This window comes from Danio rerio, chromosome 9 (genome assembly GCF_049306965.1).
Source record: "Danio rerio strain Tuebingen ecotype United States chromosome 9, GRCz12tu, whole genome shotgun sequence".
Lineage (NCBI taxonomy): Eukaryota > Metazoa > Chordata > Actinopteri > Cypriniformes > Danionidae > Danio > Danio rerio.
Genome location: NC_133184.1, coordinates 42,223,628 through 42,365,000, shown reverse-complemented (window position 1 = coordinate 42,365,000; position 141,373 = coordinate 42,223,628). Strand labels below are relative to the sequence as shown.

Sequence of the window (141,373 nt, the reverse complement as noted above, 5' to 3'; positions counted from 1 at the left end):
CACCTCTTCTCTGTGTTTTACAACACAAATACCACAGGAGTTTAGATGTGGTGTAGAGTGAGGTGTTATTTATTAATATAACTCGTTAAAGGGATAATTCACCCAAAAAATAAAGTCAGCTGTGAATTTAGTCTCCATCAGACCATCCAAGATGTAGGTGGCCTTTTTCTTCAGTAAAATGTTATAGAAGACATTGTTTTCGGAGTGTGCTTAGTCTTAAAATGTCTTAAATTTCTAAAAGTTGAGGCCCTATAAAGGCTTAAATTTACTGGACTAAATTTATAAGGGGTTTAAGCAGAGTTCTGCTGCACCAGTCTGTGTGTATAGCCAGCTCCTAATGGTAAAACTAAATTCATTCTATTCTTCATAATTACACTTGATAAAAACTGCCAAAACACTTTGACTCTCTTTGTACATGCCATCAGAGGGGGGAAACCCCCTCACATTATCTCTCCAACATTAGCTAAACAGCCCTGAGTGAAAAGCAGCCATCCACCATTATGCTGTTCACACAGTTCACATTCGCTTGCACGAAAAAATCGCTCAATACGTGTGTGAACAGGCGAGTAAACATTTCAAATTTATTGATTCGTGCGTCAAATTCACTTCACAGATGCAGATTCTATGTCATCATCACACCCCTACAAGAGCAAGCTCTTGATTGTTCAATGCGGCGTGAATGTCCACTAAAGTTCACATTTAATGACCACGGAGAGTCAGGACCTCGGTTTACGTCTCATCTGAAAGACGGCGCTCACTGACACTATAGTGTCCCCTTGCTTTACTGGGGTATTAGGACCCACACAGGCCGCAGGTTGAGCACCCTCTGCTGGCCTCGTGTTCAAATTTGCATAATCTTTAAGTGATCACTGAAATTATTTTTAATGAATTAAAAAACTATATAGTTTATTGAATTATAGATAATATAGCTGCCTTGTTTTAAAGAAATTTGTATTGTACAAATGTTATGTTTATATACAGTGTATACACTGTATAATATTTACAGTTAAAGGCAAAATTTTAAACTCAGAAATTGTAACTATTTTTTCAAATATTTCTCAAGTGCTATTTAATGGAGAGGTAATAGTTTTAATAACTAATGTATTGTCTTTGCTGAATAGTTTGCTAGTTATTTTGGAATATAATAAAATAATATATATATAAAAAAAAGGCTTAACTAGGTTAATTAGATAACTGGTTAGGCTAGTTAGGTCAGTTGGGACAACAGTGGTTAGTTCTGTAGCCAAACAAAAGACAAATTCAAGAGTTCACACTTCGATATTGCTTAGCAGGTTTGACATGCTGTCCCGGGAGAGAACCCTGAGCTCAGAGATAACTCAATTCAGGGCCCCCGCCTGGTCATTTAGCATGAAAATGGTAAGAGATCATGGTTGATCTCGAGAGCTCCCCCTGGTAAAGGAAGAAAAGTAGGAGATAGAATGGACGGGGTTTTTTTTTCAAAAACTAAGATAAGAGAATGACAGAAAATGGGCTTTTTATTGTACTTGGATTGATCTGATTGGTTTATTGATAATTGCGAATGAGAGACCAGCTGCGATCAATCACATCACATGCTCCTCTCCAAATTAGTTTATAAGACTTCACTTCAAATGCTCTAAACATATTGACATTAAAATAATTTAAAAAAATGTAAAAAGCCAAAGTATTTCAGCCTAAATAAATCATTAAGACTTTCTTCAGAAGAAAAAATATATTTGTCAGTGCTGTAAAACAGTGAAATATCACTTGAAAATATTTGAAGAAGAATTTAAATTTCACAGGAGGGCTATATATTATACAGGGTGGCCCATTTATATGGATGCACTTTAATAAACTTATTGGGAATTTTACAAGAAAAACAATGGTGTGTTTGGTTTTAAACATAACTTTATTATTTCCTGAGATATTTACAAGCCCCCTCACATATATTAATGTGCCACAAACAGAACGTTAGTATCACCAACCATTTCCATTTGATTAAGTTTTATCCATAAAAAATGGCTCATCATGTAGTTTTTATATGTATTTAATTTTATAATAAGAAATCTTGTATGCTTGTTAAGGCTTTATTTTTTAATAGAAAATAATGCATTAAAATACATAATTCCATGTGGGAATTATGTATTCAAGTTTGCATGTTCTCCCTGCGTTCGCGTGGGTTTCCTCCGGGTACTCCGGTTTCCCCCACAGTCCAAAAATATGCGGTACAGGTGAATTGGGTAGGCTAAATTGTCCGTAGTGTATGAGTGTGTGTGTATGTGTGGATGTTTCCCAGAGATAGGTTGCGGCTGGAAGGGCATCCGCTGCGTAAAAACTTGCTAGATAAGTTGGCGGTTCTTTCCGCTGTGGCGACCCCAGATTAATAAAGGGACTCAGCTGACAAGAAAATGAATGAATCAATGAATGAATGAATTGTGTATTCAAATCGTTCTTGTACTGTAGTGTGAGCTAGCCAACTTTCACACTATTTTCTTTATATTTTCCTCTATTAATATAACAAACAAGATGCCAATGATGCAGACGCCAATTAGAATGCCATAAATAATCTACTCCACTACTGTAAATTAATGCTTTGAATACTAAACTGCTCTCATCTTCTTATCCATCTTTAGCTGCCTCCGCTCTTCGACGGCTGCTTCTTCTACATGCTGGGCTCCTTCCGCAAACCACCAAAAGATGAACTCCTCCAGTTAGTGAAAGCAGGAGGAGGTCAGCTTCTGAAACGCCTGCCCAAACCTGACAGCGACGTCACACAAACCCTGAACGCAGCAGCCTACCACGCTCAGGCTGGATCAGACCAGGTTTTGTGCACCCAGTACATCCTATACGATCCTCAGAGCTCCTACAAGCCCCAGAAGGTCAGGTTAGGTAAGGTTTGGTCAGCCCCATCCACGTGGCTTCTGGACTGCATAGCTGCCTTTCGACTCCTACCCGTGCCGGAGCCCTAAACACATTCACAGCATCAAATAACACCATTTATCTGCATAAGAGAAATGAGGTTTTATTCTTATCTGGAGATGGAGACATCATAATTGCTGTGTTTTCATCAGGCTTTTGTGTGAAGGGCCTGTCTATTCCCTGAAGATTTTTCTCAGGAGAAAAAAAGTGCTTGCACGCTTTTTAGAAGCTATTGTGTGCGTCCTTTTTTTTCCAGAGCCAAATTATGCCATCCGAAAGCTCGAAAATTATAAAAACTTGCACCATTGTTTGGATACATGACCTATTTCTAGCACATTTGGGTTCAAAGCGTTCAGAGATTTTATATTGCCCTAGACGACACTTACATCTTCATCAGACTTTTAAATGCAAGGCTTTTGTTTGAGAAAGCAAAGGGTATTCTTGTGGTCAGGATAATGGGATTCTGGCTTTCTTTGCTTTAACGGGTGGCTTTTAGATGAGATGAGGAAAAATACCCAACCAGCAATTATTTCTCAAGCAAGTTTTTGTTTTCTTTGCTCAGTGTTTTTGCAGGGGTTAAAAAAATGAAAGATTTCTGGTCCTTTTTGGCCGTCTCCCAAGACGCGGCTTTCAATGGGATTAGTCAGGGATGCTCCTAATTGCTATTGATTGCTGTGAGCCGCATTAAATTGCTTCGCCCTCGTCCTGCAGGGACGTGGAGGGAGGCAATTAGTGGTGTGGACAGGGTTTTGTGGGGTGATTAATTGGAGGGTATTGAGGGTCCTGTGGGTAGAGGGAAACACGCACCCAACTCTTAACACCTGACTTTGCAAACTTTATCATCGTGCCGCTAAGAGCTTTCAAATGCACTTTTACAAAGCAATGTGTTCAGACAGAAACAATCCTGAGGGCAAAGTTTCTCATTATGTGGTGTTTTTCCCCAGTGTTGGTTTTTATGTTGCTTCTGGTTTGCAGATTATCTGAAAAAAAAATCTTGTGAATGTGAATCCTAACTTCTAATTCTGGCAATTTATATTAAAGGGAAAGACTGGGGATCCAGCTTTATAATTATGGCCTTGATTCATAGCTCTGTCATGCAGAGACTGTTAAAAAAATGAAAGTGAAATGAAATCTTAGAACTACTGAACAATGATCTGTTTTTGTGTCTTTGAAACTTCATGATGCTAAACAAGTATTGTTCACTATAGCAACTGCATGATGCAATTCCAGTTTGAAAGTGTAATGTTTCAAAACCTTGATTAGTTTTTTTTTTGCTACATGTTAATTTCCGACTGATTCAGACATGTCTGTTTATCTTCATTATAAATTGCCTTCTGTTTTTGGATATTTCAGACATCTTCTGTGCAGTGTTATTCTAAGTTGACAAAAAAAAACAAAAAAAAAAACATGTATTTTTGTTATTTTTGAAATAAATGTAAACTGTTATGCACTTATAATATCAGCTAGTTGCCAAGGAAGCATGTGTCATAAAAAAAAAACTGTGGTATTAGAAGTTAATAACTAAGAAAATGAAAACTACAATTTGGCTATTAATAAATCCAATAGCATGAAATGAAAATAACACTGATAGAATAAATATACTGTATATTGTTGGGCGGGCAGATGTGACATAACAGCTTTTTTTTCACCTGAGTTCAAGAGCTACCACAACAAACACATTAACTATGGACATTACTGATTACATGCTAAAAGGCATAATTGTCATTAACGAATTAATGTAGTAATTAAGTGCAGTACAGCCATGTAAACACCGCAATTAAACTAGTTCCGGCATTTAGGACTTTAAACCACATTTTGTGACAGGATATTCCATACACACAGGGCTGTTTGATACTATTCTTTGCACATACAGAGTCAGTAAAAAGGCACAGGTCACAGACATCACAGAGTTCATGCGCACACGCATACACAAAGTAAACTCCTGGAGACTCACACTTTTCACCATCATCACCGAACACGTTATGCTGTTCAGGAAAATCTGAAGTTTTCATTTAATTAGGCATGCATTATCAAATTACATTTAAACAACTCTCTTTTTCTTTTCACTTGAGTCCTTACTTCATACTCGCATCCATGGGTTAAATTTGTGGAAAGGAGTTCAATTTCTTATGTGAAATTCTACAGGGGAGATGCCAGTCAGTTTATAGCTAAATATTTTGCAGTGTTTGCATGACCTTTACTGCATAGAACTTATTAAAATAGAACTAAAATAGCATTCATTACTAGTTGATTTAAAAAAGCAGCAAAATTATTTTGTAGTTTGTGTTTATTTTTATTTCTTTCTTTATTTTAGATAGTTTTCATTCATATATGTCATCAAGGATTTCCTATAATAGTGCTACATCTCGTTTTGTTCTTCTGAACCCAATCTCTGTCTTGTCATATATATATATATATATATATATATATATATATATATATATATATATATATATATATATATATATATATATATATATATATATATATATATATATATATATATATATATTATATATATGTCAATATACAGCCATATTGCACTGCTACTCGTGTGATATTACTCATATATAGACTCTGTGTATGTATATATATTGACAATGGTGGGAGGCGTGGATTATCCTTACCACCAGTGACGATATACAGCCATATCGCACTGCTTCGAGTGTGATATTGCATTTATACAACAGTTCGATGGCATAATTGTGTACTGTATATCAAAAAGAAAATCAAACATGGAGAGTCCAAAAATCCTTTTGTATGAGGAACTACTTACTTCTGCCATTTGTTTACAACTGCAGCTGATGTCAGAACACTGGAAACAGTTGCTAATTTCACCAACATCACTTTAGTGTTAGCTATTATTTGAATGATTCGCTAGCGTAATGTCTAAAGTGATGACAAGCACTACCAGATTACTATGATATGAATACAGCACTATAAAAGAGAGAGATTGACTTAGAATGTCACTTACCTGTTTTATAATGATTGATCAGCTGTTGTTTAAATTTAGAGTTTTTGTTTCTGTGGAACGTCAACCGTCTTTGCTCTGCTCAGTATGGCAGGCTGATAGATGCCGACAAGCTGTATCTCCGAAATGTTCAATATTAAAATAGGCACTATATTTATGAATAAATTGAAACAACTACATTCTCACCTAAAAAAGCCTCAAAAGTAAATTGTTGTCCAGCAGCAGCAATATTTGTCAAACTGTAGTGAGTTTATTGATCTGCTGTTACTCTATGTGGGCGGAGTAATACAGAAGTGCTGTTATTACAGAATATTGCACGGCTATCAGCCAGATTCAAAAACCAGACAGAACTGTTGTATAAACAAGTATACATTTAAAAAAATATATGCATATTTGTAAATATAGAATATTTGATATTTAGTCTTAGATTAACATTATTTTAAAATGTTAATTAGAAAGTCTTGAATGTTCGTTCACATTTTCCATTATAATTTCATAATAATAGTAAATACTAATAATAATAATAATAATTTTGCTCGAATACATTTAGCATTATTAATAGGTAGTTTTATTCTAGCTAATACTATGCTTATCAAAACTCAAAATTATCAATAAAGAACTTGGTTATCTTTCTGACTTGTTTTTTTTTTTCATTTGCTGTACTTATTTCATCTGTTTTCCCCTTATATGAGCACATGAATCTTTGCTGCCTGTTGATTTAGATCCAAAAACGACAAATTGACTCAATAAAGAAACTCTAATCCTCTGTACTGGCAATCCTTACCTTAATTATAGTCTCTTCTTAAATATATGAGATCTTATTAGCCGCATGAGCTCTTAAAACACAATCACAGCCATTCTTTCCTAATAACAGTAGCCCAGGACACAGTTTAAAGAACAAATGACGTCTAAACAGTGCTTTTCCAGGACGCTATAGTGTCTATCCATGAGTATTGGAAGCTGTTCAGTTCTGGCTTCTGTTGCTGCTACACTTACTGTACGATAAAACTTGCACTTGTTCAATAGCTTTTAGGGCGCTGTAGGATTTCTCTCTGCCACTTCCTCCTGTTGAATCAGCACTTTAATGCTCTCCCAGACAATGATGGATGAGTAAACCTGTGCTGGAGTTACAGTAATGGTCTGAGTTCCTCTCTTTCCCGCTCTTTAACCTCAGCGTGGCGCCTGTTTTCTTAGCAGTAGCAGAATAAAGTGAACATGTGCTCAGCTCTCCCTGTGACAGAGGCAATGTGATGTTTCCACACTGTAAACGAATGGCTGGTTATAAAATACTGTCCTGTCAGCGTTCAGGAAGTGCTCATGTCTGCAGTATCAGAGATGGCCTGTGCATCGGGCTGGAGATGAGCTGCTTAGATATGCTTACAAAAATACTGGAGGGAAAAAAATGAGAGAGAAATAAATCCACACACTCCGGCTTTCTTTTTTTACTGAATAACACTTTTTTTCGGTCTATTTAACAAAATAGTTTTGTCTTCATAAATAATACACGTTTTTAATCCTCTTTCTAACTCTGAATTCAGAATACACATTAAACGCTTCGAGATATTTACATGTTTATACAGTTGGAAGGGCACCTGGGTTTTGTACTGTCCCGTAAAATGATAGTAGTAATATTAATTCCATGTTAAATAAAATTACTGTTAAATGATACATACCTTTGAGAAAAAAAATGAGGTTGAAATGGATAGTTCACTGAAAAAAAAGAAAATATGCTGTCATGAAATGTTTACTCGCCTCTTTTCTTCCCCCAGACATGTATGATTTTTAAAAAATTTTTATGTAATTTCATTTTCAATGGGAGATCCAAATTAATTGTATTGAAATGCATCTAATTTTGTTAGGGAATCAGTTAGATTTTGGTGTCTTGATTCAGTGATCAGTGATCAACAAATAATTGGACATCTTACTTTAGCTCTCGTCTACATATTTGAGTCTTTTTGTCATGTATAGTATGACTTTAAAAGACTTGGATGATAGCGCACAAATTTTGGCTAATTTGCATGGATATGGATAATATGGCTAAAACGGATAATTTGCAGCCGATTCGAATGTTATCACTGGATTGATTGGGCATTATCAGTGATTATCAGCTGATAGATATGGGCCAGTACTAGTAGGCTCAGAAGGCTGTTATCATCCATCCACATGGTTAATCAGCTGTAGATCACATACGGCTGGAAGTTAAAGAGAATTATTTATATTATTTATTACATTTCCCATTAATTGTACTTTTAATAAAGTCTACCCCAACCCTAAACCCAACAGTCACAGTAATGTAAAAGCAGATCTGGATCTGGAGTCTTCTTTATTAGTATAGCTGATTAAAGATGAGAATTATTTATATTATTAAATTTCTCATTAATTGTATTTCCATAACGTCTACCCCTACCCTAAAGCCAACCGTTAGAGTAATGTAAAAACAGATCTGGATCTGGAGTCTTCTCTATTAGTGTAGCTGATTAACTACAAGAATTATTTATTGAATTTCCCAATAATTGTATTTCATTAACGTCTACCCCTACCCCGACCCTAAACCCAACCATCACAGTAATGTAAAAACAGATCTGGATCTGGAGTCACAGTTAGTATAGCCAATTAACCATGTGGTTGGATGATAGCATCCTTCTGAGCCTAACAGTAGGTGCAGAAGGCCCCTACGGGCCCATATCTATCAGCTGATAACCACTGATAACTTCCATTTAATCAAGTGATAGCATTGGTAGCGGGTGTAATTTGAGATCTTTTTGATGCTTGACAGCTTTCGCATGAAAATGCGTTGTAAAACATTTGCAAATGAATGCAGTTCTTGATTAATTTTCCTTTTATGTTCCACAGGGGACAAAAAAAGTTATGGTTTAACACAACGGTGAGTAACCGATGACAGAATTTTCTTTCTATGTGGTGAACTGTCCCTTTAAGTATACCGACCCTCAGTGCCCATCGGTAAGAAAAGCTGATTGTTTAACAGTATTTTTCCTCTTTCGTTATAGATGCAGTTTGTTTGTTTTCAGGCACAAGTTCATATAACAGTTTTGTTTAGAAAAAAGAACAATCTTTCACAGCTTCCAGCTACAGTTAGTCAGTGTCTCAAAAAAAGAGCAATGGTTCACCTTTACAAAACTGACAGTGAATGGTGGAGACATTGACAGACATTGAAGGCCATGTGCACGAGAAGCAGGACGCAGAACACAATTTCCACACAGATGAAGCCGGTCCTTCCTTTAGTGGACGTACTGTAGCTTTGTTTGAATCAGGAAAAAAAGACGTTGTGGAAAAAGTACAAATGAGATGCTATTCCACGTCATCAGGCCTGGCCGTTGTGAATTCCATGTGATTGTCGAAGAAGAAGAGTGGGGGGAAACTTATACATGAGGACAGATGGGAGATTTAAGTGACTTTCAGTCAATAAATAATCAACACATTTTACTAATGTCTCTGATGATGTGCAATATGCTGCAGAAATGATGAAGCAGTTGTCCAGTTTAATGAGCATTTAGGGTTAATATATAAAAAAGGAACACTGTTTTATCCCATACAACAATTCCAGGACACATTTTTGTTTCAGTAGAGGCTGAGACTGATTATATTAGGGTGAATCTCATGGAAATTGTGAAAAGAACATAGCTTAGTCATATTTCACACCAAAATCAAGACATAGGTTATGGATTAAGAGTGTTAAACCTACTTTTAGCACCATTTGGATTTCTGGTTTTTTCACTATTTTATGGCAATTTTGTAGTTTTGTGTGATATTGTATACAAATGTCATCTGCATTCCTTCCCAATATTTTTTATAAATAATATAAATTCATAAATGATATATATATAAATAAACAGACAAGCATTAAAACATTTTATCGACCCGGCCCTGGAAAAGCATACAAAAGTGAGATAAGATGAGACATCCAAACAATGATAATACCATAACTAACTGGCTAAAATAAAATAAAATGTACATTTTTTGTTTATACATAAGTATAGTTCTTCCCAACATTTTTATGTGCATAAAATTTAATAAACTAACCCACAATAACACTTTTTTTTAATAATGATCCATTAGTTATTTACTAACTTGATCAAACTATTATTAATACATTTATAACGACAGTAATAAACTTTGATTAATAAATGCTTTACAACATGTGTCTTAGACTCAATTCCTGGAGGACCACAGCTCTTTACAGTTTTGCTCCAACCCTAATCAAACACAGCTGATCCAACTAATCAAGGTGTTCAAGACTACTAGATACTATTAAGCAGGTGTGAGTTGGATGTGGTTGGAGCTAAACTATGCAGAGCTGCAGCCCTCCAGGAATTGAGTTAGAGACCACTGCTTTTAGATTATTCATACTTAATGTTAGTAAATACATTAACATTAACTAATGGGCCATTATTCTAAAGTGTTACCTAACTAGCAAACAAAATAAAATAAAGTAAAAACAATGTTTTATATTTATACGTAATGGTAGTATTCATAAATTAGATATAATTTGTTGTTTTTTATTTGCTCATAGTTGTTTACAATGTTTGTAAATGTCTATAAAATAAAATAATTTATCACTATTTTGCATTATTTTTTTAGTTTAATACTAAAATGTGTCTTGTACACAAATCTGACATGACTTTTTCTCTCAACATTGCAATTTTGACCCAGTCCAACTTATTTGTCAGAAAAATACGATACATAAAGTCCTGATAGGTCATGTGAAATTTGGGTGAAAATGTACTTTTCATAGCAAAATACCACAATGCAAACAACAACCCCAAAAAATCTCATTGTGTAATCATTAATGTTTAGGGTGAAATCCAACCCAGACTCATTCTCATTAACCCTAAATAAATTTCTTGAGAGCGTTAAAAACATCCAGGAGCTACATTTTTTTGCAGTTTTTGTTTTTGTGAATCTGCCAGAGGCCGTTGTGTATGGTTTTTGAGATCTTAAATTTCTTTTGCGAGTGCTATTTGTGCCTGCTCTTCTTGTGTAAATCCACCAGATGCCGCTGTCGACAGACCGACTGGCTGACTGACCAACCAATCGATACCCTTACCCACCCCCTTCCCTAAACCCAACCGATAGTGTTTAAAAAAAGCACAGATTGACCTGCTTACCCACTTCTCTGACCCTAACCCAAACCTTTTTCTGTTTTGAAAAGCAATCCAGAAAAAGAAAAGCCCTCGAAAAGGTTTTATTTTTTGGCTTTTGTTTTAGTCTTACCTGCTTTTTTTTTTCATATGTCACGGTCAACTGCGTTCAACATCTTAAATATATATGTGGCAAGCTACTTAACAAACTGGTAAGCACAAAAAGGAACGTCATCATACCGCCCAGTAGCGTTCATTTTAAAGACGAAATGCAGCCATTTGTTCCTCTGGCTGCATAATTTGTGATCTCCAGAAATGTATATTGAGCTACATTTTTAGAATGAGCCTATGGTGCAAGTGGAATCTAATATAGACCTTTTTTTGTGAGATTTACCCATGGATGCTTCTTCTGTTTCGCTTTTACATTCATAAACTATGACGTCTTAATCTGACACTGCACAGTAATTAACCCCAATGAGTTTCTCACAGGGCTTTTGAAGCTCATACTAATGTAAAACTTACAGCCTTGGCTCTAAAGTGTATGAATCAGTCTACAACTATAGCAGAGGACAGATTAACTTCGAAATCCTCCTCTAGCCTGCGATTTAAAAAAAAAAAAGACAAGTGCCCATTGGGATGGCCAGGCTTAGGACAAAAAGAGAAACAGAAGCCGTAGAAACAAAAAGATGAGCCGCTTGCATAAGCCCGTGCTTTTGCTTGTAGCTGTGGGTCATGTTTGGTGCTTAAAGCATCACAGTCTTGCTCGTGACAGCTTGTGTTTTTATCCGAACGCTCTGTTCCTTTAGCATCACCCGGTATCTTTGTTAGATGATGCTACTCAACATCTGTTTTTTTTTTTATATGCTCGGAGCTGTAATAAATGTCCGGCGTGACTAAGACTCTAGGGTGTGTTTAATAATCGTTTGTCAGCAGCTGTGTGACTTTTACAGTCCATTATTTCAATCATGATCTAATGATTTGTTGACTTACAAGACAAGCCTCGGCTACTAGAAGAAAAAACAAGAGACCCTGAAGATGAAGTAAAAAGGCAGCGGGTGATATATATAGTCTAGCGCCTTCTTTTGGGGGTCACGCTATTGCATTCGTTGTCGTCTCATTACCAAATCTGCAGATCTGTTATTAAGTAGCTCATCCATCAGCGCTTCAAAACAGAGTCCAAAAGGTTAAAGTGAATGAATTGTCTTGGATGTAGGGAAAAAAAGTGTCTATGATAAATCACAGGTGCTCGGTGAAGTTCCTATTGAATTAATGACTGGTATTCATCATTGAGAAAAAGGGAAATAAGAGAAGCAGGGCTTGTTTTAAAAGAGGGTCTATACACTATGCGTTAGTAAAGGGTTAGTTTACCCAGTGGCCATCTTTATACAGTATATGGTACAGTAGGATGCACATTTTCTTGATCTGATTATAAATGGACAGTGCTTTAAGGGGTAATTGGCTTGTGAGTTGTCACCACTTTCAGAGGTAGTCAAAAGCGCATTTGACCAGATTGGATTCATAGCGTACATGCTTATGGCCAAATACATTCAAACAGCCACAAAAGACCACCTACTCAACTCTACGCCCACTGACTTCATTCTTAGGCATTATTGGTCGTGCTGTTGAAGCGTGCTATTGTAGCTAGAGGGGTTTTAAACTTTGCCATTTAAAATCATAATGGTTTGAAGGTAAAAAATTGCTATAACACACACAATAGCTACATTTATGTTCAAAAAGTAATTTTAAAATTGTTATGAAAGTTAAGATGCAATTCAAAAACATTTATCTAACAAAACTAACACCTTAATTAAACCAATTGAGTTTTTGATGCATAGAGCAGTGTTTCCCAACCCTGTTCCTGAAGGCACACCAACAGTACACATTTTCAAGCTTTCACTAATCAAACACACCTGAATCAGCTCATCAGAACTTAAGAAGGGACTTCAAAACCTGAAGTTAATGGGTCAGATAAGGAAACACTATCATAGAGAACTATTGATTATGCATTGTTTCTTCAAATTTCTTGACGATCACCCACATGCCTTCTAGGATAACATTAACATCTTTGTTTATTCGAAACCAAGTTTTAAACACATTAGGATTTTTCTCCTTTGGACAAATTTCCTCTAAACGTCAGATTTCTTTTTGACTGAATAATGAAAGGTGATCTTGGATGACATGAGGGTGGGTAAATCATCAAGAATTTTTTTTTAATTCCGGAGTGAACTAATCCTTTAAGCTTAAGCAAAAAAAAAAACAAAAAAAAAACAGAGAGGGTAAATCTCACGCGTTGGGCAGGTAAGGCTGAGCCTCTGTTTATGTTCTCAGATCAGTGTTTATGTGTGACTAAATTAAATCCGTTCATCTTCTAAAGCAGTTGAGTTGCAACAGAGCACTTGGATTAAACTGCTCAATTTAATTTTTGGCCTTTTCATAAAAGCTTTGAAGTGTCAAGAGTTTTGGGTGAAGAGGTTTTCAATGGATGGACCGAAATCACTTAAAGGTGCTGTATATAAGTTTTTGACTCTTCTAAAGCATAAAAATACCATGATATGTTTGCAGATATTTAAGAAACATGATATTTAAGAAACATTCATTTTCTTTTCAGCTTAGTCCCTTTATTAAGCAGGGGGTTGCCACAGCAGAATGAACCGCCAACTTATCCAGCAAGTTTTTACGCAGCGGATGCCCTTCCAGCCACAACCCATCTCTGGGAAACATCCACACACACTCATTCATACACACACACACACTACGGACAATTTAGCATACCCAATTCACCTGTACCGCATGTGTTTGGACTGTGGGGGAAACCGGAGCACCCACGCGAACGCAGGGAGAACATGCAAACTCCACACAGAAATGCCAACTGAGCCGAGGCTCGAACCAGTGACCTTCTTGCTGTGAGGCGAACGTGCTACCCACTCCGCCACTGCGTCGCCCTAAGTCATGCTTGTTTATCTGGAAAACAATGCTAAAGTCAGATATTTTACTTTGAAAATCTGTTTTCAGTGCTGGAAAGCTGTCTTTGTTTTGGTTATTTTAAACCACCGAATGCCAGTTTACCTAATTATATTTCAGCACGCCAGGTTGCCTTTGTGGAAAACCATGTATTTGATTAATTCACTCATGAAGGCTCTCAAAGCATGTGTCCGTGACTGAAATTGGATCTCTGGTGGACAGTAGCAGACTCCGAAATGAGAGGCAGATTCAGAGTTTTCAGAGTTTTTTGTTCACCTGTGAGAAATAGAGACTTTAGGTGTTGGTTTTTGAACTAATTTTAGAGTGAAAAAAATATTTCTTCTATCATGTGCTGTTGCTTTTAGTTAGAAAATGGTTAAAATCAGCCTTTAGGCTCAATATTCAAGTGCACTCACGTCAATCTGGCAGCCTGTGATCGGATGTGTTTTCTTGCATGTGTGTTGATCCAGGTATGCAATACCTAGTTCAACCACTGGCTGTCAAACTTACATACTTCACCTTTAAAATTTTCTAAATTTCTTTTAGGTTTTGAAACAAATGAGGGTGTACTGTGTCCAGTGCTATGGCATAGCATTTCATAACTTTAATTCGTATTCATTTACATGATCTCATTTGTACAATTTAGTATGATTTGCTTATCCCCCAATGACAGTTGGGTTTAGGGGTGGGGTTTGGTGCCACATCTTTTAAAAATCATACATTTTTGTACGACTGAACTCCGTACGAACTTTGTATGAATTCGTACAGATTAGCCACTAAACTGACAAAACATAAAAAGTAGCATTTCCTCATGATATCAGGCTAGAGTTCTTTTGGGTCATTGAATGTCTGAAATATCATGGAATTTCAAAGATTTTGTTTCAGACATTGGAAGTCAGGGAACTTTTTTTATTTATATTTTTTGTCCAAGTCAATATATCAGGAATATCAGGCATTTTTGTTCCTTGCTTTATGTTTTAGTTTCTATTTATCAACATGTAATTTTATCTTAACCATACATTTTTATTGTTTTCGTCTGTTGTTATGGTTAGGCAGTTTTTCAGCTCTATTTATTCCTTTCCAACATTTCTTTTTTGGTCTTTTATTAAAAATAAAGATACTCATAAAGGTTTAAATCAAGTGAATGGTGAGTAAATGATGGCTTATTTTTCTCTTTTTTTTTGATGAACTATCCTTTTAAGTCAAATGCAGCCAGTATACTACCCTTTAATTAAGGCTAACATGTCAAGATAATAAACATTTTAAGAGCTTTGGCTTTGAAATGACCACTTCAATAAACGACAGAATCACTAAAGTTCGTGAATCTACTGTCGAGCTATCAAATATGGGAGAAAAAACACTTTGCGGCCATTAATTACCTCAGATTTTTTCTTATAATCTGAGGTAAATTAACCATTGTTGTTCTTAAAGTAGCAATTAAAGTCTTGCAAAATGATATTCAAGCTAAAACCATTTTCAAATTATGCAAAGCACAATGGCAACCATTTTCCCCATTTATTATAGGTAGTCAGTGAAAGACAGGGAACTTTATAATTAGCTTGAAGTGATCAAATGATTGGGGTAAACTTTTAAACCTGAACGATGTTTGATAATGACATCTTCTCTAACAAACAGATCTCCTCTTAGATGTGTTACAATACAAAAATAAAAAAATACAAAATACAAAAAAGCCTTCAGCAAATGTGGTTTAAAAGCGGTTCAGGGTTTGTTTAGAGGTTCTTATTGGTTTAAAAGCTTCTCAAAGTGCAGTTGATCAACATCTTCCTTCTAAGCTGCGAGTGAAATTGCCGTGAGCCGAGGTTATGGATGCATCGAAGATCAAAAGAAGTGGTTTTGAACGTGGCTTTGAAGCGCCAGCCTGTATGCAGATTTCTTCTTTTGTTTTAGCGCTGCGCATGCTGGGAGATTGTGTGTCTGCCGGGCAGGACCACAGAGGGCAGAGGCGGATCATTTATCACTGTATATTGCCTGATTAAGGAACATTAAAGTAGGCAGCTGCGGACTAGCTAATTGCTTAGATAACAAGTTCAAGCTGATAGACTGTAGGACAGCGTGTTTGTTTGGGCTTGGGAGAGAAAACAAGGGTTTGACAAACAGAAGTGGAAACCGTAGTTTGCTAGAGATTTATAGGAGACTCTGGTTTAGCATTAGATTACACTTTGCCAGAATATATAGTAAAACATACTGTCTGACCTGCATTATTTAACAAATGATCAGGAAAAAAAGAGGTGCTTAAAAGGAAAGTTTAAGAAAGACTGTTGAATTGAAAAATTGAAGTCAAAATTATTTGTCCTCCTGTAATTTTTTTTTTCAAATGTTTCCTAAATGATGTTTAACAGAGCAAGGAATTTTTCACAGTATTTCCTGTAATATTTTTTCTTCTGGAGAAAGTCTGTTTTATTTCAGCTAAAATAAAAGCATTTTTAAAAAGAAAGATTTTAAGGTCAATATCATTAGCCCCCTTAAGGGATATTTTGTTTTCAGTTGTCTACAGGACAATCTATCATTTTACAATGATTTGCCTAGTTACTATAACTTGCCTAATTAATCTGGTTAAGCCTTCAAATGGCACTTTAAGCTGAATAATAGCATCAGGTAAAATATCTAGTACTGTTATAATGGCAAAGATAAAAAAGCAGTTATTAGAAATAGGGTTGGGTATCGTTTGGGGTTATGTGGATACCGGTGCTAAATCGATACTTTTAAAATAGTACCGGTGCCTGAACCGATCATTTTTAGCCACAAAATTATTTGAAAAAAATTTTTTTTAATCCATTTTAATTGAACAATATAATTATATATTTATAAAAATGTTAAGTAAACATCAATTCATATTTTATTTTTGAATTGCATTAATATATTTATTTTGATGATTTGTTTGTTAGCATGAATGCAAGATTTACTACTAATCTGTGTACAGGCGGTCATCCAAATCAGGAAACACCTTTTTTTCTGGGTTTGGGGCTTGTGACTACTTTTACTTGGACATCAGTGATCTAATGATTTGCCTTAATCCGAATAATACAATAATATTATTCAGGTGTTTACATGAGCTGCTTATTAAATGTTCCATTCATGATTCCCAGTTACATGTTATAGCACATTAACGTCATTACGTCACCAGGCTTTAAACGTTTCCTCCACAGTTTCATGTTATTTACATTTAAATTATTCGTCTTTAACTGCAGTTCAGCAGTTTCACTTTCATTCCGGAACGTTTCATTCATGTCTCTGTGACAAACTGAGGTATTGAATGAGAATATGGCGTAAGGACTGGTGGAAGATTGTTGTTGTAATTGAACTTAATACCGCAGGCCGAATGGAAAGAAAAAGACCGCTTGGGCTGTACTGCACGCTTTGCCTTTTTTAAAAGTTTATAAGCAAATTAAATATTTAGAGATGGTGTGACGCAACATGTACTTATGTGTGCCTTTGATGCACGCTTTGATGCTTACAGTATGTTCTTGTCGCAGCACCAGTGGCACTGAAATTAGACACCAAAATTCATATGCTTATTCGTTTCAGTGCATACCAGTTACAAAGGTAACCCAACCCTAATAAGAAATTAGTTATTAAAACTATTTTGTTAATGCTAATAGTTATGACTTCAACTGTAGATGAGCTGTTTGTTTTTATGTATTTATTTATGCAAGTTTTCCTTTTCTGTCCATTCTGTCTGTTAATGCAAAATATAGTAATATCATGACATATTACAGTATTGTTTATTTTAATCTATAGTAAAATGTCCTTTTCAAAAGCATTGTTCCAGTCTTTAACGACTATAATGAATCAATCAGAAATCATGTTAATATGCTAGTTTGGTCCTTATAGAACACCAGGAGTCCTTATTCTCAGAATTAAAGTCCTGCTTTATATTTTTCTGTACTTTTTTCATGAATCTTTGATAAATAGAAAATAGCTATGTTTATTTGAAGTATGTCTCTTTTGATTAATTTAATTCATCCTTGCTGAATAAAAATATTTTTTTTTGTGACACTAAACTTTGAAAAAGCTACATTCACTTAAAGTGTTTCCCCACTTATATTGCTGGAGTTTTCTCATGTGCATGACGCAATACTATAATTTCCCAGAACAATCACTGAATCATCTTCGTTTCTCAGCTGTTTCTCTCTTGGGCCTTTTTCCAATTATGTGCCGTAGATCTACATTATTCCCTCTTGTTCCACTAATTAAACAATTAAAGTCAAACTTGTGATTAATCATGCTTCTTAATGAACAAGTTCGTACCCCCTAGTAATACTACCACTAAATGTAACTCATACTCAACAAATGTAGGAACGCAGAGAGGCTCGTGTTCAACTAGTGATTTTGTCAATGTAATGCTGTAATGTGTGCTATAGATTTCACCATGAGCTCAGATTAAAATGATCAGACAGTTTTAAATATGGTTTAACTTGGTCATCAAATGACTGAGGTGCTGTTTTTAGATCTAAATGTCATCATTGAGCACTCATGGTCTTGTGGAATGGACAAATACTGCGTTTAAGCAGCATAACGGACTATAACAATACAGCCATATCTCACAAAACACATCAAGAACATGTCCAGATCATATTTCACCCAAAATTAAACCAATAAAAGGTGTTTGGCTTCAAGAAATGGCAAAAAAGATCATGACTGAGGTACTGTTTTAGGTCTAAATATCGTCATTGAGCACTCATGGCCTTGTAGAATGGACAAATACTGTGTTTAAGCAGCTTAAGGGACAAAAATACAATCACCATATTTCACAAAACCTACCAAAAACATGTCCAGATCATATTTCACCCCAAAATTCAGCCAATAAAAGGTGTTTAGCTTCAAGAAAGGGCAAAAAAAATAATGACTGAGGTGCTGTTTTTAGGTCTAAATGTCTTCATTAAGCACTCATTGTCTTGTAGAATGGACAAATACTGTGTTTAAGCAGCTTAAGGGACTATAATCTAAAAGCCATATCTCATAAAACCTGTCAAGAACATGTCCAGATCATATTTCACCCCAAAATTAAACCAATAAAAGGTGTTTGGCTTCAAGAAATTGCAAAAAAGATAATGACTGAGGTGCTGTTTTAGGTATAAATATCCTCATTGAGCACTCATGGTCTTGTAGAATGGACAAATACTGTTTAAGCAGCTTAAGGAACTAAAATACAATAGCAATATCTCACAAAACATGTCAAGAACATCTTCAGATCATATTTCACCCCATACAATTAAACCAATTAAAAGATGTTTGTCTTAAAGAAATGGCAAAAAAAGAATGAGGTGAATGTTCACCTTAAAATAGGCATAATTAAACCAATAAAAGGTGTTTGGCCTTAAGATATGGCAAGAAAGAGATGTGATGATTTATACTTAAAGACTGCATTAAGTATTTATATGTGTAGTATTTATATTTACTTTTTAAATTTAGAATCGTACAAAAATAAACATTTAATAATTTAATATTTAATAATTTACTCAGAATAACTAATTTTAATACTATTTTAATAGTCATTTGAACTAATGCTTATATAAACAAGTATTTTAAAAATAAATACATAATATAAATATCAAATGTATTTGTAATAATTTGATAATTCAATTTTATTAGTATTTCTATTATAATAAATATCTTTAAAAATACTCTAATAGTTTAATGAGAAAATAAGAGTCTGTAATACAAGTTACACCAAAAAACTCACAAATAAAACATTCGTATGTATTATGATTATTTTAGAAGTTTGTATTATGATTATTTAGAAGTTTGAAGTGACACATTAATTACGACAAAATGAAAAATAATACTAATAATGATGGTCTTCTGTACATTCTGCTTGTTATTTTTTTTCTGTACGCAAACTAATCAATTTCTTTTGATTTTGGATTCAAATGTTTCCATGAGCTTCACCCTAGGTTAAATGTATCTCTCATCACGAGAGAAAAAAATGCGTCTTCAGTGAACGCACACTTTCCTTCAGTAAACGAACACTTGTTATGAATCTGTCAAGGACTTTTATGTATTTTTGTTTTTGTGTGTATAGTCCGTGCCCCTTGTATCTCTGCTCCTCCAGCCGTCTCAGTTTGCCAGAGGAATTGTGCTCCTGCCAATCAGTCCCTCGCTGTCATAAGGTGGGCGTCCTGTGTGCCGACAGCCGAGCCTCACATCTCATCTGTGTTCCTTCCCTTTCAGCTCCAGAGGGGTTTTTAAGACGTCGCCTGACCGTTCAAGCACTCCCGTCGCAAACACTGCGCAGGCTTCCACCAGTCCCCGCTGTGGCACCGACAGATGGTGCAGTCGTCCACCTTCACTTCAATGCCAGCTGGGATGATCGTCGTTCCAGCGAAGCAATTTGGACCTGTCGCATGGGGTAAAAGGGAGAAGATTTTAAGGATCTGGAATAAACGATGCAAGGAATAAGCTTATTTTTAATGCACACAGTGGTGGAAATAAGTACTGAACACGTCACCATTTTTTCCCAGAAAATATTTCTTAAGGTTCTGTTGACTGAAATATTTTACTGGATGTTGGTAACAACCAAATAAATCCATATATGCAAAGAAAACAAAACTAATTGTTTAACAAATGAAGTTGTGTAATAAAATGACAGTGAAATAGTATTGAACACTTGAATATAGGGAGATGTAGAAAGGTGAAAAAAGCCCAGACAGCAGCTTATTTCCCCCATTGTAATTCTTGCAAAACCACAAAAACCTACTTATACACAAGTTTCAATGCAGTTTCTAGGTGCAATGAACTCTAGGAGGCAGTAAAATGTCATTAACAATTGTTCTTTTTTCTTCAAAGTTTGAGTGGAGAACCAAATTACGTTATGGATAACGTACATCTAGGGGATTGTTAATGCAGAATAAGACCTAACAAGCTTATCGGCAGTGCAACATGAAGTGGAGCACTATTGTGTAAAAAAAATCCTGTATGTATTTTATCCAACTTATTACATGACTACTTGCTATAAAACATAAAAATTAGAAACAAAACATTGTTCGGGGCCATAGTAGTTTATTCACTTTATAATTATAAGCGTAGCTGACACATACCAAAACAGCTGAATGAAGTACACACTAACTTCCGCATTATTCAGCCACATGCTGGTGCCAAACAGTCAAAAGCACAAAGCCGACAGAACCGAAACTGGCTGAATAAAGCTTATATACATATTATTCAGTCACAAGACAACCCTAAACAGTCAAAAACTGTAACGTAAGACAAGCAGATGCATGGATGTAAATGTATGAATTTGCATCTACTGGCAATCAAGGTGATTTAAAGGTTCCAGATAAGGGTCCGTTCTTCGTACGTGGGTTACTCAATTAGCTGGGTTTGGTTATTGACAATTTGAAAATGATCCAGGATGGTTTGGTTCTTCAAGACTCATTCAAGAGAGGTCTGGTAGCTCAAACCTGCTCGGGATTAGGCTTATTTCATATAAACAGGATTAGATAAGGTAATTTCAAGCATATGTAAAACTGAAAGTATGTACCTAATGCTGATACTTTCTTATGGTAGTAATTATATACACTTGGAAAAATAATAAAAAGTAAATAGATAAAATATATGCAAGTAAAAAAAAAAAAAAAAAAAAAAAAAAAAAAAAAAAAATATATATATATATATATATATATATATATATATATATATATATATATATATATATATATATATATATATATAAATCCTAAATAAAAGTAACATACAGTAAAGGGTTTTACTACTGTTTTACTATCTTAAAAATAATATTAACACATGATTTAAGAAACTGCCTATTTTCATTTTGATTTTAACTTAACAGACACAAGAAATGTTAAAGCATCGTGTAGCTGAATCAGTGTACGTGGTTACATGAATTAATATATGAACTTATCTTTGCGCTCAGCTAAAACGGGTTACCTGAGAATGAGTAATAGATTCAAAAGACTATTAGATAGAGACAAGATGAATTAAATATCACAATTGACAACTATAGTGAGATGAAATCCATCGGAAGATCCTTGATGAACTGTCTGACCTACGCTGCACTTACTCGGGGAGCTGTGCTCAAAGCATCTGCTGACTGCCTGGGGCTCAGACGTCCACGTATGCTGCAGCTCATGCCAGAGTGTGTGTGTGGTCACATGTTGTGTGTTTTCAGCGGCGTAGTGTAGATCTTTTTAGAAATGCTTTGGGAAACGCCAGTATGGACGTGTATTGTTTTAATTCTAAAATGCAGGTTTAAAACTAAAGCATATTAGTGTAAACAGGGCTTAAAATTCTCGGATCTTACATACAAAAACAATCTTGGCTGTGCCAAGAGCCTTGTGGTTAGTGCATTGTCGACAAATAACTCTGAGGTTCTCACAACGACCCAAGTTTGATTACCCCTCCCCTTCTCCCCAATGAAAAAAAATGTAATTGTACTAATTCAGGTTTGCAGATATGTAGTCGGAATCACATACCCACAAAAAACAATGCCTACTTGTGGACGTTTCATCAAAAAAGCACAACAAAACGTACCAGAAGCAACGTACATCAGGTTCTAGTGAAACGTGGCCAGAATCCCGTATTAAGAATGAGCCTGGGTTGGACAGCTCGCAGAAGGCTCTTTTAGAGGGAGTGCCAGAGAGACTCATGGGAGTTTTGAAAGCGGAACAGACGTGTGGATGTTTTTTTCACGGCCATGCACCGATGGGCTTGTTTTTGTAACACTAAAGCTCTTTTGCTACTCTTTCTCTTTCTGTCTAATTCCCCCTCTCACACACTCAACCTCTCACTGGGATGCTTTGCATTCTAATGCGACACAGGCTGCAGGGGCTGCTGAACAGGCATGATGGCTCTGTGTGTGATCTGAGCACGTGCCGCTCATTCTCTTCTGTAGTGGCCTTGCACCATTAGAGACAGTGAGCTATGCACAAAAACTTGTCTTGGCACTCATCGGTCACTGGGTGTGTGTTCGTACTTGATGTTCAGTTCTCCTGATTCTTTTGATCTGGGCCAAAAAAGAAACCGATTTATTTCATGGATTCACATTGTGACTATTATGACCAAACTTAAAAAAAGTGAGACTAAAAAATGAGTTGAAGTGTATTTTACAACTGAAGCTGTAGTACTAAACTTCCAAAAAAATATCCATTGAGAATTTTCTTAAATAATCAGGTGTGAGGCATAACGGTGGCGCAATGGGTAGCACAATCGCCTCACAGCAAGAAGGTCACAGGTTTGAGCCTCGGCTGGGTCAGTTGGCATTTCTGTATGGAGTTTGCATGTTATCCCTGTGTTTGCATGGGTTCCTCCAGGTTCCTTGGTTTCCCCCACAGTCCAAAGACATGCGCTATCCGCTTGTTAAGTGTGACGTCACGCGCAGTGGCTTCCGGGTCCAATCGCTCTATTCAACTGAATGGGGAGATTCATGAAATGGTAATAATAAATGTTTACAAAGCGATTTAATACTTTCGAAAGTCACGATCACAATATATATGTCCATGCCTAATATCCAATGGCCAGAAAGTGATTCATTGTTTTATAAATTGTTAAAATTTTGGTATTTGTTATGCAGCAAGCCCAGAGATTGTTGTGTACACTATGAATTTATGTAAAATTAACTTTAATGTGTGATAGGAATAAAACTCGATCATAAACGAATGATTTCTCCACTCAAATGAATGGCGGCTTGGACCCGGAAACAGTATACATACGTCACAAACACGTCACCACTTAACAAGCGGATAGGTGAATTGAATTAGCTAAATTGGCCGTAAGTGTATGTGTATGTGAGAGTGTATATGGGTGTTTCCCAGTGTTTTGGCCTGTGGCTGGAAGGACATCTGCTGTGTAAAACATGCTGAAAAAGTTAGTGGTTCATTCCGCTGTGGCGACCCCTCATAAATATATAGAGACTAAGCCGAAAAGCAAATTAATGAATGAATGAGTAATCTGGTGTGCTAAGCGCGGTCAATGTTTGTGTACATGTCAATTGAGTTCAATTCAAGTTTACTTGTGTAACGCTTTTCACAATAATCATTTCAAAGCAGCTTACAAAAGGCACACATTATTACATTAAGAGTAAAATAAGAAAGAGTTAAGGTGTTAAGTATATGTGGACAATAACCTGCACTTATACAATTTATAGAGTACTTAAAAAAACGTTATCTTTGTACTATAAATCATTTTAAATTAAGTGATCTGATGAACACAAAAATTAAGAACATTGTGCTGTCCTCAACGTACTCTTGGGGTTGGCATTATCTTTTCAGCGGTCTTGGATCTGATCATGTGATTGTACTGTATTGAGAACACATCAAGAGCAGATGTGTAAATGAGTCAAAGCAGCTCATGTAGTTCCTCCATTGTAAACATGAAAATCTGCTGTTTGTTTTACGTACAGTAACTCCATTGTTTCGCTGGACTCCTGAAACTAATAGCTTCGTGTACCCTGTGCGTAATGCTGTAACAACAAAGCGGTTACCTTTAAATGCACCAAGATTACATGTGAAGTCAAGGCCAGTTGTTCTTTTTCTTCAATCTGTTTTTCATTAATTCGGATGACCTCATTAAAACTGTATGTTTGTTATACTTTTATTCTTAGAAATAAAGATGCCGAAATAGTTTTTGCACTGATGCCATAAAAAATGTATTTTTAAATCATATTACTGCACTGCTGATTTTGTGTGAATGGATCAAAATCAAAGAAACAAAAATTAAATGTATATATAAATAATTTAAATTAAAACATAAAACCGAAATAAAGCAAATTGTAAAGTTGCTCAGTGTGGTGCCATGAGTACAATAATAAACAAAAACAAAAACTGCTTGCATTTATTTTTTTTTTTTATGTGCATTGCAAATGCCTGTTAAAAGTTTATAGAGCAATTAGTAAAGGATTCTTTGGTGTCTTATAGAGTGAACAACATTTTAATAATCTGAAGTGCTTTAAGACATAACTGTCTGACATTGAGCACAAGTAACATCGTTTTCATGCGCTTGATAACTCTTTTTAAGACCAAGCACATTGCACACTTTATATTCTCATTCATGTTATTTCTGTACTCAAAACATTAGATGTCTTTTTTTTTTTTTTGAAGGACTTGGAAGGATACACAGAATTGGATTTTGCGTGTTTTGGTTTTGAATGTAATATTAGAGATGAATATAAACTGAACGTAATGATGAATTAGGGTATTAGTGTAATTTTTATTTTACAGTAAAAGATATAAAGCAGGAAATATGCCCATGCATGGAAAGTGAGGTATGATTTTATTGCATTTTTAAATAATGTATTGTTTTTTTGTGTATGCACTGTTGCAGAATTGTTAACATCGGCTTTGCAGTTCATAGGAAAAACTATTTTATTCAACAAGTCTGCTGTTGGGGTGAGGAGGTAATGAAGGTAAAGACTTGTTTATTAGTGAATAGCTGTTTTTAGATGTTTATGTAAATTTATCCAAATCTTTTACTGCTTTGATATTAGATCTTTTAACCAAAGCATTACATATTTTCAGCAATAGTTTCAAAATCATCCAAAAGTTAATAAGTTTAAATGTAATTCTGTTTAGAAAAATACTGTATGCATCCTACAACCCGTGCTTTTTCAAGGTGTCCTCGGGGTCTTAAAGTCTGAGAAATGTCTTAAATTTTAAAATCTAAATTTTAGACCCGAAACATTTTTAAAATCACTTACATATAATGTTGTAGGTCTTAAATCATTTTAAACGGGTCTCAATTTTTCTATGTCCCGGTAAAGCTACCCAGTTACCAATAATCCATCTCAACTTTTTAATATAGAAATAGATTTGCTTTTATTGCAAAGAGATACAAATCACAACAGCTAATTTATACTAAGCGGGAAGTAAAACTAAAGCAACACATCCCTTTATATGATCGTTCATTAATCCAAAAACTATTTACTGAAGTAACTGGGCCATTAGAAAAAATCCTCAGGGCTCTATTTTGACGGTCCATGCGCAGAGCGCAAAACGCAGGGCGCAAACGCTTTCAGGGCGTGTCAGAATGCATTTTTGCTAACTTAAGGACGGGAAAATCCACTTTGCGCCATGGCGCATGGTCTAAAAGGGTTGAGTTTATTTTTTTAATGAGTTATAGGTGTGTTTTGAGAATAAACCAATTAGTCTCATCTCCCATTACCTTTAAGAGCCAGCTGCTTCGTACCATAAGCGCATTGCTATTAACATGACGTAAAGTAAGTTCATTTTCGCTTTTGCTCTCGTGGATAGGGAAACCTTACTGCACAGACATCAATTAGCCTATAAATACTTAATTTCGTTTGTTAAGCGCAAAGATTTGTTTCAAAACTATTTCTAAATTTAGTTCTAATTTCCAGCAAACGAATAAATGAACAATGATAATGAAGTGTGCTCAAAATACTGAGTTATTTCCAAATAAACCTGCTATGCTCCATATGGTCTAAAACCTGACAGGTGGACAAATCTATGCTTGTTTTTAATAAAACAAATATAAATAAGGATATAATAAATAATACTGCTAATAATAATAACATTATACAAAAGCGAATTGAATGAACTGAAAAAGCTTCCCAAGATGAAGAAAGTATGAAGGCAGTGGTTTTTAAATTCATGTTGGCTAGAAATTAATATGTTTTGTAATATTTTAATCATTTATATTTATATCCTATATATATATATCCTTATTATATATATATCTTTTAGATATTATTTCTTTTTCATATGTAAAGATATTTGCGTATTGCTCTACATCATGTGTGTAGTCTGTAAGCCAGGCGCACTTTGCGCCAGACAATAGACCAACTTTGTTCTGGTCTAATGAACAGACTATTTACAGTTTCTCAAAATAGCAACGCGCCAAAACACGCCTGCTTTTTCAGACCAGAACGCCTATGGGTGCACATTTGAGCACAAATGCATTTGCTATTTAAACAGTGAGGCGCAACACCTCAAAATGACCCTTGCGCCAAGCTTAAAGTAGCAAAAGAGCATTGCGCCGCGCCTTGCACCACATTGCGCCGGGTGTATGATAGGGCCCTCAGTGTTTAGCCCTGTATAAGTCTAAAATTTTGTTCATAATGGCCCTAAAAGGGTCTTAAAATGTCTTACTGTACATTTGACTTAAAGAAACCTTGCTTTTGTAGTATGGACACTATATCAAGTTTCAGATATGCGTCATGTGAACTGTACAGCATAAAAACAGTTTAGCAGTCATTGAGCAGTTCATAATGGTGTTATTGACAAATCAGAATTAAGTATTCCAAAAGGCTGTGTGATAAAAGATTAGTTAATTAAATGGGAAAAGAAATCTACTTGAAGAGTCTACAATGAAGAAGGCTATTCCTCAATTTCCTCCCTAATGAGCAGATATTAATGGCCTGCTGTGGATTAAACCCGAAGCGGTCTGTGATAATTGCTTAGCAAACATCTATGCATTTACTGTATGTCTGTATGTAAATCAGCAATGATCATTTCTAAATGATAGAAAATCAAAAGTGGACTAGGTCGGCTCAGTGTGTAGTAATCTTTTTTTTGACTATTTTGAGGCTGTAATGCCTTATTACTGCAAAAGTGAAAGCTGAGCACAAACACATTTGCCTGAAGATTATTATATTTGTGCTTTGCAAGCAATCGACTTAAACACAAAATGCTTAGATTACACAAATCCACGACATCCATTCCAATAGCCACTATGTTATGCAAAGCAATTTCAAGTATTTAATTATCTGCAAGTGGGGCTGCTTTTCTATCTTTATAATGTCTGTTACAGCAATCGACCTCTATTGCCCTAATAGGATACTGATGCGGCAATCAGTGGAAATCTGTGAAAAAAAGATTCCATAACAATCTAGGTAAGTGTTGAGATTTACTGCTTTTCAGACTACTTTAAAGGGGTTTTGTGATCTTATGATGCCAGCCTTTTCAATATGCAATATAAAGCTGCTGTAACACTGTGTGGTATGGTACAGCTTGGCACTGCTCGGCTCACTTCAGTTTTGTTTTGCTTGGTGCGGTTGACATTGCTATTATGGTCTAGTAGTGCTTAAAGTAGGTGGGATTAGCACAATTGTTGTCCTGCCTATGCTGCCATGACTTCCTGTAAAACCTTTTAATTCTGGGTAGTCCCTTTCTTGCTTTTGCCAAATATACTCCCTGGCAACCAATGAGAGGAACATCTGCACCTCTTATACTGAACACAATGTTGCCGTTTTTGGCTTTCTTGCCATGGTATAAAAAGGGTTTGCTTTTTACAAACAAATGTACAGAAAAGGTTTCCGATGACTATATAAATAAAGCAGGATTAGTGTCTTGTGTTGCAGTTTCAATGACACTGGTAGTGGTAAATCTTTCAGACCAAGTAGTGATCAGTAGGGTGTATACATCAAGTTTTGGTAATGGTATGGCTCACTTGGAACCTCATCCAAGGAGGTACTAAAAAGTACCATTTACTTGGCATACTGAACTAAACTGCTGTACAGTGCAGTGTAAAAAAAGTCTTAAGTCTCTAGCATCCCCAGAAGACTTCACAGATCATTTATTATAGCATATCTATTTGACCATTGTTTTTGTGTGTCCTTTAAATGCAAATGAGCTGGTGCTTTTTGCCCCTTTTCAGAAAGCCATGCTTCAGATAGTCAAGGTTTAACAAATCTGTAGAATCTAATGCAGCCAACTGTCAGAAATTGTCAGTAGATATGTTTCATATTTTTGAATACCTTAGTGTATAATGCATAATAAATGTGTTTATGAATAATGAATGCATTTTTTAGATTAAACTAAGGACATTGCATTTGGAAACATTCAAAGAATGTGAAGTATGGTACTTCATATTCAAACAGTTTAAGCAGTATTTTGTTCAGATCCTACACTTAAAGCATAAGATGTGCTTTAAATCTCGAAATAATGATCCTGATGTGGGAAAGCTATAAGAAGTATTTTAAAAGGTACAAAATGATGCCATGATGACAATGGTGTCTAACATGGATTATTTAAAAACGTGTTATTAAAAAATAAATGTCATACTTTATTTTGATGGTCAGTTAGTTGAATTCAAGTTACATTACATCTACATGCCAACTAATTCTCATTAGGTTATAAGTAGACTGTTAGGCTGGGGTTAGGGTTGGTGTAAGTTACTTGCAAAGTTTCTTAGTCAGTTAAATGTCTGTTGAAAAAGCAGTATCAACAGATATGAAGCAGACAGTCTGCTAATACTCAAAATAAAAAAAAGTGTTAACATATTAAACAATGTATTATTCTTATATGATTTATATTGTTATAACTACAAAACAGTTTTGTTATACATGTCTATATTGCTATAACTAAAACAACAGCAACTCAATGCTGTCATAAATTCTAATTAACTTCTTACCACTTCTTAAATTTGTTCATTTTGTGATCATATGGGGCATGATCTGAACATGAATCGGCTATTTTGTGAAAACAAATCTTTTAATCACAAAATTCACAAAAAACTCACAGCATCTCCACAAAATTACATTAACACTAATGCACAAGACAGGCTCAATAAAATTACGTGGTTCAACCTACATTTTTTGTAAAACCGCAAAAAAGTTTAACATTTTGTCAGTTTAGTGGCTAATTTGTATGATTTGAAAAGTAGGCGTCAACAACCCCAACCGCAACCCAATTGAGGGATGAGCCAATCGGACCAAATTGTATGACTTAGTACAAATTCATACAAATTAGCCACTAAATCAAAAGGTTAAAAATTTCTGTGAGATTGCATTGACAAAAAAATTACCTAAGTTTAAAGGTAAACACTAGGGGCGACACCAACATCTTTGTTCCTTTTCACATTAATGGTATTTAAAGGGACATAATATATTATATTAATATTATAAATTATGATGAGTAAGGTATTATTTTTGAGCAGTTCATTGCACAACCAAATAAAAACCATAAAACAAGTTGAAGTATATGATTCGATATTGATACATATTTCAAATAAAAATATACTGTATAATTTGTATATATAATCGATATTTGCAAGATATAATCTATAATGTATCAGTATACAGTGGTCCCTTACTACAGCGTGGTTCTCCTCGCAGTTTTGCTGATTATTTGTGTTTGTGTAATTTGACACTTTTTGTTTTTTTTTAACAGCACATTGTGTTCTGATTGGCTGTAGACCATTGTCAATCAATTTCCTCCGTATCTCCTGTACAGTACAGAATGCTTTTAGCTTGCCAAATTAACATAAATCTTTGATTACTAGAAGTGTGAGTTTTAATAAGGATGCAAAAAGGGTTGTAACTATCCGCAGCAAGACCATTGTAAAGGGTTCGTGCACCGTATGCGTAAACAGGTTTATATCAGGGTACGCACACCGACGCTGCGAGTCAGGGGCTGTCTGCTTTTTGTGGATCAGTGACTGCAGGAAAAAGAACTTTAGGCTGTGGATGCCAACATTATCCACACAAAAGCTGAAAAAGCTTTATGATCTTTTTGCTGACAGCAATGAATGTTTGCGCCTGACGACAGGTTCTGATCTTTGGTTTTATTCTTACACTGGACTTAATTTTCTACGAAAGATTGAACTTCGAGAGTGTTTAAATTCGGAGAAAAGTGTGTAAATGTTAATACATGTTTGAGAAAAAATTAGAAAGTGTGTAGTGAGGGGTTTTACAGCCTTAAAACATCTACAATCATTGAAAAAAAAATAAAGCTGACTACTTGGCGGATTTCACCTATTGCGGGTTATTTTTAGAAAGTGACTCCCACTAATAACAAGGGACCACTGTAATCGAATACATTTAGATGTGGATATGTACAAGAAGGTTGTGTATCTGAAACATATAACAAAATGCACCCAGTGTAACATTTCACATTCTCAAAAATATTGACAGCGCCATCTAGTGGATTTGTCATCTGAAATGTGCAACAAAACGTAACCGTAATCTATTCTGTTTCGTAGAGGCACATATTTCCAATGAGCCATGATTGCTAATGCCATATTTGAAAACATGCTTTTTGCCTTTGCACAGACATTTGGATGCCATATGCAAATATTTCCACATACTGATGGAGATGTGAGGGAAAATACTTTTGTGGGCAACTTTAAGCTATGTAACTTTGCATATTTTATACTGTACATACAAACAACTACTCAACACACTGAAGAAAAAGGAGACTTTAAGGTCTATTCCATATTAGCGCATGTTTGTTCAAGCTACAACATTGACAGACTTATCAGTTTTACTTTAGCGATAAGATGTTTTCAGATACAGATCTTATAGACAAATTAGCATCAGCATAAATCTTGAAGCCGGAGGGCACGCTGAGTTCTTTAGAGATAATTGGGCCAAAGTGGTAAATACGATTGTAGGATTTGCTCTATTAAAGAGGGTTTAACAGAATACCTGCAGTGTAAAATGTAGGCGTTTGATGATCGCTGTACTTTTTTACATTAAGACTTTTGGGATCAGATTGGAGACTCAGGCTAGAAGTGTGTTTATCTACTTGCTTTGCTGATCTTTGAGTTGCAGATTAATGTAAATTATTAATAAGGAACTTGAGGGCTGTCTTTAAACAGACTTGTGGTTCTGATGAACAGCATTATTATTATTTTCTTCTTCTTGAGATCACATCAGTGAACATGACATGTAGCTAATGTAATAACAGCTTATTCAGATTCTACAAGTTCATTTGTTTCATTCGCATGTACGTTCACAAAAGCCAATGGACAGCATGTTTGTGGCCAGGGCCTAAAATGTAATTATTATTATTATTGTTGTTGTTAATATTATTATTATTATTATTTTATTATTATTATTATTATTATTATTATTATTATTATTATTATTATTATTATTATTATTATTCATAACGATGTCTAACTACATGTTTTGGCTGAGTGTTTTTATTAAATTGCAAAGGCTGTGCTGTAATTACGGTAAATAAACATGTAATCTTGTGTGTTACAGTGTAAATCACTGCACTGTAATTTTTTTATTTTTTTTTTGCATGAGCAGATAATAAATATGTTTTGATTTGCAGTAAAAGCTGCTTGACACAATGTTTGAAAGTTTTAGTTACATACAACATACGTATGAAAATGTAACCTGTGCCAAACATTTTCTTAAATTTATCAACAATTGTGTTCTCAACATTTTTTTTTTTTTCAAAAATAATAGATTGATGTTCTGTTTTACAGCAAAGAGGGGGAATACTTTTTATTCATATAATATATTATATTATATATACTTAAAATAATAATGAATATCTTCCAGTTTAATAGTGTTTATGATCTACATATTAACTTGACTGGAAGTTGCTGAGACTTTTATTTCAGTTTGCTGATGTACTTCCATCTGCACTGATTAATTGTTCTCCTAAAGATAATTCCATGCTCTTGCAAAATAAACACTTTAAATTTAGATTTTACACTAATCTCAATACATTTATTTATAATTAGGGATACATCAAATGGCTGCCAAAAATGATCAGCCTAAAAATCGCAGTTCTGGTTTTAGTCTGTACATGAACGCACTGGTGCTGATTTTGAACATGTCAGTGTTTACGAATAGATTACACCTAAAAGAATATGAGTAGTCTTGACAAACTACGCATCAGTATAAACCTACAACCCTCAAGCACTGATTGTAGCTAGTTGTTTATTTTAATGGAAAGCTTATAAAGAATGTATTTGCTAAATTTGTGTAAAGAGTACACATTGGAGTACATACATTTACATGCTGTATAACATCCCAAAGAGCACATTTAGTGCAATGACACTATAGTGTTGAATTATGGATGGTTATTTATGTTTACATCATCGATTTTTCCAGACATTAATTGTTTACTATGTTACTTACGTGTAAATACAGTGTCTTTATAGTAAAATTTTATACGGTTTTATAGCTGGCGGTAGTATAAACAAAGTGAGACCATGAACTGAATAAAAATTCATGCTGCTTGCAATACCACTACTCTGCTGTCATGATAATGATGGTGAAATGATTTTTTTACTGTCAAGGGTGGTTATTTTATTGGCTTTTCACATGTTCACCTGTGTTTTTATATATATATATAAACTTATATTATATATATATATTATATATATATATATATATATATATATATATATATATATATATATATATATATATATATATATATATATATATATATATATATATATATATATATCAAGTTTTAGTAAATAAATAGTTATTGCAAAGCATTTTTGGTTTTTAGCCAAGCGAGAATTTTCTGTTTCAACCCTGAATTTTTGTTTATAGTTGTTTCTAATAATAATAATATTAATAATAATTAATAAATAATGATTTATGTGTATATATATATGGTAACCACCAAAAAAATCCATACATGCAATGAAAACAAAAAAATGTTTACAAATTGTTATGGATAATGAAATGACACAGGGAAAAGTATTGAACACTTATCAATAATAGCAGTAATAATAATAATAATAATCATAATAATACATTTTATTTGTAATGCATTTGCTCAGACTTAAAGCGTCACAAGGCAAAATAAAAACAGCCCAACAATAAAACAGATACAATAAAACAATAAAAGTATGAACCATATGATAAAAAATTATACAATAAAAATTATTAAATAAAAATAAAACATAAATATAGAATAAAATAAATTAACAAAAATAAATGTGATCTGGCAGAGAAGCAGCAGCCAGGTTGTGCCAGCATCCTCTCCTTTTTAATTGGAAATTTTGATTAAAGGAAGGCGTAGAAATGCAGTAAAAGCCCAAACAGCAGTTGAAATCTCTCAGTAGTTCTTCAGCAATTTTCTGCCCTTCTTCAGAGTAAATGGACATGAGCTGCTTCAGTCCAACATCTACATTAGCAAGATGATAAAGATGAAATGGATCCAAAACACAGCCAAGGAAACTCGCAAATGCTTTCAGAGAAATAAAATCAAGCTGTAGAATGACCCATCCAATCACCTGACTTGAATCCAATATAAAATACAAATTAAAGATCAGATTTGATAGACGAGACCCACAGAACCATCAAGATTTTGACACTGTTGAAGTCTGTGAAAAACTCACCCCTGAGTAATGCATGTGACTTCATTCTCTATAAGAGAGGTGTCTTTAAGCTGCCATCACTGCCATCAAAAGCCTTTTATATAAAGTAATAAATACATTTCAGTAGTTCAGTACTTTCTACTTGTCGTTCACTTGTTATTACACACAACAGATTTTTCTGATTTATTTTATTTTTAATTTTTTTAGTATGTGTTTGGGGTTTTACTGAATCTTTTACAAAATCTGGCTTAAGTTCAAGTCATCAGCTCTTTTAGAAATATTTTTCCCATAAAAAAAAACAATACTTGTTCAATTTGCAATAATAATGATAATAATGTTCAATATACAATAATAATGTACAAAATACAACAATAATATTAATAATAATTCTTATTATTATTATTAACCCTGTGTTTCACCTTGTTTTAATAAAACAATGCACATACAGTTTATTTTTATTTATTTATTTTGGGGCTATTCAATAATAAGATGTCACTGTAGAAATGAATTCACCACATTCTTGCCAAGAAAAACCTGCTTTTCCAGAAATAACATTTCAGCATAAAGTGTAAGGCCATTCTGGATGTCAAGCCAGCCCTTGAAAAGCACTTCTGCTTTGACGTTTCCAGTATTTCTTCAAATACAGTCCTCACCATGTCCAAAAAAAAGTCAACAGTGGCGCACATTTGAAAAAGAGTTCAAGCTTCACGACCTCTCTTTTACTGTGGGGGGAAAACAACTAGATTGCCTTTTAACCACATCACAGACATGTTAATAGACTTGCGAAAGGACGGCAGGGTTAGCGCTGCACAAATTGCTTTACTGCCTACAATATTCAGCATGCTCCTCTGAGACCTGAAGGAGTCTTACATGCACTCAAATATTTGATTTCCATCAGTAAAAATTATGAGCTGTTGGCAAAAGTGCAAAAGCAACCATTCAAAGAGGCTGAAAAGAGATGTGTGACTGCTAGCCTAGCCAAGAGAAGTTAATCATCATCCTATAGAGAGGAGAGAAACTCGCGCAAGGACACCTTGACCAGGTGGATGGGTAGCAAATTGATAACAATTAACATTGTGCTGGAAGATAGTTTATTGAGTAGATCAAGTCTGAGATTACAATATCATTGCATAATGTAGGTGATAAGGTTGTAAAGTGGAGTTATTATTACTCTATTATTGCCATAATTACGTTTTGGACCAATTAGGGTTGTCAAGCATCAACACAATAGAGTCTATGATAGCATTTATTATTTCTGCATATTAGAATGCATCCCGTTTTATTTGGTTTGGTTTTGTGAGCAAAAAAAAAACAAAAAGAAATAATAATGACTGATAGTTAGTTATACATCGTTTAACCATGATTTATTTAAGATGCATAGTTGTTCAGTGCCTCAAATCATATCAGTGTCATTTTAAATATTTATAAATTTCCACCATGGTTCACTCATATATCAGCAAGACATTTTATTGTACAATAAAAGAAAGTATTATCACAAATACTTTGATTAAAAAGGAGCATGGTACAGTGCAACCGGAAAGTATTCATAGCGCTTCACTTTTTCCACATTACAACTTTATTCCAAAAAGGATTAAATTAATTTATATGCGCAAAATGCTACACACAATACCCCATAATGACGATGTGAAAAGTTTTTGAAATTGTTGCAAATTTATAAAAAAAAAAAAAACTGAAAAAAAAAAAAACTGAAAAATTACATGTGCAGAAATACTCATAGTCTTTGCCGTGAAGCTCTAAATTAAGCTCATGTACATTCTGTCTCCACTGATCATTCTTGAAATGTTTCAGCAGCTTAATTGGAGTTTACCTGTGGTAAATTCAGCTGATTGGACATGATTTGAAAAGGCATACAGCCGTCTAAATGAGGTCCCAGGGTTGACAGTGCATGCCAAAGCACAAACCAAGCATGAAGACAAAGGAATTGTCTGTAGGCCTCTGAGACAGGATTGTCTCCAGGCACAAGGCTGGGGATGGATTATAGAAAAAATAATTGCTGCTCTGAAATCTCCAATGAGCACAGTGGCCTTCATCATCTGTAAGTGAAAGATGTTTGGAACCACCAGGACTCTTCCTAGAGCTGGCCCGCCATCTAAGCTGAATGATTGGGGGAGAAGGGTAACAATCCACAAATCACAAATCAGGCCTGTATAGCAGAGTGGCCAGATGGCTCATCACCAGGCTAATACCATCCCTACAGCGAAGCATGGTGGTGGCAGCATCATGCTGTCGGGATGTTTTTTCAGCAGCATGAACTGGAAGACTAGTCAGGATAGAGGGAAAGATGAATGCAGCAATGTACAGAGACATCCTGAATGAAAACCTGCTTCAGAGTGCTCTTGATCTCAGACTGGGGCAACGCTTCATCTTCCAGCAGGACAATGACCCAAAGCACACCACCAAAATATCAATGGAATGGCTTCACAACAACTCTGTGAATGTCCTTGAGTGGCCCAGCCAGAGCCCAGAGCTAAATCCTATTAATCATCTCTGGAGAGATCTGAAAATGGCTGTACATCGTAGCTTCCAATCCAACCTGATAGAGTTTAACAGGTACTGCAAAGAGGAATGGGCAAAAATTCCCAGACAAGTGTGCCAAGCTTGTAGCATCATATTCAAAAAGACTCAAGGCTATAATTGCTGACTAAGGTGCATCAACAAAGTATTGAGCAAAAGCTGTGAATACTTCTGTACATTTGTGCAGAACTTTGACAAAATAAATGAATTTAATCCATTTTAGAATAAAGCTGTAACAAAACAAGTGTGGAAAAATTGAGGTGATACTTTCCGGATGCATTTTAAAATAGAAGAAAGTATTGTCACGAATATTTGTATATTTTTTGGATGTAAAAAAAGAGCATGCTTTATTCTGCTATTACTATTAATAATACTAATTACTAAATAAATAAAAACTATTACTATTAATAATTGTATTAATAATATTAATAATATTAATAATATCTATTAATAATATTAATAACACTAATTTATTTAAAACTATTTTAATTAAATAAAAATGAAAACACTTGTACAAGAATAAAATATACTTAAGAACAAAAAAAAATATCAATTTGTACAAGTACTATGACAAACAATGCACAATTAATCAATATTTCAGAAACCACATTTAAATATTACCAGTATAATTTTTTTAATCGATTCAATTTTTTTTTAAATGACACATTTAATACATCATTATTGCTCTAATATTTTAATTTAAATATTAGGTGTATGTGTTTTGATGGTCCATTTGAGTATTAGTAAGCTGTCTGCTTAATATCTGTTGAAACTGCTTCTTCAACAGACATTTAACTGGCTATAAAAAGCTTTGCAAGTACATGTCAACTTACACTAACCCTAAGTCCTTTATCAAAATAAATTGTGATCTTACATATTATTTATTCATTCATTGAATCAGCTTGTATTGAACGTTTTAATAATTTTTATAATATTATATTTATATAATAATTTGCTTTTGTCATGCATGCATGTATGTATGTATGTATGTATGTATGTATGTATGTATGTATGTATGTATGTATGTATGTATGTATGTATGTATGTATGTATGTATGTATGTATGTATGTATTTATTTATTATGGTTCATTTTACTTGGATACTTTGTCACTTGCAACTAACGTAGTTTTTCATCAGTTTTTGTATTTTATTTTATTCTGTATATATTTCAATTAAAAAAACAACAAGAATTGAAGTCTGTAAATCATAGGTTCACTTTGTCCATTGTGGGTATGAAAAATCATATTTACTATGTTTTTTTTAATCCTAAATTCTATGATTTAATAAGCATTTGCCACTTGTGCTCCCTTGATCTCAGAATTCAAGGCTAAAAGAACAGAAAGTATCAAAAAACACATTGAGATAGGAGCACTTATGCTGAAGAGGAAGGGCAAAAAACACTAAAAGCTTTCTCTTAAGTCTCTTAAGGGTCTGCACTTTTTAGTTAACTAAATTTGAACTGAGTGGGAAAAAACCTGCCATAGTTCCCTTTGCTGTTGGCCCTGGTTGTACATGCGATTGAAGGTCTTTTTGTTCAAAAGCTTTAATTTCCACTTTTTTTCTACGTTCATTCTTTTCATTTCAATCCACTTGTAGAGAGAAAATGGTCAAAATAAAGTGAATCTGCTTTGTGCAACCAGTGCCTAAAATGAACATTTTCTCGCACATGTCAACGGCGGGTGAGTTTTACAACAGCATGTTATAAAATTTCACCAGTGGTATACAAATACATCTCAAATCACAGTAAATTTTAAGGTGCTTGGAGTGTTAGTTCTTCATGCTGTAAACAATTTATTTAAACACTTTTTCATTGAAGACCATTGCATTCATGTAGTTTTTAACTAAAAGTTTGAGTATTGCATGCAAACTGCAGTTACACCATATCAAAGTTTCCATCATGGACATATGCTGTTGATTTTTTTCTTGACAGTGCAAAATGCATTTTAACCCAGATACTCTTTACTTTCAGATCAGAGTCGTCATGATGTTACTGTGCTGCAGAGGATGCCCACGTCATTGCCCTCAGATTAGCCTGCAACCTACAAGCAAGCAAATACTATGGTAACCACTGAAGCCTCATAGAGATGGTTGCCCACGATTGGTTCTCCCACATACAGTATAAACATGGCCGGTTGTCTTTCCAGCAGTGCACATACTAAGCTTAAAGAGATAGTTCACCCAAAAATGAAAATATTCTCAATATTTATGTCCCTCAAGTGGTTCAAAAAAGTCATGGGTTTCTTCTGTTAAGATTAGATTAGATTCAACTTTACTGTCATTACTCATGTACAAGTACAAGGCAACGATATTAACACTGGAACTACTAGAACTTTGACCCACAAGAATTACCATTGAGTTCAAATTGTCACATATTTATAGTCAACGTTCTATTGAGGTATTCAAATTAAGCTTTCAATGTCTGTCGTTATATTTAATTGCCTAAAAATATTATCTTTTTTGTATAACAGCCTATAAATGTATAATTAAGCTACTTGAACACCCGTGAATGTCTGTGACTTCACTTTCACAAGCAGGGGAAAGGCTTTTTTGGGGAATTGACTGAACATGCTGCTTTGAAAGACTTTCATGAAATAAAGTTTGTTTTTGCCCACAGAAAGTTATGTTTTGTTAACAGAAAGTTGCTAGGCAACAGAGGCACACATATTTAAACTACAGTGGTTAATCCTGGGAGTCTTGTTATAAAAATAGCCTGCATTGGTGAAATCCGGCAAGTAGAAATTCAGCTTTATTCTTTACACTTATAACAAATGCTTTAAGGCTGTAAAACCCCTCACTACACTTTTTTCTCAGATAGCCATTAACATTTTCACACTTTTCTCTCGTTTAAACACTCGTGTAACCGTCCTTTAGCATGTCCAGAACTCCAAATTTTTGTGCGATGGTTCGCATCTTCTTTTGCCTTTTGGGTGCTACCATGGGTGCCTTTGACCGTACCGAATGTTTCGTCGACATTTTGGAGTTAGTTGTGGAGATAACTTGCACAAAAGCAATCTGCGAAACTGCGAGGCCACGAAAAGTGAACCGTGTTATAGCAAGGGAGCATAATTAGGCTACTAGAACACCTGCGAATGTCCGCGACTCACTTTCACAAACAGGGGAGAAGGCTATTTCATGAAACTGACTGAATATGCTGTTTTTGAAAGACATATATGAAGATATGTTTTTTCTAACAGAAAGTTTTGTTTTTGTTGACGGGAAGTTGCTAGGCAACAGAGGCATGCATATTTAAAGTAACAGGGAAAAGTAGTGCTGGTAAAAAGACTGATCTGGTAGTTCTAGGTAGACATACTCATAGCTTTTTTTTTTTGCTTTGTAATTTTAATAAATGTATTTAAAGAAATATACACATATTTAGGAAAAGTCAGGGTATTATGGATATGTGGGTCTTATTTCAACAAAATTATTACTAACTTAGTCACTCCCAGGGCCGTTTTTGTTGAAGTTGATATTTAGCTACACCATTAGGGCTTTGCGTTTTGTCCTAAAATCAAAATCTCTATAAAATGTATAATAAACGATTATTTTATTTATTCTATATTCTGACATCAGTTCACTGACAGGTTTTGGACAGTAAATATGCTCACATACAGTAATACGAGTGAGAGACTTTTGAATGAAGGGTGCATTACTTGATTTTAAAATGATTGAAGGAAATGCACACTATATCTACTATCTACGACTATTTATTGAACATCAACGTTGAACAACTGAACTTAAAGCACACATTCACAGTCATTTTTTCCTTAGAAGAAAAGTGAAAATGAATAACTTGCACTTTTAGAAACAAAATTAATGGGTGCGTTCGACCTCATGCAGCGCTGCGCAGACGACTGATTCACACCGTGCAGCATCTGAAGAGCGATTGCACGAGCAATGACGACACCGATATTGAAAGATTGGCCGAGTTTACCGCATGACAACAACCACGTGTGTTTCAGATTTATTATTGGACAATACCGACTCTTCGAGATTTCAAAACAAACATTTCAGTTTTCATACCCTCTCTATCTTGTACACATCATGCTTATTTAAAGACTACAAAAATTTACTGCAATAATCATGTTTTATTAAAAAATAAGTTTATAAAGGCTGGCTTGTTTGCACAGGTTTATTTTCGACCATTTTTATACAGACTATTTACTGCTTTCAGCTCCATGAACAATTTAAATGATTTATTTTAGCAGATAACCTAAATATTAACTCAAATAAGTCTTGTCATAGACTTGTAATTAAAACATTTTCATCATTGATCCTGCCACCCTAAAGGTTTCTTAACAAATTAAGTTAAATAACAATTTTATTAAATAATTATAACATGATTTTTATGATTATAAAATATATATATTGTATTTCCTGTCTAGCCATTTAGCCTATATCTGGTCTTTCTGGGAAACTTCTACTTAGTGTAGCTCATTTATTTAAGGAAGGTCCTTTTGTTCAATCTTTTTAAATTAAAGTGCTTTTTTGAAAATGCTTTCATTTTCCAAAATAATCTTAATTTTGTTTCTGACTTAATCAAAACACCTTGTTTTGGATTTTACATTAATATATATTGGAAAGCTTTTTATCTACAGTATAAATGTAAATAAATGTAAACCCCTTTTTAGCATATTCAAACAAGAAGTATTAGCCTAGAGTGGCTTAAACTTCTAGAATGTGTGCTTATTACTTTGTATTTAACAGGCCTGTTTGTTTTTAAGTTTATATTACCCTCTCGTTTCCCCTTATTTCTCTTATTTTCCCATATTTTTGCATTTGTTATTTATTTAATTCATAATTACCTTATTGTTTAAAAATGAACTAAAGTTTGTAGAGACTGTATTCCATTTTGTTTGTAAATATTTTGTAGTTATAAATAAAATAAATGAATAAAATTATGATGACGCCTTGTGATCGGTCTTCGTGACTGCAACAACTTTAAGTCCCGAAGTGTTCAGCTGTCTGGCTCGACAGGTTCGTTTTCAACTCCGCCCCATGTGCGCTTGGCTAATCTCGTTGATCACCAGCTGAAACTGTGCTTCATGTCAAATGCATCTAATTATTTTAAGTGTTTTTCATTTTTAAAAGTAGACAATGAACAGTATCTCTTCTAATAAAAATAACCCTTGCATTTTTTGTAAATAATTATTTTAATGTAATGGATAACATGCCATCTTATAGCATCTTTGGCAATGCAGTGCAAAGTAAGGCTCAAGAATGGGTCCATCATCCTACTTGACCAGAGCTTAGATGTGGCTGTAAAGTGGCCTCATAAGATTAAATCAGCCATAATCTTTAACAGAGCAGGCTCACGAGACACTTAGGGAAAAGTAATTGAAAAAACTGTCCTGGATCGGTTATAGGTTCTGAATGTCAATTTTTATTATTTTTCAATTTCAAAATGACTCCGTAGTCTTAAACACAAAAGAAGATATTTAGATGATCACTGAAAACCTGTAACCATTAACAACCATAGCAGGAAAAAAAACAATACTATAGAAGTCAATGGATACAGATTCATGTTTTCTTATTTGTAATTTATATTTTCCACAAAATATCTGCTTTTGTTTTCAACAAAAGAAAGAAAGAATCTCCAAAGGTTGAGTAAAGGGTGACAGAATTGAAACTATCCCTTTAATATTGCTGGACAGTTCTCCCAAACATGGCTTTTAAAAGACAGCAGCAAGAGCCAAGGTTTAGAGGCATCATTGGGTAATTAGCAATCTAGAATGAGCCAGCACATCGCTTTACTTCAGGCTATTTTGGAGTTTTTGTGAGGCTCGCATTCACTTCATCATCAAAAAAAAAAAAAAAAAAAAGTGCCGCATTCCTGTGAGGTTCGTTAGGAGAGGATCTGAAAGAATGTGAAGCTTCCCAGACTTTTGCATCTTTCGTTTTGACATGACATGCAGGAAAGATACGAGTTTTATGTTTATGGAAGACGAGAGTTATGCTACAAAAAACAATGCAGTCATGTCTGGATTTTGATTGACTGAGACTTGGCATTGCCAGTGTCATTGTTGATCCTCTGCCAGCTCTGTCAACGCTGGGATAGGTGTCTCTTGACATTTAAAGTCTCCATTTTTCCATGTGGGACAATCTGAGAGAGATTACACGACCAAAACCTTGACTGAACTGAGATAAACTTAGACTACTTATTTGGCCTTTGCTTTCTTCTAAACTTCCAACCAAATACATCCAAGCCTGTTTTAAGATCATGCATTCTCTTTATGATGCCATTTCAAACCAGAGTTTCAATGAGATTAAATGGAGTTCTCTATTAAAATATTCTTCAGTCATGGCGCAAATACTTTAAACCACTCACGTCAATATTATTATTAAATTATTTTTCTCTCCGAGGCCCACTTTAGATCATTTAGCAAATTTTTTTTGCATAAAAAAATACTCTGAATGTAGTTTTTATTAATGTTTTCTATCTCTCTGACTCCCAGGATTAAAACAAGCTATTTTTGGTGTTAATAAGGATTGTGTGAAATGAAGAGCTGAAGTGGAAATGATTTTGAAATTCGCAAATATGACCCAGAATTGCTAATTAAGTTTAAATGTAAAAATATTATTAAAAACTATATGTAACTTTTATTTTAAACACTAAAGTATGAAAACTAAATTTTATTTAATTGCCTTTTTTTGGCGAATTTTTATAACCAATTTTTTTTTTCTTTTTTTTTAAATGTGTAAAAATAATATAAAATAAAATAGTATATAATAAAGTAATAAAAAATAATATATGATACGATAAAAAAAAAAAATTAACAAAGTAATGAATTCAATCCCATACCAAGTAAATCTGGAAAAATTTATCATTTTCAAGAGGTCTCTTAATTTCATTGATTTGTTTGTATTTAATTATTTTTATGTTTTATTATTTTCCGATATTTTAAAGCTGAATTTTCAGTGTCATCCTTTGGAGATCAGTCTAATATGCTGCTTTTTTACTTGAACTTATTTATTATACAGTGACATTTATTATGCATAAACGTGATAGCAAATAGCGAATTCAAAAAGACATAGAACCTTCATAGCATTATTCATGTTTTTTTTTACAATCACTTTTGGTTAATTGATTGCATCCTTGCTAAATAAAAGTGTTGATTTCTTTTTTGAAGTGCAAAAATGCTCTCTGAAATACTTCATCTCTGTATTTCTTTGATAGATAGATAACAAATATTATATTATTATTATTATTAAAATATTATTTAGCCGATTTTTTTTTCGAAGAAACCTTTATGGGGATGACATGATCAATGATGACTATTATTTTATTGTATTACAAGTCTGTAAGAGATATTTGAGACCATTTAAGACCATTTTTGAGTTGGTTATTCACTAAAATAAATAATTTAAGTTGTTTAAAGGAGCTGAATACAGTAAATGGACTCTATATAAAGGTTGAAAATAAACCAATCTAGACTTGTTAAACAAATTATTTACAAAAACATATTACTGCAGTAAAATATTTGTAGTCTAGATAGAAATAGCATAAAAAGTCAATTGTTTGTGAGACAGATTTTGTCCAATAATAAACCCGAAACACACGTCGTTGTTGTCATGCGGTGAACTCAGCCAATTGTGTAATATCGGCGTTGTCATCGCAGCTCCTACAGTTGCTCTTCAGATGCTGCACTGGCTGAGCCTGCCGTCTGATCTCGGAGCGCTGTCGCAGTACTTTGATGCCACATGTTACAGTCACGTGGCATCGGCGCAGCATCAAGCCGGACTAAATGTCTAACCGTCAAGCACCGATTTAAGACAAATTTTAATCGATCCGTGCAGCGCTGACACACAGGCATTTGTAGCTCTGCCCTTTTTTGATAAAAAACATCTTATTTTAATTTAAAGCGACAGTCACTAAAATGCCACACTTAGGATCAAAGCCTAAAAGGGGCAGTTTCAAAGAGTTCTAAAACATTATTTGTGTAGTATATTAAGTTGAAGCTTCACATAAACACTTATTTTACATCTTGTGAAATAGGGGCATAATAGTTTCCCTTTTGGGCGAGGCAGTGGCACAGTAGGTAGTGCTGTCGCCTCACAGCAAGAATGTCGCTGGTTCGAACTTCAGCTCAGTTGGCGTTTCTGTGTGGAGTTTGCATGTTCTCCCTGCGTTCGCGAGGGTTTACTCTGGGTCCTCTGATTTCCCCCACAGTCCAAAGACATGCGGTATAGGTGAATTGGGTAGGCCAAATTGTCTGTAGTGTGTGTGTGTGTGGATGTTTCCCAGTGATGGGTTGCGGCTGAAAGGGTATCTGCTGCGTAAAAACGTGCTGGATAAGTTGGCGGTTCATTCCACTGTGGCAACCCCGGACTAATAAAGAGACTAACCCTGCAAGAAAATGAATGAACGAATAGTTCCCCTTTAATTTAATTTAAAATCAGTGTTAAGTTTAGTTAGATTTAGGGTCTGAAAGTGTATGAATTTATATAACATATTGAACACTTTTATCCTGAAGTATGAAGGAAAATATGATTGTTCCTGAAATGACCCCTTTAAAGATCTTGGAAGCAGACTTGGCTCTTTCCTCCAGGGAACGAGTTCCACCGCAGCCTCCCGAAAATGCCAGCACCACAAGCTTGTCACCGCACCCTGTCTGCCTAGATTAGTTCTCTTCCATGCTGTAGGCGAGCTTTGTGTATCCGCGTGTGCGTATCTCTGGCTGTCTTTCTGCGCTAGTAAAGCATAAAGTCACAGCCGGTCTCTATTTAGCGACTATACCTTACACCACACTTCTGATTGTAATGTGGATCTGGAGAATGTAGGTCACTGTGTGCCAGAAGGGAAAAATTTTCATAGATTTTAAAGTTGCACTTAGAAGATTAGATTTGATTTTTCTTTACAAATCTATTTTCAAACATGTCTCCCGAGGCACTGCGAGATTTCTTTAAGACTGAAGACAAAAACCCAGCTGCAAATTGCAAACTTGATGTAGTTTTATCTCGTTAAAATTCATCACGTCAACAAAAAGGTTAGCTGTCAGATATTTTTACACCTTTAAATCCTTCTTAAGTAAAAAAAAAGCAGATTTTAAATTAACATTTTTTTCTTATATCCGTGTAGAAATGTGATGTTATGACATTATATATTAAAACAATTGTAATGTTTTTGTGCTTCTGGGTATTATACATTTTAATTAATTTGGTATACACTATTTACAGCAAGAAGGTCACTGGTTCGAGTCCTGGCTGGGCCAGTTGGCATTTCTGTGTGGAGTTTGCATGGTCTATCCATTTTCGCTTGGGTTTCCTCCGGGTGCTCCGGTTACAGAGTGCAGGGACATTTGCTGTAGGTGAATTGGGTAAGCTAAATTGTTCGTAGTGTACTGTGTGTGTGTATGTCCTGGTCCTCCAGATGTGGGGTTGAGCGCTAACAACTCACCTCATTCCAACTAGATGTTACAAAACACCAATATGGTGCTACTATATATCAACTTCGATATAAATGGCCCTGGGAGTAAGTATACACTATTTATATGGGTATTTATGTTAAGTATGGCAACACTTTAGCTGTGGTGAAAAGTAGTTTGAGAAATTAACTGTATTAATTTTGAGATTTTCAAATGCAACACTAATTTTTCTTAAAATGATTTTGAGCTTAGTTTTTAAACAGATGATGTTGCTCTAGGCTTTAAGTTTAGTTTTTATCTCACAAGACTAATTTAAGCACAGCTCGCTTTGAACACTCTTGTAAAACTTTTTCTAACACTTCCTTAAGGAATATTTTAGGTTCAAGTGGTATTGTAAGGAATTAGATGCAAGCAGAGTATGGCTGTTTGTAAAGTATACAGCCCCATCTGCTTTTAAAAACTAAGCTTAGAATCGATTCAGAAGAGAATAGCGACGCAATTAGAAAAATGCAGAAAGTATTTATCAAACAGTTGTTTTTTTTTGCTACAACTCTAGTAACACTTCAAAAAAAATGTAATTTCCTCATTAAATAACCCACCTTCAGGTCATCCAACCAAATTATGTTTGTCTCTTTTCTTCAGTAGAGCATTAAAGCAGAAATTGTGGTCTTTGGTGATTCATAAAATGCTGATTCATAAAAAGTCAAAGGCTACTTGAGTAAACAAACAAACAAACAAACATATACAAGCAAAACAAATTAATACCTGTGTTTTTTTTTTACTATAATATTCTGTGCGAGCCACTTAGTGCAGATAACTATTTGCACACACTTTTTTTTTATCAGTTGAATTGAAACAAAAACTGTAATAAAAGAAAACAAATGTTAAAATCACACAACAAATTAATAATGCTAATTGAAATTAAACTGAATAATTAGTCCAAAATACACATCGAGTATGTGCTCAGTATGAGTTTCAGCTAAAGCAGGGGTCTCAAACTCGCGGCCCGCGGGCCATTTGCGGCCCTCAGTGCAATATTTTGTGGCCCGCGCCGACCGCTGTACACTGACAGAATCAGCGGAGCGGGGAGAGAGAGAGCTTCCAGCTCCGCTGATTCTATCCGTACACAGCGGTCACTGGCATTCCCCGCCCGCCGTGTAAACAAAGGAGCGGGGATGCCGGTGACGTCACCACGCACCCCGCCCCTTTGTTAGACGCTGTGACGGGCGGGAAGAACCAAGGTAAGCTGTTCCCGCCCCTGCCTGCCACTCAGCTACATCCTGCATCTTACAGGGCTCGAAATTGCGACCATTTTGGTCGCATATGCGCCCGAAAATTAATCTATGCGACCTCATAATATATTTGGGCGCATTAGTGCGACTGCTGATAATAGTTGTAGTGCGACCTGTCTTGATTTTTTGTAAAAACATGCTGAATCGCTCTTCACTGCCGCTATATTGGTTCATATTAGCTGTCAATCACTCAAGGTATTCCGCTGTCAGATGACAGGGAAGGAGCTTTTATGACCACGGTAAATGCAAACGGCAGAAGAGTAAAAACTTAAAGCACACAGGTTTGCAAACCCCACCTAAAATTGAGGTGCAGATGAGAGCGATTATGACACGTCACGTGGTGAATAATGATCCGCCAGCTGAGATCAATCGAGTACGCGCTTCATGGAGAAGGCGCCCGAATCTCCATGCGTTGCATTCACTGCGTGTTCAGCGCAAATGTCCGCTAAAAGTCAAATCTAATACTGTACATATCATCGCCAAAGAAGCTCGCCTTTACTAAATTTACACTGAAACTGCGTCTCATAACAAACAGCGGTATTCCGCCGGTGGTCATTGCAAGAATCTTGCGCTGCCTGCTCATAAATGGGGTCGGCTGACTCGCCAGCTTTTCCACTAACACAGAAACATGAAGATCAGCTCAGACTGAACCTTTAAATTGACACAAACTGAAACCAAAACTTCTAAAGAGTGATAGAAGTGAGACTTTACTTTCTTTCTTTTGTCTATTCTTTTTTGAGGTGTATATTATTTTTATTTTTTTATTTATTTACTGATGACTGCTTTGCAGCTTTCATCATTGAATTGAATGATTTATTATAATCTTTTGTTTGTTTTGGAGCAGAAATATTATTTATTAAATTGACATGCATATAAAAACAGCAGTACAAAATAAATATTTCTTACTGCAATGCTTCATTTTTGTTTGATGCAAACTATACAATTATTTTTCATAAAGTAACAGACTTTTTATAGCAGATAACCTACATTCATGCACATTCAAGGCAGTATCATAATGAGAAATGTAATTCATTTTTACTATTATTGTCATTTTCATCATCATTAATATTCTATAATTATTAGACATTCATTTTGGAATTATTGCACACAAATATCAATGTCTTCGCAGCATTAGTTAGATCGTTTTTTCTGGTTTTTGTCAGTCCTATTGACGTTGTTTTAAAATACAATAAATCCCTTAAAAAGCAATTTGCAGCGGTGCTCAATCATTTTTGGTGGATGCTCCTTAATTTTTTCTGATGCTCCTAAATTTATTTTGGTGCTCCTAAATATTTGAAGTTGGGAGCACCGGTGCTACCAAGTAAAAAAGTTAATTTCGAGCCCTGTCTTATATATATTATAGGTAGATACAGACTGGTACAGACTGATGTGACTGTAGTGGGGTGGGGGTGTTTTATTTATACATATATACGCCTTTTTTTTAGGCGAGGGAATGGAAGTTTTGAGTGACTTCCCCCACTTTTTTCCCTAGGACTAGGTCTTTTTGGGAGCACATATTTGTGTGAGAAGTTATTCTCCACCTTGAACTTCAATAAGTCAAAGTACAGGTCTAGACTTAATGATGATCATCTTCAAGCCATACTGAGGGTCTCAACTGCTTCCGCTCTAAAGCCAAATGTGGTTCAGATTTGTGAGAAGAAGCGCTGTCAAGTCTCTGGCAGCAAGAAGTAGGCAAAAGATGCCATGTTCAGAAGAACTGTTCATAATCTTCACTCAATGTTCTATTAATGTTCAGGACACTTCATGTTCAGAAGAAATAATTAAAACTGTTAATAATGGCATTTGAGGACTTTTTTTTGTGAAATCCCTTATGCGGCCCAGCCTCACCCAGACTTTGCCTCCTGCGGCCCCCAGGTAAATTGAGTTTGAGACCCCTGAGCTAAAGTATACAGTGCTCAACATAGAGTACACCCCATTTTGAAAAGGAATGTTTTTATCCATTTCTCATTGAATATAGGTAGTATAATTGGGCGCATTTGAGCAAAACAGATTTATTAAACAAATATATTTATTAAAATATCTTTTAATGACCGAACATCTTAATAAATAGAAAGATTATACATTTATTATAATAAAGTCTGCTGCAAGGTCCGTTGGAGTCAAAATGACATCTATTGAGGAACTGTATCAACAACGTTGTCTGTCTAGGGCAAACAGTATTTTAAGGGATCCAACCCACCCTAGCCATAGTCTGCTCACACTCATGCCATCAGGCAGGCGTTAAAGAAGCCTGAGGAGCAAATCAGTGCAGTTTCATGATAGTTTGTTTGTTGGTATCCGGGGGGTCTTAAAAATTCTTAAAATGTCTTAAATTTGAAACATTATAGGCCTTAAAAAGTCCTAAATTGACTGAAATTTAGTCTTGTAGGTCTTAAAATTTTTTAAACAGGTCTTAATTTTCCTCTGTTCAAGTAAAGCTATCGGGCCGGCATCCATCCAATCACCAACAATCCATTTTTATAAAATCAGGGAAAGAAAACTAAAAACAATTACACAATTCCTCATGATAATAACAGAGCAATATATCCCTTTACGTTATTTACATTCATAAAAAAAGTATTTACAGAGGTAAGCAGGAGTAGACAAAATTTTTAAATAGGCATGAAACTTAATGTTTTATAACAGAAATGCATTAGGTTGAATACAGTAGAAGTTAATCAATTTGGACAAAAGCCAACAAATATATATTTTTGATTATTTATGTATTTGCCTCCACAATAAATATACTTTTAACAATGTTAAACTTGTCATTTAAAAAAAAGAGAAAGTAATATTATGTTGAAAATAGTGTATACAACTAGCATTAAAGTATGTCGCTAAGAAATTACATTTGATTTTTTTTTTTTTTTGTGGCAAGCATTTTGTGGCAAAATCTATTGACCCAACTGGGCCATTAGGAATTATCATTAGTGTTTAGCCCTTTATAAGTCTAAAATTTCACTCATATGGGTCTTAAAAAGTCTTAAATTAGACCTGATGAAACCTGCAGAAACCCTGCCTGTCATTATAAGGCTTTTGATTAATATCGTATTTTAAATACTATTGATAGCTAGTATGTAATAATAAATTTATAAATTGTTAAACTAGCATAAATTGTTAATATTATAACTATTATAAATAAACTGTGCAATAGTTATTTAAGTATTAACTTTCCCTTCTGTGTTTTTTTATTAAATTATATTTTATATAACTATATTTATGAAATTCTAAAAGCTTATTTATTACGTTAGGTTTATATATATATATATATATATATATATATATATATATATATATATATATATTTTATGTTTGTGTTGGGTCTGATGCAACGTAATGTTTTGAATGACAAAAATAAAGGAAATTGAAACTGATTTAAATTGATGCTAAATATTGTACCCAAAATTTCACCCAAAATTGAAAACATTTATATTTACATATACATTGGGATGTACTAATTTTGGACCATTATCATTGGCTATTTTGTTAAATTAGCTTTAGATTTGGCTTCAAAACTGACTAATCTATGCACAAATATAATATTGTAAAGATTCCTATAGTAAATATTAATTTAAATGAAAGATTTGTAAGGGGTGTACTCATATTTGTTGAACACTCTATAGTATTCCGTTAAAGAAAAAGTCACCTATCTTGGATGGCCTGAGGATGAGTAAACTTACAGCAACTTTTCATTTTTGGGTGAACTATTCCTTTAAGCCAATGTCCTCTACGGAGACCGCTTTGGCCTATAAGCATCATGCCGATCAACATTTTATTTATCCCACTGATTCCCTGAGCTTACACTTTTGTGTTTGTGTCTCCGTATCGGTCTGACTCAGGGAAATCTCTTACCCTTGGCCACCCAGTGAGCCATTGGAATCCAATAATTGTAATTTTGCAATCGGGCCTTGCTGACTAGTGCATCAAGACGCAGGAGATAGAGGAGTCCCCATTGGCCAATTAATCCTTTTTAGCATGGTCTTAATCAATGGGACACTGTTTATCTGAACCAAATTTCCCCGGTAATTGAGCAGAGGATGGGTAATCAGATCTCACTAGGAGGTGATACCGCGATCTAATAGAAAGTTTGAGTGGGCTTTAAACAACCTGTGCATCAAGCTCTCGGTTTATACCTCCGCTGTTTCATGAACTCAAATACATGCCAGTCAGCAGATCGAGTCGCTTTCCTTTGGGAATGGAGAGACTGTACTCGGAGGATTTCTTTAAAGTACACCTTGCAGGTATTTTCATCTCCTCCGTAGACCTATAATAAGAAATAGGCCATTCTTACCGTTTTTACAGATGGGGCAGCACTGTTCTGGCTCGTACACTGGATTGACGCACTCTGGTACTGCACAGTCAGCGACCACACAGTGCACCTCGTTATTTGGCTCACAGCGACACCATTCACAGGGCGAAGGCTGGGGAGACAGAGAAATATGACTGTTAGAGGCTAGACATCAAAGTTAAGGTGCACCATTACGCTTATTCGGATATTACCTCTCATGCAGTGTGTAATGTAGCTGTTTGTGAATGTTGAAGGTCTGCACAGTTTTCAAGAACAAAGTGCACAGCTCAGCACACACACAAAAAAGTAATTTTGTTTTAAAGGAAGAACTGATTCTTAACTCTTAAAAAGAGTTATCACTAAAGCAAAATAATTTGCAATAAAAATGTGAGTTGTCACTAATAAAGTTAGTGAAATCTACTTTTAAATTAAACAAAGGATATCCAGCCAACCATTTTCTCAAGAGATATAAAGTTGATCTTTCTGAATCTTGTGTTTTTTGTGGAATAGATGTTGAGACTACTATGCACTTGGTTTTTGATTGCATGTACAGTTAAAGTCGGAAATATTAAACCCCTAAATTATTAGCCCCCTAGTTTATTTTTTCCCCCCAAATTCTGTTTAACGGGTTCACCTCCCGCCACTTACTTTAGTGTTCCTGGTCAAAATTGACCAGTTTCTTTTAACTCCTCTTAAATTAGTCAAAAAGCATCATTTAGCTGTGAACAATATCTCAAACTATTGTTAAAAATGAATTTATAGAATTAGATATAAAATACAAATAGGCACTCAAAATGTTTTCAAAAATGAACATGTAATGTCATGTAGGTAATCGAGTGGGAGGATGGGCACATATGCATGGAAAAGAGATGTGCACCCACAAAAGACATTGCTCAGTCAGAAATGTGTGTAAGTAAGTGAGTGAGTTGAGGTAGTGTGTATGTGGATGTTTGCTGTTTGATAATTGAATATAGTCTGGATAACCATTAATTTTCTACGGCAGTCACTTTAGACCAAGAACACCACAGGTGTAACATGGATGATTCAAACTCTCAAAATTGTTTCTCTTGAACTCTTCTACATGTTCAAGTGTATAGTGTGGAGGATAACATAAGGCCTTGAGGCAGTCAGATGTAAAACACAATATTTATGAGCGTTTTAGGTTGTAAATCAGTCAGATTTGACCTGAACACCACAGGAGAGATTTTTTTTCAACACTTTGCTAAACATAATAGTTTTAATAACTCATTCCTAATAACTGATTTATTTTATCTTTGTCATGATGACAGTAAATAATATTTTACTAGATATTTTTTCAAGATGCTTCTATACAGCTTAAAGTAGCATTTAAAGGCTTAAGGTTAGTTAGGTTAACTAGGCAGTTTAGAGTAATTAGGGAAGTTATTGTATAATGATGGTTTTGTAGACTATCAAAAAATATAGCTAACAATTTTGACCTTAAAATGGTATTTAAAAAAAAACTGAAAGCTGCTTTTATTCTAGCAGAAATAAAACAAATAAGAGTTTCTCTAGAAATTTCTGGTTTGATGTTGAATGTATATTTAATATACACTGAGAGGTCATAGAATTAATATATTAATATAATGAAAAGAGATGCCATAATTTAAGTAGATAAAAAAAAAAATATATATATATATATATATATATATATATATATAGATATATATAGATATATATCTTATATATCTTTTATATATATATATATATATATAAACTCTTAAAGGGCTATCAAGTCTTAAAGCAACCAGATCTTTAAATATACTCCAAAAACTAAACTCCACTTCTCTATGGTAATTATGTATACCCGCTCTTGTTCTTTATTTGTTTTTCTTCTCTTCTTCTTTCTTTTTGTTGTTTTACTTGCATGATTTATGCTAAAATGTGAATATCCTATTGTAAGATTTGTTATGCAATTGATTGGAAATATTTAGCAAATATAGTAAATAAATAATTAAGTAGAGTTTAGCAAGCATCAAGATTACTGTGGTATTGCATGTTTTTACATTTGTTAGATCAATTTTTAATGGGCAATTGCACAATTATGTTAGGGCAGTGGGTCCCAAAGTGAGGGTTGGGGATTTCCAAAAGTCAAATGCATGTTATTAAACTATTAAAAGTACCATATTTTATTCCACGGACGTGTGGTCAGGGGAGGCAGTGCCTCACCTTATCCTCACCAGCCATCATGAGATATATACTAATGATAAAATAAATATTTATCCACTTATCCGTGCTATAAATGCAATTTCTGTATGATTCAAACGATTTCAATTATTTTTATGATAAAAATAGCTGTATTTTGTGTATCTCCTGTTCAATTACAGTGTAGGAAACAAGCGGAGGCAGCACCGAGCTGGCTCACTTCAGATTGTGCTATCGCTTTCAAATTGGCTTGCGCGTGCGCCTTTTGCTTACTCAGTGTATGCTACCAATGTAATGCTTTATTAAAATGTTCTTATACATGGTAGACTTTTTATTATATATAGTATGGTTTCAGCCCAAAATTTTTCCAGAATTGGATTTTCAATCAAAAATAAATAATAATTTTTAAGGACAGGACAGGACAGAAGATAAGGCTATCATTTCAAAGTAATTCAAGTCATTTCAAGGTGCTAAGTGTGTCGCTTGTTATAGTTGTCTGTAACATATTGCTGAGTGTTTTTGGTGAAGCATATTTAATCATTAAACATTTTACATACTTCCTCATATGTACCTGTCAAATGTATAGAAATAATACTGTTATGACGAAGGAAACACAATCGGTAATTGGCAAATATATCAGGTGGATATTGATAAATCTGACTTTTGGCTTTGGAAGAGTCAGAGCCTCACTAGCCACAAACTGCACCGGAAGTCACTATTTTATCCATAACCCACAGAAGATAAAATAGTAGAAAATAATTACATTCGATTAACACCACAATAGTGTCAGATGCAGCAGATTGATTTTATAGCACCAGATTAAGCTTTCTGACACTGTGATGGCAATCAAATACATTAAAAACAAATACAGGCCACAACTGAACATTGACAATGATCTCTTAGTGACAGTCTCCAAAATTAAACCATAAATAGACTTGTGCTGAAAACATTGTGCCCACCAGCCCCTTTAGATGAGGTTTATATTAAAATAAACAAATAAGTAAATAACTATAAAAACTATATGATTGTTAGACTGTTGCACTTTTTTTGTGTTGTCAATATGATTGTGATTATATAGGCCTATTTTGTGTGCACCTTTTGTATATTCATAACCCTCTCCAAGAAATGTGGGGATCACGAGTCACTGGCATTGGCAGGCTGAAATATTTGGGAGCCCATGTATTGGGGAATATAAAACAAGTGAACAACAAAATGGCCATCCATTTCATCACAATGTGCTACTGAAGTTAGCCCAGATTAATATGTAATTAGTCCTACATCATAAGGGTATTATAAAATACATGACTTATGCTTATTATTGCATGTAGCACAAAAAAGTACATGAAATATTAAGACCCATAAACAGTGCCTTGTCAAAATATTGTTGACCCTTAAGCAATTCCAACTTTGCACTGTTTTTGCACGACAAATGTGAAAGCAAACACGTTAATATTCACTGCTGTATGGATATCCGTTATGTTTATGTACAAAATAAACCTTATTCACTGTCTACAAACCGGGATTGAAGTGTCTTTTTTTGTAATTGTACTGACACCAGCTGTGGTGATAAAGATCGTAAAATCGCTGTAATTCATGACAAACATACACTGTTTTATAAACGTTTTAAACTTGCAAAACTTATTCTTGATCCCATTTGATGATGATTGATAATCACAGAGTGCTGAACAGATCTTTTAATCCCAGTTGCTTTGTGCACGTCCTGTCTTGTTGATATGATTATACGCATAGAAACATGTAAATATATGGCTATCAATCAATTCAGTGGGCGGGGAAACTGCAATCCTACGTCACGTCAGCCTCAAAATGGGAGGGATTTGGATCCTATTTTAACATCAGGTTATGTAAAAGATGTATTGTCTTTATATCACCCCAATAAGACTGTGGGCCCAGTATACCTGCACACAGTTTTTTCCAAACAGCTTAAAAAAGATGATTTTCATCATAGGTGCCCTATAAGTTAACTTATCCTACAGAGTGGATTGAACATAAAACAATTAAGTTGTCCTGCTGCAAAAAAAAAAAAAAAAAAGCTCAAGAATGTTGTTGTTTCAGCTCATTTTAAATAAGTAGTTCAAAAAAACAGCAAACATATTTTTTTTTTGTGTGTGTATATTGTATTTTAAAAAATTGTATTAACATATTTTTACATTCTGCAAAGCCACGTTTCACGTTCACATTCAGCAGTGCCAGTTTGAAGTCAGTTGTTTAAGTGTGTACCATCTTCCCACTCAGTTCAGGTATGTTTTTAGTCCATTCGTTTTTGGCTTGCTGGATGATGAATCTTTGCAGTTGCTATGTTAATGTTTGATGGTGGGCAGTGTAAGATGAGCATTTTCCAAACAGCCTTAAAATTGCCTTTAAAATCTGAATCCGTAACATGTAAGGATGCCTGCATGTTCTTTGTTCTCCTAAAGGTCGTTTGTCCCCATTTGCGCCACGCTGTAGGCCAATCTTGTGCAGATTTGGATGACAAGTGGACCTTTCCACTATTCTCAGCTCTTGAACTGAAGTGATCGATAGGCTTTCTCTGACTTCTCTAACAGGTTTCCTTTAAGTTCGCACTGGGAGTTTTGAGGTACGACCTTTTCAAGGAAGTGTCTGGGTGGTTTGAAGTATCTCCCACATCCTGATAATTGAAGCAGGAGTGTCCACCGGGGCATTCAAACTCTCAGAGATCTTTTTTTTTACACTCTAATTATAATTTATGTGCTTATTTTAACTTCCACGGTGGCGTTTTTGGAATATTATTTAGTAGTTATTTTTGCAGCAGTACTTAAGAGTAATGGTTCCTTAACTGTGGGCTTTCTCTCTGTAGAGAGTGGAAGTTATTTTAATGATTCCCTTGTAGAAGCCAATTTTAAGGCAGCTTTGTCATTGTTATGAGGATTTTTCCATCTATGCAAATTTAGGACTGCAAATGTATATGCATATACAGCATATACATGTTTTTGCAAAACACAAGTGAATTTTGAGCTTCAGATGCTAAATATACACATTTCAGATACAGCATAATCAATTTTGGATTCTATATAAATGCAAAAGCCATGCATTAATCTGATGCAAATTGCACACATAAGTGAACAGCTCTTTTTCTACCTGACTTTCAGTTCTAATGATTGGGGATTTTACACAACCTCTGGGAGTTGGAAGAACATGTTTTTTTCATCAGTCTGTGTGGATTTCGAGACCTGTTTACAAAGTGCCGGGTTGATACAGTGCTTGTGAGGAAGAAGTGATGGATTGAATAGCATTTGTGAGGTTAGTTGCATAAATTTATTTATTTTTTTTTTTTTTTGAGGGACTTTGAAGTAATCAAGCTTGGTTAATATGTCTATCTATTTATTTTCTACAACTGTATCAGAGGTCGCCATAGCAGAATAAATCAATTAGTCTGACAACCCAAGTGGGAAACACCCATACAATGACCACACCTACTATGACCAATCTAGTTTATCCAGTTCACCTACTGTATGTCACATGTCTTTGGACTGTGGGGGAAACCAGAGTACATGTGGCGCTCCTTAACTTAACATACACTACCTTCAAAACGTTTTATTTCAAATTATTATTATATTTTTTCAATGTTATTTTGTTTAAATTGTTCAAAAGTGACAGTAAATACATTTTGTTTCAAACACAGTCATTAAAGAATTTTATTTCACTTCCTTTCTAACTTTTTATTCATCAAAACATCTTGAAAAAATATTTTCCTACAAAATTATTAAGAATTATTAAACAATTATTAAGTTATTATTTTCAACACTGATAATTAATAATTTCTTGAGTGCCAAATCAAAAGACTGAACTCTCGATGAAAGATCATGTGACATTAAAGAATGGAGTAATGGCTGATGAAATGTATAATTATATTCACGTAGAAAATATAGGAGAAATCATAATTTTTATTAATGATTTCCAGTATTACTGTTTTACTGTATCATTTTTGAGTTTTTTTTCTTTAAGGTGCTGTATGTAAGTTTTTGACTCTTCTAAAGCATAAAAGTACCATAATATGCTAGCATATATTTAAGAAACATGCTAAGTGAACATTCTTGTTCTGAAAAACAATGCTAAAGTCAGATATTCTGCTTTGAAAATGGGCATTACGTGCTGAAACGTCTGTCTTTGTTTTTGTCATTTAACCCGCCCATTGCCAGTTTAGCCAATTATATTTCAGCAACCCGGGTTGCCTTGGTGGAAAACAGTGTATTTGATTCATTCACTCATGAAGGATGTCAAAGTATGCATCTGCGACCGAAATGCAACATCTGGAGGACAGTAGCAGACTCCAAAATGAGACGCAGGTTAAGAGTTCCACTTGAGGTGGTTATCAATTGGCAAATAATATAAATATTATGAACATAAACGTCAGGTGAGCAGGTTACATTGTAACCCCTTGTCCAAACAACATGGTATGTAACTAGATTTGCAGTGATAAGCAATTTGGCTGTTTGCACCAGATGAAACGCCATAGAAATTTAAATACAGCCTTTCAAAAGCACAGAATATATGTGCACTTACTGCACTCCAACAGAATGGTAAGGTTCATAATGCAATTAATACATATTAAACCTCTTTAACATTATTAAATATACATACTGAATCACTGATATGTGTTGGCTTGCATCGAAGTTCTATTTTCAAAGGTTTATTTTATTTTCATGATCTGAGGTGTATTATCTGCTTTCAGTAGTATGGCAATAAATATCATGTAAAATAGCAATCAAACTCACATTATTAACATTTAACACTGAATAAAGCGCATGAGGTGTACATGAGGTGATCATTGTCAGTTTTCTGTTGTTTAGACAACTGCAAGAAATAGAAGCCGTTTCTATCAATTCGAGCTGTTGTTTATGACAAAAACTCCCTTTAATATGGTAAATCTTCCTTCTATTGCATGCTGTTGCTTTTATGTAGAACATGGTTTAAATCAGCCTTTAGGCTTGACAGTACTGCTATTGGTGTCGTCAATCTGGCAGCCTGCGTTTCATTTGTTTTGCACCAGGTGCAATACATAGTTTAACCACTGGGTGTCAAACTTGCATACTGCATTTTTAAGTAACAAACTTAAATGCCTCTTTTGCACAATATATTTTACAACATTGTTCTCTCTTATGTAAAAGTAGTTTTATAGTCTGTCCAGGTTATGTGTATAGTTTAAGTATTTATAGTATATGTGTAGTTAGCAGTTGGTATAGTTAGATTACTGCTCCCGTTTGTATAATGGTTTAAAATCACTCTTAAGTTCAGTGTTGTGTTTATACTTATGATTATGTTTATTCATTATGTAGCACCGTGGTCCTGCGAGACATAACATTTCATTCCATTGTATGTTCTCACATGTAGCGAAATGACAATATAGCTCGACTTTTTTGTTTGTTTAATAAATTCTCTTATTAAAACACCTTTTAAAGTCTCTGTGAGCAGTAAACATTTTTTTACTCTGACTTTACTCTAAAACTTTAGTTTTAATGATCATATATAGAACTGGCTATTAAGGAAAAACTTCTTTGGCTGAAAAGAAAAACAGCGATTCTAGTATCTGCAGCCTGTTTCATTTATTGTGTCATTGTATTCACAGAGCTGAAACTGGCCCAAGCATATGTCAGCGTGGAACAGGGTTGAAGGTCTCGGGTACAGACCTGCGCTGGCAGTGGGCATGCCCTTTAGTCTCTACACACTGTGACACTATAATAATCCTCTGTTCTCCATTGATAACAGCAGCTAGTCCACTGGGATAGAGTCTTGTGAACTTGCCCGTTCAAATCATTTGTAATTGTGCCATACTCCTCACAGGGCCAACACAAGGCAAAAAAGGGGGAACAGCAGGGGTACACAAGCATCTGGTTTTCAGATTAGTGTTCTCACTCAAAAACAGACTATAAACCTGAACCTTTAAAACAAAAAGCCACTTGTGGCTTAAATGAGCATTAAAAGATTTAAAGTACATGCAGTAATGCTGGAAAATTATCCATACAACGTATTCATTTCATACATTCATATTATGTTGCTGCAAAGACTCTTAATGTAAAGCCTTTACTCAAGACTATCTACTTATAGTATATTATTCTCCAACAGGCCTCCAACTAAAATGCAAGCAAACTGAAAAGAACAAGCAGAGTTATTTCATAAAAGGAGAAAAAAATCATTTGAAAGAGATTTGCTGGTCTTGCTTAGCTAGTTTCTTTGCCTGGCAAAAGCTGGTGTTCAAATAGTTTGATAGATGCTAGAAATCTGTTCATACAAATTCAATAGTGTATAGATGAATGAGGCTACACTCATAAAGCTGCTTTTCAAATCAGGCCATTTTTCTTATGGTCATTGCTGCAAATTTATGTAACATTTATGTAACCAACTTGAAAGTAAATGAAAAGAAAGTCCCTTTAAGGCAGTGGTTCCCATATCTACGCCCTGCACAATTTGTATGTCTCTCTTATTTGATGCACAAGGATCAGTTCATGGATCTCTGTTAATGAGCTGATGATCTGAATCAGGTGTGTTAAGTAAGAAAGACATAAGCTGCGACCCAAATGGCACACCATGCACTGCATTTATGCTAAGTACGTATGCACTTACACACTCAACAGCATAGTATATGTACAGTTGAAGTCAGAATTATTACCCCCCTTTTGAATTATTATTTTTAAAAAATATTTCCCAAATGATGTTCAACAGAGCAAGACAAATTTCACAGTATGTCTGATAAAATTTTTTACTTCTAGAAAAGGCCTAATTATTTGATTTTGCCTAGAATAAAAGCAGTTTTTACATTTTTTAAAACCATTTTAAGGTCAAAATTATTAGCCCCTTTAAGCTATATATTTTTTCGATAGTTTACAAAACAAACCATCATTATACAATAACTTGACTAATTACCCTACCTAATTAACATAGTTAAGCCTTTAAATGTCACTTTAAGATGTATAGAAGTGTCTTGAAAAATATCTAGTAAAATATTATGTACTGTGATCATGGCAAAGATAAAAACAAATCAGTTATTAAAAATGAGTTATTAAAACTATTTTGTTTAGAAATGTGTTGAAAAAAATCCTCTCTCCGTTAAACAGAAATTGGGGAAAAAATAATAATTCAGGGGGTTAATAATTCTGACTTCAACTGTATGTAGCGTCATTCCAAATGGAACACTAACTTGTTTTTTTTTTTTTGCTAAACAAAAATTTAAACTGTTTCCCTGATGACGTTTGACAATTACCAAATTAGCTAAATAAATGGCCAAACTACCACATAATACCTGCTATGAGTATAACGACATTCACCATCGGGAGGTGCTATAATCACTCTTGTTGGAGAATTTTGCTTTCTCAATTAAAAATAAATAAAGTAATCCAACATCTGAAAGCTCTGCCACTTCCGTTACTTGAGCAAAGCAGCGGGTGTTCAGTGCGTGTCCAACAGTACACATTTCTTTTTACCAGTTGAATAAGTGCATCATCCATGTATTTAAATTGCACTTATTCTTTTTTAGAATTTCAGTGTGAATGCACTACTTACATTGTTATACAACAAAATGACATTGTATAGTGCATAAGAACGCAATTTGAGGTGCACATGTACAAAATGTGCAGGGCAGGGGCAGGAGGACAGGAATTGAGAACCACGGCTTTAAGACAAGTCATTAACCCTGCGACCATTTTGAAACATCTCTCATGCATTGTAAGTTTGTGGGTGTTTAAGTGGTGGTCGTCATGTGATTTGCATTTGAATGGCATAGGCAGGATATTTAACATAATGAGGTCAGAAGGGAAACAATTTACCTCACGTTCAATTCATACAGATTACAAACCCAAAGGACACTTGGTTAGTTTAAAAGTTGAGATTTTAAGCTTTATGGAGATGTATTTCTCATGTGTGGCGATTGTATTTGCTAAGATTATAGTGCAGGGGTCATCAAACTTGGTCTTGGAGGGCCATGTCCTGCAGAGTTTAGCCCCAGCTTGCCTCAACACACCAGTATTGAGGTTTCAAGTATACCTAATAAGACCTTGACTAGCTTGTTCAGGTGTGTTTCTTAAGGATTGGTACAAAACTCGGTGACCCCTGTTCTAGCACATTTGCTGACTCCAGAGGGTTCATAACAGTGAAGCTGTAGAAACTGTCATAAACACTCATGTCTGGATCTAGCACCTCCCCTATAGAATCATCAGCCTATAGGTGCCTATAGCTCAATTATTGGCACCTTTACTAGAAGGAAGGGCTTTCTTTGTGAGAGCAGCCATATTGACCATTACATTTTCCCCTTAGAAAACTATACGAGTGACATGAATTGAGTTGTTTGAGACTTCACGCACACACATTCTGAGTGGAATGGCTGGATTTTTCTTCTGGTATTTTTTCTGGCTCAACCTTTAGGCTAAAAAGTTGATATGTGCATAAAAACTAACCAAGCTTAACACACTTTAAAAACAAAGTCAAGCTTAATTTAAATCTACAGTAATACTAACTGTTGTCTACATTCGCTTTTGTAGCCACTGGATATAACAGTGTACAAATAATTTAAGAAATCATTTGTTAATTGCCTCCATTCTCAAACAGATTACTGACTCACAGTTTTTACTTAGCAACAATTACTATTACACTAATTATTCAAAATGCTTCTATTCCATTCACTTCAGAGACCATTAGTGTACTGCTTCCAAGGTAACAGGCAATTCATTTTGATGTGTGACCAAAAGTGGTTTAATTTATCTTTTCCCTGGTTTCTTATTAACATGCAAACCACAGTGAGAATATCCTGCTCATGGTGAGAAGGTGAATATGACATACTGTAATGTATTACAGCTTGCTGGTTTTATAAGGCTTTATTTAAATATAACATTTAACATATATCCAATATTGATGGTATGAAATTATACATATTGATGCAGGATATTTATGATATTATTGTATGTATTATCATATATTATTCATAATACCATTCGACATGTTAATGGACGATACAAAAAAAACTTAATTCAGTTGTTAGGCAAGTGAGGCCAAAAAACATCCACAAAAAAGACATTACAGTATCCCACATGAATAAACATGCAGTCTGATCTGAATCCGACATTTGTAAAAGTAAGTCATGACTTCTTCTGACTTTGTACTTCTTATCTTATATGCAATAATGATCTCAAATACAGCAATTTAACTGGTTATCATTCTTGCTAATGTAAAACTGGTGTATATACTGTACCACTGGAAACCCCCTCAGAAAAAAATAGTCATAACATTGAAAATATTGTACTGTAGCACTTAAAGGTTTAGTTCACCCAAAAGTGAATATTCTGTTATTAATTATTCACTTTTATGTCGGTTTAAACCCCTGAGACCCTGAAAGCAAGCTTATCCTCCATAACCAGCAACAGTCTGAGACGTTCAAAGTCCTGAAAAGGAACCAAAAAGGTTGTGAAAACATTCCATGAGACTTCAGTGGTTCAACAGTAATTATGTGTCTCTACAAAAGCGCTTTTACATGGTAAAAAAGAACATCTTCTGCATCAGGTCAGGGCATTAACAAACAAAGTTGTTTTTACAGATTATTGGTGCACAAAAGTGTTCTTGGAGCTTCGTATGATTGCAGTTGAACCAGTGAAGTCACATTTGATGTTATGTTTTTGGTTGAGAGAGCTATGGAGGATGAGAGAGCTCCTGGATTTCATCTAAAATATCTTGATTTGAGTTCTGAAGGGTGGCACTGTGGCTCAGTGGTTTGAAGGTTGCTGGTTCGAGTCCTGGCTGTGCCAGTTAGCATTTCTGTGTGGAGTTCTCTCTGTGTTGGGGTAGATTTCCTCCGGGCAGTATTGCCAGATATAGCTGACTTTTTCCAGCCCAAAAGCTGTCTAATACCCCCTAAAACGCACAAAAAAAATCCCAGTATATTAGATTATTATTTTATTTATTTTAAGTTTATTTAAGTCGTTAACCTAGTTACTTTAACTGTCAGAATTTTTAACCATACAGCAAGCAACACCAGCAATCACAGAACCACAACATAACCAAAACACTGCCCCCCCCCTCACACACACACAGCATTTAATGTTTTTTTACTTTCGAATACACTTGTCTTATTTGGCATTTTAACTTCTTTTGAACTTAATTAGACACCGCTTGTCAGTCAGCTAAGGCTTCCATGTTTGTTCTTGCTGTCAAATGTGAAAAAAAAAAATGGAGTTTAACTGGAGGTGCTGCATGATGCGCGTGCTCGGAAAGGGTCATATTTGTCTAAGGAATTTCCTTTCCTTCCTTATGCACTCGCCACTACTAAGTGAATTGAGTAGGAGCAGACTATTATGTTTTGGTGAACAAGTTGAATTAAAAATTTTTGTTTCAAATCTGCCCAAATTTTGTCTATCCGCTTATGCTATTTTTTTTTACCTGAACAATCAAATTCAAAACCGCCCAATTAGGTGGGAAACCTCCAAATCTGGCAACACTGCCTTCAGGTGCTCTAGTTTCCCCCCAGAGTCCAAAGCTTGCCCCAAAACATGCACTATAGGTGATTTGGGTAAGCCACATTTTCCAGTGTTTAAGAGTGTGTGAATGAGTGTGTATGGGTGTTTCCCTCTACTGGGTTGTGCCTAAAATGGCATTCGCTGCGTAAAACATTTACCGGAATAGTTGGCGGTTCATTCCGTTGTGGCGACCTCTGAAATAGAGACTAAGCTGAAGGAAAATGAATGAATGAATGAATGAATGAGTTCTGAAGATGAATGAAGGTCTCAGGGGATTGAAATGACATGATGGTTGAGTAATTAATAATATCATTTTTCTTTTTTGGGTGAACTAACCCTTTAAGGGCTGCAAGTTATCCCCAAAATGAAGCATTTTGGTGTCTCACACCATCTCTGTCCCCAGCATTAAAATGCTTCATCAGGGCTATAAAAGAGCACTTTTGCAAAGGCTCATCATCGTTAATTTAAGGACTGACAGCACACAAGAGCAGCTCTTGAATCTTAGATGATCTTAAAACAATGCTAAGCTCAGGCTGAAAAAGTCATTGTCCGCTGGAGTAGAAAAAGACTGGCGTTCCTCTTTCTCTGCGGCGTGACGGGATTAAATCATCAGTCTTAAACTGAATCACACAGCATCGACGAATCTAAATGTAACTGGTCAGGTGTAAAATGAGCTAAACCATCCTAATACCAGAGGCGTTTCCTCCCAAATGAAATCTTTTTAATCACATGAGCCGTGAAGTAATCAGAGCAGTCGGACAACAGAACGAAAATGTCATCGACGTTCTTTTACACGTGTAACTCTGCGCGGTTACTGAATATTGTGCTCTTACAGTCATCAGCCTTTCAGCAAATGTGCTCATCGAGAGATCACTACCAGCAGAATGTCAGATACATCCTTCAGCTCTCTCTCTCTTTGGTCCTGCAGTATATACTGTCTGGATATTGTTCATATTTACACAGGAGTATAGTGACTGCTTCAAGAATACATGTGAAGCATGACTTCTCATACTTTAAGGCACTCATAGGGCTCTATTTTGACGGTCCATGCGCAGAGCGCAAAACGCAGGGCGCAAACGCTTTCAGGGCGTGTCAGGACGCGTTTTTGCTAATTTAAGGACAGGAAAATCTGCCTTGCGCCATGGCGCATGGTCTAAAAGTGTTGAGTTTATTTTCTTAATGAGTTATAGGTGTGTTTTGAGAATAAACCAATTAGAGTCTCATCTCCCATTCCCTTTAAGAGCCAGCTGCGTCGCGCCAAGAGCGCATTCGCTATTTACAGGACGCAAAGTAAGTCTAATTGGAAAAATTAGCATTTCACAAGCAAACAGTTAACAGTTTTTTTTACAGAAAACTGTAAAACAGAGCATCTACTGCGTGAGAATGAGAGATAATGGAACTACTTTCACATTCGCTCTTGGAAAGGGAAACCTTTACGCACAGACATCAATTAGTCTATAAATAAATACTTTTGTTTGTTAAGCGCAAATATTCATTTCAAAACTATTTCTAAATTCAGTTCTAATTTCCAGCAAACTAATAAATTAATAATAATAACAAAATGTGCTCAAAAACCTGAGTTATATCCTTAAACAGATGCTGTGCCCCATATGGTCTAAAACCTGACAGGTGGGCAAATCTAAGCTTGTTTTTAATAAAACAAATATACATATGGATATAATAAATAATACTGCTAATAATAACATTATACAAAAGCAAATTGTTATGAATTGAACTGAAAAAGCCTCCCGAGATGAAGAAGACATAAAAGCAGTGGTTTTTCATATTTATGTAGGCTAGAAAATAGTATATTTTGTAATATTGTAATCCTTTATATTTATATCCTATATCTATTCTTATTATATCCTTTATATATCCTTAATAGTTAAATTTTTTTCATATGTAAAGATATTTGCCTATTGATCTCTTGTGCGTATTAAGCAGTGCGTAAGCGAGGCGCAACTCTGCGCCGGAGTTTAGTCTGGGTTAGTTTTGGTCTAATGAAAAATCTATTATAGTTTCTCAAAATAGCAACTCGCCAGCGGTCCGCCTCAGAACGCCTTCCTTGTAGACCAGAACGCCTATGGGCGCACAAATGAGCGCTAATGCATTTGCTATTTAAACAGCAACGCCTCAAAACGACTCTTGCCCCAAGCTGAAACTACCAAAAGACTATTGCGCCACGCCTTGCGCCACACTGCGCCGGGTGTATGATAGGGCCCATAGTGTGTCTGTGTTACCTTTGTTTTGAAACAGTTTTGTCAGTGAAATGTAGCAAAACATGAACACTTGAATACAAAATTATTAGCCCTCCTGGAAGGTTTTACTTTTTTTTTTTTTTTTGAATGTAGGTGATGGTTAAAGGACATATTTATTCCAATACTGTATATTTTAAACATAATAGTTTTAATAACCCATTTCTAATAAGTTATTTATTTTGTCATTGCCATGATAACAGTACATAACACTTTAGTTATTTGCAATTTAGTGGCTTAACTAGGTTAATTTGGTTAATTAGGCCAGTCATTGGACACCAGTGGTTTGTTCTGTATCCAGTTGAAAAAAAAATATAATAAAATTCACATTGAATCCTTTAAAGAGCCCCTATTATGGGTTTTTGAAAATGAGCTTCCATGCAGTGTGTAACACAGCACTAAGTGAATAAAAGCATCCAGTTGAGGTTTAAATCTGAAAGTGCATCGTGTTTAAATCTATTGATTCTTAAATGAACTAGTCGACTGAAGGGCGTCACACAACGAATGCGCTGCTCGGTGCTGCAACATGACGCGCACATGACAGTTGAAAGTATCGCACACCAGACACATTTGGATGCAATGAAACTAATCAGATGGTGCTCTGTGGTGCGGCAGAAATATAAACAGTCCTGTTTTGGCTGGGCGCCGGTGTGTGTACCCTGATAGAAACCTTATGTTTAGAATCTATGTTTAGAAACCTTCTATGTTTAGAATTCAAAACTGCATGGTGCTGCGTGGCGATGTGCGTCGCCTAGTGGCACTTCTTGTGTGTGAACCCCTACAGAGTCCAATGAATGAATGAATGGAGTTGGGTTCGGATCTTTTGATTGAACACATCTATACGGTACATCACCAAATATGTAGTACCGCATCTGGTAAAGAGTAAACACGCTTTTCCTTCAGACACTAGCATGAGCACAGGGGATCACAGGATTAATCATGATGCGTAGATGACAAACACAGACAGATGGAGATTCGGCTGTGGGGAATAAAGGGTTAAAGTGTATTTTCACAACAATACTTCAGAATAGCCAACCTATAGTGCTGTGTTTGTTTCTGTCATTATTCTGTTTGATACGATAACCTACCCTGCAAAGCAAGATTCGTTTGCAGGAAGGAAAGAGCAGCAGAGACTGTTATGTATAGAACTTTGTCAGACTTTGACAAGGACTTTGTCAATATCTGTGGCAGTTCATTTGGACCAGTTTCTTCCTCCCGTTCATAACATGTAAGTGTCATTTAAATTGTTGCCTTGTTTTGTGTAGTCTGCAAAATATTTATTTAATTGTGTGTCACAATTAAATGTAATTATTTTGTGACAATTAAATGTCACAAAAGTTGAAATGGCCCCACGCGGCTTGTAATCACGTATCTATTATAGATCAGTGCTTGTATTGTATCTCTCAGGTCAAATCTTTATGGGGCTATTCACTAATCTAAATAAATAAATTCAAATTCAAAAATGCAAGTTTAAATGAAAAAAAAAAATATATATATACATTGGTTTGTTTTTTTGACATGTTCAAATAAGATTTTTTTCCCCTTATTCACTAAAGCACAGGTGTCAAAGCAGTTCCTAGAGGGCCACAGCTCTGCACAGTTTAGTTCCAACCATAATTAAACACACCTACTCAAACTAATTGAATCCTTCAGGCATGTTTGAAACCTGCAGGTAAGTGTGTTTAATTAGGTTTGGAACTAAACTGTGCAGAGCTGCGGCCCTCCAGGAATTGAATTTGACACACTTGCACTAAAACAGTGTGCCTCAAATACACAGTTTGTGACTGGTCAATTAGTCGTACATGAACAATATTTTTATTAGCGTTGCAACAACAACAAAACCTGATTAAACAAAGAAATTTTTCTTACAAAATAATAATCTCAAGTTTTTAAATCGTTTTGAGTTGTCCATGCATGACAATTTACATGCCTTTTTAGTTTGCTAGTCTAAGGAATTGTATATATATTATATATAAGGAATTAATTCACCTGCAAATCAAATGTCAGTAGATTTTAATCTAGAATATTTTAACATGATTTTCCCCATGCCTATCCTTTTATATTTCAATTGTGTGTGTGTATGTATATATATATATATATATATATATATATATATATATATATATATATATATATATATATATATATATATATATATATATATATATTTCTGTTTATTTCACCCCAAATGTGCTGTAACAATGATTTTACAGTGACCATGTGTGTGAAATTTATTATTGAGCAAAAAACAAACCTACAGTATTACATGGCTTATCAAAATGTATAAGACAATGCGAAAGTCATAAAATGTTTTTATCCTTATTGACCTTTAACACGGTAACATTTATTTATTGATAATTGTTTATTTTGTGTCCACACAGATGGAAACACCTTGGAGATATTCCAGCTATGTTTTTGGGACATCATAAGGGTAAGTAAATACCTGTAGTTTTGTTAGTTTTAAATATTTTGTTGTTGAAAAAGGCATTTAGGCATTCAGTTGTTTAGGCATTTGATTGTAAACAGTTATTTTCATTAATAAAATTGAGGGCAGAGAAGTTAACAGAACATAAATGGAAATATGGAAAAGTAAGTACAACGAATGAAATAAATAAAACAACATTGGTATTTGAAAATGGAACAAAAATGACAGAATTGTGTGTGCATGCTGGCTGTAATGTGCCAAAAGCAATTAAACTCACAAATGTTGCAACAGAGGGCTCAGAAACACTGAGCTTGAGTCATCAGATCCTCATGAGTTTCAGCACAGATGTTGAGCCACATCGTTCTGACAGCATTCTGGAAAATGCAGTTTCCAGACATCAGTGTGACCACAAGGCTCATGCAAAAGTGCCTTCAGAAAATGTTAAAGATCACAGCGGGTTGCGACAGTTGAATTCTATGTGACTGTTAAAATAACACCTGGATGTGAGGGGATGGAGGGAAAATGAAGATAACCACTAACTCCTGCTTGCAGCATTTGGAATAAAAGTTTAAGCTTGTTGAAACCATTTCATAGTTCCAGTTTCCACTGGCCTACTTGTTAGCTTTTAATCAGTGTTTTAAATTAAAACCATGCTGTTCCTCAGGCAGGAAAATCAATTTAAGCAATTCATTTCAGGTGCTTAATATAGTCGTTTCCTCTCGCAGGTGTCAGAGTTTGAGAGTACAGTCACTAATTACTGCTCACTGTAGTGTGTGCAGATGAAAGGGCAACTTATTTTGCGTTATGTTTCTGAGCTTTAAACTGATTCTTCCATCGCTCCTAATAAAGTTGCAGTCTCTTGACGGTGATAGGTGCTGCCTTGGTTTTGATGGAATTTAAATTGCCGTTTCCTTGTTGAATATTCAGCACAAAATAAATGCACTGCCGTCTGTTCTGGAATGGCAAACAATCTGACGCAGTGTTCTTTTGTTGAGGAGTTCAGTGATACTTGTGACAAGACATTTCAAAACCTTGAGGAATGGAAAGTGTTAGCTGATTCATTTACAACACTATTTTTCTCTGCATGATTGAGGATTCAGCAGGAAAAATGCTAATAAAGTGCTTGGATATGAGACCCTGTGACAGGATATGCTTAATTTTGAATATATCAATTATTTTTCTCAATTATTTGCTTTCTTTTTAATTTGATGGTTATTTTAACAGTGCTTTAGATCTTAGGTCTCAAATTCGATTCCTGGAGGGCCGCAGCTCTGCACAGTTTTGCTCCAACTCTAATCAAACATAGCCGATCCAGATAATTAAGGTGTTCAAGACTACTAGAGACTATTAAGCAGGTGTGGGTGGGCGGTGGTTGGAGCTAAGCTGTGCAAAGCTGTGGTCCTCCAGGAATTACGATTGAGACCATTGCTTTAGATGGTTTTTTTAATTTTATGGTTATTAAAATTTAATAAAAGGCATGTCCAAATATCTAAACATAAAATTACTAAACAAATTTTATTTAACAACAAATAAAATAAATAAAACAATGTCATTTTAGGAACTCTTTACAATTTTATTTAATTCATGTTAAAATGAAAACATGGAAGAATAACTGTGCAATAAATCTTAAAAAATTACATTATTCATATTTTTATTGTAGTCTGTCGTATAATCTGCTGGAAAACAATGAACCATTTCTGTCTTTAGACAAACTTATAAAAAACAAATTATTATTTATTTCATGAACATGCTTCAGTTTCTATGTGTATGATAATAGATCTGATAAAAAGTTCATTTATTTTTTTGTTCTGTAAAAAACAAAAGATGTTTTTGAAGAATGTTAAAATTGAGTAACCAGTAGTTATTCTTCCATGTTTTCATTTTAACATGAAAAAAAAAATTTAATTTTAAAGAGTTTCTAAAGTGACATTCTGGTTAATTTCCTTAATTTGGATAGGAGACCACATGAAAAAGATAACTGCAGGTTATTGCTGGTGTCCAGACAATTGATTCTACCCGTCAGATTATGCTACCAACACTGTATTTGAATGGTTCTGAGGTTAGGGTTAGGTAGATTAGTGCGATATTACAGCTTCATATCACACTAATTCACATTAAAATTTACATTGGTAGCAAAATCTTATGGGTAGCATACTGCGTAATCAAAATGTGCTACCTACTTTTTGAATGAGACAATCTGACAAGGTAGGACAAATCGACAGAACACCGCAAGTAGTTGTTTGTGAGACCAGCAGAGTTTTACATAGTCCTCATCACATATTGATTAAATGCATAGCTCTACTTCATTGATTTGTTCAAATTATGTGACATTCAGTGTTATGAAATCTTTTTGTAACCGGTTTCTAGTTCTGTTTGTCTTTTCCATTTAGTGGAAATCTTAGGGCCCTATAACACCCTTAAAACCCTAATTTTTCTTTAGGTATTGCCCTCCCTGCTGGTCCTAAGCACTCAGAAGGGACCCTACAGAGCTCATATCCCGATTCTAGTCTTTCTGCCTGGGATCTGAACTCACCCCATAGCCCCGACCTCTTGCTTGCAGCTGAGCAGTGGCTGGGGGTTCGGCGGTGAAGTGGCTCCCTTCCACAGCTACTGCAGGAGAACCCTGTAGGTGAAACACCTACTGAGGGTAAGTTTCACAGATCTTTTAGAGGTAATATTACATCAAAAGCTCAAAAGGAACCACTAACTCCCACGAGAACCCTAAACCCTCAGCAAACCAGTCATACTTAAGGAAATAGTTCAACCCAAAATGAAAAGTGCTGCATTATTCATTTACCTTCAAGCCATCTTGGATGTATAGGCCTTTGTTCTTAAAAAAAAAACACACAAAAAAAGCAAGGGGTGTTATGTTAAATAATATCCAGAGCTTTGTAATGGTGTTTGAGTTCACATGAACAGAAGTTGGTATAGTTTATATCAAGTTTTATTACAAAAATCAATCACTTTGTTTTTGAAGATGTCCATGAACTCTCTGGAATCATTTAGGTTACATGTGTGATCGATAGATGCACTTTTTGGAGCATCTCTAATCACTCTTATTATAAAGCTGTGAAGATCAAGGATATTATTTAAATAGCTCTTATTGTTTTGTCTGAAATAAGAATGGCATGTACATCAAGCCTGTAGCCAGGGGGGGTTCAGTTGGTTCCGAAGACCCACCCCTCACTGGCAGAGGTCCAGAATTTTGACTGCTTTGCCATCATAAATAGTAAAAATAACCCATCAAAAAGGCTTTAAGACCAAACGGAATCCTTTGTTGGCTGTCACTTTGGTGTGACTTCAGCTAATCAGTTTTGCCCATACAAACAATAATTTGTCATGAGTCCATGAGTATGAGTTTTTAGATAGAGAAAACATTTGGAAGTAACTTTTATTCACAATCTTTGACCTTATTCTAAGCGATCTTAAATCCCCTTCTTATTATTATGTTTTAATATTTTATCATTAAAATGGCCAAATTCTGACTGAGGACAGTTAAATGTGCTGGCCAGTTTGTTATTTGTCTAGTATATGACAATAGTCTACAGTTTTTAATTTAAAACTTTTTCTTCTAATGATGTATAATGTAAAAATTTGGATTTTTAAAATAAACATTTTTTATGTTGTTATAATGTTGCCATGTTGGTTATGTTGACCATCCAACAATTCAGCAAAAATAATTCGACTAAAAATAATGCTTAAAATGTCAGTAATATGCAGTATTTAAATATCTTAATTAAATATAAAATAAGCACAAAACGAAAAATAAAAGAACCACCCATTTCACCAGGCTGGCTATGGGCCTGTCCATGTAGGAAAAACCTGAGGGTAAGTAAGTTTTTGCATGATCTTCATTAAGCCTGGTTTATACTTCTGCGTCGAGTGATCGGCGTGACCCACGCACATGCAATGCCCGTAGCCGTGCATTTATACTTCTGTGCACTGTTTTTGTTGCTCTGCGGTAACATGTGAGAAACGCTAGCTGGCAGTAGGTGTTTATGTTTCTTTGTGTTGAGTTTCTTCGCTGGTGTTTTGTTTTTTCTGAACGCTACCTTAATGTACTAGTAGCTCAAACTCGCTCATTTTGAGGCTGGAATCGGCGGATGTGCAACAATGAATGTGCAACTATGCGTCTACACGTAGGCTGCGCTGGAGCATATGCGTGTGCCTGACGCAAACATAAAAATCAGCCCTTAGAGTGACCAATCCACTAAAATTGTCAATAGTACCTGGATGCAGCCTTTATATGCAAGCTGAGATTGCATCACTCAGCGATGCAATGTCAGACAAAATACACTCAATGAAGTGAGAGACGGTGCGTGCATTGAAAAGCATTGGATGCAGCTCAGATATCACTGCACCAAGTCTGCATCCAAACCCCTTTCAAAATTGTAGTATGTAAATTGTTTAGGTTAAGAGTCAAGTTAAAAATGCAGTTCATCCAAGAATGAAAATTCTGTCATCATTCACTGACCCTCCACTGACACTCATTTTTTCTCTGTGTTAAAACAAAAGAAGATATTTTGAAGAATGTTGAAATTTGGTAAACATTTACTTGAGTATGTATAGTCAGTAGTTGCTAGCACTCTTCAACACATCTTCTTTTGTGCTCAACAGAAAAAGTTTCAGGGTGAATAAATGATGACATAATTTTTACTTTTGTGTAAACTATACTTTTAAGCAAGTACTGTACACAAAGCTGTCTCACTACCTTACTTTGATTCACAACGATAAGCGTTTTCAAATTATGTGTTCACATGTACGTCACATCTCTAAACCAAGATTGAAGACCCGACTGTGACATGGCATGTGTTGAAGATGCAGTTGAATTCATATGGATTACATATGAGTAATTGCTTTGTATTCATATTTAATCTGAATCATTTTTTAATAAATTCAGCTGACCTTTTGGTCTGGTGGAAACACTTTTAGCTTAGCTTAGCATAAATAATTGAATCGGATTAGACCATTAGCTTCCCATTAAAAAAATTAAAAAGAGTTTAGATTATTTTCCTTTTTCAAGCTGGACTCTTCTGTAGTTACATAGTAAGACTAAAGCTGTGGTCACACTGGACTTTTCTCCCCATAGAGTTCCATTCATGCACACACAAATGCGTCAGACTGGAAACGCAAGCACGCGCGACAAGGTTTGCTTCGTTGCAAAGTTCAAGCTTGGTGAACTTGGTGACCTGCGAAATCACTTGACTGCATGAGACCAATCGAAGATCAAAACATGATCTCTTGGACAGAAATTTTTAATATGGACCAATCGCTCACTTTTTTAAAAATGTCTAATCATCATGTTTAATCCTGCCCCTTTTCATGGTGCCGTACAATAGAATTTCGCATGCCCAAACTTTAGTGTGACGGCAGCATAAGATGGATTTTGTAGGCAGATATGTCTAGGAGCTATACTCTCAATCAGGCGTAATAATCAAGGAACTTTGCTGCCGTACAACGGCTGCAGCGACACAATAGTAATACTCAGCACTGTTACCTAATTACCTTGCTGGGACTATTTTCTGGTGCTGCAAAATATAATTCCACCTGACCTGGAGATCGGCTAAATAGAATAAAAAATCATAAACTCAACAGTTTAACCCTTAAGAGGTTGTAAAATGAGCCTATTTCTAAAAAAGGTAAAGTGTTCCTTTTAAAAGTAGACAAAAGCAAGTACAAGTTGGTTTTGGGAGAAGTTTTGAGAAGGTGAGTTGGTTAAAATCACAGCCTGTTTGTTATCTCCATTTTACAAAAGTACAACATTCTGTTGTCATTGTGAGTAGACCAGCTATTACTTTGAATGATGTCTTGCTCTTATCTGTACGACCAGAAACAGCTGAGTATTTAAGTGTTTTCCATTTGATGTAGAAAAATAAATAAATAAATCTGAGTACTGTAAGTGTGTTTGGCGCTTTAGTCAACTCCACTAAATATGTCACCATGATGGCTTGTTGATATCTGAGGGATCACCTGTTGTCAAAACTAAGAAAACTCAAACTGCAGAGAGCCTGTAGACAAAAAAAAAAAAAAAAAAAGGAAAGCAGCAGAGCCAGTCCTAAAACGAGAGTAAATGTCTGCATGCTTTTGAAAAGGTGCTGACAGCTTCAAGAGCTGAAGCGATTAAAGACTGACACAGATATGACTTTTCTCTACAATTAAGACTTGCTTAATATGCAGCTTGTTAATTTGTAATGCATGATCTGAATAAGCAATTGTTAGACTGCATAATGCAACTCATTATACATAGTTTGCTTGGAACAAAAGCAGCATATAGTTTACATGACAGACCTCTTTTCAGATATTTGTCTTGTAGGATATAGTTTTTATAGTCATGTCTGTACAAGGACAGATTATTAATGAGGAGGAAAATGAGTGTGCTGCATTTTTGGTTTGTGCCTTGGTGCGCTGTTAAGTGGCCTCAAAATATATTTTGACTAAAATTTAACAATCAAATGATATAATTTGTTTGCTCATTCATTCATTCGTTAGTTAGTTTGTTCGTTCTTTAGTTAGTGCATGCGTTCGTTGGTTCATCTGTTCAATTATTTATTTGTTAATTCATTCATTCGTTTGTTTGTTCATTCATTCATTCGTTCATTCATTTGTTCATTCATTTATTCGTTCATTCGTTAATTTGTTCATTTTATTCACTCATTCATTTGTTCATTAATTTATTTGTTCATTTGCTCATTCATTCATTAATTAGTTTTTTCATTCATTCATTTGTTCATTTTTTCGTTAGTTCGTTAGTTCATTCATTCATTCATTCATTCATTCATTCATTCATTCATTCATTCATTCATTCATTCATTCATTCTTTCTTTCATTTGTTCATTCATTAATTTGTTTGTTCATTCTGTCATTCATTCATTTATTCATTTGTTTGTTCATTCTGTCATTTTATTTGTTAAGTTCTTTCATTTGTTCATTCATAAATTCATTTGTTTATTCATTCATTCACTAATTTGATTGATTAATTGATTGATTGATTCATTGATTCATTCATTCATTTATTCATTCATTCGTTAATTTATTTGTTCATTAATTAAGTCATTTGTTCATTCTTTCATTCTTTCTTTATTTCATTCATTAATTTATTTATTCATTCATTTGTTCGTTCATTCATTCATTCATTCATTTGTTAATTTGTTTATTCGTTCACTCATTTGTTATGCATTAATTAATTAATTAATTCATTCATTCATTCATTTGTTTATTTATTGTTCATTCATTCATTCATTCATTCATTCATTCATTCATTCAAGCAATTCTGCCGCCAACTGTTCATAAAGGTCTTATTTTATAATTTTATAATTATTTTTATTTTTATAATTATTCTTATTTTATAATTGACATTAATAGCATTTTTAAATGTTATCCATGAACTTGAGAAAACTATGATACTACTAAAATTATTTGATGAATAGGAGGTTTAAAGGAACAGCATATTTTTTACAATCGACGCATTTAAAAGTGTATGCTCATCTATATATTTTCCTGTCAATTATTTTGCGTATTTATCTTTTAAAGCCTTTTCTGACCTAATCCTATTCACAATTTTACGTCACATAAATATCCAACTTTTTTGATTGTATCTACCCTAATTGTATTTTTATATCCTATAAAACACCACATTTATTTAATAATCAAATAATTTTACAAAATTCTTCTCCTAAGTCCTAAAAGAGCTAGTTTGGCTTCCTACTACACCGTCTCTCCAGCAAAGCACAAAGAGAAAAGGTGAAAGAAGGCTGCAGTGAAGTAATTGGCTGTTATTCAGTACTTTATTCTCTCAGGGTTTGGATTGACAGGATTATATGAGCAGGCTCTTCCTGAACTTTCATCAAAACACTGTAAAGAAAAAAAAAGGTATTGAATGAGAGACATTATTGCTTTGCTTTAGAAGTGATGAGATTAACTTTTGTGTGTTGGTATAAATCCCGTAGCCTTTTCAGTCATCTTCAGTCTGGGGAACGTGACATTTAATAAGTCACATAACAGTTCGGGTCAAGCTGGGTTACACACAGGTCATTGTGTATAGCTTATGATAACGTGCTTCAAGTCTTCATTTCAAACTCCATCACTCAGCAGTCATTCGCAGTGATCAGTAACAACAACAATCTCTGATTGGTCTACATCGAAAAGCCTTCTCGGTGTGTAAGATTCATATCACAGTGGGGTGCTCCTACTCCTGCCGAGCCAAGTAAATACAGTCCTCGCCAAAAAACCGGCTGAGGAAATGCCAATGTGGCCCACAACAAAGGTTACCCTGTCGGCTTCTCTTAATTGGATCAGCTATCAAGAGCTGTGATGCCCTTTGATTCGCATTCGCAGCTGGACCTCGGTTGCTGTTTTTTTTAATTCAAAGAGATCTCACTGGACACTATTGAGCGATGAGGCCTCGTTTGCTTAATGCGCAATTGAAATTCAGATCAAAAAATGGATCACTGCTATTTATGGTTTGGGCTTTCAGTCAGGATGGGAGGTTAGATAAATGGTTTTAATGATAATGAAAGGTTGCAAGTTGTTCTTTTGCTCATGCTTAGATAAAACATGCAGGTGAGATGCTGTATTTGTGTAGCTGATCATTTTATCAAGTAGGTTTACATGGGTAAATCTGAAAACATTCTTGCAGGAAATTCATGCCTTTTTTAATGCTCACATATTTGTTTATTTGTTCATTCGTTAGTTTGTTAAAACAATTCTTCCACCAGCTGTTCATAAAGTTGCATAAATTATTTTATAATTGACATTATTGGCATTTATAAATGTTATCCATGAATTTTGGAGGAAACCATGATACTTTAAAAAAAATATTTGATGAATAGAAAGGTTAAAGGAACAGCAAATGTTTCACATTGACGCATTTGAAAGCGTATGCTCATCTATATGTTTTCCAGTGAATGCTTTTGTGTATTGATCTTTAATGCCTTTTCTGACCTGATCTAATCCTATACACAATTATATGTTGCTTAAATATCCAGCTTCTTTGTTTGTATATACTCTAATTGTATTAATTTATTCATGTTTATTAAATAAATAATACAATTCCATGACGGAATGATAAAATTGCATTGACAGATGACTGTATCCGCATCAGTTTAAGTAGCAGAATGGATCAAGTGCGCATGAACTGATCTACTCTTCTTATCTTAAGAAATAACACTCAGTAAGGGATAATGTATATCTTCCACTTATTACACAGCTACAGTTCTTGCCATAGACACAAAACATTGATCTGATCTGTAACAATTTAACAAAGCAATTTGCATAGTGCAATCTACACTAACCTATACTTTTATATTAGTTTATATATATATATATATATATATATATATATATATATATATATATATATATATATATATATATATATATATATATATATATATATATATATATATATATATATATATATATATAGTTGAAGTAAGAATTATTAGTCCGCTGTTTAATTCTTTTTACAATTTCTGTTTAACGGAGTGAAGTTTTTTTTTCAACACTTTTCTAAACATAATAGTTTTAATAACTCATTTCTAATAACTGGTTTATTTGATCTTTTTCATGATGACAGTAAATAATATTTCACTAGATATTTTTCAAGACACTTCTATACAGGTTTAACTAAGTTATTGAATAACGATGGTTTGTTCTATAGACTACTGAAAAAAATATTGCTTGAAGAGGCTAATAATTTTAACCTTAAAATGTTTTAAAATATTAAAAATTGCCTTTATTCTAGCCGCAATAAAACAAATAAGAATTTCTCCAGAAGAAAAAATATCATCAAACATACTGTGAAAATGTCCTTGCTCTGTTAAACATCATTTGGAAAATATTAAAAAAAGAAAAAGAAAAAAAAGAAAATTAAACTGGGGCTAACAATTATGACTTCAACTCTATCCATCCATCCATCCATCATCCACCCACCCATTGGTCTGTTGGTATTTCTATCCATCCATCCATCCACCCATCCACCCACCCATCCATCCACCTGTCAGAATAATCAGTTGTTATTAGAGATTAATTGTAGAATGTTGTGACTGACCATTCAGTATCAAGTATTCCTAAAAGCTGTTTAATTAGTTTTTCTTAGTCACTTGGGTGCGTTTCTCACAACACTAGTGCATTTCCGCACAACAGTTAATGCATTTTTCAAAACAATTAGTACAAACTGCAAAACCTAGCTGATAACCCGCAAAAGCACGTCATTTGCTTAAAATGGATAGTTTATTCCCCAAAAGCAAGTATTGATGTCAATGAAAGTGTCAGTGTCATCAACATGAAAAGTCCTGACACAATTGTTTATGAACAAGATAGTCAAATGGCTTTATCAAGTTTTCTTTATGACAGTTTACTCTGTACATTTTTTCAATGCAGAAATTATAGATTTTGTTGACACTTCCAGAAAATGCTCAAGACAGCACTAGATACTATTTGCACAGCCATATGAAAACTACAGTAAAGTTAGACATTACTGCATTTAGTGAGGTATCTGAGTGCAAGACACTGAATATGTATGTTTCACATTTTTACTGCATTTGCTCGTTGCAATTCTAATTTATTCACAGCATTGTGCAAAAGAATAAATACATTCTTATTTACAACAAACATAAACTTCCTTTGGGTAGAGCTGTGCACAACTGTAAACAATATTGGAGAATATATTGGAACTGAACCTACAACATACACAGGTCTGTAAGCAAATGATAATGTTAAAAAATAGCAGAGAGTTGTATGAAAGCAATTGATGCATGTGCAAAAGCATCTGTAATGAGTTGGAAGGAATGAGAAACTGCTACTATGATGTGCACAAATTATTAATTGTTTTGAGAAATGTATTAACTGTTGTGCAAATGTAAATAGTGTTGTGAGAAATGCACCAAAGCCACTGAGAAAAACTGTAATTACATGAATGAGCATCAGAAACTGGTCAACCAGAAACTGGATATACAACTTAGAAAAGTTCAAAGTAAAACAGCTTGTAAACAGTATATTTACATTCATATAACCATCTCTAAATAAACAAGACCATAAAGTGGTTCCACTTTATATTAGATGGCCTTAACTACTATGTACTTGCATCAAAAAAAAACATGCAATATACTTACTGTGTAAAAAATAAAATAATGCAGACCACTTCTGGTGCTCTTGAGGGGGGATTTGGGTAGGGTTAGAGACAGGTTTGGTGATATGGGTAGGTTTCAGTTTGGGTAAGGGTTAGGGTAAGTAAAATGTAGTAAATTAATAATTTCAGTGTACGTACATATTAGTTAAGGCCCCTTAATATAAAGTGGGACCAAAAACGTCATTTTTGGTTTGGTTTTGGCCCAGTGTATACTGAATTTTTTGTTACGACCCAATATTTGTATATTGTAAAATGCTAGACAGTTCAATATTATCATAAAAAATGGGGACTTATTACGTAATACAGTAGAAAACTTTATTATTAGGAAATACTATTACAGTCAAAATAAATTGTTTAATGTCTATTTCACTGTATTATAAAAAAAGTAAATTAATTACTTATGGAAACGAAAAAGTATAATTTTTAGCATCATTCCTTCTGTCCTGCTTTAAGTGTCATATGTTCTGGCAGAAATTGTTTAATGTGCTGATTTGGTGCTCAAGAAGCATTTAAAATGATCAGTGTTGAAAAAACTTGTGCTGCTCAATTATAATTAATTTTTTGTTACATGCTAGTCATGATTTGGCTTTTAAATTGTGGTTTCTTTTGATGAGAAGAATAGGTAATTGGTTTTAAATGTAATAAAAGTTTGTCCTTCTGCTCAAGGTTGGAGAGAACATGCAGGTGAGATGTTGTATTGATGGAGCTGATCTTTTTATCAAACAGATTTACATGGGCAAATACCTCTAGCCGAAAAACATGCGCTTGCATCAAAACGGGATTAATCGGTGGCCTAACAAAGATGGATCTGATTTAAAAGTATTAGAGACCCTAATTAAAAACAAACCTCTTGACTTCGGCACCTTTTTAATGATTTAATCTTCTTGTTAGCCACAAAGTAGTTTCCTTATGTTTTGGTGCTTAAATGAAGTGCTCTACCCTTGCCAGATTTTTGGGGGCTATAGTTGGCCTTTAAGTTCTTCTATAAATCAAATATTGAGTCTTTGTTTATTGAGGAACCAAATTTAGCTTGACATATCAAAGAAAACACTGCGTAGCACAATAAAATGCTGATTTTGTCAAAGCTGGCCAACCCCATGTTGAGACAACCGAACAGGTGAATGGTAATATATCAGATGTTGTCGGATGGGAAATTCATCACTCAGTGTGAGACTGAATTACATAGACTTTCCACCCCATTGTAATCCTGATATTAAACATTGTTCGGGTTTTGATCCACTGGTAATATAGCCAAAGATAATAATCTTTGCTATATATTTAATGTCTGGAGACGGTTGCCTAAAAAGGCTTGAATTTACATTATCTCAAGATTACACTCAATGAATCAGATGCAAGCATGAGATGAATGCTAATGATAGCTTGTTCTCTAGAGAGAGGATTCAAGATACAAGCATTGCAAAACTAGGAAAAAAAGATCCAAAGCATCTCAGTTAAGATTAAACACATAATTATTAACGTGGCCATTGAAGGATAACATATCAGAAACATCAAAGAAAATCTGTGATGCTTTTCTAAAAATCTTTGAATATATATATATATATATATATATATATATATATTCTAAATTTTATATATATATATATATATATATACATATATATATATATATATATATATATATATATATATATATATATATATATATATATATATATATATATATATATATATATATATATATATATTATAAATATATTGGAACAGAATTTTGCTTAGTGTATTAATTTATCAATGTGGTAAATTATAATTTATTATGTCGCAAATAAATTTATTGTATTGAAATCAGGGGTGTGCATATTTATCAGTTATGATAATATCAAAAGTGTCGTTTTAATGATGGGCAGGCTGGAATTATTCACTACTGCATGATCAAAAGCAGTGATTAGGCAAATTTAAAAGCAGGTAGAATCACTCTGGCTGTTTCTCAATACCAAGTACGCAAAGTTTGGACTTGCGTTCTTGGAAGCTGAGACTTGCCAAGTTCAGACTTGGAAGAACAAACTCCTGAGGATGTGAGTACACTAGTCAAGTACTTCTTTAAATGGAATGGCAGTGTTCTATATAACATTACTTACTTCACTATGGATTCATCACTGTACATTAACAATAAAATTATTTGATTATATAAAGCACGGCCTTAAAATTAATAATATGAGCAAATATTTTTGATTTAAGAAAATATAAACGTAATTCACCATTAATGTGGAGTAAAATCGAGTATTAGACTCGTGTCTTTGAATACCAGATTTAATAAACTTCAATGGACATTATACAAGTATACAAATACATGACGTAAACAATAAGAAATAAAGATAATGAAGACTAACCGTAAAATAATTAAAGACAATTATTAAAATAACAAAATAATACTGTCAAAATAATACATCTGAGAACACATATTAAATTTAAAAGACCAAAAACCAGCTGTTAGATACACTCAAAATATATTAAATATCATGTTTTTGCTACAGTGGACAGATAAGATCCAGCGGTACATCCAAGATAGAATGGCCGATGTAAAGCTCTCGCCAGGGAGGTGTTGATGGAGCTCCATAAAAAAGGAAATCAAACACAGTCTAAAAACACTTTTCTATTAGGAACTACATTCTTCCGCCATTCATTCATATCTGCAGCTGACATCAGAACAGCAGAAGCTGTTACTAATTTACCAACGTCACTTTAGAGTTAGTGTTTAAATGATTCTCTAGCGTAATGTTGCTAGATGACAAAATATGATGACAAAACAGGTGGTTTTGCTGACATATTAAGATTATAAGGCTGAAAGAGACATGAAATGCCCTCCGTCTACATAGATATCTCCTTACAGTATTACAGTCTATAACAGTCTACAGTATTTCTCTGTTGCAATCAGGATATCACAATAATTAACCTCGAAAAAAGCAGTGCAATCACTACCAGATTACTGCTGTGTTTGCGATACGGAAAAATGCTAAACACATGCGGGAATGTGTTCTTTCCTCTGCCAACACAACACACATTCCTGTTATGCGAGTCTCATCTCACACTCAATACACTACAATTATAGGGTATAAATACAGCCCTACAACATACAAAAGAGAGAGATTTTCAAATAATATCATGTACCAGTTTAATAATGATTTGATCAGCTGTAGTTTATTATGCGGTCCTGTCGCCATCTTGTGGAGAGACAACATCAACCATCTTTGGTCTGCTCAGTATGGCAAGCTAATGGATGCCGATTCGATGTCTCTCAGAAATTATAAATATTTTAAAATAGGCATTATCACAAACTACATTCTCGACAAAAAAAGCCTCAAAAGTACATTATTTTGTCCAACAGCTGCAATATTTATCAAACTGTAGAGTGTCCTCTGCTTGTTTCTGTTTGTGGGTGGAGTAATACACAAGGGTGAAGAGTCGGTATGAGTGCTGTTACTGGCAGAATGGCTATCGGCCAATCAGATTTAAGAACCAGACAGAACTGATGTATAAAACTGGACATCAAACAAAAACTTAACATTTTAGACATGGTATTCTCCTTTTTATTTTTGTTTTACCATTGAAAATAATTCCAGACAAAGCCATAGGAGAATGTTTGTGCATCTCTTTGTTGTTTCATTGCTGGATAAATCTGATAGAAATCACCTGAAATTACAAGGTTTTATCTGTGTTTTGAATAATTTTGAGGTGATGAGCTTAAAAGTTTTTGCATTCCATTGCAATCGATATGTGTGTAACATTTGTTTTTTAAATAAAAAGTCTTAAAATGTAAACAACTTAATAAACCATTCCATAATATAAATGAGTTGTCATTTAATTAGAATACGTCAATAACTCAGTTTTGACAAAAATGTCAGATAGAACCTTATAATTCTAAGGTAACGGTATGTGCTGAATTTACAGTACTTGTATTACTTGTATTAAAAGTATGACCCACTGACTGCCAGTGAGATTCTGAAGTGCATATTATGTTCACTTTCTCATAACACCACAGAGAGCTTTTGTGCATGGCAGTGGAGAGCTGGTGGAACGCGTAATAATGAATGTACCATGCCTGGATAAAATAGCGAATGGCATGTGTAGTATGTCTGAATTACATTCATACAATTCACATATATTCAAGAGCGTCTATGATCTTAGAAATGGCCAGCCACTTGCATCTTTTTTTTTTAAAAGAATCAGAAGATTGAAATAATCTTTTGCGTGAATGACTGAATCTGCATTAAAAAAGAGACTTTCCGCAACCTACCGGCAGTAGTTTCAGAGGTATTTACCCATGTCAGTTCTAAAGCAGCACAAGCACGCACATTTAAAATGCAAAAATCTGTGAAAAAGTCTGCGTTCGAGTTCTCTAGAGAGATGAAATCCATAAACGGTACTAACAAGTGCTGGAAACAATGTAAGAGGTGCACTTCCAAGGTGGAGCCCAAAGACTAATTTTGAGTGTGATGATTTATTTCTTTACCCTTTGTTCATATCTAAAACTTAAATTACAGTTTGCAGTTGCTGAATCAGCCCACGTAAATTGTGGAAATAAACCTTGTAGTTGAAAGTAAAAATTAGTGATCTTGCCAGTCGCGTTTCCAATGTGGTGTATTTTAGTTCTCACACAAACAACTTGCTTTACGTTGGGATTTAATTCATATAGGAGTCTGTTAGGCGAAAATGGAATGTAAGAATTGTTATCTGCAAACCTGCCAATTACAATTAATAATTTAAAGTTATTTTGTATACAGTCAAGCTGAAATTATTCATACCCCTGGCAAATTCTGACTTAAAGTTACTTTGTTTTGTTTTATTGATCGTAAATGACACAGGCTTCTCCCAAATTATAATAAGATGTTATACAAGAAGTATCGTTGTGGGAAAAAATTTTCTCAGCTTTTATTTACATTTGAACAAAAAATAAAGTCAGAATTTGCCAGGCGTATTGCTTTGCTTTTTGTTCATATCTAAAACTTAAATTGCATGTGCATGGAGCATTTGGTGAATCAGTCCGGTTCTCAATCTCTGTCAATTATTTATACCTCGGGCAAACTCTGACTTAAAGTTACTTTGTTTTTTTTGTTTTTTTTACCATAAATGATGCAGGCATCTTCCAAATGACAATAAGACTATATACAAGAGGTATCATTGTGGAGAAAAAAAATCTTAACTTTTATTTACATATTTTTGTCAAAATTTGTCAGTGGTATGAATAATTTCGACCTTGACTGTACATGCTGTATAATTACATACTTTTAGATAGGTCCAGACAGAATCTGCTGACATTTTTTGCTGTTTCTGCACAGAATTTTGTAAAAAAAAAAAAAATCTTCAGATTTATGCAAAATGATCGAAACATTTTTTTCACCCCAACGCATTTTAACAGGGCACTATAAAGGCTAAAGAACTTAACTCTCATATTTGCTTTTTGCAGCCCAGGGCTATACTCTCACCATGTATCTTTTCTAAAACATACAGTATAGTGTAAATGCTTGTTTATTACTAAGATTATATTTTAATTGAACACCACATCACATAAGGTACACATACAGACCGCCTATTTAGTATTGTGAAATGGCAAAGCTGAAAATATGTGGTTAAAGCGCCACACAGCAGTAAAAAGCCGCTGGCTCACCAACTACCGCCGCCGCCGCAGTATGAACGGTGGCAAATGGAACAAACTGAAGTAGTGACATCTGTTTAAAATAAAACGCAATACCTTTTTACTTTTATTTAGTGCTTACAATGAAAACCCAATTAGATCCACTTATTTGGTATACAAAGCAAGTCTCATTTAATATATTTACTAAAATACAGAAAATAGTACTTTACAAACTGTACTGTAAAAAAATCAATTGAACATTTACATTTTAGTCAATAATATTAATGAAATATTTAAAAACTGAATAAATATGAACTTGCAAGCATTTCCACAATAGACCCCGCAATTGGCTATAAATATGTAGATTTCTGCATGTGCAAATTCCGTGCGAACCAACTTAAAGTATAAACTAGAAAAGACTAAAAGCACTGCTGATCTGAGGTAACTTCTTAATCTTCACCAAAGAGCATTCTACATTAAGGCATCCATGTAACACTAAATACCTTATTTATTTGTCAGTTCTGTCTTCTGAATCACAAGCTGGACTAATAGTTCATCATTCCTCACAACACATGTTTCAGTTTGTGGCTGATGGGTCTTTTTAAAACGGCTTCAGTGCTTTGTTGTATGATTGATTGGTTTGCTTTCTTCATCCGATCGATATAAATAACTTGAATCTAAAGTCAAGAGAAAATGCACGCTAGTTTTAAATGGATTGCTTTGTCGAGAGGATTTTTTTCTGTAGCACAGTTCTAATCAAATTACAGCTGATAGTGATGGATAGGGCTTATCACAATGAGCTGGACGAAAACAAGAAGAAAACTATGCCATGATGCACTCATGCACAGACCCACCCACACAAACACGTATGTTGAAGGACGTAGTGGTGTGTTGATTTGTATGTGGTCTTGAAAGCAACTTTAAGAATTCTCTCACGATTTTGATGAGACAAGAATTTGAAAAATCTTGTCATGTGTGCAGTCTTACTCTCTTAAAAATACATTTTCTTTATTGACGTGGTTACACAAAGAGCCTTTATCATCCTTGGTATTCTTCTACTTCACAAAAGGTTCTATATAGTGAAAAATTACTTTTGACACAACTTTCTAAGAAAACTTATTTTAACCTGTTAGCCAGCACTCACTTTTTGGGGTTTTACACCTACCTAACTTCAAATAGTAACAGTTCTTGACTCCAGAAAGCTATACAGACACAAATTAGCTTTGAAAAGAAGACTTTGGGCTTTACTGTGCTAAAAGGTGAAGTTTCATGCTCAAAAATATAAAAAGTTATACATTATTAAGTCTTAAGAAAAAAATTGTATTGTTCAATATTTGTTTTTTCATATACAATTACAAGAAAACATTCATGTAATTTCCTGGAAAAATATTCCTTAAAAGCCAAGTGTTTCGTGAGTTTACATTTCAAATTTGATTAGAATAGCATGCAAAATGAGATTTCTGTAAAAAGTTTTCCGAGGCTATATCGTTGTCCTTCTTTCCCTCACTGTCAGAGGCATTTTCGCAAAAATGACCTTCCCAAACACTAACAGTTGCTGAATAATTTGGTTAATATTCACAGTTCATGTATCTTTGGAAACATTTTTTGACACTTTGGGTTTTGATAACCATCATCTAGAGTTAAAATGAAAAAAGTCAGAGATGCTTAAAGGGATGATGTACACAAAATATATATAAAAAATAAAATATATAATATAAAAAACAATATATAACACAAAAGAAGATATTTTGAAGAATGTTTGAAACCTGTAATCATTGATATCTGTATTAAATAAATACTTTGTCAATAGTTAAAGGTTTTTACTTGTTTGTAAAAGAAAAAAAATTGGAAAAAAAAGGAAGAAAAAAATCTAACTGGTGTACTGTAAAAATCAAACTGGTGCACTGTAAAAAAATTAAGTGGGTACAAAAAACAAAGCAAAACATAATCGTTATTTCCTTTAGTTTTTTCTTGTTCATTCAACTTTTGAAAACATCAGCTGTACTTACCTAAACTTATTGGTCAGTAATAAAAAAAATATGTATTTAGTTTGGGTAACAAGATTATTTAATGGTTTTCCGGAGAGGTGAACTACCCTGTAACGAAACATTTTAAGTTGTGCCAACCTAAATTTTTTTTGTCTGTAGAACTGCAATGCCTGAAGTTGATTAAACAAAAAATATATAATCCTTTTTTCTATTCATTTTTTTCTTGTGTATTCAACGTTTTTTTTTTTTTTTCTTTAATTGATAGGACAGCAGAGAGTATAGATAGGAAAGTGTGGGGAGAGAAGAAAGGGGAGAAATTGGCATGGGACCTCGAGACGGTAATTGAACTCAGGTCGCCATGAACATCGGAGTGCATGTTTCAAAGCACTAACCACTACACCATTGGCGTCAATGTGTACTCAACTAAAAAAAAAAAAAAAAGAAACTATTGTAAGTAGGAAATTGGTACTAAGCAAAAATACATTATCAGAACAAACAAACATAGTTCAATTGAAAAAAACAAAACAGAGACAAATGTTAACAAAACATCTATTAGACAGAGTTAGAAACAGGACAGGAAGTAAAACAACAATAATGGTAAAGACAAGGATCAAAAAATGGCAGGACAAACAAGGAAACATGCTTTGTAATGCTTCACGTGTGAAGCAGGCCTTCCTGTTTTTTTCTCAATTAAACTATGTTTGTTTGTTCTGACAATGTATTGTTTAATAGTCTCAATTTCCAAAAGAGTTTTTTTGTTTACTCAACTTGTCAGGGCCTGTACTTTTTCTATCAATTACAGGTGAAAAAAAAAACAAACAAACTTGAGTACACAAGAAAAAATCGAATGGAAATAAGGATTTTTATTTTTCAACTTTAGGCATTCCAGTTCTGCAGACAGAAAAAAAAAATAAGTTGGCACAACTTAAGTTTTGTTACAGAGTAGTTCAGCTCTCCATAAAAATCTTGTTAACCCAATAAATTGTTTTTTGTATTACTGACAAATAGTTTTAGGTCAGAGCAGCTGATGTGTTTTAAAAGTTGAATAAACAAAAAAAAAAAAAAAAAAAAAAAAAGGAAATAAGGATTATTTTTGTTGTTGTTGTACTGATTTAACATGTTTTACAGTGGGGAAAAAGTCAAGAGTGAGTAAATGATGATTGAATTTTAATTTTACAGTAAACTATCCCTTTATAAACTGTTAATTCTAACGTTTTATGCCTCAGGGAATAAAATAATAAATGGTATGGCATTTGCTGTAAAAACCCCTTTTAGTGACTACTGTATGTTAAGAGCCCTGAGGCATAATAGTGAAACTTGAACATGATCTATCAGTTGAAACTGTATAAATCCACCTGAATTCATCAAAAACGAGAAGCTTTTTCCATTTGGGTAATTTATAAACATTAATTCTCCTATAAGGTTGAATTCAAGTTTTGACTGGAATGAGACGTGTATGTTAAACAGTTCAATACCCGCACATAATAAAAATTCGACAGACAGCGTGTTCCTACCTTGAACTCCTCCAGGATTTTATACGTCTTCCCTCTGTATTCACAGAAGTTTTTGACCTCCTTGCATTCGGGGCAACAACCGTTGTGTTCCACCTTGGTGCACTTGGGGTGTATTTTAGGGCACTCGGGTTGGTCACAGACCGGTCCGTCCTCCGTGCACACGCACGGGCAGTTCGAGTGGCCCGGGAAGAAGCGTTCCCCGAGCTTGTACACGAAGCCACTGTCATCCACGCAGCCTTTCCCTCGGTAGTCATCGAAAATGATGTCATTGTTGGCAGTTCTCTCGGCCTCGTCCGCGGCGGGATAGTCCTCAGGGCCGACAGAGGCCGGCGAGACAGCGGCGTTCAGGGCGAGCAGCACGACGCAAATCGCCGGGAGAAAAGGGCCCATCCTTCGCCGCGGCTGTCTTGACGCATTCAAGGAGAGTGTCTCAGATCCCTTAAATTGTAAGGCTCCATGCTGCAAATATGACACTGAAAGAAATGTAAACAATCCGAAGCTTGATAACTGGACATGCATTTTTGTTGTCTTAACTGATAGATGGACATGTCATGGCAGTTTACTGAAAAGTTACCTCAAATAAGAATGTTTTACCCTAATAATCATTTTACTTTGCAATATGTCACTGATTTTATATTAAATAACCGCAACACGGTAGAGAAATAAAGACATAAACTGTAGGATTCAATGTTGCAATAATGCGTGCAGCGTTGTTGTTCCCTACTCCACTATTCATGCGTAACACCAATCAAACATATTCAATTTAAATTGTTTATTATTTTTGAATTGTTTCTAATTTATTTATTATTCTGAGTCCAGTAGAAGTATAGTGGAAAAAAATTAAAATATCCTTCCAATCCGGCCAATCAAGGGGTATATCGTGTATATTTATCCAATTAAATACATTTCAGGGTAGGCCTACTAATTGAGAGTTTACAAATCCAGTTAAAAAACACAGTAAATGTTACTATTCCCTTGATACTTAGAATAATGTTCTGTCCTCATGAGAATACTGATCATGAATGTGTTGGTAAATACACTCGTGTTGCTAATTACTATTGGGTGGTAAAACAGCAGCCTTTGTCTCCCATACTAGTTCATCCTCAGTCTTTTATTCCCATACAGAATTTTCTACCAGCTGAAGAAGCCATGGAAATCTGAAGATTCAACTCTCATAAACGAGGTGTGTTTTCCTTCTGAATGTATGCTCTGGTTGGTGTGAGTACGCACTGGAAAGGGAGATGGTGAAGATAATACTTTGGGAAACATCAAAACTTAAGCATGTGTACGGGAAAAATATAGTGTCTAACGAATAAAGTAAATCACAAAATACAAACCCAGATAATCCCAATCATATCGACAATGCTCAACAAAGTTGTCTATTTCCCAGGGACAACAGGTAGCTCCCCAGCTTCTAATCCCTCACAGCACTGCAGATGGGTGTGCATTGACCATGTCCGTACATTTCTACGCTCCAAATTTCATCTACTCCAAGAGCCCCGAAGAAACGACACGGTTTTTGTGTCATTAACGAGTGCGTAATGGGCTTCGGTCCAAATGCCTCTTCACTCGTGAAAGCACGAGAAATTAACCAGAAAACGGCACAGTAGTGTGAGATTCGGTACTTAGAAAAGCACATAAGCTGCCAGAGGAAAGCACTTCAAAGGAAGAGTTTCTTTTTTACATTGAAAGATAGTCTAGTATTGACAATGTGTCTAGACCGTAATAAAATGACTGCCTCTGGCATGCTGAATGCATCTGTGCAGAGACTATTTGCCTTGAACGTTTGGACAAATGCATAAGTAAATAATATTATTGTGGACATGCTTATCGTATTTCATTGAAGCATTCCAATATTACACATTTAATCAAGTGGCTGGATTAGACTTACCGCGCTGAAATGTCTGGCTCCACTTTGTTGGAATCGTAATCAAGCGAGCAAGTGCACCTTCGTGATGATAAGACCACAAAAATCATTCCAATTCGAGTTAGAGGAAGAATAGTGCTTACTCCAACAGAAGAGATAATCCGAGCGTCTTTAATATTTACAAGCGAAAGCTGATCATGCCCACTTCTGTAACGACATATCCAGAAACGCAATTATCCTTCCCCGATCATTAAGTGACCTCTCACGATATGGAAAAGGACGGGAAAAAAGATCCAAAACAGCTGTACAAATGCACTTCCTTCTTGAGATCATCTAGTCATCCGCGGCGTTTAAATCAACTCCCAAATACTGCAGGTGGAACGCCATTTGGTCTTCGGCACCTCCGCCGAGAAAACAATTTGATGTCAACTTAATAAACGAGAAGAGATTCGATATCATTACGTTTCCCCAGTGTGAAAGTAAGTTTATCTACACCGGAGATGCTCGCGCCGCCAGAGCAGACAGAAAAGCATCGTCTGAGACAGCGCTACTAAGTTGAGTGTGGAGAGGAATGAGAACAGAGGAGCGTTTCATCTTCAATAGCTCTCCTCACAGTGAGTTCAGCACCGCGGACAGCGGCGATCTCAGAGTTCAGCACCGCTTCATTCTGCACTAGACCGGCGCCTTCATGCAACGATTTTCTCGTTGCTTCTCTAATCATTAACAATTTTGCGAAACGTGCAACAGGACAGTCCCCGTGGAACAGAGGGGAATTCTTCTCAGCGATTTCTTTGTAGTTTCTATAAAGCCATTAAATCGAGATCGGTCACAAAATGTGGATCCGAGCAACACTTTGCATATCCTGATTAACTGTAAACCGAAAGCACAGAAATATGCAAAATTGTTGTGCGGAAGGTAACCCATAGGGGCCACTGCATTACTGTATTTTATAGTAAGCCGAGGGTGGGCAAAGGAGGCAGCGTTATTAGTGCCTTTTGTGTCCTTCGTGAACATTTAAGCAATGCAAAGCCTAGACCAACTTTTGCTGTAATATCATATATATTATTCTTACATCGACACAAAATCCCCCAAAAATATTCATTTTATCACTTATTATTATGCAATTTTACTTTGGAGTGTTTGCTGTATTTTTGTTTCAGCAGAGTGCAAAAACATGTTATATATCTAAACTATTGGGGAAAACAATATTTATATGCGATTTTTATTTATTTTGACAGATTTAAACATGTTTTCTGTGATTATACCACTCATAACTCCTACTTTTAAAAATATTTACAACTGCACATTTTTCCAGCACATGAACTCTTCAAGGACAAGCAATTGCTCTCCCGTTTTATCACTTAATCTAATTATTTATTTTGTCAATAGGGGGCGATCTTAAAGTATCAACCTATCACTATGCCCACTGAAATTTTCGATTCATAAATGTAAATCTTTAGTACAAAGCAATTTTTTTTTATGGTAAAATGGTTTATCTTGTTGTGCTTTAACCCTTTAACTGGCATAGTAACTGTCTGATATACTGTACATTTTGTTTATATGCCATTAAAAGAAAATACTCACAACAATTTAGGATAAAGTGGTGCAGGAACACAATCAAATCAAAGAAATTGGTCGAAAAATAAGTATTTGAAAATGTGTTATCTATATCTCATCCATTTCAATGGGAAATTGCTGTTTATTAACAGTTCAATATCTTTGTCTTACAACGTTTAAAACCTATTAGAAAATTTGAAATAACCTTGTAAATAATAATGTTAATAATAATAATAATAATAATAATAATAATAATAAATTAACAAAAGTATTTCATACACAAACATATTACTGCCTTATACAAGCTGTCTTTTTTTGTTTGTTTGCTACTATTCTCACTGTGTCTCATTACATTAATGGTCTCCAGGACCAAAACAATTACAGCTTCTGCATTATTATTGTTCTCATGGTAACACGGCAATGAAAGTTCTGTAAAAATGACAAAATTAGAAGTTCATCCTCAAATGGAGACGCTGGCAGCTGTTAATAAATAATTTCTCTCAGTTTATGCTTCTCTCCAACTCCAAAAGTTCTGCAGTTAAACGTAGCTTCCCGTGGGCTTGCTCAATCACCTAATTCTCTTCATGAATGGAACATTCAATATAATTTCCAAGGCTCATAAAATGGGTGCAAACAATAACATGGCAGAATTAGCTATTGACATAACTATAGCCATTGACAAAACAATACCGTGTTATGTAACATCCTAGAGAGTACATTTGTGGATCAACAAGTGATTGTGGCGAGCCTGATTTCTGTGGGTTTTCACCCTTGAATGCAAACATCGTTTAAAGTGGATGATGGCGACCCATCTTAAATACACCCTGTTCACATGGTAGAGCAAATCAATAGAAAGGTATCTAAAAGCAAGGACACATGCTTGGCTTTTAAATGTGACATTTCAGCTCTCGGTTATCTGCCCCTCAAGATACATTAGGCCCATTTCAGAGTATGTATGGGCAAAGCCAAACATGAGAAACTATCTCTTAGAGTCTTCATCCCAGTGTGACTCTAATCGAATAAGAATACCTCAGGGGGAGATGGAGTCTAGCGTGCCTTTGGCTTAACCTTCACTCGCTCTTCCTTCACTAAGTCTCTCTGTGGAGAAAATACAAGCCGGTTACACTGATGTGCTAATGAATAAAAGGAAATACTTTATCCATATCTACATATGAAATGTGCTCGTCGGTCAAAGCTGGCGAATGAATTTTTTGTCACGAAGCTTATGCTTCTTCCCTATCGTGATCTTGCTCTGCGTGTTTCTCACTGAAGCTGCCGCTGTTTTTCACATGAGCGCTGGGGCTCTCAGCACACCCGTCACATCATGTAAGAATCAAGCGCGTCTGACCGCGAGTGATGACATCACTGCTTGGTAATTGGGGCATGTTTTCTCACTTTCTCGTTCGGAGGGTGTCATCCCCTGTAAACGATCCCACCCTAATTGGCCTCAGCCTATGAAAGGTTCAGAAATAGGGTCAGATTAGGGTCGTAACTCTCATTACAGAAATCATAACACCAGTCCACAAGCTCTTATTAAACAGTCTGAAAGGATCTGTTGAGATATTATGTGACTTAAACACAACCGATGCTGGTGAATCCGACTGTGAGAATCGAATGACTTCAAGCTTCAATGATGACAAAAAGGAAAGCAGGTTTTCACAATTATGCTGTGCAGAGGCTGGGTGAGTTTTCAGTTTGTTAAAGAGAGAATTCATGGAGAAATCACAGTTTACCATGGATATTACCCCTGGAAAGGCATTTGAAGGCCAATACTAGACCCATCTGACTCACTGTATAGAATATTCCAGCTGTCTTTGTCCATACAGTTTATGTCAAAGTGGCCCAAAGTAACAATAGATTCTATTTACTTTGAATATATTCACCTTATTCTTCATGTACGAGTGGGCGCAGCCACTTGAATCTTTTTGGGTTGAGACTTCTGGTCTCATTCACTTCCATTAAGTTTTAGACATTAAAAACTGCTTGTTATGCTGCTTGATGTTGCAAATTGATATTTTCTTATTATATTTTTCAGCTTTTTCTCATGTTTGTAGAGCATGTTGTTTTTTGCTGTTTATTATTCCTAATAATTTCTCCCAAAGGAAACTGAATCAGAATTTCTAAAACAATCGCACAAACGAGCGCACATCCGTATTGGAGAATAAGGTCAATACAGTAGTTCAACAATTTTTGTCCACATAATGAATGCCCATGGTCATTAAAATCAGCAAAGAACTTAACTGACTTTGACTGTAAAGAACTGTATTTGTAAACCCTACCTGACAAAAATCTTGTCGTGATCCCAGTTTTAAGGGCAACAAATAATAACTTGACTTCTAGTTGATCATTTGAAAAAGTGGCAGAAGGTAGATTTTTCAGATGAATCATCTGTTGAACTGCATCCCAATCATCACAAATACTGCAGAAGACCTATCGAAACCCACGTTAACCCAAGATTCTCACAGAAATCAGTCCTGTTTGGTGAAGGAAAAAATCCTGGTTTGGGGTTGCGTTCAGTATGCCGGCATGTGAGAGAGCTGCAGAGTGGATGGCAACATCAACAGCCTGAGGTATTAAGACATTTGTGCTGCCCATTACATTACAAACCACAAAAGAGGGCAACTTCTTCAGCAGGATAGTGCTCCTTCTCATACTTCAGCCTCCACATCAAAGTTCCTGAAAGCAAAGAAGGTCAACGTGCTCCAGGATTGGTCAACTCAGTCACCAGACATAAACATTATTGAGCATGTGTGGGGTAAGACGAAGGAGGCGGCATTGAAGATGAATCCAAAGAATCTTGAAGAACTCTGGGAGTTCGGCAAGAACACTTTCTTTGCCATTCTAGATGACTTTAAAAATAAGTTGAGTCATTAGCAGAGATGTATGGATGCAGTCCTTCAAGCTCATGGGAGTCATACACGGGATTGATTCTTTTTTCACTGCACCATAACTTCATATTCTATACTGTACAATATTTCTGACAAGGCTTTTGTCTAAGCAATGTTAGATCTTACTGTCCTTATTAAATAATTAAAAATCAAGGCATGATCATATTTTATTTTGGTAAAATATGTGTAATCTAGAGGCCTTTGCCTTTCATATAAGCCACTTCTGATACTAAATGATCAACTAGAAGTCAAGTTATTATTTGTTGTTCATAAAACTTGGATAGGCGACAAAACTTTCGTCAGCTAGTGTATTTTTTAATTAAAGATATATAAAGCCGATTTGTTGATATACTTAATGTTAATGGTCTCAAAACTTTGCTACATATATATATTTTTAACTATTTTTATCCAAACAATGGATGTCAATACTAAACTATAATTCCACCCTATTAATTATCGATAAGCAGAATATTTTCAGCTGAATTTGTCCCTGCAATGGATGTTAGTGAGCTCCAAAACAGTTTTGAACCCTACTGACTTTATCAGCACAAATTATTTCAAACATTTTTGTCCATTCAATATGTTAATGAGGCCAAAGCAGCTCTAGACTTGGCAAATATTCACTTTAAGGGATATTTCAACTGTTTTTGTCCATACAGTGAATGTTGTGGCTCAAATCAACACTGCACCAAAATATTATAAATATCTCTAAAACAGTGAAAGTCAGAGAGAAATAAAGCACTATAGGGTCCCTCTGGCACATCATGATTTTGCCAAGTACGATGCAATCCTGGATTAGCATCTAAAATGTAATCTATACCTATTTCCAACCATAACTGTAAATTATTCCCAAAATCAGGGGGGAATAATAGTTGAATAACAATCATGTAAAAGTGCATAAACCTTACCGTAAGCCTAAGTTTAACATAAACGGTAAACTTATTCCTTAATTCTGATTAGCTGATTGGAATGTTGTTTCAGGATCAACATAGGAACATATCCTACTTGGTGAAAACAGGTTGGCGGGTCTCACTGACTATCAGTATACAGGGTATTTTTGTCCAAATTTGTCTGGCTGTATTTGTCCGAACAATAAATGTGAAAGGATAACTGGTAACAAGTAACATTAGACTAAGTTAAATGTTTGACCTGATTCTATATTCATAATAAAATAAGCTTTTCACTATGCAGAACACTGGTTTTGTCAACATAGTGATGGGTATGAATGTTGATAGGCCCGGTGCAACACTGGACCCAGTTCACTTTCACTAAGTTAAATTCAATGCTTCAACCTAGCCTTATATTTGGCCAAACATATCCTTGTTGCATCCCACTGGTAAGCTCAAAACAACTCGCACATACTGACTGTTTTTTCCTGAGATCTTGCCAAGCCTCAAAGGTCGGTCACACTCACCAATTAAGGATGGGAGAGGGGTGACAGACTGAAGGACTGCGACTGACATTTCACTCCAATTCCCTGTCATGTACTGCAGTGGCCCATTTTGGCGGTAAATCAATGTGAAGCTCACTGAAATAAGAAAAAAGATATCGAGTGAACGTAAACAATCGTAAAAGTCTAAGCGGACTGAAATAATGGAGCAAATGAATGTGCTTAAAATAACAGTTTAAAACGAGGAACGGGCACTTAATGATAATCATTTAGCAAAATTTTGCCAGTTTTTTGGCAATTTTTACAATACTGAACCACTAGCTGCTATGGCACAGACTGCATCATTAGCTTTCCATCCAAAGCCTACCAAATGAATAATTAATATATTCATATATTCACAGAATAACAAACACTAAAAACACAACAGTATATATCATCCATTAGGGTGTTTTCAATTCATGTTTCATGTGTATATCGGAGGCTCAGAAGAGTTTAGACTGTCCTCTTGTTTTCCATCCTCAGAGCTCTAAACACAGACTATTTGGGTCTGATCAAATCGCTGGTAAAAGCATCAGGGAGCGTCCACAGAAACCATTCAGATTCAATTAGCTAATGGAGTAGCAGTGTATTTCCTAAAGCCCCTTTTTGCCTTGGCAATGCGTTTCACAGTAAGGACTTCAACATCGTTATAATGGTTTAGCCATTAGGGCTCCATTAATAGACTACTCACAACTTCTCAGCATTATATTTGGTTAAGGCAGTTCATAGTTCCACAATATAAATGGCACAGCAAGACATGCCTGGGGACAAAGCCACCTCCAAAATAGCTTTGGATTGTCTCATTTGTATACTGTATGTCTGCTGTCTTGCATGAGCTGTAGCTACGCCTTTTTTTAATCAAAGGAAAAAAGGGAAGGGTGCTCACTGCTGAAAGAAGAAAATATGGCCTCTCCAAAAATGCCACAGTCCCAAAGCCTCCTTTCTCTAGCAAATCCAATTCTGCGTCAGAGGTGTGGACTCCCCTGGAGAGGAATAAAATGAATTCATCACACTCTCCGTTATTCACAGGTTTTCTGGGAGTAAAAAAAAAAAAATTTTTTTTGCTTCACTACCAAGTTCTTCTTCTGTTGACTGCTTGATTCACAATGAAATAGATTAGACATTATTCATTATTTCATGTGCTTTATTTTACACGTCAATATGTAAAGCTTTCACCATCAAACATACAGTACAATTGCTGAGTACAGAATATGAACATGCTTTTGACTTGCTATGCAACATGAATTTGATTGTTTTAAAATAAACTTGATCATAAGTAGCCTAAATGAACTGAAACATACTCAGATTATGTCCTAATTTGCATGGCTCACATTTTTTTAATATACATGTTTTATAGGTAAGAGCAAGTGTACATTTGTGAATTAAATGTTAATATCTGTAAATGAATGTTAGAGAAGCTCCTTTGCTTACGAAACTGGCCAACTATCGATACACTCACCGGCCACTTTATTAGGTACACCTTACTAGTACTGGGTTATACCCACTTTTGCCTTTAGAACTGCCTTAATCCTTTGTGTCATAGATTTAACCTGGTACTGGAAATATTTCTCAGAGATTTTGGTCTATGTTTACATGACAGCATCACACAGTTGCTGCAAGTTTGTCAGTGCTCTGTTGGTGCTCTTGGATTGAGATCTAGTAACTGTAAAGGCCATTCAATTACAGTGTACTCATTATCATGTTCAATAAATCAGAGATGATTTGTGCTTTATGACATGGCGTGTTATTCTGCTGCAAGTAGCCATCAGAAGATTGGTACACTGTGGTTATAAAGGGATGGAAATGGTCAGCAACAATACTTAGGCAGGCTGTGACATTGACATGATGCCCAATTGGTTCTAATGGGCCCAAAGTGTGCCTTTCTATCAGCTTAAACCAGTCAGGCCATTCTCCTCTTACCCCTGGCATCAACCAGGCATTTGTGCCCACAGAACTTCCGCTCACTGGATATTTTCTTTTTTTCTGACCATTCTCTGTAAACCCTAGAGATGGCTGTGCATGAAAAGTAGATTAGCAGTTTCTGAAATACTCAGACCAGCCCATCTGGCACCAACAACCATGCCATGTTCAAAGTTACTTAAATCCTCTTTCTTCCCAATTCTGATGCTCTATTTGAACTGCAACAAATCTTCCAGACCATGTCTACATGCCTAAATGCATTGAGTTTCTGCCATGTGATTGGCCGATTATTAATTTGCGTTAACGAGCAGTTAACATGTGTACCTAATAAAGTGGCCGATGAGTGTATATTATTTGACAAAACAGTAAATGTGCACATATTAGCATTCAGAATCATGGCGTCATTGTGTTTGCTTGTGGTTAACAGCAGTTGAACTAATGAATACAAATGAATAAACGACCTTAAAGCAAACTAAAGTGAGAGCGAACACGAATTTAAGGCTGGAGTGAAGGATGGAGTTTGTTTACTGACAAGTGGGTGAGTAGACATTTGATTGAATATAGCTCTCTAATCATTTTCACGTTTATAATTATCATAGCATGTATATGGCTTGATTAGATTGATTTACTTGCTACTTTATTGTCAGTGAAAGATGATTATCAAAAATAACTCATCGAAATTTTTTATTCATACGTATTAAATGTTGTTTTAAGTAATGAAGTGAACATCATTTTGTAGGCAAGCATTCTCATTGTAAGTGCATATGAATTAAACCTTAATTTGTTTAGTGAGCAGTTGCTTATATAGACATATTATAGTAAGATGTTTCTTTTCTACCACGGTTTATAGAACAAAGTTAATATTAAGAAACCTCTACTTTAGACAAGGCGGCACGCTTACAGCAAGAAGGTCGCTGGTTCAAGTCCCGGCTGGGTCAGTAGGCATTTCTGTGTGGAGTTTGCATGTTCTCCCTGTGTTCATGCGGGTTTCCCCCACAGTCCATAGGTGAATTGGGAAAGTAAAATTGGCTGTAGAATATGAGTGTGTATGGGTGTTTCCCAAAACTGTGTTGTGGCTGGAAAGGCATCCGCGGCGTAAAACCTATTCTGGAATAGTTGGCGGTTCATTCGCTGTGGCGACCTCTGTTAAAGCAAAGACCATACCGAAGGAATATAAATGAATGAATGAATGAATACTTCACCATCAACACTGTAGCTCCAAATATAAATAAAACCATAATAGGAAGAAATGTTTCTAGCATGTTCTCCCTGCGTTCGCGTGGGTTTCCTCCGGGTGCTCCGGTTTCCCCCACAGTCCAAAGACATGCTGCAGGTGAATTGGGTAGGCTAAATTGTCCGTAGGGTATGAGTGTGTGAGTGTATAAGGGTGACAGGCCCAGGTGACAGGTCTAAATGGAGGACTTGTTCCAAAGAGCCGACCCCGCAACCATACGGGACTAAGGCCGAAGAAGAAGAAGAAGAGGGAGAAATGTTCCTGCACAATGGGAACGATTCAGTGAGTCTTTTTTACTTTATTAAAATAATATGTTAAATAACTGAATTATAAAGAGAACAAGAGAAATCAAGCATGTAAACACTTTATCGAAAACCAAAACTGAAAAGGCATGTGCATGGACGTGGAACAAGCTTTTTGTAGAAGGAAATGTCTAAAAACTCTGTCATGCTATTCAAAAATATTTCCTTTTACTTGTGAAGTGGAGCAGAGCAACATCCTATCATTTCTTCTAACCACAGATGGATTGTTTTGGCCACTGGAACAGGCAGTTTTACTTCTTAATAAGCACAAAGCTTGCTCATCTTCTAATTGGGAACCAGAAAAGATAAATATAGTGCACTTTTTAAAATAAAGATAATTAGCAATGGTAACAAAACAGTATGCTCAAGTAGTGAGAAACTATTGTGGTTTTCAAAAGATACAATCCAATGTGAAGCTTGTGACAAAAGCGCACATCTTCTTTATCTTTCATTTTAACACTATGTTTGAAATAATTAGTTATGACTGAAATAATTCCTATGGAAATGTAACCTTTAAATTTTTAGAATTACACTTTAATTTCTTTTACTCGGGAATTAATCGAAGGTGATTTTAATGCACATTTTGTCAGTAAAGCCAGTTGTAGTACAGTTTTGTAGTAAAGCTCCAGCACTTACTTTCAGATGGGGTAACAGTTACAACACAGAGATGTAATACACTGACAAACTACGCAAAATCAACACAGAGATGTAATACACTGACAAACTACGCAAAATCACTTTCATAATTGAAATCAATGTTTTGTGGCTTCTCAGTGAGTTACGGCTCTGTGTAGAAAATGCTGCACATGAAATACCACAATTTTTTACTCCAAACTCACATCGTAGCTAGTCAAGTGTTGAAATAAATTCTTCTGAGATTTTTCCATAATCTTATGTTTATCAGTCCTGCTGAATTAATGAAAGTAGTTGAATCGTTTGTCTATAATACATCGTGATTCAAATCACATTTCTCAATCACATTTGCTATTTCATTTAAAATGATTGGCCTAGCCCTAAGCAACTCTTCCATGCTAATGTTTGTGGATGTCTGAGCTTGAGCTTTAAATGGCGACGATTTTCTGGCCAAAGAAGGTGGAGCACCAGAGCCACACCTACCTATTGTGTAATGCTCACTAATTCAATTAAATTCAATTTGATTTATAATGCACTTTAAAACAACACAGTTGGCCAAAAGGCTAACAATAGAGAGTAAAACAAAGCGTAGCTCATACTTTAAAATACAAATAAATAAACATAAAATGTCAACATCTCACGCTGTGCTAAAAGCCAAATTGAACAAGTGGGTTTTAAGAAGAGTTTTAAAAACAGTAATGGAAGAGGCTTGTCTAATATACAACAGCAGCCTATTCCGCAATTTAGGTGCGGCCAAAGCAAAAGCTCGATCCCCTCTAAGCATTCGACTGGTCCTGGGAACATTCTAGAGGAGCTGGTCGGCTGACCTGAGCGGACGAAAAAATGTGTAAGGACAGTAAATTTAGACACCATTTAGACACTTTTTCGAAGATGTTTACCAGCCAAATTTAAGCTTTTACAGAGAGTTTACATTGTAAATCTGTATTAAATCTTCACAAGTCAACCCCAACTTATAAAGAACTATAATGTGGATACATTTTACATATTAAAACTGTGTTTGGAAATGATAACTCATTTTCATTTTGCACAAACTATTGCACATTTGTCTTGGAAAATGCATATTAAAATACAGAAATACAATGCTGTTTAACTAACTGCATTGCCATTTTGCACATTAACGTGGGTAACACGGGGGATTAGTGGTTAGCACTGTCGCCTCACAGAAAGAAGGTTGCTGCTACGAGTCCTGTTAGGTTGCTGCTTGGTCAGTTCGCATTTCTGTGTGGAGTTTGCATGTTCTCCCCATGTTTGCGTGGGTTTCCTCCGTGTGCTCTGGTTTCCCCCACAGTCCAAAGACATGCTCTATAGGTGAATTGAGTAAACCAAATTGGCCGTAGTGTATGAGTGTGTATGGATGTTTTCCAGTATTATGTTGCAGCTAGAAGGGCATCCGCTGTGTAAAACATTTGCTGGATAAGTTGGTGGTTCATTCCACTGTGGCAACCCCTGATGAGTAAAGGGAATAAGCCGAAGCAAAATGAATGTATGCTTCCATAGTTGTGATATGTAAATAAATGGTCACTTAGAAGGCTCACATAGAACAAGCTCCTTCCCTTCTGAAACTATTAAATCAGAATAGATTATCAATACATTATGCAACCAAAATGGTAAAGGTGCATATTCAAGCCAAATCAAAATAAGCTGGTTGTGTTTGATTTTGTTAGAGATTTCTACATCAGTTTGTTCTTCAATTGCATCTAAAGTATAAAGTATTGCATTAATTGCATCTAAAGTATTTGACCCATCCATACACTTTTTGCACACTGAAAGAATTACTAAAAATCTGTCCGATAACATTATTTTTTTAAACACAACCTCTTAAAAAACGCAAGCATTTGATACATTTTAAGTAGAATTTGAAACTAATAGCACATTTAAGCTAATAGGGTGTATGCACATGGACTTTTCATTTCAGTTAGCCAGCCCCAGGCCTTGAATTGTCATCTCATTCAAAATTGCTGTGTTTAATATCTGATAACGTCACAAAGCAGATCTTCACTACCTGGCTGAGATACAATATAAAGTTGGAATCGGATCAAACAAGAAGCACTGCATTATATTACATTTTTCCACGCCATGTCTTTAAAATATGGAAATAAATTTTACCCCAGTATTTTCAATGCAGTTTAAATACTGTGCTAGCCTGCTGCTAATAACTGCACCTGCATTTAAATGGTCTTTCATCTTTTTTTAGGCTTGAACAACTAAATGAATGCTTAAGTCTATGTAACTGAATGCATTGTAATTACATTACAACATCAAAGCTGTAAAACCAACCTTATGAAACTGAAAAATGTCACATAAACCTTTCACCGAAAGTTCATCATTAGCTGAAAAACACTAGCTGTGCCTATAGACCATTCTGAGAAGCTGTGTATCAAAGCATACATGCGCATTCTGTTTTATACAAATTGCAAATTATCCAGCTTAGTCTGACAGTCTGCTATTTCTCTGGACACACATGCAGGACTCAGGACTCTCACAGATGCCACTGTTGCACTGCTGTGTACAGGAGCCATATCCAATGTCTGTGCTCTGCAGGGTGTCTGAGGCTTTCTTTGTGGAGTCATCCCCTTTGCTAGAGCAGGCATTTTCCATTGCATCAAGCAAGAATATGCTGGACAAATGTTGTGGCTCCAGTGCTAAGAAGGAAACAGCTTAGCGTTAAAAGAGAAAATGTAACCTTGTCACTATTTACTCAATTTTTCGATAATTGTGAAAAATTTACCCTGCATGTGATATACAAATATAGATTTATTTGAAGAAATTCATACAAATTTGATATTGACCATATGATCAAGATTAAAAACGGCCATTGAAAGTAGTTCAGTTGGCTGTACTGTATAATATAAATACGTCGTGCCAAATTTGTTTTACTGGAAATCTTCTCTTCGCTGCAGGCTACACTGAAAATCACAGTCTCCATTCTGCATATTCAATGTTCTCTGCATTTTTGATGATCAATTAGAGCTTCATTTTTTCAGATTTTTGTTCCTCACATGAAGCCCTCAGCAGACTTCACAGTCATGTGCTACACTACAACTTTTATGATTCTTTTAAGGGTTTGTTTTGATAGAGCACTGTAGACTATGTTTTATTATGTATGTGTTTGTGTTCCATAGAATAAATGCTCCATTTAAGTTCCATTTAATGACCCTGTGTTTCTGTGTGCCAACAAAGGTTATTATAGTTTAGCATTTTTACATTTTTATTTTGATATTATTTTTGAATTTGCACAGTATTTTAAGTAAGAATTCACAGAATTTTATTTTTAAATATTCCGATGACCCAGCCTTACTGTTTACTTTATGAGCATGATCATATTAGTGTTATCTACCAGTCAGAAATTAGCCGGTTCGTTAATTGGTACGATAAAAAATAAGCTAATAATAAATATTAAGAAAACAGAAGGAATGGTATTTGACCCAAAGTTTATTAGTGACCAGGGGCGGACTGGCCATCTGGCAGACAGGGCAGTTTCCCGCTGGGCCGCCATACTTTTTGTGCCTGGCTAATCGTCTTCTTTTAATCTGATCGGCACATAAAACTCTTAGCGGCCTATCGAGTTTTTCTGCCTAATTAGTTGATGATGATGAGATCTGTGACGCTCTAAAAATAAGATGTGTTTTTTTTGGCCCTTGTGACATAATCTGCAGCCCATTGGTTCTTTTCTTTATTGACATTGGGCTGACCCAATCACAATCTCCCATTTTGGGCTCTGTGTGAGCATGCAACATCGGTGTATATTTGTTTTACCGCACGCATGCACGCATACACGCAAGCGCGAGCAGAAGCAGTGCACAGGTGTTTGCCCTTTCACACACCGGCTGCATCTGCAGTGCAGAGTTTGTCGAGAGCTGTTGCACAGATCAATCTATCTTTGATTATTCTATCTAGAGTGCCTATCTATTTGTATGAATACACTTTTTATTTTAACTTTTGATCTGAACCAAGACCCGCAGCAACTTCCTCCCATGCTGTTTTTTTAACCTGCAACTCTTTATTTTACTAATTATATTGATCCTAAAGAACTGTATGCTTCTCACGCTTTATGAGGAGGGTCATTTCAGTTTTTTTCAGGTGCACTCAGAGAACAATTGCCTGTAATATCATGTCATTTTGTTTTTGATTGTCAGCATGATGTAGGTTTTTAGTTATAATAATATTTATACAACATAGTTATATTGATATTTATACATGATCAAACTTGTATGCAATTCAAGCAAAACTAATACAATTTTTTATTTATTTATTTTGTTTTGTAGTTTGGGCCCAAATCAATATTCGTTGCATTTTTAAATAGTTTAAGTTCATTTAATTGACTATATACAATCTTTAAGATATGTTTTGATGTTTCACTTTTTAAGGGTCTCTGACACCTTGCTTTTAATATATAACTTTATTTTGTTAATCAACATTAACTGTGTGCATCCGCAGGCAGTTTTTGTTATGTTCATTATTTAATATAGGCTCCCTCAAAACACAAAGGCACACACAAGACAGACTTTCAGTGAGGATTACTATAATTTACTACAATAATAAACAACATTTTTTAGTTTTTATTTGTCAACTCTCATTATTTCCTTTATATTGCTTTTATAGAATAGGAGTTGGTAAACATATTCAAGGGCGTACACAGATGGGGAGCATTTTGATTGTATGTAGTGGGCCGCTTTGGCTGAAAATGCCAGTTCCGATTTATTTATTTTTTTTGTCCCAGTCCAGCCCTCTAAGTGACAATCGTCAAGTGTTTGTCCATAACTATCCTATTACTCAGTCAGAGACCTATAAGTACTGGGACATTTAGATTGACAGTTCTTTTAAATGAAAAACACACATTGAGTGGGTTTGCTCTCGTTTACACCAGAGATTGTATTTTTTTTACGTAGGTTACGTCTATTTTAAGAGGCTTTTGATGCTGTTTTATAAAGCTGTTCTTGAAAGCATTGTTAGATATGGTATCACAGTGTGGTTTGGCTATACAGTGCCAATCTAAGTTGATGCATCTCTTAAAGATAGGATGGAAAATTGTTGGACACGATGAATATTTTAATCCTCAAGTTTTATGAGAATTGTGTCCTTAATCAGGTGGAAAGGATTCTGAATGATCCAACCCTTCTTTTTTTTTTGTTTTGTTTCTACATTATGCTTCCCTCTGGTAGGAGATACGGTACAGAGTCCTCAAGTGTATGTTGAACCGATATAAGAAATACTTTGTACCAGTTTCAGTGAGTTTATTTAACAAGAGTTTATCTTAATTAGCATTATACTTTTGCAACAACTTTATTTTGCATTGTTTTTGTTGTTTGTTTTTATAACATGTCTGCAGCAATATGGTGATGCACATAACAAGTTTCCTGTCAAAGACAATAAAGCTTACTACTATTTCTTCCACTACTACTTCTACTATTTCAGTTTAGGTTTAGCTCGTTCATTGATACTTTTGTTAGTTTTAGTTTAGTTTTAGTAGTTTAGTTTAGTAGTTGTGAACACAAATTCTATTTAATTTACATGTATTTCAATTTAGTTTGAATAATTCTAGTTTAACAGACCCAGTGTTAACCAGAACAAAGTTTAGTGTTTGCACAGCTTACATTAACTCTTAAGCTAACATTTTAGTAATAAAAATGAAATAATTGTTTAAAGAGAACAGACTGAATACAAAGCAAAACAACATGCAACAAATCAAAGTAAAGATTATGAACAACTCAGACAATCTTTGTCATATTAAAGATCATACTATATGAAGTTAAACATTTTGGTCAAATGAAGAAAAAGTTAAAACATGTTTTAGCAGAAATAATTTACAGTATAGAATATAAAGTCATGGTGCAGTGGAAAAAGAATAATATTGTGTATGACTCCCATGAGCTTGGAGGACTGCATTCATACATCTCTGCAATGACTTAAATAACTTATTAATGAAGTCATCTGGAATGGCAAAGAAAGCGTTCTTGCAGGACTCTTGCAGTTCATCAAGATTCTTTAGATTCATCTTCAATGCCTCCTCTTTAATTTTACCCCAGATCAATAATGTTCATTTTTGGTGTCTGGGCTGGCCAATCCTAGAGCATCTTGACCTTATTTGCTTTTTAGTAGCTTTGTTGTGGAGGCACAATTGTCTTAATACCTCAGACTGTTAATGTTGCCATCCACTCTGCAGATCTCTCGTACGCCCTTACAGTATGCTGAATGTAATCCCAAATCATGATTTTTCCTTCATTAAACTTGACTGATTTCTGTGAGATTCTTGGGTCCAATGTGTTTTCTGCAGAATCTGTGATAATGCCACTTGTTTATTGCTTTTACAACTGGGATTGACGACTTTTGTCAGGTAGTGTAGTTATTCAGTCACTTGTTAATTTTGTTAAGTTTTAGTTTCTCATTTATTGTAATTTTGTTATTTTATTTCTGTTAATACAATTTTGACCAATAGTTTTATTTTTTAACAACTTGAAGGTAACTAAATAAGAATACGGTTTATTTATTTATTGTGTGTGTGCATGTGCGTATACAGTATGTACATTTATAAGCACACACGTTTCTGCTTGGGATTGTGAGTGCGAGTAAAACAGAAAGAGATTGCACTCAATCAGTTAGATTCATAAAGCCAGTAGCGAAGGTCATTTGTTTTGGGTATAATATATTCAATGTAATCAGCTCCAATTACAGGCCTCCCGGAGGATATGCACAGAAGCCGTCTAGACCCCTCCCCTGACAACAGCCCTCCTGCTGTCAGCACTTCGCCTAACCTGCAAAGAAGCCTTTTACTGACAGAAGCAACAGGGTGCTTTACTACATGATGCCTGGTATGTTCTTGTGGTCTTGTAATCTTCACTTTTATTTTCTTGTTGAATGTCAGAATTTTAAAAAAAGTGAGTAGTGAGTAAACTGTAAACATCTAACTCTCTGTTGATGTTAAATGAGAAGTAGTCACATAAAACACATTTTTCTAGGACTTTTTTTTGGTTGTTTTGAAAGAAGAGTTGTTAAGACTGCTTTTATTGGATAAAGAATTATAACATTAACACTAGTGTACACATAACACTAGTTGTACAAAATATTTGTACAAAAAATTCTGTAAATAATTTAAAGGTTGGTACCACTTTACATCTTTACATTAGTTCACAATTCATGTGTATACGTAACTACTGGCTTATTACCTGCCTATTATTACAGTTTTTCCAACCGCTTACACACAAAATCCTTTCATGTCACAAAATTTCTGAAACCTCTCACTCAAATTGCAAAATTACGCAGCAAATCTCAAAAACCAGAAGCTATTTCTCACCCTTGAACTCTGTTTTCAATGGCCTAAAACACTTTTTTTTCAAAACACTACACACAATTCTTTACCTAAAACACAAAAATCCAACAGAAAGCTTTCCTTTTCAACACACAACCAATCAAAATGCAACACTTATTCCAAGGTCATACACACACATCCCTCAAATGTGGAAACAGTAATTTCTTAGTTTCTTAATTTCTGAATACTAGGCCCCCATGGAATCTGCATGCACAGAATTCAGCAGATTTTAGCCCATCATTGATTCTATTTATTTACTTGCTTAAATATGTGCAAATTAAATGTTTTCAGTTTTTAATTGATTTCAGTATAATTATTGACTAATATGAACATGTTCATATAATTTATTTACAATACAGTTTGTAAAGTAATATTTCGTAGATATATTTTATCTTTTAGTAGATATATATATGATAGACTTGCTTTGTTTACCAAATAAAGTCGATTTAACTGGATTTGTATTGTAAACATTACAGTTTTTTTCCAATTGTTTACACACATTTTCTGAAAGCAGGTCTCATATTGTCAGAACTCTACACACAAATCACAAAACACACACACACACAATGGGCAAAACTCTTCAATTCTTCTGCAAAATGAAACTCTACGTTCAAAACGATGTGATTTCTTTTCAAAATGGTCTTTTGTTTTCAAATGACACACAAACCATCACATGAATAGACATTCATAAGATCAGTTGAACACTGATGTGCTGAATGTAAAACACTCTGACCACTTCTTCTCCATTCATCAATATGACTTTCTGTAAGCTTTTTTTTGTTCAGTGTTACACTTTACTACAGACAGTAGGCCTACAGAAGTGCATTGTAAAATATTTCAGAGTATTGTTTTTATACAAAACAAACAAATACCAAATATATTTTACTGTATTTTCCCCACAAATACAGTGTACACAGTGTTCATCCCAACCAACACAAAGTTGCAGATATCGTGGTCTACATATGCCATCAACAGAAGTATTTACTGAGTACTGTCACAGTAAAAAAAAACAGCTATACTGCATCCTCTTTTCTGTTTTGGTCTGGCCAAGCAGTGGGGGAAATGCCACTTTGCATGGCGAATCCAGCCACGAAAAGCATCAACTGCGATAGCTTGGAGAAGGGGTATACGTGTTTATGGATTTCGGTCATACACTTTACATCTCCAGGCAGAAAAAAAAAATCCTCAATAGGTTTGAGGAATGGAGAATATGGAGGGGGAGATAAACATCTAAAAAACATAGGTGGGCAGTAAACTAGTTGTGAACCAGATGATCTATGATTTCTAAATTGCAATTCTGTGTAAAAGGTGTTTACTCATGTGATGAGTTGGTATGCAAAGTAGGACAACTGACTTTACAATAGTGAATGACAGTGTGTTCCTTGTGAAAACAAAAGATTTTCTGCATGAAAATTGTGCAAAATGCAGAGAATTGTGTGTAGTGTTTTGAAAAAAGTGTGTTGTAAACCTGCAATTTGAGTGTAAGGGGGTTGGTGTATCAGTTACATGTTGTAGAAATTGTGTCTGTAGTACAAGTAATTGTGTGTAAACATCTAAGAAAAACTGTAAATACAAGTTAAAGAGGTATTACATTTTAGTTAAGGTTTTAGTTAGGATACTTCCAAAATCATTCCGCGTAAATCCGCTGATTTTTAATAAAATTTTGTGCAGAAATAGCAAAAAATGTCCGCAGACTCTATCTGGTCCAACTGATCACTAACCAATCACAGGAATTTGGGCTGTTCTGCTTCAAAAAAAAAAAAAAACTGGTTTGCCACCCTATCCACAACTTGTAGTTTTTACAGTGTATCTGTTCCCTCACTTAGCAGATTATTTTCACTGTACAACATTGTTTCAAATATATTTATTAAATGTCATAATATTGTAACAATTTAATAATACTCATTTTACAAATACTATTTTAACTAATAATGTCCCTAATAATAACTCCTGTACAGCAGTGCCACAACATTCTGTCACTCGATGACACTCGAATACCCTGTCAGAAAAGTCTAGGGGCTGGGAATTTGCTTTTTTTTACAGTGTCAGGTATAATGTTAATGCTGTTTTCTTGTGTTTAGATAAATGTTCATGGTGTAAATGCACAGTACAGTTACAATCTTATTGCCACGTTAAATCTTTATGATAACATGATATATGCCTTCATTGATTCGCTATAGATAAATACCAAAAAATAACACAACACAACGCGATCGTCTGATCTCATACGAAGCAAGAGATCGTGATGACATATGATGACGTGTGCGGGTGTTGTAGTATGGTCCCATTCCTTAGGGGTAAATATCAAAGCCCTTGACACTCTTTTTAAGGGCCAAGGGGAAGGAGAAAAATACAAAAATAAATTGGGTTTGGGACTAAACTTGCCCAATTTTTTCTATTTCAAATATATTTATATCTTAAATATTTCATAAAAGTCATAACAATGTAACAATAAGAATAATTTTATAAATACTAGTTTAAACTAATAATGCTACAAATTTTTCCTATTTTATTTATTTATTATTTCGTTTGTTCTTAAAGCTGTATTTCCAGATTTCTGTTCTTGTGATCCTTTAAAACCACTTTTTTTAAAATTCTGGTTCAGTGCTCAACAAACTTTGTGTTGTTTTCCCCCCTATTTTAGTCCAAAAAGCTTGTGCTGCTTTTTAAACACAAAATTTATTCTAAAGAGGGAAAAAAACAACAACAACAACAAAAAAAAAAAAAAAACACCATTTACATGCTCAAAGATGCCAATTTGTGTACTTCTGTTGATGTCATAAATCTAAAGAAGTAACTGTGTAAGAAAACACATGTGCATGCATTCCTGTATTTTCCCATGTCATTCGTTTTATAAGGCTGGCTTTAAAAGAGCACATTAAATCCAGTGATAGGCACACAGGGGCTATCAGGCTGGATCTGAAAGACACCTAATGGGAGCAAACGAATCATCTATTTTCTGTTTTTGTCAAATCCTGCTTGCAGGGGGTCAATCAGACAGTGAGTCCATCCCTCCTTCTATAATGGACTATCAGACTGCCTGACTGCCGCAGCCGTAATGGGGCGAGCATACAGAGCGATAATTTATAGAGTCATACTTGCGGGCTGGAGATGTGATTTTCGTAGTGCAATGGCAGAGTGCATTCAAAGTGATGTTTTGCATGCTGAGGCGGACCCGATGACCTCATTAAAACCTGTCAGAGACAGATCAGATGGAGGAAGGTTACCGTGGATACGGTGACGCAGTCTGTCTCAAAAGGCCCAGTGATTACCGAGTGAAATATAGCCAAGCACCCTTCCCATTCTTTTCCTACAAAGGCACAAAATGAAAATCTGTGGAGAAAAAAAGGGTGAATCTGTGATTAAGGAGAACTTCTCTCTCAGACATGGTGATTTTTGTCGCTGATAAGACACAGAGTTTGAAGGTACAGCACTAAATAATCTTTGGAACAGTACATTAAAGATGGTGTAATATATGATTTCAATATACAGTATACAAATGAATGACATTTTCTCTGCAGAATAACACACACACAGCCTAATGTTAAAATCATGTTTGGAACATATACATGAAACATGCAACTTTGGAACCATGTGTGTTTCACTTAAATTGTGTTCCATGTGTGTTCCATTTGTTCTATGCTCGTCATAAGCATTTCATGTGTTCCATTCGTTTCTTGTGTTCCTTGTGTGCTTCATGTGTGTTCCATATGTGTTTTATGTGTGTTTCACATGTGTTCCATGTGTTCTTTATGTTTGTTTCATACATTTTATGTTTTTACATGTTTCATGTGTGCTGTGTTCCATGTATGTTTCATATGTGTTCCATGTATGTTTCATATGTGTTCCATGTATGTTTCATATGTGTTCCATGTGTGTTTCATAAGTGTTTTATGTGTTTCATGTTTCATGTAAGTTCCATGTATGTTTTATAAGTGTTTCATGTGTGTTCCATGTATGTTTTATAAGTGTTTCACGTGTTTCATATGTTTTATACGTGTTTCATATGTGTTTCATATATGTTTTATGTGTTTCATGTTCCATGTGTGTTCCAAGTAAGTTTTATAAGTGTTTCATGTGTGTTCCATGTATGTTTTATAAGTGTTTCACGAGTTTCATATGTTTCATAAGTGTTTTATATGTGTTCCATGTATGTTTCATATGTGTTCCATGTGTGTTTTATAAGTGTTTCACGTGTTTCATAAGTGTTTCACGTGTTTCATAAGTGTTTCATGTGTTTCATAAGTGTTTCACGTGTTTCATATGTGTTTCATAAGTGTTTTATGTGTTTCATGTTTCATGTAAGTTCCATGTATGTTTTATAAGTGTTTCATGTGTGTTCCATGTATGTTTTATAAGTGTTTCACGTGTTTCATATGTTTTATAAGTGTTTCATATGTGTTTCATATATGTTTTATGTGTTTCATGTTCCATATGTGTTCCATGTAAGTTTTATAAGTGTTTCATGTGTGTTCCATGTATGTTTTATAAGTGTTTCACGAGTTTCATATGCTTCATAAGTGTTTCATATGTGTTCCATGTATGTTTCATATGTGTTCCATGTATGTTTCATATGTGTTCCATGTATGTTTCATATGTGTTCCATGCATGTTTCATATGTGTTCCATGTGTGTTTTATAAGTGTTTTATGTGTGTTTCACATATTTCATATGTGTTCGCTTGTGTTTCATGTGTTCCATGTATGTTCCATGTGTTCCACTTGTTTCAAGTGTTTCATGTTTCTTATGTGTGTTCTATGTTTATTCCACATGTGATTTTTACATGTGAAGCTCATGTGACTCTCATTTGGGTTTTCTGCAAGGGTCATGTTCAGGTTATTAACAACATTAAACTGTTTACTTTTTAAAAGTTGGCCTGAAATGGAAGTTGCATAGTGTAGGGCAGGCCATAATTTAGCACCCTTCTTCTGCAAAGACACTAAATTAAAATCAGGTGAGAAAAAAATGAGTGAATCTGAGATTAAGAAGAACTTTGTCAACTATGGTGATTTTTCCACTAAAAAGACATGTTTAATTGAACAACAATAGATAATATTTGGCACAGTCCACCAGGGTTATGTATTGATTTAAATAAGTAATAAGTAAAAAGTTACCTTACTGCAAATCCATGAGTTTATGAGCTGCATGTTTAAATCACTTTTGAAACGCAAGTGGGACAAATGAAATGTGTTGTAGTTACATGTGATCACTTTTTCCATATGAAAATTTGTGTTTTGCTGTAAATGTTATATCTGGACTTGATTTTTGTCCATCAGGAATTGATTGTATTGCTAGATTGATAGGTTTTGGTTTGCTATTGGTTGATCACATGTGATTGACAGATTTTCCTACCCTTTCTGCTGTAAACATGTAATCATAAAATCCTTTCAAGAGAGAGGGTAAATTATTTATATTAAAGATTTTGAGTCACATGAATAAAACATAATGTTTACAATAACAATATACACAGATAAATCATGAAAACCATTTTATTCCATTAAAAAACGGTCTATTTTTGATTTTATGGTGATTGTAATGCACATTCTGGTTTACCTGGTTATTCTGAATATTTTTTCATCAATAAGTAAAATTGAATGTCTCACTCAACCTCTCAAGTGACTTATTTTCATCTGATGTCACAAATAATGACTCAGATTTTTAAACCTAGTCTTTTCACAATCCCAATCTATTCTTACATTTACTATTATTGTTTTTATTTAATAGGTACAACAACACATGCAAATTAGTGAGGTTGCAAATGCCTTTCCATGTAGAATTTATAATTTTATATTTATATTAGGTACATCTGTCCAACTGCTTATTAAGGCAACAACATGAAATCATGGACTATCCGGACTTGTATCAATGGTTCAAGATGGTGTAATGGTGTGGAGTAGTTTTTCTTGGCACATTGGTACTTGGTATTTTTGCTGACCATGTCCATCCCTTTTTCTGATGGCTTCTTCCAGCAGAATAACACGCCATGTCGTAAAGCGTGAATCATCTTAGACTGGTATCTTGAACATGACAATGAGTTACTGTACTCAAACGGCCTCCACAATCACCTGATCTCAATACAATAGAGCATCTTTGGATGTGGTGGAATGGAAAATTCGTTTCATGGATGAGCAGCCGATAAATCTGTAGCAACTGTGTGATGCTATCATGTCAATATGGACCAAAATCTCTGAGAAATATTTCCAGTACCTTGTTGAATCTTCACCATGAAGGATTAAGGCAGTTCTGAAGGCAAAAGAGAGTTCAACCTGGTACTAGTAAGGTGTACCTAATAAAGTGGCAGGTCAATGTATTTTTGTTCTTCAGCTTGGGTAGAAGTTCTGTGAAAAATAAGCCAAACATTGTAAAATACTTTAAAGATTTATAAGCAGCAAGTACCTTTTTATTGCTTGTTTGCTTGTTTTGTTATTGTTTTGAAATGTTAGTTATTTTAGGATTTGTCTAGGGCTTAGTGTATTGTATTTTTTTCCACTAAATGATAGTTAAAACAAGTAACATAATGACAGATTTTCAGATGATCATTTATATGTAAATAAAAAAGAAAAGAAAAAAAGATTTAATCTGTTTTTAGAAGTAGTTTTTGCTAATTTTACCCAACTGTACTGTACAGTATTGTACTAACAAAACATGCAAGAAGCAATTTTTTTATTTTGCAGATAGTTTTTATTTTTCTTATATTTTAGATTTATTTTCTGTCCAAGCAGTTATTATTTAGTTTTTTGATTGAGTTTGGCTTGTCATGTTAATCGAGTCAACTGAGTATGTTAATTTTACTAACTTCAACCAAATGGTGAATTTGCACCAATATACCTTTAGTTTACATTTTGAGTTGTCCTAGAATTCTGTATATACCATTATCCCTTTATTCAAAAATGACCCACCTTCACTAAACCTCCAGCACCTAGACTGCAGCTCTGCACAAGAAGTTTGGCCAGAGGAAAAAACAACCCAGGCTCATTCTGAATGCATACCCATATTTACATTTCTGGAGAGCACCAAATATGTCCAAGATACGTTTTTATTTATTTATTTTATTAATATTATTATTTTTTTGCTGTTTTTGTTTTCACGAATCCAATAGTGGTCACTGTGTATGCGTTTTGAGATCCCATTCGCGCCTGCCTGTCTCACTTCCACCAGAGGCTGCTGTCGACTGACTGATGGACTAATCAATCGATTGACCCACCCTCCTCCTTCCGTAAACACAACCGAAAATGTTTTCAAAAGCACCGATTGACCACCACCCACCCACTTCCCTAAACCCAACTGATAGTGCTTTTAAAAGCAATCCAGCAAAAGAGAAGCCCTCATGGCAGTCTGATTTTTACAAGGTTTTCAGATTTTACCACATTCCTATCTGTTACTTGTTTATTTTTTTGGCTTTTGTTTTTGAATTACCTGCTTTCTGGAACTGTTTTTTGCTTGTATTAAACTCCGTCATCGTGATCAACTCAGTTCCATGTCACAAGTTCATTGACATATGCGGTGAGCCACTGGACAAACTGGTCACAGTGGACAAGCTGTCCACACAGAGGTAAGCGGTCAGCTGGTAATCGCGAAAAGGAATCGTGTCATACCACCCTTTAGTGTTCGTTTTAAAAGATGAATTGCAGCCATTTGTTCCTCTGGCTATATAATTTGTAGTTTCCAGAAATGTGTATAGGGGTACGTTTTCAGAATGAGCCTATGCTGGGAGCAAAGGTCATGGTCAATTGAGCCTTGTTTTTTTCGAAGTTTTTTTCCTTCACTTTCGTCAATTGCTGAAGTTCCTCGCCACTGGCTTGCTTGGTTTGGGACCTGTGAAGCTGCGCATTGATATGTTAAGTTGCTTTGACACAGTCTACATTGCAAAAGCACTATAGAAATAAATTTGAAATGAATTTAATTGAATTAAAGTAAAGCAGATATATTTAATTTCAATCCTCAAATCTATTTAGCATGACGAAACAACCTCATCTTATTATTCTGCTATCCTAACTTGCAGGGTAACTGGTATCATGTACAGTGTAGGTAAAGCCTGATGCATGCCTAGTAACCATACAGTTAAGTCCATTTTTTTTACCCATTTATCCTCTACTGCTACAAAGTTGTGGCTTGACCCTCTTCTTCTTTGTCCATCTTTTACTCCAGATGGGATCATTCGCTGGACCTTAACCTTTCGTTTGCTCTTTACTTACGCTGTTCTGTTCTTTCCAGCTATCTGTTTCTTCACGGTTGACTGTGAATCATGCTAACCTCGGGGACGGACTGGCTTGGTATGAATCGACCTGACAGCAGGAAGCCTTGAGAACCATGTGGCCTGTCTATCTATTAGCATCACTTCACCTGTGCCAGTTTCTAGTGTGAAGCATGTAATGATGGTCCGTATTTGAGGTAGATATGGCTTTAAACATGTGGCTGTGTGTGCCATGTTTTGTTCGTAATGCATTTTTGTGGTCTGACCTTTGTTTATTCTTAAAAATAAATGTTCCAAAAGAGGAGTTGGTAACACTTTAGTTTAGCTCACAAATCATGCTATTAACTACTGGCTTATTGCCTGCCTGTTATTTAGATATAAGATTTATGATCTTATTCTGCATCCCTAATCTTACCCAAACCTCAACCCAACTTCTACCTTACTAACTATTAATAAACATTTAATTAGTAGCTTATTAGTGTTAGTTAGTTGTTTGTTAATGACACAAATTGTGACCTAAACTAAAATGTTACAGAGGAGTTTTGGAGTAATGACTTAGAATATTGGTCCTCTACCATCGGGCTCAATTGTGTCAATCGGTACCGGGCCGCACAAGAAATCAATAATTATTTCCAATTTATTTATTATCTGAGTTGGAACGATCTTTCATTTTGAGAGAGGGTATGGTTACAGACCTGGGGCCTCATGTATCAACGCTGTGTACGCACAAAAACTTTGCGTACGCCAGGTTTCACGCTCAGAATCGCTCACGTTTGGATTTACTAACGATGAACTGAACGTGGGAATGTGCGCAGCTTCACGACAGCTTTCTGGCTGGCGTACGCACATTTTTTTGCGTGTCTGTTTAATTTCCATTGGCGACTCCTAGAGGCAGTTGTGTTAAATTCCTCTCTACAAAGTGTCTGAGCCTTGCAATGGCAGCTGTATGAGACGGGTTCATCTAGTAGGTATGTAAGGTTTCCATACCATACAGTTGACCAGCTAAACATTAAAGCACAATTTGCAGCAGTCGCCTGTTTTCCCAATGTAATCTGAGCAATCTACTGCACGCACATTGCTATAAAGACACTATCTGAAGATGAATTTGCATGCGTAAATCAGAAACATTTCCATTCAATAAATGTGTAAATAAAATATGATGCACAAACTTATTGATGATTCCTACTTGTCTTTCTCGTGATAAATAGTGGGCAAAATTTGATATGTAGCGGGGAAAAAAAGAAGAAAGAGTTCATTAGACGCTGGATTCGAGCCGAGTTTATGCTCGACATGTCAATACATGATCACATGCGTCTTACGAGGTGCGCCACTGAGACTGCTAAAGGTACAGCAACATTTTACAGATATAAACCACGCTATTTCTTTTTTAATCCACTCAGTGCGATGTTCAGACCCAACTGTGTTAACCGCATCAGCTAAACTCTCCCACTCTATTTTTTTTCTTTTGTTGTTAATTCCGGAGAACAAACTTGCAAATAACACCGCTTTTCTCCGGTCTACCTCCGAAAGCAGCACCTCCATTTCACATTCTGTTCAAAGTTTCTCTTTTTGCTTGATTTTGCCATTGCTTTTTCTTTGGGTTTTTCCATTAGCATAGTCATTAGCATATTCATACGGGGGAGGAGGCAGGGAGGGGTTTTGTGCTCGTGCATGTTGCGCTCAGTTTCACGTTCATTCGGATGTACAAAAGAATATGCGTGAGATTTGGCGTACGCAGTGTTTCATACATCTGAATTTTTTTATGCGTACGCACATTTACAGCTTTGTGCGTACGCAATGTTTTAGTAAGATTTCCACGCAAGTCTTCGTACATGAGGCCCCTGGTGCAGTGCAATCTGAGCTGCATCCAATGCTTTTTAATGGGCTCACCTAACCCCACCCCCAACCCTACCCATCACAGTGATGTCACTAGCTCCATTTGAGTGCATTGTGTCTGACATTGCATCGCTGAGTGATGCAGTCTCAGCTCGCATCACAAAGGCTGCATCCAGATATTATTGCACTTGAGTGTCCAAATTTAACCCACAAGCAGCAAAATGAGTAAGAAACATACGTCTTTGGAAAGTTTCTTTGATGGGCCGACGAACTGCCAAGGAAAAGATCCGCAACCTGTTTGTCAACAAATGAGATTGTTGTAAAAAAAAATAAATGAGTGAAAAGAAGAGAAGAACCCAGTCCAGGAGACTCAAAACAAGCAGAATTCCTTTATTGAGACGTGTTGGTTAATCTGCAGTCATACAGTGTCTTTAAGATGTCCATGTGTCTGCAAGAGCCTACTAGAGGTCCGCAGTCTGCAAGTTCTTCACAAGTCTGTCACAAGTCTCTATTAAGACAAAGATTTCATGTCTATATTGTGTTCTTAGAAGGAGGGGATATGGCTAAACAAAGCATGCAAATTAAGAGTTGTGGTCGGCAGGGTAAACTGCTTTTTCAGGCCTGATCTCATCATGTTCTGGAGACAGAAACCGTCTGACCAGTTAATCGAAAAGAGAAAACAATAGACACAACCATGGTTTGAAACTGATAATTGCATCACTTTGGCTTAGCCTGTAGTCAGCAAGGCAAAGGTTAAATGATCCTCCTAGCTGGCATGTCAATGAAATGATATAAGTAAAAACCAAAGAATATAACTTTTCAGTTATACGTAGATTATTGTTCATTTGGAATTAGATGATAGAAATTTATATTTCCACAGTTCCCCCTTTGAGAGTTATTTAAAAACTCTCACAAAAAAAAAATAATAATAATTTATAAGCCTTCCTAAATCCATTCAGTGGCTTCTGTTTGATAACAGAAACTTCATCTTCTAGTCATGTAACTTGAAAAGTTACAGGCACATTTAAACTTATTCTGTGTCATTTCAATATCTACGTAGATGTAAGTGTAGATTTCAAAACTGTTCACACGTTTAAAACAATCAGTTGTACTGTCATAAATCCTACATGATGACACACAAAAAAAAAATCATGTAGTTAAACTGCAGATCTTCTGAAAGTCCATGGCTTAAGAATAGTGTTCAGTCTTTTGTGAGGTGTGTTTCTTGTGGTTCTTCTCCAGCACAGAGTTGATCTGATGACTTCCTGTCATTCATGGATCTTCGTAGTGATGCCCTGGATCAGAGTGTTTCTTCAGAAGATGCAGTGTTTATGTGTTTACCTGCACACAAGAAAACAAGGAAACAGCAGACCAGCAGTATTCATGCATAGACTTGTATGATCATACAGTTCATGTGTCTAGTTATTCAGGTGATTGTATAGTGGTTGTGTTAAGTTGGTGATCGTATAGTGTTGTGTATTTTCTGTCTCCTAATCTTAAAGTTATGACACCTATAAAACAGTGAGGTGAGGATGGGGGAGAAAAACAAAACAGAAAAGGGAAATCTTCACCACAGGGTGCGGCCCCTGAAGTCTGTTGCTTTCAGTTCTGCCCTGGGCTCCTCACTGATTTGTGTGTCCTGTTCTGTCCCTGAGTGTGGCGGACAAACTTTAAAATGTGAGACACAAACTGTCATTCAATAAATATCAGTCCTATCAGACATCATAACATTGAATGGGTAGTTATTGAAATATGTGTTAAAACACATTCAAGGCATGAGTGGACTTATGCAGAGTTCCCTAATACAAAGGAAGAAGTTTTCTTTTTGTCTTTTTACAAAGAGTCTTTCATCCTAATTGTAAATGAATTGGGACATTAAGCACTCACAGCCAAAAAATGGTTAGCATCTTTGTGGACAGCTCAATGGATTTAGTGATGAGGGTGGAGGTATGTTGAGGGCATTTAGCAAACTGTTCAGAAGTTGATTTACCCTGTTCATCTCTTTAAAGTTCTTTTTATTCTTTCTACACTCCCTCATCCAATGTCCTTTTTTACCACAGTAATGACAACAGATATTTTTCCTAAGACATTTGTGATTTGGTGTCTTTTCTGTGTTGACCTTAGTGGCGGCTGCTTCAAATCTGACTCTGTCTTTGATATGAGAGTCTCTTTCCCACAAAGCTAAACTGTTCAGATTATTTCTGAAAGTGGTGGAAGACCAGGTGATATTAAGAAATGGCAAAGCTTGTCTGTATTCAGTTGCAAGGCCATCTGACCAGATGCGGACTAGGGGTCCCTTATCATTTAGCACACTGTCCAAATTATCAGCTAATCCACTGTAAGTTATGGCGGATTGACAAAATCTCTCAGTGAATTCATTCACAGATTCATCTTTCCTTTGCACACAACAAGTCACTTTTGACCAGTCGATCTTTGGGCCAACAATGTTATTTAGAACTTTCAAAACACCCTCTCTCAAATCATCCTTACTGGCATGTTGTAATTTAAAGGTCACAGTATGCTCAAAACTGTTGAATTCAGATTTAGTGAGAATTTGAGACATTAGCTGGGTGACTTCTGTTAATGACATGTCATAAAGACGCATTTTGCTGATTAGTGCTCTGCTAAACTCTGAAAAATTTGTGCGTGCTGATGGTAAGCTTTGAGACAGTCTGTCTATTTCTCTAGGTCCTAGTGTTCTGGAAACAGTTTGAATTTGAACAACAGAAGTGTTGTTGTGTGAACTCTCAGTTCTCTTAGATCTTCTGACACCACAAACCTCCACTGAGCCTATAGGTAAATCGCTATCTGACTGGATGGAAATGTCTGTTTCAGAGACAATTTGTAAGTCAGGATGTTTATTATCAGGCTGACTAACCTCCTCAATGTCAGTTTTTGATTTCTTGAGGTTCAGTTGTTTTGTTAATGAGGTTATCTTAGCATGAAGCTCTTGGATCTGTTTCTCTAATTCTGATTTAGCTTGCACTTGTTGTTTAGCTCGAGATAAACTGAATTCTCTGTAGCAGCAGATAATGCCTTTTACATTGTTTTTGCGAATGCATGCATCGAGCACTTTCTTGCATTCTTCTAATGTCCAAACATTATCTGGGTCAATGCTAAATTTCTTTGTCAAATTTAGTCTGACTGACTCTGTAATTGAGTCCATGTGCTGTCGTAGCAGCGATTTGAAATCCTGATCTGACAATAAAGGAGTTGTTAAACTACCCTTTTCAGTCGTAGTGATCAGTCTTGTATTCTGTCTGAACATTTTGTGAACTTATAATCACAAAGTAAAAATACTAGAAATTTTCAGAGGAAAATGTAGTAAATTCTTCTCTGGCGAAACAAAGGGTAACAATATTAGCACATGTTGCTAAAACTTCCTGCCTGAACAAGAGATAACATAAATTAGCTTGTATAGCTAAAGTTAAACTTCTCTGGTTGAACAGAGGTTAAACAAATAAAAGAAAAGAAAATAGCACGTAAGGCTTTACTTCTCTGAAGAGAGGATAACTTTTTAAAAGAAAATAGCACGTAAGGCTTTACTTCTCTGTCTGAACAGAGGATAAACTGTTACTTCTCTATTGAAATAGAGGATAACTTTTTGTTAAACAAACCCTGCAGCTGTTTGTTAACTTTTCTCTGATGGAGCAGAGAATAACCATGTGTATAGACTGGTCTGTATGGTTCTTTTGATAGAGTGAAACTCACTAAATCGAGGTTGAGCTGAAAAGATTCAGTCTGGAGTGATCTGATCTTTGTATTCAGGTAGCTTCAATGTTCATCAGGGTTGCAGTCAGCAAATAGTTGAGAATTTGTGACATCCGCTGAGTGACTTCAAATTGCCGTTGAGCTGAAGATTCCGTCTGAAGCAGTTTCCTTGATCTTGAAGGTTCAATTTGAATTTCAGGTAGATTTCTTTTGTGGCAAATTGTTGAGAATTTGATGATTTCAGTCTCTATCTGGGTCACGGCACCAAGTTTAGGTGAATCCACCATGTCTGTGCAAGAGGATTAACTGATGGAGATCCCAAATGGCTGTTCGCATATCGCGTCTTTTCTAGACTTTGCGCAAGTTTGTTATTTCCACTGGAGGTGGGTGGCTTGCGCGCACAAGCGGTGTGATGCCCTTGTCCTTTCAAGATGCTCACAGTTAAGTGAATGCCGGTAGCGCACCACGAGTTACGTGACAAGAACTGACCAATCAGCTTCAGCTTGTATGGAATATGCACATTTCAGTAGACTAATTATCTCAGACAAACACTGAACACCCAAACACTGCAGCGCTTTGTAATTTTCTCCATAAATAAAACTTGTATCAGAGTGACAGCAATGTTTTGTCAGAATGCCATCCTCTGAGAAAATAGTTGATGATAGCCTAGTCACCTACGAACCACCGCCCCCACCCCCCTGTCTGCGGTAAAATTTTCAAGTGTTGATCACAGTGATAAAAAGGTTGGGGACCACTGCCTTAGAAAAATAATTTTGGTTAACTAAAGAATATTTCAGTGATTAGTTCTTAAAATAATTTTTTATTTATTTATTTATTTATTTGTTTAATTTTGTAATGGTTTTTCATATATGTCAATTTTTTTTCCTTCTTTAAACGATTATTTAAAGAATTGCATGGCATGGTAAAGCTTTTTTATGGAACCATTATGGCAGCAACTAATATCGATTTTTTTTTTCTTAGAGATTGTAGGTTATTGTATAGTTTTGGAATGCACTGGATGCAGTTACACAATGCCTTCATGTTGTTCCATTACACAATTATTAGGTTCACTTAAGTGGATTAAATATAAACGATTAAGTTGTCCCCAAAAAAACTCAAGAATTAGGTTGATTCAGCTTACTTTAAATATTTGAACAAGCAGCAAAACATATTTTTTTGTGTATAACTGACTAACATGCTAAAGGTGCCCATGATACCTTGAATGTCGTCTGTTTCTAAAGTTTGACACAAGTTCTACACTCTCATTCTCATCTCATTCTACACCCTGTGAATATACTTTAGGCATTCCTAGTGTTGACGTAGATTGAAAAATGACCTTTAATTAATCTTTTTAATTTAACAAGTATTTTATTCGTAATATGTCTTCACAACTACACTCAAGCAAGAACAACTGTTCTTAATTTTAAGTTCATTTATTATTGTTTTTAAAGTGCATAACATCTTTGCAAAGACGCTCTTTTGGAACTTGTTTTTGGGAGCGTCCATTTGATTCAATTTTACCTTTAATTGAATTTGCTGTTTGGTCAGAAATATTTTGAGCACTTTATTGTACAGTGCTTTTTTTGATTTACTCTATGAAACTATGTACTATCCCTAAACCTACCCCTGAAGCTAACTGTAACCAATATAATTATCATACTGTATATAATGTATAACCAGATCAATATTTTAAAAGAATATAGGCTATATTTTGAAACAATATTAGAGATTGTATTTATTCAGAGAATATATGTTAAGGGAAGGGTTTAAACAGATGTCTCTTGAAATAATTTTAGAATATGCATCATTGACTATATTGACATTTTTTCAGTTTTGTTATTATTTGTATGTTTATTTGTATAATACGAAACTAAACAACACATTGACAATTTATTACTAATGTCACCATGAATTTAGCCAATACTGCTGGCATGACACTAAAACGTAAATAAGCAAACAAACTTTAATACCTATTTTTTGAGAGGGATCTGGCTGCAGACCAGATGCACATGGAAGCTGAGACTGCATGCAGTGACACAGCTCACAGTGACATCACTAACTATATAGAGTGTCTGTGTATGTGTCTTGACCTCTGTGTCTCAGCTTGCATGTGGAAGTCTGCAGCCACATACTGTTGGATTTTTTCACCAATTTGAAATCATCTAACTCAAGGTAACACTTTACAATAATGTTCCAGTAGGGAATGGAATGTATGTATTAACATAAACAAACAATGAACAATATATTACAGTGTTTATTTTGTTTCATTAAAGGGCCATGAAACCCCCTCGTTTCAGCAGGGTGTTTTCACACCTCTACTTTGGTAAAAGTCAGAAAAGTGGGCGTGTTCAGCTCTGTTTAGGGGGGAGTGTCGGAGAAAGAAATGTGGGATGGTGTGGGAGTGTCTATTTGGGCACGCGCGAGTTTCAGAGTCAAAATACACACACACACAGTAGAAAGTGATGGTGTTTAACCTACATGGACATCTGTAGTCGAATTATTTGCCAAATTATTAAATGGTGGACTTTAACTGCAGTTTGGCTCTTTCATTCAGGGAATTCATTCATGCCCCTCGCGACAAACGAGATATTTGATTCGAGGAACTGCTCTAAGCGTGTATTTTTCATGCAATGTTTGATATCGCGCAGCGAATGAGAGTAAAAAAAACCCTCAGCATTTCCCGGAAACTTAGATGCACACGGCAGGTAGCGTCAGAAAGCTGCGTGTGTTATTCCGGTCACTAAATGCGGTAAAAACCCTACACGAGGTTAAAGTTTGGTTGTGGTGCTAACATGTTTACACTCGGTGCAATAGTTTGTTAGATACGAACAAACTGAATAAACAGAGAGCACTGGTCACTCACTTACCAAATCTGTAGAGACAGGACAATCACCAGCAACTAGAGCCGCGTCTTTATGAAGAGAAGACTAAAGCGAATCCGGATCTCAGCGTTTGCAGATGAGAACAGCTCTCAGGTAAACAATGTTCCTCCTTAGACACGTAAGTTATTGTTGTCGAGCGTCGCGTACACTGTTAATCCACACGTGACTCTGAGCTCTCACAGAGAAAAAATGAAAACGAAACCTAACTACAGCAAACTATAAAAGCAACATTTCACGCTTGTTTTGCCAACACAATGTGGCGTCTCTGCCATCTAAACACTGTGACAGTAATGAATATTAATGAAGTTGCACAATAGAGCGCACTGATTGGTTTGAACCAAGCCTTACTCATGCATTAATGCATCACACTCTAAGACATAATAAGACACACTCTGGCACAGACGCCCAGTCTGCACGCTGGAATACACGCTATTATGTCATGACCGTGACGCAGCTTCAAAAATTCATTTCAAACCGGAAGTACGAATTTGCTTGAAATAACGCAAAAACAACCAATTTACACTTTTTAGTGAAATAAAGGTGTCTTAATAGTGTTTTTAGCAGTGTGGGACACGACTGTCAACAGCTCAAAAAATGTGTTTTGGTGTTTCGTGACCCTTTAATGAAAATCAAGGCATTTGTTGTTAGTCTTTGTTAACTCAGAGCATTAAGTTAACAAGCACAGCTTTGGATTGTGATAATGCATTAGTAAATGCTCAAGTACTGTATAATAAATAAATGCTATTCAAGTATTGTTTATCCCATAGTTCATTTTTAGCAAACACATTAACTAATGAATCCTAATGTTAAAGTGTAACCCAAATCAAATAATTGTTTGGTGAATCAATCATTTTCCAGCAAAAATTCCCACTAGCAGACAAGAAATTTCACCATCCCATTCCACGTGAATATGCTAAACGTGCTTTAACTCTCAGCCACTTCACCCCTGAGATCATTTTGTTACATTCTTCTCCACTAGAGCCTGGCAGATGATCCTGCAATCCGCAGTGCTAAACTGAGACCTGCAGGCATTAAGCAGTTCTTCATAAGCCCACTCTGCTCTTTCTCAGGGGGCCTGTCCTTTACTCCTCATGGTCCACTGCCTCCTCTCATTAAGGCCTGCAAAGTGCTCAGCATCTGTCTTGTTTTTGCCCTTGTAAAGGCTTCCTCCTGCTGCTTGCCAGACCAAAAGCATACTTGGACGTCAGACGGAGTACATGCATGTTCGTTTGAGGGGCTATGGGTTATTCATAAATAGCTTGTCATTTTCAGTGACCCTCTAAAGCATGCTTAATTCTTAAACTCAACTCTGTGGGGTACGCGCTGGATGTTTGAGAACAAAACTTGCAAGTCAAACCAGGAGATATGGTGTAGTACGTGATGTTCAGGTGGCGTAAACTCTGTTTGAGATCCGTATGACATCAGGGAGCAATAATAATTCTGCAGGCGTGATGCATTTCATTTAACAAACAAAGCGTACGAAATGTTTTCCACCTAAAACAATCTAACTCATTTTAATCAATGCTCCCGCTCATTTAGATTTGGAAAACAGCCATGCTGTCATACAAATGTGTCATACTCGACTAATGAGACAGATTGAATACTTAACATTCTGAAAATCAATTACAAGCTGGAACGGTTGCATTCAGTTGGGGCTGTTTATGTGCTGGTAAAAACAACTTTCACTGCCTTCCTCTGTTTGTTTCCATCAGTGGGCTGAATCTGAGGATGTTGTTTATTTGGGTTAAAAATAGAGATGGCCTCCTGTTTTTGTTTTTTGGTAATGCTAATACTGCAGTCTTGTACAGAACATGTTAAGGGAGATTGAATACAGCATCTCGAGTCTCTCTGTCAATTGAAGAGGCTCTTTTGGCACATTAATAATACATGGGATTTAGGCTCTGCTAATGATAACTTACCCATGGCTCATGGCATGAATTTTTCAATCGAAACGCTGTCCGAAGGAATGTTATATTCGCAGAAATGAGGTTTAACATATTCAGGTTGTGAAAGAAAGTCATTTTTGGAGTGAAACTCAAGGAGAAACAGAGGCTGAATTAGCATATTTTGATGGTTCGCTGTTTTAATCAGTTGTACAATTATGTTAGGCTTCCACGCTAAAAGCACTATTTGTTTTGTTTGCTAATTTGCTGATTATTGAATTGTGAATGGGTTGACTAATGGAAGCAGCCGTTTTAATTAAATTTGCTTAAAAAGTAATTAAGTCATTTATGCTGTATGAAGAGATGTACTCATAAATATTTGACCCCAGCAATTAAAACCGGTCGCTCTGAATTCGCATGACATTCTTCTATATCTGTGGGTCAAAAATGAAAAGGGGTCTTCAAGCATCAAACTAATTTGTAATAAAGCTTTATATTTTGTTTTACTGAGGAAATATTAACACATGTAAAAACTTTGTTTCAGGAAAACTGTGCAAAATGTGCAGAAACCCCAAAATACTAACAATTGTAATTCCCTTATTTTATTTACTATAGCACTATGCTTCAAATCATTAGATTTGGCCCATTTGGGAGTAAAAAGTTTTTAAAAAATTTATATGCATTTTAAATATAATCAAATTACTTTAATTGCAATTTATTATGGCATTTACCATATATTATTTTATTTTTTATGGCAAAAAAGTCCTTTTCCTGGTCTTTTAAGTGAAATATTTCATCATAAACAAAGGAGGCAGAGAAATATGTTCTTTTTTTGATGAAAATTTCAGACGACACTTTTTGCATCTGAACTCGTTCATATTTTAATACAGTTACATAAGTCATTTTTTTTATTATTATTTAAAAAAATATATATATCATTATTTTTTAAAGTTATTATTTTATTATTTTGCCAAAGGGGCATCATGGTGGCGCAGTGGGTAGTGTGATCGTCTCACAGCAAGAAGGTCGCTGGTTCCAACCCCGGTTGGATCAGTTGAAATTTCTATGTAGAGTTTGCATGTTCTCCCTGTGTTTGCATGGATTTTTTGAGTGCCTTACAGTCCTAAGACATGCACTATAGGAGAATTGAGTAAATTGTCCATAGTGTATGTGTGTGAATGCAAGAGTGTATAGATGTTTCCCAGTGTTGGGTTGTGGCTGGAAGGGCATTCGCTGTGTAAAACATATGCTGGATAAGTTGGCGGTTCATTCTGCTGTGGAAAGTCGAAAATAAATGAATGAATAAACGAATTTTTGTTTCAAACCAAATTTAATGAAGATATTTTGTAAATGTTTACAAATGTGCATTGGTAACAACTTTTGGACAACTTGAGCTGACACTTTGCCACAGCCGTTCACCCTGCAGCCCAAGACCACTTACTCACTGAAGTTAAGCAGGGCTGAGGCTGGTCAATACCTGGATGGGATGACACATGGGAAAACAGGTTGCTGTTGGAAGTGGTGTTAGTGAGGCCAACAGGGGGCGCTCAACTTGTGGTTTGTGTCAGTCATAATTCCCCAGTAAAGTGAAGGGGTCGCTATATTGGATGAGATGTTATTCTTGACTCTCTGTGGCCATTAAAAATCCCATGGGACTTCTCGTAAAGAGTAGGGTTGCCCTGGCCAATTTCCCTCCATCAGCCCTTACCCATCATCCCCATCCACTAAATTGGCTGTATCGCTGTCTCTCCACACCCCTACAGCTGGTGTGTGGTGAGGGCACTGGCACTGTTGTCATGTGGCTGCCATTACATTACCCAAGTGGATGCTGCACACTGGTGATGGTGTGGAGAGGCCCCCCCTTATGATTGTGAAGCACTTTGGGTGTATGGCCATACAAAATTAATGCGCTATATAAATACACATTTTTACTTACTCAATTTTAAATAAATATCATTTTAACGTATATAAAATCATTATGTAATTTGATGTAGTCACTAAAATTATTTGATTCCATTTTTATACAATGTAAGTAATTCATTCTTTAATTTTTTTCCGGCTTAGTCCCTTTATTAATCTGGGGTTTTAACCACCAACTTTTCCAGCATAGGTTTTTTGCAGCAGATGCTTTCCAGCTGCAACCCATTACTGGGAAACACACACACTAATACATATTCACACACCTACACTACAGACAATTTTAGCCTATCCAATTTACCTTTACCACATGTTTTTTTGTCTTGTAGGGGAAACCGGAACACCCGGAGGAAACCCACGTGAACATGGTGAGAACATGCAAAGAAATGCCAGCCGAGGCTCGAACCAGCGACCTCCTTTCGGTGAGGGAGAATGTGCTATCTAATGCCCCACCATGGTGCTTCTTTTCGGCTTAGTCCCTTTATTAATCGGTCGCCACAGAGGAATAAACCGCCAACTTATCCAGCACGTTTTTACGCAGTGGATGCCCTTCCAGCTGCAAACCATCTCTGGAAAACATTCATACACACTCATTCACACTCATACACTATGGACAATTTAAGCCTACCCAATTCACCTGCAAATTTTTGAACTGTTGGGGAAACTGGAGCACCCAGAGGAAACCCACGCAAACTACACACAGAAATGCCATATGACCCAGCCGAGGCTCGAACCAGACAACTTCTTGCTGTGAGGCGACATCACTACCTACTGCCCCACTGCGTCGCCTCGAAGTAATTCAGTTTCATAATAAAAAAAAAACACAAACAATGAGGATTTTTGTGTTATTCTGGAACTTTTTGGTTCTCAAGCGAGAGAAATCATTTTAGACTTAGACAAAATGAAGATGAGCAAATGGCAGAATTTTAATTGTAGGTAAAATCACCTTTTAAAAAAAATGCCCCCTCCCCCATTACTTCTTAAAATAGTCTAGATACTCATTGAACAAATACAATCTTCTTTCAAAAATGCCAAATATCTAACTCGCAGTGAATTTCTCAAGGGAGACTTTATCCTCATAGAAAAGATTCTTCTAAGCACGTGGGTGTCCCGCAGGATAGATTAATTCTACATGGATTCAATTCAAACCTCTCTAGATTAATTCACACATTCCGTCTCTGTCTCCCTCTCCTTCTCTCTCTCTCTCCGTTTGCAGAATTGAAACAGGTGCATTTTGACCATAATTCTCAATCATTCAAACCTGCAGTATTCTGCACGCAATCTCCCTCCATGCTCTTGGGAAAAACCTGCTGCTGGTTTCGCACGGCACAATCTCTGAACCGCAGCGGACCCTTCCTCCCTCCATGCCTCATAGAGCTTATATCAAATGTTTCTGTGCAAAAAAAATGAAAGCAGAAAGAGTTCAGCTACAATTAATTCATGCCTGCTGCAGACCGATCAGTCATGTATTATGGACTCCTGGGGTTCGGCCTTCAAAGGTGCAGAATTATACTCAGTGGGAGAGCTTTTGATAATGCAAGCTGAAACGTTTCTTTTTTTTTTTTTTTGTAAAGATGGATAATTGAAAATGTCTTGATATTGTGTTCACTGTGCATAATATGCACTGCCCTAATAATAACTTAAGCTTGTGTTAAATTCTGCTCTGTTTTAGTTTTGTGCTTCACCCACATCCAACTGTAGTAGAGCACAGAGAGGTGAGAAATCAGCAGTGGATTCTGGGATACTGCCAGTGCAAAGGTCTGGTACGTTTTGTTTTACAGAGGTTTTATGAAGATGACTCAGCTGTGATTATGTGTTAGCATATGAGGCAACAAGTGTAAGCGTATATGTTACTCAGTGTTTCTATAGCAGTCACAGTAGCAGATAAAATTAAATGATACATATAAACTGATTGGTGACTGGCTGTTTGATTCAGAAGGCAGGACTTGCTTATGTTTCCACCTAAAATTTTCACAGTCATGAAAAGTTTAGCTCTAAGAAGTGTTTTAAACTGGGTATAATTGTATAATGTTATTCAGACATTACATTTTAAGCTTTAAAAGCATTCAAAATTCCTGTCAACAGACCAATGACCCCAAAGGACAGTTATTTCAACAGCAATATTGCAGACATGTTAAATATCAGTTTGGGTAATATGCCAGGCGCATAGCCAGCCTGGTCAAAGAGGTGAATCTTTTTTTTTTCCTCAAACAATTGACCTTTTTGCAGTTATATGACTCATTTTCTATGAGACATTTTAAGCACAATTTGTGATGGTCTTCATAACCACACTTTTTGAGATTTCAATTTTTTTTCCCTAAAGATTTACAATATAGAAATATGAAAAACAAATCTTATTTTTTAAAATCAAAATTGTGGCCTATTGTTATTTATTAGGTAAATAAACAACTGGCAAATTCAAGTCCTTTGTCAGAATTTGGACATTTGAATGAGAAAAAATGTCAAATGTAATAATAATAATATATTTTTAATAATAATAATAATAATAATAATAATAATAATAATAATAATAATAATAATAATAGAGCTTCATGATTTGTCTTGCCTTGTAAAAAGTACATTTTTAAATTCACAAAATTCAACAATAGCCAAATTAGTATTCAAATTCATTTTAATATGGGGCACTTTTGACCTTTAGTGCTTCACACCGTTTTCTTTGTTATTATTTGCTTCAAGAATTTGATCCAAGGTTTAGAATAAAAGTTACTTGTAAAATATTTTCTCCATTTAAAAACAATACAGGAGCAAAAGATGACTTCACTAACATCAGACTGTATGTTTTCTTGCATGATGTTGGACTTCTTGGAAAAAAAAAAAAAAAAGTTTGCTTTGGCCAAAACTGATCAGTGAAATCACAATGAAATGACAGCCAACAGAGAATTCCACTTGGTTTTAAAGCTTTTTTAAATAGTTGATTTTCACCATTTATTATGCCATAGCAGTGAAAATAAGACAAATAAGTTCATGTATGGGACAATTTCTGAACCTTTGTCAGTAAGGGGTGGGTCTTTCAAACCACCCGAACACCCCTCAGGCTACGGGCATGTACGCCTTTATTATGTAACACGTTGTGTTAATCAAAAATGTTTACTAACAGGAACATTGGGTTGAAAAATTAAATCAGAATTGTATGTTGTTTATATAACAACATAATAATAAAAAAATATATAGTAGGATTATATGCAGTGTATACATAATGTTTTTGGACCCACTGTAGTCACATCATGGATGTACGTAATGTTTTTGCAACTGCTTCTCAGAGATACACACACATTACCATGTTTTTATTTTGACACATATTTTTATGACTTTGTAATTGTCATTTATAAGAAGTTTATAAGGCATAAATAGTCCTCACTTTAAATTAGGTCACAAAACTGCATCAACTGACAGATCATAAGTAATTCAGATTTCATAAAAAAACACAATGCTGCTTTTTGTGTAATACCTGAACTTGACTTGTGTTATTAAAGCATTTATTAACATACATAGGAACTATTACTACAAATATAATCAGATTAGACCATTAGCATAGCTAAAAAAATGATCAGTGTTTCAATAGTTTTTTTTATATATTTGTAACGTGTACATAATGTTTTTGGACCTGCTTCCTAGACATACACATATGTATCATTTTTAAAATATTTAAAAATGTATATTTAATCTATTTACACAGGACACATATTTTTATATCTTTGAAATGATCATTTATAAAGGATTTATAAAGCATAAATTGTTTTTACTTTAAATTAGGTTAAAAAAAACTGCATAGAGTTGTGTTATAAAAGCATTTATTAACATGCAGAGTAACCATTATATTCCTGAAAAAAAGATATATATATGATAATTTTAGTTTTTTAACAGTCATTTACTTACTCATTCTGATCGATCCTAAAAATCACCAACTGCTCTTAAAAACAAACGATTCGTAAATTATGCACTACCATATTTAGTAGTGAAAAAATAATTAATAACAAAGTATGAAAGTACAGTCAGTAAACACATTATAAATGTGCTTGTAAGTCAAGAAAACTTATTTTTAAACCAGTTACTAATGTCTTTTAATGTAGAGTTGATGTTTAACAAATGACAAATTAACTATTTGTAAATGCTAAATAGAAGATTTACAGTGAAGTTATTATAGTGTTACCAAAATTGCATTTGTTTAGAACATTTGCTGTTTTTTTTTTTTTGTATATGCAAACTATATAAAGCCCTCATAAAAAAATAATGATGACCAAAGTCACCTTGTATTCAGCTGTGAAGTGCTTTGTGTTGTTTTTTATAGTGTCAGATCCTATAGGTGTATTCATAGAACTTGAACATACATGGAAATTAATTTTGTAGCCATAGTTACATTCACAGGTATATTCAAGTCCTTACGTCCAGTGATGTATTCTAACAAGCTCATGAAGCACTGGCATCTGTTCCTAATATTTCTCTCTAACACCGGGAGGTATATAGCAGTACTAAAACTTTCATTCTGTAGGCTGCTGCTTAAATTTTATGACTTGAGCATTAAATTCTGAACTGATGAATTACTTGTCATTATAAGTTTTATAACAAGTGGTGAAGGATCACCCAAACATGAAAATCATTTACTCATTCTCCACTAACCATCATGAGTTTATATTTCGTTTTTTTCTGTTGAACACTAAAGAAGATATTTGGAAAAAAATCTTGGAAATTGTCTGCTGTTAAGTTTCATAGGGTTTTTCTACATGTTCCCACACTAAAATATCTTTATTTGTGAACCACTTATTGAGAGCAATTGAAGAGTTCAGATGCAAAAAATTCTAAATGCCGTCTAAAATTTTCTCTAATCTAAATCTAAATATGTTTGTGCACAAATAATAGCCTAATGTAAAATATAAAAGCAAAACATCAGTAGGCCATTTGTAACTGAAAAAAGTAACCCTTTGGCTTTTAAATGGGCCCCGTATTAGTTGCCAATTGTTAAAAGATTTATTGTCAGTAGCTGTGACGTCCCTCATCTTATTTTGGGTGTGCATCAATTATTTTGCCTTGCGCTCAAAAAATGCTCTGAGCTTGTCGCAATATTAGAGATGAGTCATCTGCAAATGTCTTATTAATTTAGACAGCCTCGTTAGCAAGAACTTACGCAGATAAAACACTGTGGCTGGCTCAAGGACTCTTTTTGCTTTGAGAAAATAGAATACAAGCATAGTTCAGGTAGATATCTTGGTATTTCCTGCATTTCGTGTTTCCAGTATTGCTAGCGCTGCGACCTGAAATGTTTGGAGCTTCCTCACCTGGGTCTAGTATGCTTGGGTCATTAGTATTAGCTGCTGAAGGTGAATCAGTGAGACTCCATCTTTTTTGTGGAGAACGAATTATAAATTTGTCAATTCTTTTGGTCAGCCAGGGGATGAAAGGAACTAAGGCAACGTGATCATTCTCCTAATTGTTCACTGCTAAAACTGTTTCAAAAATTTGACGTGACCCCTCCACAGAGCTCGCTGAGGCCCCCTTTTTTGTTCCAGCACTGCTGTAAGAGGCCATGCCTGTAATATCAAGGAAGGAAATCCCGTTATTTTTATATTTATTTCAAATAACTTTCTCAGTTCCAAGTTTGCTGTGAATGGACTTGCGTTCTTGTGGAAACCGGTCTTGCCAAGTTTTCTCGGAAGAACAAACTAGGGAGACTGAGTTTTGTGCTCAAGTCTGCATCGATGCACCCTTGATATCAAAAAGACATCCAGGAACTTTCACACACCCTCTGATCTTGTAGTCTTGAGTTTTGGAACTGAACTTTGGCAGTTGATGATGACGTTACATAAGAACACAAGGACACCAAAGTGTGTTCGTGCCTAAATAAAATAAAAGCACAGAATATATTCACATTTAAGAACAAGGGAATCCTGAAGGTTCGGTGGTATGGGTTGCGTATAGGGTGGATTGGCTCTTTAAAGTTTATTGCCACCCTTCATAGAATGATTGAAAATACAGAAGAAATATGGGAAAATACCTGATAGCAGGATAGAACTGTATAACACGGGAGAGTTTCGGGAAAAAGGTGAGAGTTGACAGTTATGCTTAGTACACGATGGAACTGCAGAAGAGTCGAGTTAAAATAGGAAAATTATCAAAACTCTATTGTCATTTTTGAGTAAGATGCTAATGGTCTAATCCGATTCAGTGATCTATGCTAAGCTAAGCTAATAGTGTTCCCGGCAGAACCAAAGATTAGCTAAATGGATACAAAAATGGTAGACTGTTAGGTTGGGGTTAGGTTTAGTGTAAGTTGACATGTACTTGCAAAGTTTTTTTACAGTTAGTAAAATATCTGTTGAAGGAGCATATCAACAGATATTAAGCAAACAGTCTACTAATACCCAAATGTACCATTAATATAAAGTGTTAAAGACTCAACTCTTTTGTAAAATGAGCCTACTTTCCAGAAAAGTGGAGTATTCCTTCATGTAAAAGAAATCAAGTCGCACATCAAATTCCAGTATGAAATAATGCAAATCCCACAATGCTGCTATCAAAAAACCAATGCCATTATGAAAGTAGTCATTGTGGGCTGTGAGCTAATGAAGCCTCTAAAAGATTGAATAGGATTTATAACAGCAATTAACCAAATATCCACAATATGATCAGCCTGTCTAATGTTCCTTCTGCTGCCATACATTCTTTAGGAGGGGCAGAAATGCATGCAGGCTCTTCGGGGCAGTGTTTTTTTTTTTTCCCTCAGACTTCCTTCATCAGATATGGTCGTTTATCTTGATAACATCACATCTGGAGGAGTCCTGACTCCACTGCCAGCTGACATTGGATTGTGAGGCCAGCTAGCAAAAATGAGCCTCTAGATTTGATCTCATACCCCCCAGCCTTTGAAGAGATTATGGTAAGTAGAATGTATAATACGTTCAGCACATCACAATGCCTGATGCTATGTATCATATGCATGCTGCTGTGTAATGATCATTAACATGAAGTTGGATCTTCTTTGCATGGACAAAAAAAAAAAAAAAAACATTATGCTGATTATTATGCTGTAGGAAATTTTAAATATCTCTTCTCCTCTATCAGTTCTGGAGTGTAAATTATACAGTATATTATGTAATCTCTTAGCTTTTTAAAATGATAAGAACATTACTTGTTTATCAAAGCCCTACTTACCATCAGAATCAAATCAAATATGCATTTGTTTTTAATTTAATTTAAAAATACATTATGGACTTACCAAAATGAATATTATGTTTTATTTGTTTCATGTTTAAATTTTTGCTGTTTCTTGTAATTATGAAAATTATTATTATGTAATACTTATGTAAATTGCAAATTAGACTAATCTTTAGTTTATTTTTGAAATAAATTAATAACTTTCTAACATAACTACAGTTTTTTTGTTACAAAAATTATATTCAAAGGCCACTGTTTCAGTTTTTTAAATTTATTTCATGGTTTTAATGTAATGTAAGGTTTTATTGACTTATTATTGAGTACTATTCAATAATCTTTTATTACACGTTTCCCATGAGGAAATAGATTGCGAACACATCCTGTAAGAAATGGTAGACATTACCAGACATTATTGCAATATTCAACTTTCAAATTATGTAATTTTATTTATTTAATTAGTTTTGTTGAGTTTTTGTTTTATGTTGTTTTATTTAATTATTTTTTTGTTTTCTTTTCTTTTCAATTAAAATTAATTAACTTTGTTTTGTGTTTTTTGTTTTTGTTTGTTTATTTTAATTAATTAATTATTTTTTTGTTTTGTTTTGTGTTTTATTTTATTTTATTTTATTTTGTTTAATTTAATTAATTAATTTATTTATTTATTTTTGTTTTAATTAATTAGTATATTTAATTTAATGTTTTGTGATTTTTGTTTTGTTTAATCTTTTTTAGTTTAATTTTAGTTATTTAATTTAATATAATTAATAATATGTTTTGTGTTTTTGTTTGTTTTGTTTCATTTAATTCATTTATTTGTTTTGGTTTTATGTCTTGTTTTCATCTATTTTATTTTGTTTCATTTAATCAATTAATTAATTTATTAATTAATTTATTTATTTTTGTTGTTTGTTTTTTTTTTTTGTTTTAATGAAATTACATTCATTTATTTATTTTGTGGTCTTTTTGTTTAATTTAAATTAATTTAATAATTTTTTGTTTTGTTGTGTTATATTGTTCTCTTTAATTATTAACTTATTTTAAAATTCATTTTGATTTATTTTATACATTTAATTTATTTTATACAAATATTCCCGTAACATAAAAACACCAGGCCCCTGGGGTTTGAAAGTATAATAAAAGTAATTGTAAATGTGTTCACTTGCTATCGTTTCTGATAGCCATATGGTGCTATTGTTGGGGTGAGAGTGTATATCTGCTGGCGTGACATATCTCTAATGTATGGGAAGCAATTTAATTAGGAGGTTTCTTCCGCTGACCTGCCTTTGAGCTACGCTTTCTATGCTGATGTCTAAAGCAATAACAAATCAGCTGTTAGGGTCACGAACAACAAGGAAACAAGAATGCTATCTGCAAATAATAATATATAATTACCATATAATGTTTAAAATACCATTATCAACATTTTAAAGGGAGGATCATTTATATATTTGTATTTTTTTTCCTGATGACTTTGTTAGTGTGCTGTAGGTTTGTAAAAATAAGCCAAATTTGGCAGATGGAGAGTTTGCATGATGTGCCCTTATCCTTGAAATCCATCAACAAAAACCAGAGTGCATTATATAAAAGATCACTTACATGTTACTGTGGATAAATATATTGAGGTTTGTGTCAACCACAATGTGTTTGTGCTATGAATTATTGGCTAAAAGGTGCTAGAAGCAATTTATTGTAATAACACATAGGAAATGTCCCTGCTCGACAGATCAGTCTGAAATGAGTGTCCTGAGAAACACACCTCTCTGTGTCTGCCCGAGGCTCTTTGAACAGGTATTTTTTTTAGCCAATCAGAAACATTGCTTTATATTACATTTTTTATGGAAGTTTCTATGTGACTGTGGCATTCTTGGAAAATAGAAATGTCTGAAATCACATTTGTACAAAAGTATCATAAATACATTTAACACAATGATATATGCATTGTAATTGTATATTCATTGATGTATTTATGTGGGTGTGTGTTTATTTATATTATACATACATTTTTTATTTAAAATGAATCAAACATGGCAAATATGGGTCTAAAATAATGTCTGGAAATATTTAGTTTATGCTAAATTACGCTGTCACATTTTTTCTACTTATTTTTTATGTAACCTACCCAGTCTGAGCTGGGATCAATCCGTCGATTCTTTGTATGGAAGTCATCTAACAAGGAGGCTAAAGACCATGGCCTCTAGCATCTATCTCTAGAGCACCTTTTGGGGTCAGAGGAGTGAGGTTTACCTGCATAGCACTTCGCTAGCTGGCCTCCATTACACTTACCTGCCTAAACCTCACTTCCATCCTGGACGAGCCCCCACATGTAACCCACTGGTCCTACTGCACCCAACCCAGTCTGAGCTGGGATCGAATTCGCAATTCTTTGCATGGGAGATGGTTGCTCTAACAAGGAGACTAAAGACCATGACCATTCAGTCCCTAGGGGTGGGGGGGGGGTATTTTAGTTGGTGTTGGACATCCTCCACCTTGTAGTGGACTCATTCTGGGGAAAGAGTCTGGGTCTAGATAGAAAGAGTCTAGAAAGAGTCTAGAGACTAGAAAGAGTCTATATATTTTGAATAAAAACCACCTTTTCTGTACACTTACGGGACAAGGTCATTGTTTGTTGAACTGTTTACATTTTTTGGAGGTTATTTTCAACCCAAGCTCATTCTGGAAACGTAGCCCCGTGGACATTTCTGTAGACCGCGATTTACGTGGCCGGAGTGGAGGGCTTTCCCGATGCAACCAGTTTGTCCGCTTAGCTCACAGCGTTACGTCGGCGGAGCGGAGGCCCCGGAGGAGGAGGAGGAGCCGGCCGCGGGGACGATGACCGAGATCGAGTCCGGGGAACATCGGTTCCAGAAATCAGGTAAGATGAAAAACAGAATCCGAAAAAAAAGGGCGAGAATGCGGCGGGATCCGAAAACGCGTTCGCAATCGAAGACGAGGGCTTTTTTTTTTTTTTTCTAAACGGCTTTTGCAAACCGTCGCTTGGGTTTAGGGAAGGAGGAGGAGGAAGAGGAGGGTGGCCGGGTCGGCCACAGCGCACAGCGGCCTCTCGCGGATCCGCGAAAACAAAAACCGCTCGAATACGTACCTCCCGGGACGTATCTCGCAGAAACGTCCGCGGGGCTATGTTTCCAAAATGAGCCTGGGTTGGTTATTTTTGTTGGTGTCGGGCATCCCTTATCTTGTAGTCGACCCATTCTGGGGAAACTACACAAATATTATGGTAGCAATAGAGACATCATGGGCCTTCTCACAAGTCTGCACACTCTCAGAAATAAAGGTACGTGAGCTGTCACTGGGGTGGTACCTTTACAAAAGGTACAAGTTTTGTACCTAAAAGGTCCATATTAATACTTCAAGGGTACATATTAGTACCTAAAAAGTACAAAAGTGTTTCTCTTAAAATTTGTAGATACTAAAATATAATTGTGAGGTACCAGTATGAACCCTTCAAGTACAAATGTGTACCTTTTTGAAAAAGGTACCACCCCAGTGACAGCTTGCGTACCTTTATTTCTGAGAGTGTAGAGAGGGGGATAACTATTGCAGTGTCACGTTCTAATGTGTGTTTATATATTAGAGTAGAATTTATATTACTAATTTGTCTGGTGTTTTATTTTCAGGATATTTTTGCACCGCTTTAATATTTCATCCTGACCTCTAGAGGTTTTTTTTAATGAAATGAACTCATTTAGTGTTACACGAACTAAAGACAAACTGATAACCATTGACTTAATTCACAGACCACATGGACTGATATTCCTGCCAAAAGCTCCATACTGTAGATGCATTTCTATACCAGATGTCAACAAGTTGGCCTCCCGGCACATGCACCAGCAGTGAAGTTGTGAGCTGAATTTAGCAAATGAAGCTGAAGCCCAGCAGATAAGAGTCCTTGAGGCGTTCAGTGCTGCAGCCAAAGGCATCTCAGGAACCCAAAGTTAGATGAGAGGTGATTACTGTCAGTCTGTGCACTTCTAAATTACCCACTCTTTTAATACCTTCGCCACCAGTTTCTATATTCCAAATATTACCCTCAAACTCCCATCATTACCACAAACAACAAAAGAGAAGCCAATAGAACAGAACAAACAACTGAAAAGAGCTCAGCAGGAAAACCATTCTTGGCTAGACTCCCATGTCGTTAAAACGGCTCCATGATAAATGCATTTCGGCAAAAAGAAAGGCATCGATCCATGAGAAATTACCCATACAAAGGAATTAGGCTTCCTTGAAAGAATGCTCCAACTTCATCTCAGCCGAGAGTGTGCTTTTTCAATTGTCCAGAGATAACTTGCCAAGAGAAGTGGCATAGAAATGTCATGGAAGCGTGACAATACCTGCTTAGCACAGAAAGGAAGTTGAACAGCTTACTTCGCAGCAACTTCAGCTGCTTCTACCCCATCGAATGCGTTCTGGCTCGGCGTCCCCCAAATTTCCAGCCCACTGAATGGCCTGGGCGAGCGCCAGATTGCTGTTTTGTCAGTTGCTGGGAAAGACTCCAAGATGGCAGACTCGCTGTTTGTACTTTCCGAGCGCATCAGCATTCCCTTCTCTTCCGTATGGAGGATGAGATCCCTCAAACCTCCCGTACAGGGGATTTTCCTTCTTTACTGCTCGGCCTTCACTGTGTTCAAGAGTGGCGCAGTTCAGAGATGCCGTTGTCAATCTGCAAGACACAGCTATGCATCTTTACAGTTTATTAGCCGTGTGAGAGCTCCATTAGACAGTACATTACCATTGTCATAGGCAAATAGATTTTGATTTTTAGGGTTTTCAAAGAAATTCCATCTATCCCCATCTGTCCAATGTGATTTCATAATCTGGATAGTTACATTTTTTTTTGGCATGACGTTTGAGTAAATGACCACAGGTACAATGAATTGACCTGTGGTCCTCACAATCATGCCAGAGCAAATATAGCTATCCATATTACCATATACTGTATTTACTGTATTTACAATAATTAACTATCTATCTATCTATCTATCTATCTATCTATCTATCTATCTATCTATCTATCTATCTATCTATCTATCTATCTATCTATCTATCTATCTATCTGCCTAAAAAAAAGGCTATCTATCTGCCTAAACGTTTTTGTGTGTAGGGACAAAAACCAAATATCCCTGAGAGCTGTGAGCCGAAGGTAAATATATAACTATATAATATTAAAATTTCATAATATTTCAAAATAAATTATTTTTTAAACATAAACATTTCTTTAACCATTACAGTATAACATGTTTAATCATAACACAGTGGAGTTCAGAACTGAATACACTAGTCATGCAGAATTGGCAATTGAAACATTTCAGTTAGCTTTTAACAATGAAAAAAAATAAACAAACAAAAGGTTACATAAGATTTGAAATGACAATATCTAAACCATCAAAGGGGCCAAATCAAAGGTTACCATGGGCCAACTTTGGACCGCAGGCCCTAGTTTGGGCATCTCTATACTGTAAAAATATCAGTAACTTAGCAATTTGCCTTATTTTATGATTCATGTTTTTATTTTCCCCCATTTATTCATGCTTTTAAATTGCAAAATTGCACTAAGACCTTTCTTCAAAATTCAAAAAAGGTGACTTTTATTAATATTTTCATAAGTTTAAAGTAATATATTGTCTGGGTTAATGTTACGGTACAAA

At 35.2% G+C, this 141,373-nt stretch overlaps 2 protein-coding genes across 4 annotated transcripts in view; one reads left to right on the top strand and one right to left on the bottom strand.

The window, feature by feature from the left end:
• The window catches only part of bard1 (BRCA1 associated RING domain 1), a 51,526-nt gene extending 47,174 nt beyond the window's left edge, over positions 1 to 4,352 (top strand). For both annotated transcript variants that reach the window (XM_021479004.3, XM_073913003.1), the window contains one exon: positions 2,613 to 4,352. In XM_021479004.3, coding sequence (XP_021334679.1) covers positions 2,613 to 2,948 — 336 coding nt within the window. In that variant the 3' untranslated portion in view covers positions 2,949 to 4,352. The remainder of the gene's footprint in view (positions 1 to 2,612) is intronic.
• A 15,427-nt stretch (positions 4,353 to 19,779) lies between these two features.
• On the bottom strand, positions 19,780 to 91,388 carry vwc2l (von Willebrand factor C domain containing 2 like). 2 transcript variants are annotated; one of them, XM_073911470.1, is made up of 5 exons: positions 90,850 to 91,388; positions 88,959 to 89,431; positions 71,272 to 71,376; positions 51,424 to 51,553; positions 19,780 to 20,287 (listed from the first exon to the last, which is right to left on the bottom strand). In XM_073911470.1, exons 2-5 carry the CDS (start codon positions 89,346 to 89,348, stop codon positions 20,136 to 20,138), a joined length of 777 nt encoding a protein of 258 aa, XP_073767571.1. In that variant the 5' UTR covers positions 89,349 to 89,431; positions 90,850 to 91,388; the 3' UTR covers positions 19,780 to 20,135. The 2 variants fall into 2 exon arrangements, with proteins under 2 accessions (XP_073767571.1, NP_001122036.1); NM_001128564.1 differs by lacking the exon at positions 71,272 to 71,376 and having other exon boundaries at positions 20,136 to 20,287; positions 90,850 to 90,990.
• Between the last annotated feature and the right edge of the window lie 49,985 nt (positions 91,389 to 141,373).

Coding starts and splice junctions, on each gene's coding strand:
- vwc2l (XM_073911470.1), bottom strand. CDS start 89,348: ATGGGCCCTTTTCTCCCGGCGATTTGCGTCGTGCTGCTCGCCCTGAAC. Junction 71,377..88,958: donor AAATCCTGGAGGAGTTCAAG/GTAGGAACACGC, acceptor TACCCTCAGTAG/GTGTTTCACCTACAGGGTTC. Junction 20,288..51,423: donor CTGCCCCATCTGTAAAAACG/GTAAGAATGGCC, acceptor CCCATGCGACAG/GTCCAAATTGCTTCGCTGGA.